This window comes from Myiozetetes cayanensis, unplaced genomic scaffold (assembly GCF_022539395.1).
Source record: "Myiozetetes cayanensis isolate MyiCay16 unplaced genomic scaffold, myiCay2020 scf13, whole genome shotgun sequence".
In the NCBI taxonomy this organism is placed as follows: domain Eukaryota; kingdom Metazoa; phylum Chordata; class Aves; order Passeriformes; family Tyrannidae; genus Myiozetetes; species Myiozetetes cayanensis.
In genome coordinates, this window is record NW_026086937.1 from 20304491 (window position 1) to 20447413 (window position 142923).

At 42.9% G+C, this 142923-nt stretch overlaps 3 protein-coding genes and 2 long non-coding RNA genes across 7 annotated transcripts; 4 read left to right on the forward strand and 1 right to left on the reverse strand.

Moving 5' to 3' along the window:
* Window positions 1–2925: 2925 nt before the first annotated feature.
* Window positions 2926–48376, reverse strand: SERPINI1 (serpin family I member 1). The gene is made up of 9 exons (XM_050308509.1): window positions 48230–48376; window positions 23166–23433; window positions 21634–21864; window positions 18880–19074; window positions 17865–18069; window positions 10919–11016; window positions 6028–6114; window positions 4769–4858; window positions 2926–3633 (listed from the first exon to the last, which is right to left on the reverse strand). Exons 2-9 carry the CDS (start codon window positions 23413–23415, stop codon window positions 3557–3559), a joined length of 1233 nt encoding a protein of 410 aa, XP_050164466.1. The 5' UTR covers window positions 23416–23433; window positions 48230–48376; the 3' UTR covers window positions 2926–3556.
* PDCD10 (programmed cell death 10) lies at window positions 48357–60414 on the forward strand. 3 transcript variants are annotated; one of them, XM_050308519.1, is made up of 8 exons: window positions 48357–48495; window positions 54976–55193; window positions 55700–55753; window positions 57072–57189; window positions 57847–57973; window positions 58235–58313; window positions 58632–58714; window positions 59918–60414. In XM_050308519.1, the coding sequence occupies exons 2-8, from the start codon at window positions 55098–55100 to the stop codon at window positions 59997–59999; spliced, it is 639 nt and encodes a 212-aa protein (XP_050164476.1). In that variant the 5' UTR covers window positions 48357–48495; window positions 54976–55097; the 3' UTR covers window positions 60000–60414. The 3 variants fall into 3 exon arrangements, with proteins under 3 accessions (XP_050164476.1, XP_050164475.1, XP_050164478.1); XM_050308518.1 differs by having other exon boundaries at window positions 48423–48632; XM_050308521.1 differs by lacking the exon at window positions 48357–48495 and adding an exon at window positions 49083–49097.
* A 32067-nt stretch (window positions 60415–92481) lies between these two features.
* On the forward strand, window positions 92482–95159 carry LOC126636394 (uncharacterized). Its single transcript, XR_007627953.1, has 3 exons — window positions 92482–92605; window positions 92841–92918; window positions 95086–95159. It is a non-coding gene; the product is annotated as an uncharacterized LOC126636394 (long non-coding RNA).
* A 14539-nt stretch (window positions 95160–109698) lies between these two features.
* Window positions 109699–114212, forward strand: LOC126636393 (uncharacterized). The gene is made up of 3 exons (XR_007627952.1): window positions 109699–110462; window positions 111864–112019; window positions 113398–114212. It is a non-coding gene; the product is annotated as an uncharacterized LOC126636393 (long non-coding RNA).
* Window positions 114213–116365: 2153 nt separating this feature from the next.
* On the forward strand, window positions 116366–132402 carry ZBBX (zinc finger B-box domain containing). The gene is made up of 18 exons (XM_050308522.1): window positions 116366–116462; window positions 117955–118024; window positions 118656–118770; window positions 119258–119371; window positions 120135–120228; window positions 121803–121851; window positions 122001–122110; window positions 124735–124909; window positions 125588–125711; window positions 126240–126373; window positions 126590–126699; window positions 127022–127128; window positions 127757–127788; window positions 128793–128971; window positions 129766–129925; window positions 130381–130530; window positions 131419–131554; window positions 132060–132402. Exons 3-18 carry the CDS (start codon window positions 118703–118705, stop codon window positions 132133–132135), a joined length of 1818 nt encoding a protein of 605 aa, XP_050164479.1. The 5' UTR covers window positions 116366–116462; window positions 117955–118024; window positions 118656–118702; the 3' UTR covers window positions 132136–132402.
* The last annotated feature ends 10521 nt before the right edge of the window (window positions 132403–142923 follow it).

Sequence of the window (142923 nt, forward strand, 5' to 3'; positions counted from 1 at the left end):
TTAAGAAAACCCTTGTAGGAACATTTACTGCCTCCTGCTCAGGAAGAGGGAACACCTGCCAGGGGTGTGTGCCAGGGGACGAGAATTCCCCTGGGAGCGATGAACTTCATCCAGCAACCCATTATCAAAGATTCAGAGCAAAGTCTGCATCACAAAATATTTCAGGGTTTGTTCCCTCCATCCCCAAATATTAATCCCAGGAACTTGGGTCTAACTATGATCCAAACTCATTAACTGTACAACACCTACATAAACTTAAGTCCCACTCAGGCTGTTCAGCTTCCCAACACTCCCACAGGATTAGTGTCAATAGGAAAGTCCTTCTTAGCTCCTTAGGATAGAGTGACATCTTGTGGTTTCTCCTTTTGTCCACCATTGACAAATAAAAATTAGCCAAAAAAGGTTTGTCTAAGTTTGGTTTTGTTTGTTTCTGGTATAACTCCACCATCCTATTTGTTGGAGGAATATCACATTCTTGATTCTCAGACACTGAAACAACAGTTTGCTTTGCCACCACCAAGGCTTGTGGAAAGAGAGTGAAAATCAGTGCTTGGAACAGCAACAAAAACACTCTAATTCACACAACACAAATTCTTGTTTGAATGTAGAGTCTACAAAAACTGGTGCTCAAAATCATTTACAAGTGGGATCTTTTTAGTCAAATACATTATTAGTTAGGTATTTATTAGTTAAATAAGTCAGTCTCCAGCAGTAGCACGACTACTAAAAGGATTCTCAGGGAAAATACTCTTTCCAACTGCAGCTCTGGAAAGCATTCCCACCTGGACTCCAGGTGTGCAAGGAATTATTCTTCTCATGCTTCAACGGCAGCTGCACCACAGAAGGATCTCAGTAATCAACGCCACACCACGGGTCACTCACCCAGCACAATCAGAGAAGTTACAGTGATTTATTTGCTGATTTTGCCTCCAACACAAAATACAATTTTTTTTTTTTTTTTTTTTAAAACTACACAGCTGAACTCACATATGAGCTGCTGCTGACAAACTCCCCTTCCCCCAAAAAAAAGATCCAAACAAAAAGGCAGGATTATTTTGCTGGTTTTGTATTGAAAAAGCAAAAGCATCTTTGAAAGGAACGTTCCACAAAATCTGGAGCAAACCCCATAATGGAGTAGCATTCATGGACCTCAATAAACTGGTAGCAATACTTAGGATATTATTCCTGCTGAAAAGCACTATTGTTTGAGAGCTGTTCTCATTGTGGTCTACAACTGACATATTTGCATAAGTTGGAAGTAAATCAACTCAGTGTTGTTGAAAACCACATAATTCTCGATTTTCTAAAAACATAAAAGGGTTGTTTTGCATCTCTAAGGACCAGGAGAGCAGCAAGTGAAATCACCAGTGTTTTTCTGTTCCTGCTGGATTTCCTATGTGCCCACTCAGGCAGTTCTCAGAATCAGATCTGGAATGTTTAATTGGACATCATTCCAGCTGTATCCCTGCTCAATCCAACAGCTGGGGAACACTGTGCACTTGCCTGATATCCTCTACAAACACTCCTGCCTGGCAGCTGTCCTTCCAAAATTCCACAGCTTTAGTTCAGATCCATCTTCAGTCCTTCCCCTGGTAAGGAAGCATCTATTGCTGCCACGAACTGGTGCAAAGAGAACACAAAACTGGTCAGGAAGAACTTCTGAGGGACTCAAACTAAACATTGGCTTTCTTGTGTCTTTCCAAATCACATGAACACCACGAAAATTAGCCCCCAAAAACGTCATGGCTTAAAAATCAGGCTCCCATAAGACTAAACCCATAAGGGATGTGGGTCACTTTTACAGACATGAGGGGATGTTCATAGAACTGTTTAAATATGAAGAATCAGCCTTTGTATAACCGCCTATCAAAGCTCATTTTACCTGCAGTGACAGTAGTTCTGTGTCTTGGTAAATTTAGCCCCTGCTCATGGTGAGAACTCCCTTTTTGCCCTCCCAAGCATAACATTTTCAGCTATTCAAAACTAAAATTACAATTTTTGTCTAAATTTAAATGCAAAACCTTCCCACCAAGCCTAGACTATAATACATAAGGGTTATAAGCAACAGCAACACTCTAAGGAGCCCCATTTTTGAAACAATTCAAGGAGGCAGGGCCAGAAATGTGTTCAAATGCCCTTTCTCTGAGCGAGCATAACCAGCCTCCACAGTGAACATCCATCACATCCCAGATCTGCACCAGCAGGACAAAAGACTGAACAATGTGTCAGATTTTGGAAGTCCTCCTGACATGAATAACTTTGTGAGCAGGATCTGTGCTGCTCTGAAGTGAATGAATGGCAGAGAGGCCCCTGACTGAAGTTCAGGCTATAAGATTTGTTCCCATAGAATTCCAAAGACAAAACTCCTCTCCTCCTGACTGAGAAGAAGCCCACTTTTTATCCAAAGGTTTGTGCTGATGATCTGTTTCAGAGGAGCTCCTCCCTCCTTTTCCCCTGTTCTCTCTTACCTTTCCAATAACTCCTGTTCTTTCTGTACTTTGCCCAGTGAGGGAGGAAATAATGACATGGCTCTCTGGTGACAGTGGGCACTTCTCTTCCAAATGGAAACACCAGCTAATTCTCCTGCTAATATTTACTTGTGCTACATGTCCTTCTCCTCTCTGGCAGTTTATTCTCAAGAAAAAGTTAAGAAATGAAAAGGATTATGTTTTTCCTTTCGATATTTATTCATGAATAGAACATTTTTAGACACTTAAAATTAAGGTGTTTTTTGTTTAGGTTGTTTTTTTTTCTTTTTTTGAGATAGAACATTCTAGATCCCTGAAGTGAGAGAGTGAAAAGCTCAGGTTGAAGTAGAACAACTACCCTGGGGGAGGAAAATATGTGCACCACGAATGACTTTAGTACTCAGGTATTTTACTTCAGTCACACACAGAGCTGTTCTGCACTGACAGGGCTCAAATATTCATGCCATCAACTTTTATTGTCATCAACACTTAGGGAGGGTCAGTGGCAGTCACATGCAGGAGCATCCAGAAAAGCAACATTTGAGAATCATGGGAGAGAGTTCACACAGAGTCTATCACAGTCAGAGAATAAAATCCACTCAGCTTCATTAGTTCCATTCCCCCCTGATCAGCCAGCAGAGCACACAGGCTCTTCACAGCTCTGACAGGAACAGGATGAGAGCACACTGTGGAGCTCTCAGAAATCACCACCAAGGTTTGCCATTTGCATTATTCAGAGCTGCACATTCCGCTCCTGTCTCACTGATCAAGCCAGTCTTTGGACCGTAAAAAAAAAAAAAAAAATCACAAATAAGGGGCTTGCAGTTTTCTGCTTTACAATCCACTAGAACAAGAAACAGTTGTTGACATGTACACAACTTTATTTTAAGGACACAGCAATCACAACAACAGAAACAGAACCATTACTTTAATACTGTAAGCTTCCCTCTGGGAACTGACTTGCACACAGTTAGATCCGAAAGCGTCTGAAACAATATCTTGGGGGGGGGGGGAAACACAGCAAACCTTAAATATATTAACTTCAAACTTTATGTGCTTATCTCCTCTTTTTTGGTAGCTGGTGGCAGTTAAAGCTTTTCGAAGTCATGGCCACTTGTATTCATCGCTTCGGGGTGCATCACCCGTCCCATGAATAACACGGTACCTGTGGGGAGAGCGGGGAGGGAGGGGAGGTGGAGAGATGTCAGAACCAAAATTGAATTACATTGGAGGGGTATGACATAATGAATACCAACAATAAGCTCCAGAGCACGTGGTGGATGATTTTTAAAGGAAGATAAAGCAGAGAAGTTGGTGGTCATGCAACAGCAGTGTTAGGAACTGCCCCAAAGCGACCGGGTTCTGCTCTGTTCTGATGGGAAGTTTTCTTTTCAGGGAGATTTTGGGATGCTGAGTAGGTAAAAAGGCCAGATCTCCTCCTCCAGATATATTTTTTGCCCAATGTGTCTACTATAGCAAGGATACTCAATTTAGTTTGGTTAAAAAAAAACCCTTAAGAGTTGGTATCCTGCCTTGCTGGCCTCGTTTCAGTTGGGATGAAGGTAATTTTCTCCTGAATAGCTGGTCCACTGCTGTATTTTGAATTTTGTACAAGAATAAAGTGCCCAGCTGGACTGGAAGCATTACTGCAATCTAAATAAACAAACAAATCTAAATAAACATTGCTACCTGTGGTGGGGATCACAAACACAGACCCACAGGACAGCCTGTGAGTGCACAGGAACGTTTTACATCCAGTCACGGCCACTCCATTAAAACAAATTACAAATACGAAACCGAGGAATTACTTAATCACTGCCCATTTAGTTGGTGAGGGCTGTTCTCATCCCTCACCTGCCACAGAGCACTTGGAGAGCACAACAGAATTATTCATGCCTGTAGTATCTGCCCATTATGCAAATTCTTTGGTACTGGGAACGTGTTTCACTGGCCAAGCACCGGGGGAATGCAGTTATTATGGATGTTCAGGGCAGTAACACTGTGTTCTCCCAACAAAAATGGTGAATTTTTCTTCCCTGGGGTTTTTAATCACATCCTTATGAATGTGGTTTTTTTTGTCAGATTTCCATGTCTTATTTGGAGAAACATTCAGGGGGGTACAGAAAAGGTGAGTCTGTCAATATTAGGTTTTTTAAAGGAAAATTAATAATTTAGGAAATGTCATAATAATTAATGAAAATTCATAACACAAGCCCAGTTCATTGATCAAAACATGCAATTTTTCTTTTGAATACTTGATGATGTGCTGTGAAGAATTCAAAAGTCTGCAATATTCTCACCTGTTCTTCTGTTTCTGACCAAAAAGAAAAAGGGATGGTCAACTATAACTTGGGGATACAGCACTGCCATCCTGCTGATGGCAATCATTCCTAGAGGGAAAAGAAGACAGGCAGCTTGTTAAACACTCATGGGCAGCCACTGCAGCCCCACACACAACACCAAGGAACAGCAGGACAGTGTGAACTGAAAATGAGAGAGCCCTGCAGAGCAATTTTGGCTTTGAGAAGGACTAACAATGCAGAGTGGTGCAATTGCCCAGGCTGAGGGAGCAGCTGGTAAATTTTAAGATCCAGAGCCTTCAGAGGAGTTTTGAGCCCCCCTCACTGGTGGAATGGGGGGAGTTGCAGCAGCCAGCACTGCTGACCCGTCTGACACAGCTGCAGCCTGAGGTGCACAGTAAAAAGTAACCCTTAATAACTGTGGAATGTGCCACAATTAAATGGGCTGATCCTGCAGCTTTTATATTGAGCTGATAAATAATGCAGGGGCTGAAAGCAAAATTAACTGAGAATCAGGCAGAATTTGACTCTTTGTTATTTTTATTTGGAGATGTGTAGATTTCTCCAGGACATTATTATTAATTCCCAGTGTTTAATTTAATTTCACATTTTCCCTGCACTGTTCATTAAGACTCCAGCATTGCCAGTAATCCCTGTCCATATTAATGGCAGAATTCAACCCAGCCCAGGGAAGCAATTCTTCCTTTCCTCACAGACTGGCACAAGCAGAGGCAATTGGAAATCACCTATTGATCCACACTGGCAACTAATGGGACTTAATATCAGGAAAACCGTGTGATAATCATGTCAACCAACCAGCTACCCCCAGCATTAACAGGGGCCAGCCGTGGTTTTGCATTCAGCACTTCCCACCTTGCATCTCTGAGTATGAGCTTATTAAAATGCAACTGTAACAGCTCCCACCTCTGACCATCTCAATTAGCAGATAAAAATGTTGAAGGATGAAGTTCCACAAAGAAAATATAAACTGCAGTCTGTACTCTCCTGACAATCAGAAGGAAAATAAGGAAGAGGAGGTTTTTCACAGGATGCTCAAAATCCTTTGTGAAACACAACATGTTGAAAAAAAAAAACCGCCAAGACTTCATTTCCAGAATTCTCTTCTGAAAGCAGTGCCTTGCCATGCTGTGTCCCCATCCTATTTAGCTTTCCTGGCTGTGCAGCAAGTCAGCTCTAAAAAAATTAATTAACACAGAATAACCAGACATTTGATTTAGTTCTGCTTTTCAGTCAGGTACCTGAGGCAGCAGCAGCTTCTGATCCCTCCTCATTAACTTCTAGAAACGCCTTGTGAAATGCCTTTGCAAGGTAAAGTTCCTTGTTATCTGGAGAGGAAAAGGAAACACATTTCAAGTGGCTCAACAGTTAGATTGAGGTGTTTAAAAAAAAACCCCAAACACTGCCAAAAACCCCAACACTATTATCCACCTTCTACACCAGGCAGGGAAGGATAAGAGCTTTGTTGCATTAAAATACCTTCTGCCAATACCTTTAATAGCACCATTTACCTCACTTAGATTTGTAATGCTCTCCTACACCATGGATATTAAAATAGCTCAGGACTGCCTCGAGCACCACTATCCCAGAGAGGGTAAAAAACAATCCTTGAAAATAAGATTTTAAATACAACTATTGGAAAAAAGGATTATGACATTATATAGCAAATACTGAGACACAGAGAATTTTATTCCTGTGTTAGGTACAATACAGACTCCTCCAGGAAAATTAGGTCTTTTCTTTCTTCTTCCATTATATTTTAAAGAAGCTGAACATCAATATTTATTGCCAAACCCACTGTGGAACTTGGTTTTTTTTAGTCTTATTTGTTTTCCATCCTTCTTTGTCAGTATTTTTATTTCAGTCCAAGCCTCCTTCTGCTTAAGTCAGGGAGTGTTTCATTACTTTCCTTCAGTGGCCAAAGGATCAGATCTACTGGAACACTTAGCAGTTCTAATACTAAAGCAAGTCAAAGCCACAAGAAGCAGCAGTTTGAAATGTCTCTCCCCAGCAGATCTCCTTGCATCGAATTAAACCTCCTGCTTCAGCTGCTTCCCTTCAATCCCCCCACCAAGAGCCCCAGATCATCCCCTTTGGGACTGGGGGTATAAAACATATAAAGGCAGATAAAAATTGTACCAGTTCTAGGCTTCAGTTCCCCAGCACTTGACCCTGATGCTGTGTCCTGGAACAGTCCCAGAAATACTCTGTATTTTCACCCCCAGTGCTTTGTTTTGCAGAGTGTGGAGGCACTCCTGGAACTCGAGGTACAATTCTGGTCAGAGCAATTTGCACCTCAGAAGACTGGGCTCCATCTGGTGAGCTCAGAGCCCCTAATTCTGACAGCACACACACTGCTGACATCTGCCATCAGGTGTAAAAGCAGGTCTACCTGTGTTCAGGATCTGAGTATTAAAAAGAACCAACAGCATTTAAAGGTGACAGGAGCACAAGTGTCACTGCAGATGAGACCAACACACCCAGTCAGTCCAGCACACTGCTCCAGCTGCTGCTCCAGAAGATCCAAGTCACCTCACAGATGAAAACTACAGCCCAACTTAGCTGAATAAAAAATGCCTCATACCCTAAACCAAGTTTCTAATCCCCAGAATACACAGAATGCCTTTATTCAATGTACCATAGATATCTGTCACTGCTCTGAAGCCATTTTATTTTTTTTAATCCCACCAATCTCATGACCCCAAGGAATGGCCAGCCAAGATTTCTGCAGATAAGTTTTCCATGAGAGAAGCACTTTCTATTTGTTTTCAATTTGTTGCCTTTCACTTCATTGGATGTCTTTGTCCTTGGATGATGAAAAGAGCAATTCCACATCCCAAATTACTTTCTCTAGATTCCCCTCTTCATAGTGGCACTGCCACATCCCTCTCATTCATCTCTCCCCAAAGTGAGTGAATCCATTTTCATATGAAAGCACAATGTTGACACCGGGAGTTCAGGCAGCTTCTCTCTGATGCAGCTGGTGATTGTCGCATCACTGACTGCAAAACTCCAGCATCACATCTCCTCATGATTATCCATCTCTCCTGATGGCTTCACTGGAGACAAGGTGGGGCTCACCTGAGGATCTGCCATCACATCATTCTTCTCCAGCAGCCTCTTCAAATGTGGATTTTCATAAGAACCAACATGATTTGATTGTGAACACCTCAGGAATTCCCAGGGGGTTCTGGTGCCAAGGTTTAAGCTTTGTGCAGGACCCAAGCCTAGATCCCCATTAATGAGTGGGAGGGATCTGAAGCTCCCTCCTGATGTCCAGGACTCCATGAGCATCACACTTCATTTGTCACTACACTCCATCTGTCTGCAAACTCCTACTCAGCTGCCAACTGGCTGCTCTGCAAGTCTCATTTTAAAGAAATCATGAAGGTTTATTGGCTCTTCCAGCTTAGGCTGTCCCAGAAAAATTATACGTACGTCAGTCAAGGCTTCAAAGAGCCATTTACTGGACTGATGCTCTTCTAACTATTTTATACTGTGAAAGTAAGTCACTGAGATCACTTCACTGCTCACTGCCATGCAGGTCACCTTGCATTAAAAGCAGCTGCCATTTAAGACTCTATAAAACAGTGAGAAATATTATAATAATTTGAAAGAGAAGGGGAATTTCAGTATTGAAATTAGTTCAAGGGTAAATCTTAAGCGGTGTCAAAATACTCATGCAGCGAGTTTATGTGCTGTGTAAATTCTAAAATGCCAAATACCAGAAGTTGCTTCAAGATTCTTTTGGACGCCTGATGGAATCAGATGTCAGGTCTTTTGATGAAAGTGTGACCTGACAGCCAAGGGGGAATGCCCTCCTACTCACCTGGGATAACTGACAGAGAACTCAATTCCTGCAGAGGGAATAACACTGGAAATGGGGCTCTGGATTAGAACTTTCTCTTGGGTTGCTCAGAATCCAGACAGTCCAGAAGGCAAAGCCAACTCAACTTCTGTCTTTCAGATTGAGTGCAAAAAGCACAAAATTCTCAAAATTGGAAAATAAGTCTGTAATCCAGCATTTTGCCTTGTATCCACTAAACCCACATGGAATTTTGCTGAAGTCACCAACGTGCCTGGATCTGTTTACAGGATTAGGGCTGTTGCTGAAATTGCAGCGACTTTCCTTGACAGTAAAGCAAAAGCAACAGAACAGAATTCCTCAAGAATCTCCTCAGATTTCATTTAGGATTTATTTCTTCCTATATTAAGTGTCCAGACAAGGATTTTGTTCCAATATCTGCATTTAAAGTTCCATGAAGTGCCGAGTATTCCAGAGGGCTGACCCTGAGATTCATGGAAACTCCCAACTTCCACTTCCCTGCTACCTCATGTACCACTCAGGTGTTTGCAAAAGCAAGCTTTGAACAATTTTTCTTCATGATTTTCATTTTCCCTTCCTCCCTCCACATTTCACATTATGAAAATTTGAAATAGGAAACATCCTCTGTATTTTAATTATTTAAAGCTCTATCTCCACAGCATCAACGGTGGGGTTTTCATTAAAGACATTAATTCAAAACCATTTTTTAACTTCTTAATTTACAAATGACCTTTTCATCCCCTGGTGGCACATCCCCTTTTCAGTGAAAAGCAGGCAAGTTACAGTGAAACTCATGGATTCTCTCTGTACACTGCTCTGTACTCAATAAACAAGTTATCTTTAAATGGCAGAGGAGTTATTTCAGTCATGCAGAAGAAGGTATTTGGATTTTATACAGTACAATTGTCAAAAATATAAAAATGGAAACAAATCATTGGTCACATGGATTAAGACAGAAGCACCTGATTCTCTCTGCCAGCTCCTCCACTGCAGAATTAGTCCCTGATATAGAGATGAATTTTACATGGAATTAAATAAGAGCCAGGAGCTGCCTCTGTGGTTCCATCTCCTCTGTGCATCTTCCATTCTCCTAAGTGCTTTTTCTCAAGTAAATAATTTTATAAATATAGACCAGAATTTATTGGAAAGCTGACTGTTCTTTGAGGTTGCAGAGAAATCGAAGGTGTTTTTCTTCAGAAGAAATGCTATTTCTTTGAAGAAGGATTTTTTCATTTATTTCAGTTCCTTTCATTAGCTAACTCTGGCTTTTCCCACAGCTTCACTGGAAAAGTGAAATAAGCTGCATGATACACCAGAAACAGGATTTCAGACTTAGGAAAAATGGGAGGATGTGAACATCACAAACAGTGCTCTGGACGTTTTTGAGGAAGGTTTGACTTATTACCTGTACTTTGAATAAGCACCCAGGTGTGTGACTGTTCCAGGGACAGACGATGCAGAACAGGGAATGCCCCCATCAGCCAAGGATCTGCCTGGATGGTTGGGCAGCAACACAGGGAGCAAAACAACCCCAAAACCACAGAGGGAGCAGTGTAGAGACATAAATTACAAGGACAAGGACAGCAGTCTCATCCTGGCTCATTCTGGGTTTCCCAAAATTCAGGTCTAGACAGACTATGTTAATAAACTGCTCACCTGGCTCCTCCTGTTATGTAAAGATGAATCAACTTCTCAGGCATTTTTGGGTCACTTCAACAGAGCAGCTGTGGCTGCCCCAGCCCTGGAAGTGTCCAAGGCCAGGTTGGATGGGGCTTGGAGCAACCTGGGCTAGTGGAAGGTGTCCCTGCCCATGGCAGGGGGTGAAACTGGATGGGCTTTAAGGTCCCTTCCAACCCAAACCATTCTGTGATTCTAGGAACACCTTTTAGGAGGTATTAAAAAGCATTAATATCTCATCCCCAGCTGAATTTTTAAACGTATTGGGTATTTCAACTCGTGAAAATTAAGTGTTGACGACATATTGCACCAGGCAGGCAACATCTGTGACTAAACTGCTTTTATCTCAGAGCTCTCCTTCCATCCACAGGTATCTGGGGAGATGACTAATTGTACAACAGCTTAATGCTCTTAGTGCTGGGAACAAACAGCCTCCAGGGATCCAGGATGACAGTCCCTTGGTGTGGGAATTCCATCTGCCAGGGAGGCACAGCAGCTGAACGCTGCTCTCACCATACCACACTGCCTCCGATTTCCAGTGAGATCCAGGTCTGAGATACTCACAGTGAACTCTCCCAGGTAAAGAGATATCCTCATATGCCCTGAGAGACAAGACAAGAACCTCTTACCAGACATGGCAGTGAGGTCAGCACTGCTGCTGAACAGCTCTGTAATTCCCAGCCCTCTCCAGACTTCTTTGAGATCAATCTCCTGCTCCACTGTGAACCTGCAGGATGGAACAGAAAATCACAAACAGCCAGATGTGAGCACTACTTACTGCTATTAAAGATTCAACTTTCTAGGTAAAAACACCAAGATAAATAATGCAAAGGAGGAGGTTCACTGCTAGTGACACCTTCCAAAAAATGCTTACAAACAAATTAGTTTACTCACAGCTGGATCCTTTTTCTAACACAGAAGCAATCAAAAATATGTTAATGGTATTTACAGCCCTGACCATAAAACCTCAGTGCAAAATTATGCAGTAGTAATGGAAATGATTACTTTTTATACAAGAGGTTTACTATAAAAACTGCATTTAATTGTACAAACACCAGAACAGAATATCAAATGAGGCAAATAACAGCTGATTTTCATAGAGAGCTGGGGGCAAAGGAGGAGTGGAAAGTAAGAAAGATTCTCCACTTTCCCTGTGACAGTATAAGCAAAGACCAGCAGCTCTGAACAGGAACATAAAGCATTTCTGACTCAGCTTCTAATTAGTCTGGTGGCAAAATTGTAATTGGCTTTTGATTGTGAGTAAACAACAGGGAAAACAAATAGTTGTCAGTGTGAATGCACATGTGGGTACAACCTGGCAGCATTTCAGGGGGAGCCTGCAAAGCCTTGTTCTAGGAAGGACAAACTGAGACCTGTCCTGAGGGCAAGATCTGGGGCAAAAGCTCCTTCCATTTCCAATCCCTGCTTTTCAAACAGCATAAAAGCTATGCCTGGTGTCAGTGAGACAAAAAGAAAGAAAAGACTCAAGTCCTTTATGTGTGGCCAGAAACAGACTGGACAGCTGGAGAAACAAAGAAATGTGTCAGAAAAAATAATAATAATGGCAGAAAATACCAGATGTCTGCAGACAAACACAGGGGACTGACTACAAACGGTTGTTATGGGGGAGTTATGGGTTCTCTGTAGAATGACCAAACAAATTATTAGTGATTTAGATGATGCTGACAGTGACTGGTTATAATTATGGAATAACAAAATTTGTAGTCTGTAAGGTATTGTCAGAGTTCCTCCAGCCATTGAGTCAGAGACAACTCTGCAGCCCTCACTGATGTGACAAAGAAGTGGCAGAACCAAATGAAATCAGTGTTTCTGTGTAATCTCGTTTTTCAGGATTAAATTTCCTCAACTCCCTGGAAGAAAATGTTCTTTGCAGGAGGAAGTGCAGATCAGAAGTCTGGGCAGAGCACAGCTCCTGAAGAGCTGAGATGTACAACCCAGCATGTGCAAACTTGGCAGCTCAGGAAAGAGGAATCTGGACATCAAAATAGAACTGGATGAGAGTCAAGGGGATCTTCCTCACTTACACAGAGGGAGAAAAATCCAGCACACAATCTACACTCATAATGAACTCACAAATGCCATGAGAAGCCAAAAATCTCTGATGGGCTGGATATTAGTCATCACCCACAGAAGCATTTTAGGAGTTGAGATCTGGAGATAGTTCAGGATTGATAAATCACCGGTGGCATTGCAAGTGTTCATCTACCTTGTCCAGAACAATTCCAGGACATGCCTGGAATAAAAACAAAGGAACTGGTTCTTGTGAATTTATTGCTTTGGCAGTTCTCAAAAGAGTCAGGAGAGACCAACAAAGATTTCAGTACTGCAGGAAGCTCCTCGTGGTGTTCTGGCATGTTCTGCACATAGAAGCATTTGTTAAAAAAAAGAAAAATGGGAAAAAAGGGCATTATTTTAATGAATGAGATGTAGGTAAACATGAGATGACCTCAAAATACACAACAGGATTTTAGGAAATGGAAATGTGTCCTGTGAGCTTTCTTTTGGACACCCACACAGGTCAAAACCTACCTCCCAGACAGAGAAGGTACAGGAATGTCAAAATTCAGTTTATAAAAATTTCAGTGCTGTGTGTTTTCTTTTCTGGCTTTTATTTCGCCCCAGGATTAAATCCATTAATGTTTCAACACAGTTTAGGCAGGGACCAGCAATGTCAAACTAGTGAGGAATATCAGGGTGGGAAAGCAGGAAGTCTGCACGAAAAGCAGAACTGGAGGGAAAAAATAAGAAAAATAACTGCAAAAAAGGCATTTTTTTCCAACTGCAGAGTATCACTGGAAGATGCACATGGAAATGAGGTGGGTTTAAGTCTCTGGCCCATTGGACAGGAAACACATCTGCTAAGCCATGGATTGTGACCCAGAAAGCAAGGGTGGCACAGGATGCCTTTGCAGATTGATCAGGGAAGGGTTTGGGAGATGTTTTGGAAAAAATAAACCTGTAAAGCCTCAGCTGAACACGGATCTGGAAAAAGGGAGAGCAAACAAGCTGATTGGTTCTATTGCTCAAGAATCCCTGAGTGAAGGACAGGAGCAGTCCCTTAAAACAGAGCCCTCTGGAAAGGCAAATTCCAAACAGGTGCATGAGGGAAGGTCTGTACAATATCTCCAGGACTGAGTTCCTGCTTTATTTGTCATAAAAAGCAGACTAGAAACATCACATCAGCTGTTTAAATATCAGATGGTCCCTTTATGGAAATAAAACTAATTACTTCCCATCTCCCCTCTTTTAGTTCTGTCCTGTGGTAAATCCCCACTCCAACCCACTGTTCCAAATAATATCCCCCTCCTTTTCCTCCTGCTCTGAAAAGCAGGGAGAGTTACAGATAAATTATTGATGAGCTTTCCAATATTTCAGCTGACACCAGAACTGGCCTTTTCTGAGAAACAACAGGGCTGCTTTACACTGGGAAATTTAATTCCAGGCTGTGCAATCCCATGGAAACACCCAGGGTGAGGTATCTTCCATCAGATTTGGATTTCTGTGCCTTCCTTACAGTGATGTCAGCTTTCAAAATCAAAGTTGACAACTCAGAACACGGAGCTGACATTTCATCTCATTTCCCAGGCATCTGCAGTACCTCCAGACTTTGGGAATGCTGAGCTACACGTGCTTATTTGCAGTGTTTGGTGCATATAATGAACCAGATGGTGATTTTTTTTTTTTTCCCCCCACACAATCTTTTAGGTGCTCCTGATGCTAAAAATACTATGAAAAAAAAATCGATTTCAACACTTCAGTATCAGAAATCATGGAATAGTTGCAACTGGGAGCTGTAAAAACCACGAAGGGAAGCCTGAGGAAGAGACACCGAAGAGAAGATTGAGAAACCAGCAAAAAAATTCTCTGGAGAGTTCAGCAGGGAACTGGGATATTTTAATGAAATTTAAAACTTGCACAAGCATTAGATTAAAATGATGCATTTATGTCACTGAGAGTCTTCTGCAGTTCTGTATCTGAGCCTTTAGGTTCTGCAGAGAGCATTAACACACCACATCAGGCCATCTTTCTTCTATTTTACACACATTCAAGACAGGAAAAAAAAAAAAAAGCTGGCTTCATGTTTTATGATGCTGTGCAAACCTTCCAAAAATGCTGCATTTTTTCTGATTTTTTTAGATGCTCAGGATTCCCAGACCCAAGAAGGATCAGGGGACACTGTCTACTCATCCAGCAGAAAAAATGACTCATCCCAAAGTGCATCATTTCAAAAATTACTAAAGGTTCTGAACGAGCCAGAGCAGGAAAATTCCAGGTTTTCAGATCAGTTCTAACTGATTAAATTCCTCAGAACAAAAGGCTCCATTGCTTGACATCAATATTCTTGCTTGGAGGGCAGGCTCTGAGGATCTGGAGCACTATTTTTAACCCCAGTAGCCCCTCCAGTGCCAAGCTGCCAGCTGCTATCAATTCCAACATTCCGGCTGGAATTTCAGCTGGGCTGTCCCGAGGTGCCAGAACCAGCCTGAATGATTTAACAGCCTGAAAACAAACAAGTTAGAGAGAAAAAAAAATAAAAAATAACACTAACAGCAAAAGCAACCCCAAAAGCTCCACTCAGCTGCTCTGGCCAGGTAAAGAAAGGTAAGTTGTGGGTTTTTCTCTGGCGAGATCCTTCTTTCCAGGGTTAAATATGGGCTGAGAACGGATTTCAAGGGGACAGTTTTATGCCTTTTATGTGGTTGTATCTCAGGAACATCCAGCACTGGCCCATTCCATTCCTCATGGAAAGAGGACTTGAGACAGTAGGTTAAGAAAAAAAAAGACTGAGGGTTTTTTTTTTTAATTTGGGTTTAGATTTTTATTGGGGTTTTGAGTGGTTTGGGGTTTTTTTTTGTCTTTTAGAGAAAACAACCTTCAGCTAAACCCACTTATTTCAGCACTGTCTAAAGCATTTTTAAGGTTTTTTTAAGTGTACAAACCCCCAAGGTTATTACAGAGATTTGGGCAGACTGGAACACTCCTTAAGAGGAGATCTGCAAACTGTAGCACTGCCATTAGGTACCAGTTCCTCCTCTGCTCTTCAAATAATTTATGTTCCAGAGGCAGCTTTGTAAATTAGATTCATGGTCTGTTTCACTCCTATACAAAAAGTGGATTAAAATGTTGATCATTTTAGTCTGGGTTAAGCTGGAAACAATGATTTGAAAACGAAAATGAGAAAGTATAATTTAACAATTCGGTACAAATCTCTCCTTTGCTATTAAGAGGAATAATACCCAATTTCATTTGCACACAGATAATGCAGACAGAAATTGCAAAGTTGTGATTAACTCTGCTTTGGTTCGTCATTCAGGTCCTATTACAAATGTATAAGTTTAAAAAATGTTCACTTTTATAATTGGATAGCATCTTTCAAGATATAAAAATTTAATTTTATTCCACTGCTGCTTTCAATTTCTCAGTGGACAGAGCCCGTAGGCCACATTTCATAACATGCTTTTCTGAGTCAGAGCATCAAATATTTATGAAGTGTTTATTTAGAGCATTGACAAAATCCTGTAGATCACCTCTGAATCCCTAATGGAAATCCAACACCTTGGGAGCACGCAATTAATCTTTGGATTTGCTGTAAGGAGACTGCAGGATTACTGCATGGAATTCCAAGCTCACAACAGTTATCTTTTATAATCTGCAAACACTGAAGGTAACTGGCACATGGTTCTACCTGGTTTGCCTCTGTATAATCACAATTTGCAAGTGTTTATCAAGCTCTTTGAGGCTGTTGGATAAGAGAGACAACCATTACAAGCAGCCTGAGGGCAGAATAAATAAGGACATTTTATGATCACACAAACCCCAGGGCTCAAATTCAAACCTGGGAAGCTGCTTACAGAGAATCCTGAAGTCTCTGCTTTTGCTTAGAAGCAAACAACCCCCTCAAATCACCTCTACAAACTTAATTCAATCATCAACATAATTAGTATGTTTTCAGTGCCACTGGTGTATTTAGACACCCAAGATTCTCAACTGTGGAATTCACAAACTCTCCAGTGGATCAATGGAGAGGGACTCCTGTTGTGGATCTCACACCCCAGGAATTCTTTGAGAGGAGGTGTCCAACTTCAGCAGCTCATGCACAGGCTGGGGAATGTTCCAGGCATAAAAGCAAAGCTGAAGGGATGGAAGAATCCTTGGATTTTGCCTCTAATTAACATCTAGGTCAGGTTTGCCCAGGTCTGCAGAGGAACAGCCCGTGACAAATTCCCCTGCCCTGTGCCTTAGTGGACTTTGTGAAGCCTCTGGGAGTTGAAGCTCCAAGAGAAAACAAACCAAAAAAATCCCAGGAATAGTGTAGAGTAGGTTCAGTTTGTATTAAACCTGCAATGCAGCTCTTTGCTGCTCTTCTGCTTCTTTAAAGAACAGTGACTTAAAGAGAGAAACTCTTCCTATGGGGCAGCAAAAACACAGCCCAGAAATGCTGCTGTTCCCTCACCACTCTGCCTTTAGAGCTGGAGAAGTGGAATTCTGTCTCCATTTGGAATCAGGGCACGCTGACAGCACCAGTCCATCTCAACCTAATTTATCCTGGCCAGCCTTGTTTACTGGGCTCAGCTGCAGCTCAGCTTCTGGAAAGTGGTCTTGGCTTTGGAAAGGAAGCTGATGGACTGCAGGGAGCCTTGGCATGGGAAATGGGACAAACTCCAATCTCCAACTCACCTGAAAACAACTATTTTAATGATAAAAAGGATTCACTGCAGTTTATTTTTCCTGTTGCTATGTACCCACTTCACAGTGCCACAAAAACAGAGCAAGGTGAAGCGATTCCACTGAAACGTGTATCCTATTGTTACATAAACACTTCCACGAAATCATGATGAATCACTGGCAGGACCTGGTGATCCAACTGTACATTATTAGTGACATTTAGTAGTAAACAACTCTGCTGCTAAATCAGGCCCAGAGCATGAAAAAATAATTAGAGGTGGATGAAGCAAGATCCCAGAAAAGATCCTAAGTTGTGGATGTGAGCAAACTGCCACTGAGCACCCACAACCTGCAAAGGAACTAACAGAGGCTGCATCCCTTCTGCTCTATTGTCTTGTTGTTCTATTGCTTCTCTCAGGAAAAAAAAAGCAACACTTATTCGAGCAAAGAAAAAAGCCCCAAACTGACTGGAATTACATCCCAACACTGTTGGATACAACATTTTGTATCCACACAGACACACACCACTAGAACTTCTTCAAACAGCAGCACACAGAAGCCTAATTAGCACCTAAATGGAACATCTGAGAGTTCCCATCCACGAGTTCTGCAGTACTCTGAGCATCATTCCCAGTGGAAATACTCCTGATGAGGAAACTTTCCTCTCTGGAGTGTTCTGTGAAAGGGACACAGATGCAGAGCTCATCTGTTGCTCCAACCACCATCACTCTGCCCTGCACCCCCCAGGCTTTCTTGTCAGAGCAACCTTCACATGTCTGCTCCAGAGCTAAAGGCTTGGGCAAGAGGGACAAGCTCTCCCAACTCTGCTCCTCCAGCCACTCTGGATGCAGTTTTTCCCCTTCCAGTGCCACGGGAGCACCTTCTCACCTTGGTAAATACACTTCCACTTTCTGCTTCTTTACAGAATTGGCCCATTCATTAATCAGGGAGGCTTTGACCAGTGGTTCCAGGGTGACCAGTGGAACCTCCTGCCTGGACAGGACAATCATCATACTGATCTCATCTCCCTCATAGGGAATCTCCAGAACCTGGTAGATGCCACCTGCTTCGTTGGAGCCATCACTGAACTCCCCTATAACAAAAAAAAAAAGCCATTAGAAGGATTTTCTTTTGCCTTTACTGGAGATAGGGGCAAACAGAAGCCTAATACTAAGCAGTATTTACTAAACACACATAATAATAAACATAAAAATGACCCTACTTATTCTGTATAAAATTTGTATTGGTTTCTCCATCACAGGATTTGAGGCTTACATTTGATTTCCTGAAGAACACAAGCTCTTGCAGTGACACAGTTTGGAGATAACTACACTTCCATGACCCAAATTCCACTGGTTAGACAGAGGAGACTAAAATTTAAGGCAGCCAACACTTCCATGGAAATGGGCAGAGGTTTTTACTCAGGAGAGATAATTTTTCAGTGATGAGACTGAGTGAAATGTTGCCAATGCCAGACACCACAGAACCCCCTTGGAGCTCAATCTCAAGATAAAAATGATCATTAGTTCTGCTGGTCAAAAAAACCCCTATTTTACCTTCCCAAGGATATTAAAATAGTTATGAGCAAATATTATTAATTTTATTATTTAAAACAGGACAAGAAAAATATTTTTGTGATAATTGAGAATTGTAAAAAGAGGTTAAATATGAGGGATAAACATTCTGAAATCCACCATGTGGCACCAAACAGGACATTAAAAATTGTTACCCAGTTATCACATGCACATTAGGGAAAGACACCAAAATCTGAGTCCCTTCACTGGGCAAAAAGCACATTAAAAATGCCAGGTGAAAGAAGAGACAACAATTCAAATTAACATCACTGCAACAAACCCATTAAGCCAAGACTTATTGGCTTTAAATTGCCAAAGGCCCAACTCACCGTAGTAAAACTCTCCCTGTTGGTACATCATTGGAATTTGCACTTCACTTTCATCATCTTTAGTGAAAGAAAAAGTTCTTGTATTTTCAGGTCTGAACTGTGACTTCCAGTTGCCCTTAAAGTAGATTGCGTTGATGAGAGCCAAATGAGTGAGAGCACCAAAATCTCCTGAAGACACAAAATCTTTGATCATACCTAAAAAGAAAGCCAACTGTCAGTCTGTGTGTCAAACTGAGCATTAAATCAAAACTTGAGACAGCTTGGAAAAATGCAAGAAAATAAAAAGCTGTGCTAACATGCAATTTCCAATTCAGATGTTTCATTAAATCTCAAATTAAACTGCCAGTGTTTTGTAAACCTAAATCACAGTGTAGGTGCATAAACCCTTCCATCAAGTACAAGTTAGTCAACTGTTTCTTCATCACTACTAAATATACCCCACAAGGAAACCATGTGGGAAAGGGTCACACATGGAATGTTTACACTGGGGCCATGGAACCTTTCAGCATTTTCACCTTGAGGGCAGAACTTGTGCCAACTTTGGCTCCGCTCTAGAGATGCTCTGAAATGGGGGCTCGGTTTAAAGTGCACCCCTGGGACCCCACCTGGGCCAGTTCTGAGGGAAGCTCTGCATTCCAGCAGTGTCCTTCTGACTCCAAAGCAAGGACTGACCATCAGAACCCCTCATGAACTCACAGCATTTGCTCCACTGACATCAGCTCTTGAACAGCATGAGGGAAAAGCCAACGGAGCACCCGCTCTGTTCATGGGAGGTTCAGCAGCCGAGCGGGGAGGCTGCTTTACTCCCACTCCTCCATCAGCCATTTACAGCACAATACACTCTGGTACCTGCTTCAGCTCATCTGAGATGGCTTGATTTCAGCAGAATCATTTCCAGTTTGGTAAATTTGGTGCACTGACCAGCTCTGCCACTGCTGTTGAAGAATGACAGCTTTTCTTGCTCACTTCTATTTTTAACTGACACTGCAATGCAAGGTGTTAAAATAAACACATCCCTCGGTCTGATTATTAACTCTTTAATCCTTGGTTTAAAAAACAAATTAATTCTGCTTTCTGGAGCACATGATCCTGACTAACTGGTGTGAAATTTGGGTATCCCAGGGCAGGATCTCTTCCGGGTTGCTGTTTGTGCTCCATTTTATCCAGAATGTTCCAAGGAACGAGGTGTGACTGATACTGCCACACTCACTTGGAGATGGAAAAAAGAAAAAGGAAACATTAGGAAGGAAACCACTTCCAGGTTTCTGTTTCTATTTGGTAAGTCATATTCCCTTATGTTTTTTCAGCCCCATCTCGTTAACACTCTAATGAAATGTGAAGCATTTTTTTCTGCCCAGAGAAACCTTTGGCAGTTCTGGTTTCTGCTCGAAGCCTCCCATCAGGCTCATCCTGCTGGAACAGGAAAGCTGCCTGCCCTGAACCCCTTTCCTAAGGAGAAAATGAGCTTCCTCCCCTGTCAGAGCTGGAGGCAGGAGGGGATGAGATGGAGTGGCCAGAGAGCAGCTGAGGGATTGTTACATCCCAACCTGGTGCCAGGAGCCCCCCAGTCTCTGTCAGCCCCGCTTTTCCTTGTCCTTCACACAGACCCCACGTTGCCCTGAAAACACTTTGCAATCTGCTGCATCACTGACATCCATCTCCATCTGGAGACTGAGATAAAGGGCAGAGTTTGTTATGGACACAACAGCCGCCCTGTTCCCCTGGAAAAACACCAGGTTATTGTCAAAATGGAATAAAAGCATTACAGGAGGAGTTTTCCCGCTTTGGAGCCACTTCCATAAAGCATGATGGATTCTTACATGCTCAGACCACATGGTGATGTGCTGAATTCCATATGGGGATCCTGATCCCTTCAAATTTCCAACAGTACAACTGTGTTAAGAGTCAGACCTGATGAATTCCTGTTAAAATATCAACCCTCAGAGTGGGCCAGATGAACCAGAAGGAGCTGATGCTTTGATCCTTACAATGGGAGATGTAACTGCACTCCCTCACCTGGAGACTCTGCAGGTATCCAGGGAATGTCTCCTCTTTGGGATCTGACAAGCCAAGCCAGCACTCCATCAAGCAGCTCTCAGTGTGCTTATTTACAGCAGCAATTTTGGGCTTAATCCCCTGCTGCAAATTTGTGTTGTGAAACTGTTGACAGTCTTCCTAAAATCATCTACTCTCTAAACACACTATCAATTCCTCCCATTGCAAAAAAATTCCATTACAGAGCCTGATTTTGTGCTTCAAAATTACCTTTTTATTCCTGAATATTTCTCAGTGCCTTGTCACTGTGAATTCCTCAGAGCAGTGATACTACACACATCCAAAGCACAGCCCAGTAATTCCTTTGCAGACAAATTTTCTGCCATTGGCAATAATACTTGTCTTCTTTTTTAATGTAATTTAATACCAAAATCAGTATTAAAATACTATTGCAATGTCTACTATTAAAACATTCTCATTCAATAAATGTTAAAGGTACCTTTAAGATGGTAAGACCAGAGGGGGAAAAAAAAAACATTCAAATAGATGCTACATGATCAACAATGACTAATATTACTTGTGACAGATCATTCCCACACAGGAAAAAAATAGAAATACTAGAACTGTTTCTGTGGGAGGAGAAACTTTAGTCTCAAACTGAAGAGAGAAAAGCCAAGGCAACAATTTGACAACGCTGCAGAACTCTGGAAACAGGAACACTTCCTGCAGGAAGCGCCCAAAAGAATCCCATGGACTTACTGTTCGTGTGATTCTCCACCCACTTGTTGATCTGGGCAGCAACTGCTGCACTTTGGCTGAAATCCACATTCTCCACTTCGGCCTTGAAGTATTTTTTGACCAACTGCAGGAATTTGTCGCTGACATGGAAGCCGCTCTGCACGTACAGGGAGTTGGCGATATCCAGCACGTAGTGACTTTCTTCGGTGGTCGCCATGTCAGAAAGGTCCTTCAGGAAGGTAAATTCTTCACCTGAGGGAAGAAAAACAGCTTCAGTGGTTCAGAAAAGAAAGTTACTCCATGCTTTTTTCTGCTGAAGATTCAGTAAGACATTTTATGCAAAAAAAAAGTCATCTTTTTTTAAATAAACTTGTTTCTAAAGCTACACACACCATCAGATCTGAAGGGTATTTTACAAGAACATATTAGTTGAAGCTTATTTTTATTACTAGTTATAATTAACACAATTAATGAGACATTTGAATCCCATCAGAGACAAAGCTATCAATGGAAAACCTTTCAACACCGAAAGAGCAATTAAGGAAATTATTACTGGTCACATTTGTATGTCTTGCCACCACAAATCCTCAACAGAACTTTTGTTCCATCTTAAAAGCCAGTTGGTTCAGGAAAAATGGATTTCAAATTTTGAAACTAAGGGGGCTTCCCACAGAGTTCTCCATGCAGAAAGCAGGTCTAGAATTTCCCAGGATCCTGTGTGGGGCAGGACAGAATCATCTGCTTGTGTAATGAGGAATCCTGAGTAGGACAGTTTAGGGAGCTTGTACTGCTGCATCATATACCTGGAGCTGAAATTTCCAATTTAAAAACAACCAACCAAACCTTAAAAACCTGATTGCAATGATTTATTCCAAGCAGAACTCATGGAGATGCTCTCATTGAATACCACTCAGCAAGAAGAGTGAATGGCCCAGCTCAAGGCAACTCACAACTCCTTCAATGACAGCTGAGGGATAATTGATTAATGTTTTAGAGACAAACTGGAGAATTAAATGTGTGCCTCCACAGACAGGCATCATCCCTGCAGTGGTTTTGTTAAACACAGTTTGGTCACCGTGCTCAGAAATTCCTCCCCAGGATCCTTTCACTGAAGAACTGAAAGTCCAGCAAGACTGTCCGGTATGAACAAGAAATTTCATTCAGGTTTCAAAATGGTTCCTTTGATACCAATATAAGCAATTTGGCTGAAACTGCTGCTTTCCTTTCAGGTTTCACTATTAATCCCTAAAAAGGATGTTCCTAAAAATCTTCTTACAGCCCTAGAGGCAAAGGCAAGCTTGCTCTGCAGAAAGCAGGATGAACAGTTGGCTGCAGCAGCTGAAGATTCAGGTACCCAAGCCAGGGTTGAGTGTCAGCAACTCTCAGCTCCTGCAGAACCCACTCAAACACGCTCCAGCATGTCCAGATCATCAACAGGACACCAAGAAACCCAGTGATGAACAACCCATGGACAAGACCAGCCCACCTGCATCCTTGTCCAGGCACTGCCACCTGTTTATTTAAAAAAGGAACCCATGATTAAGAGGCCTCACCATTTTTCAAGCTGTCAAACCCCAAGGAATGTCGAATCTCTTTCAAAGTGGTTCCATGGGCTCCCAGCTCCACCATTCCCATGGCCAGGGCAATGCTCAGAGGAGAGAAAAGGATGTTCTCATCTTCCCTGGTGGCCCTCAGCTGGTTGTAAATGTTCACAGAGAGCTCAGCAATGGTTTCATCGGGGATATTGGTCTTGAGGCCTTCACTTTGCAACACAAGCAAAGACAACAGTCCAAGGAAATACATGACTTGAGATTTTAGGATCTGCAAGATAAATTTTAGAGAAAAGAAGTTAACTTTGTTAAAGTAAAACAAGATTCAACTTTAGTCTTAAATCTGTGGGGAAATAAAACCAATCCTGGTCAGAGCTCAATGCACAATGCACTTATTGGGAGGAGACTTCGAACTGAGGTTAGGATCTATTTTCAAACAAAAATAATCTACTTCAGTAGGTAAATGTACGTTTCTGAAATCTTCCAGCCCCAGATTAACAAAACACTTGTGGTCACTGCAGAAAAAGACCCCAAATAAAGCAACACCTTTCCTACTTCATGTTTGAATTCTGCTCTTGTGGTTCAGCAAGGCTGATCTGGAATCTGTCTGTGCTTCTGTATTTTTTCACCAAGGAGACCCAAAAATCCACTATTTCCTTCATTTGACCTTCTGGTAAGATCCAACTTATTCATCTAAGTCACTCTAAATCCCCAAAAGGTAAAAATCTTTCAAGTAGTGTAGGAGAGCTCGCTGACACAGTGACAAAGTTACTGTACCGTGAGGTTGCTCCCTTACAAAACACGTGGCAAGCAGCCAAAACTTCTTTGAAAGAAAAAAATCAATCATTCCTTGGTTACCAAATCAAACTCCTTTTGTTAGTAAATAATGTGAAAAGCTGGGTAGCTGTGCTGGCCAGGACTCAACACCCACTCAGAGATCTCCACAGGCAGTCACTGCACACACCAGGCAGGAAGATTCTTGTGGAAACAAGGAAGGAAATAAATAAATAAAAAGGGCGAGCACTGATGTTTTTGACTAATCCAACCTTCAAGCTTTGCTGAAATGCTTCAGTAAGCAACAGTCCTCACTCTGAATAACCCCAGTTCAGCTCATCACATTACCAACAGCAAAATTCCAGCTCCTGGAGCAGTGTTTGTGTATCTCCATCCTTCCATTTTTCCCTTTACGCTCCGTGCTCCCTCAGCATCTGAGCCACTGGTGCTCCATGTCTTGGTCAGAACCACAACCAACATTTCAGTTCCTTCCCTCTGCCACTCCTGGTGTCTCTAACACACAACAGAGGCAATTCTCCTGAGGCAGGAGGTTGGGCAGGACAGGACTAAAAGCTTTATTCCAGCAGTGTTTCCAGGTTGTTGTGTCAGTGTGCAGGGCTCCTCAGCACAGCACAACCTGTGGGAATGCTGCTGCTCCACTGCACCCATCTGCAGGCAGCCAGCCCAAGTGCCTCTCCTTATGCTTCCCAGCAATCCTGGGCCTGCCTTTCCACAGGGTTCTACATCCACGGTGCAAAGCAAGCTTTATACAACATTTATATTCTGCATTTCACCTTCAAAGGCCTGTGCAGCAGCATCTAATTCACTCACACAACACAATGATCCATAATTTAAGTGTTATTACTCACATTTTGTAGCTGAGAAAACACAAAGAACAAGTGGGTACACACACGTGCCTTGGCAGCCACTGGGGCTGGCACTGGTTACGATTCCTCCTGTCCCCCAGCCTTGGATTTGTTTAGTCCTGAGCTGAGAAAATTAAACAGATGAGCCAGTGCAGGGGTCACACAGGATTCAGGGAAAAGGAGAGCCTTGACTGCCCCCTGCCCCTCCTGTCCTTTCTCCTGATTGTTTCCATACATGTAAGAAACATCCCCCTTTTCTCCATCTCCAATAAACTCTCCTCTGTGCTGGCATCCCTTCATCTCTCTGGGCTACCTGATCAACCTTCCTCTGATCCTTGGCAAGGTATCAAAAGTCTCCACTGAAGGCTCTTGCTCTGTTTAAGAACAGCCCAGACAAGTCACACAAGCCTGAAGCAGCAGGTTTGACACCTCCTGCTGACACTTTTCACTCCCAAAACTCCCCAGCACTTCACTGCTGCCCAACGGCAAACACTTCAGTCTGACCACCACTACTTATTTCACAAAGGCTCAGTTTTTTATAACCAAAACCATTCTCCACACACCACAAACTTCCCCAAAACCTGCTTTTCTTCATAGCAGTTCATTTTTTTTTAAAACCTGTCCGTTTAGAAAGTATTGACTTTAGGATATGAAGGTTTCTGTTGTAGAAAATAACTGGATTTCTCTGTGATCAGGGGTATTCTAGATTCCTTTATTTTAAAAACCCCTCAACTCTCCCAATGTTACATAAGACTTCAGTCAGCACATCCCTGGGACACACTGAGCCCAGGTATTATTCTCTTATCCTAAAAGCTGCACAAGGCAAGAAAGGCTTAAAAAACCCACGTCACACAGGTCTGGAGCGGCATCAAAAACGGTGCTCGAAAAACAGATAAGCAGAAGCTCATCTTTCTTTGGCTGAGGATGAACTCAAATTTGGGGACTCTCCCATCCTGATCCATACAAACAAGTTGTGCAGCTCAACGTGGATGCAGCCATACAGAGAGCTCAGCTTTCCCCTCCTGGATCAAGAATTGTTTGAGCTCACTTTGAGACCTGACATGGTTAAAACAGACATAAAATAATCTTCAATTTTAAAAAAGTCCAATTCCCCAGCCTTTCAGTGCAGAGGCAGCTGTTCAGCCCTCCATCACCGATCCTTGTCCTGTGTGCTACTGCCAGGCAGGCTTAAATAATTGCAGGGGGGGAAGTTTATACATCTTAATTAAAGTGCTTAACGTGCAGGTCAGACTGTCTGAATGCTAATAAAATGTTTGGTATTAGACAATGCTAAAAACCCGAAATTATTTACAAATCAAAGTCGTATTTCTTCGTGACCACTCTGGTAAAGCTCTTTATGTGAAATAATTAAGTTACAATACTTTTCATTATTTAGTTGGACAGAAAATGGGGTAAGTACATAGATGGAGTCAAATACAATTTATACTGAAATGCACTTTACAAGACAAAGCACCAAATGTCTGGTTTTAAATACATGGCAAATCCCACTGATGGCAACACAAGAGGTGGAGCTGTGCAGACTTAAAGCTCCCAGTAAAACAAATTAAAGTCTAACAATCTTTATTTCCCCCCCTGCCCCTTCCCCATCACTTCTGTCTAGAGAGGTTTTCCAACAGAATTCACTGAGAAGTTCCCCATCCACATGTCCAGGGAAAAGGAAGGCAGCAGGGAGGCAGGAATGAGCACCTGGGTGTGGGCAGAGGATGTGACCAGCTCTTTGGCTGGCACTGCTCTCTAAAGATATTTGGGAAAATATAAAAATAGATAATGAGCACAATGCAAGGGAAGGTGATTTAAAGCAAACTGAAGATGGTCAGCAGGGAAAAGGTTGTAAAACACCCTGGACATCTGATCCATCCCTGCCAGCCAGGGAGGAAATGGTCTTCTCCATCTAATCAAAGATATCTGTGGTAAATTCCTCAGTTCAATTCTTCTCTCACTTCTGGTACATGAGTTCACTGTTCTGACAACGGGGAATCCAGCTCTTAATTGTCATTCCAGTCAGGACAGTCCCTGCTTCCCTGATCCTGCCTCACTTCAGGCTCTATTATTTTTGGTTTTATGCCTCCTCATGCAGGGGGGCTGGATCCAACCAACAGCTGAGCTACTGATTATGTGCAGCAAGTTCTCAGTACCTGTGTCCTGTAAGGGGCAGGGGCACCCTGGCCTGTCCCTGCAGCAGCCCTGAGAGCCGCTGGAAATCCACTGTGCCCCCCTCACAAACACCCTGTAAGGGAAGGCAGTGGAGCTGAACGTTATGTAACGTACATCCAGAAAGTTAAAAGAGTTCCTGGGAGTATCATCAAACTTTTTACTCAGTCTTTTGTCTCCTCCTCAGACATCCCCAGTCCAGCCTGTCAGTGCTGATCTGCATCAGTGCAGTGCAGTTAAATAACACTGCAGCAGTGGCAGAGGAGTCGAAGTCCCCACTGAGCAACGTTTAAAAATCAAGAGCCATCAGTTCCAAACGGTACTGTGTGCACTTTGCATTTCTCAGCTACATGCAGGAATGAAAACAAGCTGTTAAAAATACCTTCACTCCTCAGTCACACAGGTGTTAAGACCAACAATATGAATTTCTCATTTGAGGACCAGTCTCAGACAGAGAGTTTTGTTTTATTTTATCTTGATGTACGAATACCTCTTTCCTACCAGGCAATCAACAAGTCAGTGCAAATATACAAACACTCTCCTTGCAAAACAATTGTGCATCCCAATTGCTGCAGAGGTTTGTCAGACTATTAGTTTTGCTCTTGCTTGCAACTGCTCTCAGGGTAAAAAGGCAGTGACAGAACAGGAAACCACAGGATTCCAGATGTCCTTCAGCAGGTACTGCCATTGAGGTCACAACTGGTTCAGTTCCCAGGGAACCTTTTCATCCAGAATTTCAGACAACTGCTGAAAAGTTGTCATCAGTCCTGCAAGTCAGCCCAGCACGTTTCCACAAGTGCTTACGAGCAGCTTTCCCGTTCTCCTGCCCTTGGGCCAGCCCAGCTGCGCTCCTGGGCACAAGAACACCCGGTTTTGTAATGTTTGAAGAAAAACACTCGTATGATAAACACAGAACGGCTGCTTCTCTCCAGCTCCTGCCTCTCCCGAGCAGAAGGCTGGGATGACTAAGAGGAAGCAGAACAACATCGCCCCCTCACACCCACAACGCCTGAACTGTTCGGTTCATCACATGTGCTCTCGGGGAGATGCAGAAGGGGCCGGTGTTCTCTGTAAGACGAGATATTTTGGGAGGTATCATATCAACAAACTCCAACGGAGTTCACAGACACAAAGTACTGTGAAATTCGAAACAGCCAGAACTGGACTCAGCGTAGGAAGGCGCTAAAAATTCGATTAAGGGTTGCATTCTAGTACCTTGTACTTGTCAGACAGGTTGAAAAAAATGGGTTATAATTTCCTTGTCTTTAACACCTCTGCAGACAGAGGGTTTTATAAAGAAACTCATTTATGGTTTTAAAAGCTTACAAAATAAAGCTGAGATATATATATTGCCTGAGTTCCTCAGTACACAGAGACTAAACTAAGATTAGTTGCCTTAAAGATCACTCCTGGCTACCTGCAAACTCAACCCCAATGGTGTGGGAAGCACAAATGAGAAAAACTGCTGAGTCCTCATCAGTGTGTAGAAGAAAAGCTTGGGGAGAAAAGCAGGACTGATTACACTCTCTCCTGTAAAGAGCATCTGCAGCAACACACAGAAGTCTGGCAGAACAATTTGATAAAGCAAGAGCTGAATGTACTCAGGGAACAAGAGCTAATGGTCAGAGGAAAAAAACCTCACTATTTATGGATTCAGGGAGGAGCTGAATGATTCTCCTTCCCCTCAGACCCAATCAAAGCTATCATGTCTGTGACAGATTAATTCTGGAAGAAGTTTGACATTGGTGAAATTCAGCCACTGCTGCTCTGCCCCTCAGTAAATGTGACAATTGCTGCAGGTACCTTTACTCTGGGTGATTTCTGGTTGGCAACCACATCAAACAACACAGTATCAAACAGGGAGGGACCACCTAACCAGTAACAAGAGTTTAGAAAATGAACACAACTATCCCTCCACAAAGAGCCCAGAGAGCCCCAGCTGAGCACGGGGGATGCAGGAGCAGTCAGGGAGATCCTCAGCACTGCCCAGGACCAGCAGTGGTTGTCAAGGCTACCCTGAAGGATGTGCAGAGGAGGCTCCCACTGACAGCCAGGATTTGCTCCTGGACTGATTTAGGCTTGGCCTGAGGCTGCTCTGCAACAACAGGGGAATGTGGCTGCTGCCACAGACCTCCAGGTTCTTACAAAGCCACCTGATCCTCAATGTAAGAATCACTTTTTCCGTCCTTTCTGCTTTGCTCAGAAATCCAACCCGGCAGATTTTTGTTTGAAGATGGGCAAAAATGCTTCTGCTGGAGCCAAAGTATCCTCACAACTGGAAGGTTGTGGTTTTACCTCCCACAGAAGGAGTGGGACACTTCATCAGCTGCTCACTTTGTTCACTGTCCTCTCCCTCCAGCACAAAACAAAGCTCAAACCTGAGCTGACTTCCCCTGAGAGATAATTTCTTTTCCATAACCAATGGCACAGGTGTAGGGGGGACAGCAGAGCAAGGGCCAACTGCTGGAATCAACCATCCTAGCGGGAAATCCTGCCCACACAATGCACTGGGGCATCCTTCCACATGCAGCTCATCCAGAGCCTGCCTGGAGGTGATAGCAGGGAAATTAAAGTGCCAATTCTCACAGCAACAGACAAGCAATTCATGAGGTGTTACTGCTGAGAGCAAGGAGAATATACCCAAGGAAATGGGAGAATAACTAGATGTCCACAAAATGTTTTAAGCTCCAGCTGGGGGGGACAGCGCAAGCAGCACATGAAGGGATCTGCAAAGTCCTTTGGTTAGCAGAAGTAGTCTGGTTCCTGGATGTGGTGACAATCCTGGAAAATGATTTATTCCTCTCAATAGCAGGCAGACACATCACTGCTCTGACATGTGTTACATTCAGCCAGCGAGTCAACTCCTTCTTATTAGGGCATGTATTTACATTTTCTGCGCTGCAAAACACGTTTATCCCTAAAAAATGTTTATCCTCAGCTTATGTGAGCATCTGACCTCGTCAGGCAGAGATCCCACAGACACCATTAGGTTTGTTGGAATCTGTTTGTTCCATACATGTGCAGTGACATCCACATTTCAATCTGCACTAACGTTAGTAATAAAGTTAAGGCATTTTTATCACCATCTGTCAATTATGGTGTCATTGCCTTCTGGAGCAGGAAACCTTGAGGTTGATTTCATTAGAAGCAGCACAGTAACAATATAGAAAATAGCATTTAAACCTCCAGGATACAGGGACTGAGACCAAGAGGAGTCTCTCTATAGGAAGTTTTTGGACTACACTCAAACCTTGCTGCCCAAAGCACAGCAAGTCGTGCCCCTCATGTTTTAAATGACCCCCACAGCACCAGGAGCTTCGTGATAACCTGAATGGAAAATGGTGCCTTGAAAACTTTCATATGGACAATTTTTACCATTAAATCCCCAATGTTTTTAAACTTTCATGGAGCTTGGCACCGAGTCACTAACCTGCTGAGGCAATTATGCAAGCCAAAGTTGTCTTAATTGCGCTTCCTCAAACATATTCCCTCAGCTCCAATTAAAAAATAAGAAGAGATGCTGGGAAGCCATGTCCAAAATACTTAAATTTGAATAGCCTGAAGCGAACATCTAAATACATGTCTCGACGATTTAAAAAAGGTGGTCTTACTTCAAAAACTACTACTGTTAAGGCCTGCAGTTGGGAGGACTTGTATGTAATTTCTCTGTTTGTTTCTTCTGTCTAGAAGGAAAAAAAAAAAGTGGAAAGAGTTTGGCAGAGTGCTTTACTTGTGACAGCTCCAGTGCGCCCCACAAAGTGGAAGCTATAAATAAGGAAACACAAAACCCACAAGCTCTGTGAAGGAGAAAATTTGAAGCATTGGGGAATTTGAGGATTGTAGAGGCTGAGAATTGGGGGTGTGCACGTGACCCTTCCAGGAGAGTCGACAAAGCCTGGCTGGGGAGAAATTCTAGGCTGGAGATTGAAATATCACATTGGATCCGCTTTCAACAGATCAAAACAGAGGGTCTACCTGTCAAGTTCCACAGAAGCAGCTTAATCAGGCATAGATTGGTTGGTTTAGTTCTTTTAATCCCCATTTCTGTCTCAGGGAGGGCTGGCAGCCCTGTACACCCCCTGAAGGGCATCACCCTCATGCACATCGGTCTTGTGGGGAAGGTGTTGACCTGACTGGACATGGAAGGAGGGACAGAAGGTGAAGTTGGGTCTCAGCAGCTCTCAAGAATCAATTCTGACAAGTTCTACTTTCGCAGTAACGTTTGTTTGGGGTGAGAAGGCCAAGGCAGTGCTCCACTCCCAGTGCAACCTCTAGGGATGACACCCCAAAGGAGACAGCGCCGTTCCTTCCCCTCCCTTTAGATTTCCTTGGGGCTGGTTGGGCAAGGCAGGGTGTGATGTGATTCTGCAGCAGTCACTTTCTATCAGGAGCAGCAGCAAAGCCACACTGTGATCAGTTCTCCTCCAACCAAGAACAGCACCTTGCCCGCTCCTGCACGTCCTGCACATTTCCTTACTTACAATAAGTCCCATTTCTGCTACTTTACTGTGAAATTCAGTCGATCAGGAAGCTCCCAGTAACAAGTTCCCACTATAATTTAATTAAAGGGCAGTAGTTAAGTTTCACCATATGCAACTGCCAGATGCAATCAGTGCAGTTTAAGTCTAAAGGCGTTGTTCCTGCGTGTACTGGAGCATGGTTTTATAAGTGATGAAAGCTGTCACTTATGTCACAGATACTGCTCTAATGCAGGATGATATTACAGTTTCAGCAGAACCAAAATATATTAATAATACATTCTGTGAAAGCATTTACAGTGAGTTTGCAGTACAGTGTTTCAAGTGGCACACACTTTCTTGCAACTCCACATTTCTGGATAAAGCCACTTGAGATCTGTTACGTTACTCTGTATGCTTTGCCTGGCACCGTAACAAGCTCCCACAGCCAATTTTAAACCTCCCAAAGTTGGAGGACTGGAAGACACAACTAATTAGGGAGGAACAAAATCAGAACAGGAACCCTTCGCTATCCAGGATCGTGGGAAGAAGGAATACTGCATCGAAAGTACCTTAAAATTGGGTGTCTCTGGAGGACACTTGCTCAGAGCCTTTCAAAAGCCTGACAACCAACTCAGGAAAGTTTTTAAATGTCTTTAACAAAATGCAGGGAGGAATGATAATCTTTGAACCATCCCAAAATAACTAAATAGAAAAATATAAATTGTGTGTTAAATAGTGTTTCAAAAGATCAAAGCAGAAGTTAATTCTTCAGCACTTTGTCCAGTTCCCTTCCCAAGGACTTCAGAAGCAAAGAGATCAGGCTGTGGTACAACTGTGTCAAGATGATGAAGAAAGTTAATTAAAATGTATCAGGATTTCAGAAAAGAGTCTGTCACTTTATAAACTGAAAGCAAGCCTGACATACAAAATAGCTTGTTTTCCTACAAAGTAACATTGGCTTCAGCCTTGCAATCACCACTGGGCTCCATTTACATTTAGGTAACGTCCCTCTTGCCAGGGGAGTTATTTTTCCCTTCTGTTAACACTACTGAGATCGGAATTAGTTTCTCACAGTACAGTAATAAGACACACAGATTGTTTCAGAAAAGCCCAAAAAACAATTAACCCCGGCGCTAAAAGTAGATGTTATACCCCGATTAATTACCGGGAGCAATTCATCACTCCCAGGGCTGCATTTACAACGCACAGACACTGCTCCTCCAACGCTGTCCTGGCACAGGGCTGGGGCCAGACAGAGCTCTGAGAGCCTGTTTTTAAAAGCAGCTGAAAGAGCTGTTTTGGTAAGTGAGCTGAGCCCCATTAGCAGATCCAAAAAGTCAAGTGAAAACAGGCTGGAAAGCTGGGCTGCACAGAAACTTCGGGGACAAAGGGGCGAGGAAGAAGAAGTGGAGTCAGTAAACAAGCGCATTTAATCAACAGCACTAACACTGAGAGAAAAATGTAGCTCTGAGCCCCTCCACTTCAAATATTGCTTTAAGGTAACAGCATAACAGCTGGTACAAAATAGAGATCTTTTTTAAAAAAAAACCCAACAGAATAATCTGGATGCAAAACTCAGCCAGTGGCAGGATTTTTCACTCTGGGTTTTACACAATGGAAAACTCCAAACAAGGCATTTGATATGAATTTCTTTTTGATGGGGAGGATGCTGATGGCTCATCTTCCCAAAGGAGTGAGAAGCATGGGAAGACCACGTGGAGAAGAAAATTAAACTTCTCTTTGCTCCTGCCCTAAGGCCAATTCCAATTCTTGCCTCTCAGGCTTCAGCATCGCTGCTGTTTGCTCTGCTGCTGTTTTTCATATATTTTCAAATATTTCCATTTGTCTCTCTTATCTCCATGATTTCTTCAACTTTACAACTCCAGTTTTGTTTTGCTTCCACTTGAGAGCAGCTCTGCAAATATCTAAAGAGGAGCCAGGACATGTGCCAAACTACAGACTTGACTCCAGACACCAACACAAGCACTGAACACCCTGTATCTGGACAGGAGTTAAAACCAGCCAGTTTGGCACAATGGATAGAACTGCTACCAAAACCCTCATGCTTTTCTCTCCACATCATCATTCCAGTCCTTCCTCGCCTCTTGTTTCAAGCTTCCACAAATTTACCAGCTTAAGAAAAAAAAAAAAAAGCACCCAAGAACAAATGGAACAGTGGCAGCCTCGTAGTGTTCAAACTGGGAAAGCTGGCAGGGCATGAAAATGAGCAACGAGCCCTGCACGTCTGTCTGAATTGTTCAGAGAGAATATCTGGAACAGCAGCGGCTTCGAGGGATAAACGGGAAAGTTAGAAACAGAAAGAGAAAGGCAGGGAGGAAAAACCACTCCCTGCTGTGCAGGCATCTTATCCACAACAGAACATATGCAACGGACAGAGAAATACAGGTTTTTTTCAGTCAGAGGCAAAAAAAAAACAGAACTCGTTTGGGGAGGGGGAGAGGGAGAGAGGAGATAAATTCTCATTTTTGTTCTGATAGTTTTGTTTGTCCTGGCCTTGGGAGACCTGTAGCTATTGAAACATCACTCTTGGCTCACCAGGGATGAAACAGCTCAGTGCAGAGTCCAGGACTCAAGCTGTGCCTGGAAGGTGGAATCTGGCCTTGGAGCACTTGTGCAGCTCTCTGTTCAAGCCTCATTGGTTTGTGTTTATGAGAACTGACGCTGCTCCAAGTACCCACTCGATGATGAGCCATTTAAACACCACATGGAGGGAGCTGAATTTGTCTTAATCTCGCTCATTCTCCCACACAGAGGAGTTTGTATGGCATTAGACCCCATTCTAAATGCTAAAGCAATTCCCATGAACAGGAGCAATCACAGGCCACTTGTGCTGTGCTCTGCTGGCTCCCATCTACACAACCTCCCCCGGGCTCCAGGAACACACTCTAACCCCTTGTTTAGAGGGTTTTTCGGTTGTTGGTTTTGGGTTTTCCATGGGTTTGGGTTTATTTTTACAATTCCAAAACGTCAATAACTTAGAGAAAGTAATCAAGTCACTTCCAGCGCCCAGAATGAAAAATGAAGGTTGTAACTTCACTGTCTCCCCTCCCAAAACCAAACTACCTGTTTTCCAGCAAGTCCCAGGTGTTTCCCTAAGGATTCCCTATGGCAAGTGGAATATCAGTGATACCTTTTGTTAGAGAGGCTGTGACACTACTCCCATTTTTGGTATTACAAGCCGTGATTCATGCGCGTCTAGTATTTCCCACTGGTGGGTAATATCCACGTTCTTGGCAAAAATTAGGTTAATCTTTTTAATTGGCGTGGCTTTGTAAACTAAATAGGCCAACCTGAATTCTTGGGCCCGTATATAAAGATCCCAATTTTCAAGCTTTCCACAGGTTGTGCCTAAATGAAGCTGTGGAATGGGCGAGGTGGGCAGCTGTAGCTCAAGGCGAGGAATCGGGCCCAGTTTAATGACACAGAAGAAAAAAAAATGCTTCAATCTGCAGTCAATATGTCCCAGCAGCAAACTCACTGGGCAACAATCAGCCTGAACGACCTGCCTCACACAGACCTCCTGGAGCTGGTGCAGCTGCATGGGCAGCACTGCCCAGATCGTGCCCTGTTTCCAGTCGGTCACCACAGAACGGTTACTGCAAAGGATCCAAACCCAGCCCGAGGTGGAAATGGGCAAAAGCTCATCTCTCGTCACACAAGGACTCTGCTAATCCTTGGAGCAGCAAAAGAGATCAACTGTGCACCTTGTGGGCTGTGCACTTCTGGCCCTGATCACCAACTTTATCACTGGGATACGGGAGACACTTGTAAATGATGGCTGGCCTGCTTCCTAGGGGGCGAAAACAGGCATGGCATAGAAATCAACGGGGAAACACTACTTACAGCATGAAATTATCAACCTAAAAATAGCTTTAGGTGGGTTTCTTCTCTGTTCCAATTCATCCAAGGCAGAATGTACAGAATAGACTGCCTTGAAGTGAAGAACAACAGTGAGGTTTGTTGTTTTAAGCAGTGAACTGCCTACAGGTGGGAGCAGCCCCACTGCATCCAGTGTCCCACCCTGTGTGACGTTCAGTGGCGTGGATCTCTGCACACTTAAAGCACAAACAGTAACCAGCTGAGGCAGCAGATTTGTGCTTGTTTTCATAAAAATACAGGGAAGGCAAGAGCAGAAAACATCAAACCTTAACCAGGATACACGTCTATTTTAGCTCCCAAAGTCCACAGTCACCAAGGCTACCACAAATGGATTAAAAAGTTCATTATTCTTTTTCTTTCCCCCAATGCTACATCGAAAAGCTTGACTTTAAACAATCCAGTCTTCACTGCATAGAGAACTGTAATATTTGTGTGCTTACTGTGGCTCCTAAATACAATAATAATGATGTCAGACATGGCCACACACTTGCCCAGGCAAGACTTGAATTTATGTCTCTCTAGAGCCAGAAATTACCAGCCTAACACTTGTTTTCCCATGATTCACGAGGTTTCAGGAATTGTTACGATGCGTTAGGAGGGGCAAGGAAAGGCCTAGGATGGATTAAGGAAACCCTCAGTACGGCAAGACTTGAAAACACACTTATCAGAGCTGTAATTACGAAGCTGAATGGCCACAGCTGATCCCCAACCTCAAACACTCTCACACTCCCCTTCAGCCAGTTTGCATCAGGGCAAAAAGCCTTTACAGTGGCCTTATTAAACAAACATTTCCTTGCTCTCATCTTAAAGGTTCTACTAGTTTAACCTGCCTTAGATAGAAAGAGTCAAACCATGACACCACAAAATCAGAGCATCAACTCCATCAAAGTCCTCAGGTTGTTCAGATTTCCATAAGTCTTTCTGCTGAATTGTTTCAGGGAGGGAACTGCACTGTATTTACCTGCTGCTCCACACTGGCACCTCCCCACTCCCTCCAGGAACTGCTGAGATTACTTTATCCAGGAATGCAGAGTAGAAATTTTCCTGATCAAGCTGTGGGTGTTTCTGTGTATTTGGTTTATGATACTGTCAGAGAGGTCAAGGTGGTTCCTGAGAAATAAAAGCCTACTTTGGAAGGCACTGAAGCTGCGCCTTTCAAAAACCAGGAGCATTCCCTCTGCCTCAGTGATTTTCCTGTGGCACAGCTCACCTCTCAATTCTTCAAGGCTGGTGTTTATTTTTTAATTGGACTAACAATGATGCCAGTTGAGGTAGCCAAGTATGAAATTAATATGGATTTAAAAGCTCAAACTTTGCCAGTTTGGGGATGTTGTATTTCAGTCTCTAACTTTGCTATCAATCATGGAGGGAGAAGAAAGAAGGAATTAAAATACAATTCTGACTATGTACACAGAGTGCATGGGACAAGGAGAGTCTGTAACTGCAGTAAGAAAACATCAGGCTGGACTTTAACAATAGAATTCTGCTGGCAAAGACAAGAAAGCTCTGGAAAAGGCTGCCTGGGGAGGTCTCTACCCTACCCACTAGATCCCTTTAAACAGGGTTTTGGTTTAAGGATTTTGGAATTCTTTGGCAAAGCTGGCAATTCAAGTTCAAATCTCTGTTCTGTGTCAGAGATGGAACCACAGAAGTAGCCCCTGTTTTGTGAGATTTATGGCAGCCACACAAACCCCCATTAGGAATCCAGTTCTGCTCACTGGGCAGCTCGGCTTTTATTTAAAAGGCCTGAAAAATCAGAATTATTTCCCCTCGGCTTAAACCAGCATAACAAAAATAATTTGAGCTGCTCAGAAAATTTTGCGTGTTTAGCTGCTCAATCCGTAAGTGGAAAAAAGTTAATTACACAACCCATTTAGGCATTTAATGTCCCAGGGCCAAGTCACTGAATGTCCAGCAAAGCATTAATAAACATGGCTTGTCTACTTCATAAAAGTTGTGATTACCATTTTCCAATAACAGAAGTTATCAGCACTATTTCACCTCTCATATCTTAGGAAATTAAACCAAACTGACAAAGCCTATTTGAAAATTCACAGAGCTTTTTGTGAACATGTTCTCTTGTTGTTCCCATGCACAAAGTCAAAATGCAGGGCTGGGTTTCTCCAAGTGCAGCACACCAGGGCTCAGCTGGGAACAAACAGGAGCAGCCAAGCAAAGGAGCCTCTATTTTGATGCCTAAATGGGACATAAATATTCAAGTGTAAAAAAAAAAAACAAAACAACAAACACACAAGTGAAGTGTGCTGCTTGTTTTCAGAATTGTTACCTCTTAAATCTCTGGGTAGAAATGGTGCACTTTGCTTTTCAGCTCCACACCACACAGCAAGTGTGTAAGAAGTTCCCTCTAAGGAATAAAACCCATCACAATCCTATGTACTTATATAGTCCAAGGCCCATTAAAGTCAATTGAAAGACCTGAACTCTATAACATTATGCATATATGAAATTATTATATATAATATATATACATGGGTTATTATTACTTCACTTTTGAACTGTTCCTGAAATGCCACCACTGTTGGCTCCCACTCAATACCAACCAACTTCCTCTTCCTTGTTCTGAGGACAGACACAATAATTGTAAATTGGTAGGAAACACTAATATTTCAATTAGGAAAGTGCAGAGATTCCTGGAAAGGCAACAAAATTGGTAACTCCTCTTGCTGCTGGTTACATATACCATAATGTATGGATGAACTTCATGAATTATGTCCTAAATTACCTTCAAATGTAAGTGTTCCAACAAAATAGACATATCATCAGCCTTTTATATGCTTAATTAAATAGAAAAACATGCTGGCAACTCATCCTGTAATATAGGGAGGTCTAAATAGCAACTTCCACAGCAGGTATTAATGGTTGCAAACCCTGTTTGCATTACCAGCTATAATTATGACATGATTTTTAAAGGCATTTTTACCACATATAAAGGCTCCTGCCCATATCACTGTGCCAGGTCCTTCTACCAGAAACTTCCAAAGCTTAAACAGGTTCATCCAATGCACGTGCACAAGGTGAAGTCTTATGATTTTAAACCATTTTCAGATTGAAAATATTCTGATTCTTACTCAAACCCAAGAAATAGATCAGATTGCCACAGAAACCATTACTCTGGTGAATCCATTGCAGAATCCACGCTACTCAGGCCTTGAAATATTCCAAAACAAATGAAAAAAAAGAAAAAAAAGTGAAGAAGAAATAAGTGATTTCCCTAAGCATTTTCATAGCTTGCATAAAGACATCAATTACCATGGCTTGTCTTCTAAATTAATGATTCCCAGTGATGGATTATTCATGCAAGTCGGGCAGCTGAACATTATACTTTGACTCTGGGGAGAAAGTATAGCATGTCTTAATTAACTAGATTTTGTATATGCCAGAAGATGCTCAGAAAAACTTTACTTCTCTAGTCAACCAGGTAAAATGTAAGCAAATGGAACAAGTGGTAATTGAAATATGCAAAAATCTTCAGCAGTTTTCCATAATCCATATTTAAAGGGAACCAGCAAGAGCACGTTGCCTCAAGTGAGCTTTGTCAAATCATTCCAAATTGCCACTTTGGTGAATGAACTGACTTCAGATCTGCTCCATCTGAGCATGAAAAAGATGGAAAATTCGTATTAATTTGCTGCTTCCTGTCTATGCACAACCTTGCAAGACTCCAGTGATGGCACAATTTCTCATTTCAAAAGGGTATCAAGTATTTTTTTGAGTGAAATTCAACTCAACACCGCAATTTGCCATGAGTGAATGATAGGTTATTATCCCAAATATTTTCCAAATGAATGCTGTGTTCTAACGGCCTCCCTGAACAAACATAACATTTCTGTGTTGTGTAACTCTACTGCTGATGCTTTCTTCCTTTGATCAGGATGGTGCAAAATACCCCCTGAGAATGGAATACAATTCAAACAGTAGCTGGGATTTGCACTTATTTCCTCTCAAAGTGTTCTTCAATCGCTGTATTGAAAGATCTACAAAATAAAATGGGAAGTCTATGATAAATGTTGCAATTTATCCTTACAGTAAGTAATAGGTACAATCTGGTACCTCTAAAAATCCATACCAAGCTGCTCTAAGATAGATGAATTACATGATCATCTAGTTACTTACAGTTTATATACATTAAGGTTGTTAAAAGTACTCATCACAGTCAGATAGACCTTTACCTTTTAATATCCAGATGCTTCACAGCCCTTAATGGATTTTATTTTATGAGTAGTAAGACTGTTTTCATTTTATATTGGAGAAACATAGGTTAAGCAGAGATTAAGTGACTTGTCCACTACCAAAGGATCTAAAAACAAGGAAGCTTTTCCCCTTTTTCCCTTAAAACTGCCCTAGCCACTGGTGTTACCTTCTCTGGGCTCCTGGGATAATCCTGGAGCCTCTGAAAGCACAAATTTAATTTTGTCCCTGCTCTCTCAGTGCTTCAGCAATATTTCTGGGGATTCTCCTAAAGCCCTACACTTCCTAAGGAATTAAGTAATAACTCCAATATAGGACAGTTACATAGACAGGGATTAGGGAAGGATGGTGAAAATCAATTCAATTAGTCTCTACCAATCCTGAAATGACAAATAGTGGGAGCACATATTATCATTCCTTGTCTCCACTTTCACTACAGGGAAGGATGATCCCACAACAGACCCAGCTCCTTGTAACAATCCTTAGCTGCAGATTTGAATTTATGCTGCTTTCCTCTCCTTCCAAACACGAGATGCCCTCGTGCTCGTGGTGGGAAATACCCTTCCATCACTCCAAGAATCTGTTTTCATTGGGGCTGAGTGAAAGCTCATCCTCCAGCAGCTAAAGGGTATTTGGCTGTCACTTCACATGTGAGGACCTGCCATCCCTTCTGTCAAATCCACAAGTGCACTGTTTTGATATTTTATGTACATTTTCCTCCCTCACATTTGTATGTGATAAATTACCAGTGGTGTTTTTTGCTTCATGTATATCATCCCCTCTAAACAGATCTACTTGCAGTCAATTTGATTTTTACTCACTTTCATGGGGATCTTCTCTCTGTGTCCTGCTGCTCCATATCCCCTGTAATTAGCCATTTCTGTTTGCTTTTTTTTCCCCTGGTATTTGTTTTCCTTGGTACCTCCTCACAGATCTAATATCCTGCTTTCTTTAGAATTTTAGCACACGCACGGCAGGAAGAACAGATGGAAACTGTCAGCTACAGATGATGCCAAGGAGCTTCTATGCAAGTGGAGACTCCAAAAGCTCCAAAATCCACGTGGGCTTTTGTGCTACCGTGACATTTTCCCTAAGATTGTTATCTCCTGCCTTGCTGGATTCCCAGGAGCTATTTAGAGATGGTCTTCACACACCTGAGTTTGTCAGATGAGGGGCAGGGGGAGATGTGGGAAGGAGTTACTCATCAGACATTTTATTCTCTCTGGCTTAAAAGAAACAAAAAAAAATATTCAAATGAAACCCCATCACTTCTGGCCAAGTTGGAGAGGGACACACACTTCAGAGACTACTGTTATTTTCTGTTTGAACTGGTAGTTTGAACTGCTCACCCTAAAAGAAAGCCCCAGCAAGTGCTTCTCACAGCTCTGCTTCCTTGCAGTGGCACTTGCAGGTGGCAGAAGTCAGGAAGGACCCTTGGAGGTGAAAGGAAGCAGAGATTTGAGAGCCCTCCCTGCAGGAGCACAGAGCACTGTGGGAACAGCAGAGAAAAGTGGAGCATGGAAAGGGAGGTGCTCAGGGGTAAACCAGGCCAGCAGATGAAGGGGAAAAGCTCAGTTCTGATACAGAGGAATGACCTGAGGCAAAGGCAAAATATCCCCTCCAGACTTTCCCTACCATCAGTGGGGACAGCACATAATCCCTGTGTGTCACACTTAGGGCAACATCACTGCAGGATGAGAAGGAGATCACAGCAAGCACAGAGCAGAACAGCACTGAGTTAAAGGGTTCAGCTCTGTATCTCCCGGGGTTACATCACAACCCCTACACGCCTGTTCTCTCAAAAACCCTGCCTTGCTCCTCTGAGGAGCTTCTCAGCCACTGCTGTCCTCCTGTTCCCAGCTCCTCAACTCCAGACCTCCACTGACAGCTCCTTGGGACAGAGAGGATTAGGAGAGCAGATGTGCTGATGGATCCTGGCACTGGACTAATCCCAGTCTCTGGGCACAGCACAAAGGAGATGGTCTGCAGCACCTGCAGCCACAAAACAAGGTCTCTTTGGTCACACTAGACCTTGGAGGTGTTGCAGGCACATTAGGCATTGATCTGAAACTCTTCTGTCATCTTCAACTCAAACATCAGCTTTGTCAAGTGTTATCTCAACCTTTATTTTAGAAGTGTGGAGTCAGCTTTGCTTTTTTATTTCTTTTTTTTTTTTCTAAATCAAAACCCCACCTGCTGCCTGTAATGCTACTGTGAATAAACAATGTTACTGTATTGAAGAGGGTTTTATTCACCATATGCAATTGCACATGGTTTTAAAGACAAAATAGAATTACTACAGTAATAGAAGTCCATATCCAGTTTAATAAGAGACTAGTTTATTCCTCTTTAGTACTTGCAAGAATCATTAGACATCTTTCAACTCCCACTAATTACTTTGTTTTTGGCAGACATTGCTGTTTCCTCCTCCTGCTTTTTTTTTGAATAAATCTGAAATTAACAAGTCAATAAAGTGACATATTTACAGTAAAAATAACTCAGCTCCCCTCTCTTCTTCCTCCCACTTCTCCTATCTCTTTGCAGATGAAAAGGTCATCGTTCACCTACAGGCTTTACACACATTCCTGGGGATTTGGGCACCTTCCCCTGGCATCAACAGGATCTCAAGCTGAAGATCTGATATTACAGCAAGCTCTTGCTGTTGTCTCAGGGTTTGATTAATTGCTTTAAATAGTTTAGAAACCAGAGCAAACACTTTGGGAAAAAAAGATATCTGAGAAAGAAAACATGAGTTGCTTCAGTGAACTCCAATTGCCATGTGAAGTACACAATCATTAAATGCTCCAGGAGCTGCTTTAATTTAAATGTGGAAGGAAAAGCACTGGAAAAGGGCACTTTTGGTGTACCAATTAAAAAAAGATGTCTTAAATCTTTAAACCCATTTTCTTCTTAACTCCAACTTACATAAGTGAGATGTATGGGGAAGACCAGGGCAGGAAACATCACCTCAGAGAGAAACAGTTCCTGAAGTCCAGAGTTCTGTGGTAGTGGCAGGGAAGGAGGCACCCCCAGTGGCTGAGTGATGGTGAGGAGCTCTGACAGCCAGTCCTTGGCACAGCACCCATGCTCTGAACGTCTACCTTGACGTGCCAAGGGCAGCTAAAAAAACCCCACACATGTAAAAGGAGATGTTCAAGTCCTCCACCTTACCCCAAACTTCTACAGGAGAAGCAAGAGCTGGAATGGCATTGCTGCTCAAAATGTTCCACATGCGAAATTCAACTAGTGAGCAAATGTCTGGGTACATTATCTTATTGCAAAGGCAATGAAAGCACTCACTCTCCCGTGGGACCTGAGCAAAATTCTCAGAATTCAGTCAGAATTGCAAAAGCAAAACAAAGATTTCAGTGTGCTGTTCAAAAAGGTGAAAAAGGAAATGACAGTTCTCTTTTCTCTGATGAGGAAATCCCCCAAACTTACTGCACATACAGATGACAAAAATAGATGAAAACAGAAGAGCACGGGAACTGCAGCTCCTCCGAGGTCTGGGGAGACCATTCCCAGCTAACAAGTGCTTGGTTTGTTCATTGCACAAGTCCCACTGCACATATGGTACAGCTCCAGCTTGCATTCTGACAGAATTAGCTTTCTAGAAGCAGCAGATTGTCCATTAGGCCCATCAAGCCATCATGGGGTTAGAACTGGCAGACACACACAGCAGAGCAGAAACAATTCACGTTATTAAGCATTTATTTATTTGGATGTAATGGTGAAAGACTGCAGGGCTCAAGTACATAAATAAGTGCAAAGACAGCCCAGAAATCGGAAGGTATTTGATTAAAAGTAAATGCAACCACCTTGTTTTAACTTTCTCCTTCTAGACAGTAAATTACTTGTCATTACGGACAGAACAGTCTCAAGGTCTGCCAAAACATTTCCAAAGAACTATCATAATATTTGAACACTCAACGAAACCAAAAATCCTTTACAACACAGGAGGTCAAACCTTATTAACCCAAAAGCCACACACACATTCAACTCATTAGCTGGGATGAATAAGACATCTCCTCTTCTCCCATCTCAGAGCTGCGGCTGCTTTGCAGTGACTCCACAAGCCCAGCAAAGCCGTGGATAACTCACGCAGCTTTTATCACATTAGCCACGGGCTGCACTCCTCATGATCATTAGCTTTGAAGTGTATTAAACAAAGCAGAACACGACCTTAGAGCTGATCCTTTAAATAGCTCCACATAAGGACAATTCTTCATCAGAGATACTTCACTGAGGCCACCAAACGAGATGCTGTGGGGAAGTGCCCAAAACAAGCAGGCAGAGAGAACTCTGTTCCACAGCCCAGGCAGGGACCAACTGCTTTTAGCTGCAGAGTTCACCACACAACTCCCAGCATACAGCCCTGGTTTTGGCTGGGCTCAGGAACCAACAAGAAGCAGATGTGTGCAAGTGGATGAGGCTAATGGAGAAAAGAAATCAAAGCTTTTCCTTTCGAACTAATACAATGCAGCATGGCTTTGCTCATTAGCAAAATGCACAGATTATCTTATCCACGGTCACGTTCAGTCCAACATGCCATCAGCATTTTAGAAACGGAATCTGGGGAAGGGAAAGTGAAAAAGAGATGACACGGTGCCCTTTGAGTGAAGTCAGGAAATGGAAGATATTTCACACAGGAATTCATCTTACTTGAATTCTCACATTACTGCAGTGCTTGAGATCTTCTCCAACACAACCTGCACTAAGGTATTTACACTATAAATAAATACATGCTTAATGTGATCAATGCAGTTTCCTTACATCCCTGCCATTTTGTACTGCTTTAAATACCAAGAGCAGTGGGAAGATAAATCTAAAACTTATTATTGAGTTATTGTTGAGCTGGGGGATTATTCTTTTTGTCTTGAAGTGGCTATGGCTTTGTTATCTCCAGGACTATTTTACAAAGGAGTTGAAAGAAAATGTGTTCTTCTGTCAAGCCAATAATTCAAGATTCAGAGAGCATTTTCTTCCCCACTGCAGGAAAATGTTATTTCCCCCATCTCCAAGTTCTGCAAACCTTTAGCCCTCCAGCTCACAAGACCATGCTCAAAAGACACGAATTAAACTCAAGAATTTTAAAGGTATTTCCAAATTTAAGTTAACTACTCTGGTCTTCCATACATCTAGGGAAAAACACAAAGTTATCACTAATTACAGACATCTTTCCCTACCATCTGCCCACTATGCTGCATCTGAGATATGCAAGTGTACAGAAAATAGAGGAAAAACAGACATTAAACTTTAAAGCCACGTTTGCACACCAGTTTTTAACGTTATTTGGAACACACAGCTTAATTAAGATGAGGACAGCCTGCAGACTGAGTGTAGGACAGATGTACCCTGTATTAATTCCTACTCAGCCCGTGCTTTACAGAGACAGAATAATGCATTGCCCACACAGAACACGGTTTGTTAGAGATTATTTTAAAAGGTATTCAGGCATGCCAAAAATGTGTCTTCATGGATGATGAGCAGCCCAAAAACAAATCTGAAATTCGGAGAAATAAAAAAGGCCTTTAAAGAGCTAAGAGCGGCCAGATCTTGATGTGAAGGATCCTCCCAGCACTAACACATCTTTGCGATACACAAGATTACAAACTGAATTAAGCCACACAAATACAACATTTACATTTACAGAATAAATTTCAAGGGGGGTATTACAACAATGTAGAGTTCCTAGAACTCTACTAGATTCTGTATGAACATACACACGTTCTTCCATCTGAGAGGGGGTAAGAAGAGACCCAAGCCTTAAAAACACAACCCAGTGTGCTCCTACAGGGAGCCAAACACTGAGCAGCTCAGAGCTGCATTTATCCCTGGCCATTCTTGGAATCAACTTGAGCCAGCAGTGTTGTAGCTAAAGAATTCCACAGGCCAGCAGACACACAGCATATTGTGAGTATGTTAAAGCAGATAGAGGTGAAAAGTATTCGTGAAGTTGTCACTCATATGGACGAATCGCTCACTTACAGTGGTAGATGGGGAGACAAACTCAAAGCAAATTTAAAAACCCAGACTCGATTAGAGGATGGGAGAATACAGGATAGACAGTCTCATGAGGACACATTTTGGAACTCATGACTACGTTTAACAAGAAACTCCACATTGCCACAAGCTTTCACATTGTATTACATCTCAGGCTGCCCTGTGTAATTCTGTAGGCAACACGTACCTCAAAAAAAAAAAAAAAAAAGCCATCAACCTTTCCTCCTCCCTCCCTTCCCTGGGCTACTATTCCTCATCACGCTCAACCAAGCTACAGTAACTCTAAAAAATTCAATGGATGTAAAAGAAACAAAGTATGATTCTGGTCCAAGCCTCAAGGCTTAAAAAAACCCAAACAACCGAAACCCGACAAAATCCGGAAAAGTATCACAAAATTGATGGAAGGGGATAACGACCTATTTTAAGTTTTAGCAGCTGCAGGACTGCAGCTTTGTGGCTTTATTTAAAACATACTAATTTCACTGAAAGAACAAAACACCATTAACAGGCATTTAGCTCTATCTGTGCTACGACATCTTGGTAAACACCTCTCACCAACTCGGAATGGCATCGTTTTCCATTATCCTACACCAAAAATGAGATGAGAACTGAGGAATCAGAGCTCAGAGGTGGTTAACAGCACAAAACTCATACACACTATGCAGCTTTCAAGCAGCCCTTTAACACCAAGATGTGCGGAGTATCTATCTGATATATGAGAGATGATACGCAGTCTGATTAAAACGAGCTGGTGCAGGAGGGAGAAAACGCACACAGGTTTTAAAGTGCAACAATCCAGGTGCTTTTTTTTCCCCGTTTTTCCCTCCCGCTGTTCTTGCCGGAGGAGATGGGGACAGGAAACACACAGGGACACCTGCACCTGATCCGTCTGTTCCCACAGCCACCAAACTCTTCCCACCTCTCCCATCAGTGCCGCAAGAAGTTGCAGCCAACGCCTGACAAGTTCAATGCTTGAGCTGCTCATCCGCACGTTCACATTGGGGAATTCATGTGCCTTAACAACACGTAATATCAACCTTTCCTCCTCCCTCCCTTCCCTGGGCTACTATTCCTCATCACACTCAATCAAGCTACAGTAACTCTAAAAAATTCAATGGATGTAAAAGAAACAAAGTATGATTCTGGTCCAAGCCTCAAGGCTTAAAAAAACCCCAAACAACCGAAACCCGACAAAATCCGGAAAAGTATCACAAAATTGATGGAAGGGGATAACGACCTATTTTAAGTTTTAGCAGCTGCAGGACTGCAGCTTTGTGGCTTTATTTAAAACATACTAATTTCACTGAAAGAACAAAACACCATTAACAGGCATTTAGCTCTATCTGTGCTACGACATCTTGGTAAACACCTCTCACCAACTCGGAATGGCATCGTTTTCCATTAGCCTACACCAAAAATGAGATGAGAACTGAGGAATCAGAGCTCAGAGGTGGTTAACAGCACAAAACTCATACACACTATGCAGCTTTCAAGCAGCCCTTTAACACCAAGATGTGCGGAGTATCTATCTGATATATGAGAGATGATACGCAGTCTGATTAAAACGAGCTGGTGCAGGAGGGAGAAAACGCACACAGGTTTTAAAGTGCAACAATCCAGGTGCTTTTTTTTCCCCGTTTTTCCCTCCCGCTGTTCTTGCCGGAGGAGATGGGGACAGGAAACACACAGGGACACCTGCACCTGATCCGTCTGTTCCCACAGCCACCAAACTCTTCCCACCTCTCCCATCAGTGCCGCAAGAAGTTGCAGCCAACGCCTGACAAGTTCAATGCTTGAGCTGCTCATCCGCACGTTCACACTGGGGAATTCATGTGCCTTAACATCACGTAATACAGACCAGCAGTTAAAAAAATTAAACCAAATTAAAAATGAGTTTTAACAGTGATGCATCGCAAACGCAGATGCAAACCCAAAACCGAGCTGCTGCTTTACCACTGATTTTCACTATTAGTTTTTAATAATCGAGCTCTTTCTGCAACACAACGCAAAAGTTTAAAGCTCAAGGCTTACTAGTAACAGCGTTAGCTCGACAAATAACACGCAAGTTCGGTTGTTTTAATGGCCAAAACGCAGAACGCCCGGCGCGCACACACGGTCTGCGGCGCGCCGAGCCAGCCCCCAGGACCGGGGGTGCCACGGCCGGGAGAAGCCCCTCGCAACCGGGCTCTGGAAGCCCAGCTGCGGGCAGGGAACGGCCGGGAAGGGCCACCGCGACCCGCGGGACACCCCAGGGGGGTTTTCGAGCTCGACTTTCCCCTCAGCACAACTCCAGCTCGAGCGCTCCCGCCGGAGCCCCTCGGGGGCGGGGGAGGGAGGGCGTCCCTGCCCTGGCTGCCCGCAGCAGGTAAGCGCCTGAGGGTTTGACTGAGGGGCTTCTGGGCTTGATTCCCGCTCCTCTTGGGTTATCCCGCGGGGAAGCAGCTCCGACCCCGAGCGCCTCCCCTCCTCTCCCGCCGCAGCGGCGGGCGCAGCCCGTGCTCGTCCCTCCCTCCCTTCCTCCCTCCTTCAGGTGCTGAGGGAGCGCCGGCGACCCCCGCGCGGGCAGCGGCTCCTCCGCACCGACACAGAGCGGGGGGAATCTCTCTCGATTACAACAAATAAACTAGAGCCGCCACGGTGCGTTTGCACACCCGCAGACCCGCCAAGGGACGAGCGCACTCACCGGCACTGCCGCCCTGCCCTGCCCGCTGCCCGGCGGTGCGCCCGCCGCCCGCCGCTCCGCGCTCCGCCGCGGCTCTGCCAGGCTCGGCTCCGCTCAGCTCAGCCCCGCTGTGCCCCGCTCCGCCCGCCGCCGCCCGGGGTAGTGCCTTCGCTCCGCTCCGCCCCGCGCAGCTCCCGCCCCCGCCCCGCTCGGCATTGTGGGGCTTGTGGTCGCGGAGCGCGGACTACGAGCCCCAGGGCCCCGCGCGCGGTTCCGGACAACGCCTGGTGTGTGGTAACACCGCGGGTCTTCCTCCTTCTCCTCCTCCTCCTCCTCCTCCTCCTGCTCCTCGCGGGCGCTTCCGGCGCGGCGGCGGCGGCGGCGAAGCCCCTCGGGAGCGGCGGGGCCCGGCGGGCCGGGGCAGGTGAGGAGCCGAGCCCTGCCCTGCCTTGCCCTGCCCGGCGCTGCGCGGGGCCCGCCGCGCCCCGCGGGGCTGCGAGAGGGGCTGCGAATTAAACCTTCCCCCGGCACCGCGGCCGCGCTGAGGGAGCGGCCGGGGCGGCCTGGCCGTGCGGGGAAGGTGTGCGGGGTGTCCCCTGCGCTCCCCGGCCGGGCGGTGACCTCCTCCTGCCCCCGGCCCCGGCGGGCTTGTCCTTCCCCTCGCCCTCCCCGCGGCCGCGGGGGCTCCGGGGCCCTCCCCGTGCCCGGCCTGGTGCCGGTTCCCGGTTCCCTCGGGCCGGGCCCGGCAGGCGCAGGCCCGGATGTGTTTTATTTCTGTGTGTGTATTTATTTTTAGCTCGTCCTCTCGCAGCGGGCGCTGTCAGGTGGCTGCGGCGGACAGGGAGAAAGGGCACCTCGGCTCCTTCCTGCGCCGGGGGAGGAGGCTCAGGTTGGGCATAAGGAAGAAATTACTCACGTCGGGGGTGATTAGATACGGGAAGGGGCTGCCCAGGGGGGTGGTGGAGTCACCGACCCCTGGGGATGTTTTAAGGCGAGGCTGGACGTGGCACTCGGTGCTCTGATCTGGGTGACGAGGTGGTGTTGGGTCAGAGGTTGGACTCGATGATCTCAGAGGTCCTTTCCAACCTGTTTGGTTCTCGGATTCCTTCTCTGCAGGGTCCCTCGGGCTGTGCCCCCCTTAGGGGCTGAGCAGTCAGGGTGTCCCATCAAGGTGCTCACTGATCTGGTGAGTTTGGCTGGTTCCTCTCCTGTGTCTCTGGATGGCTCAAACCTTGGGCCAGGTCTGTGCTGTTCCTGTTATCAGAGGAACTAATTGTCCCCTGGAATTTGTTTACGTGTTGGGGAGTATTTTTATGTTGGGAGCTGTGTCATACCTGGTGGTGTTCGATAAATAGGTTCACTTTCGCGTTCCCGAGGAGGTGAAAAAGAACGAGAAGCAGGGGTTTGTTGTTGTGATTAAATATTCTAACAACCGTGACCCGGTTCAGTTATGCTGTATAACAGTTTCAGTGTTGCTGACTAGTGGAACTGGAGCACAGGCTGTGGATTCTCATGTTAGGCACGAACTGGATGTGTTAGGACAGACTAAATCACTTCCATTTTAAAATCCAGCAGAGGAACACAAACTGATTGTAAGCCTGACTTCAGGTTAGGCTTGGATTTTTTTAAGTGGATATGGTTCTATAAATAGGCACCTTGGGTTTATCACAGGTTTGTCTGAATTCTGAATTAGTCATAGAACTCTTCTAACAGTAATAAAATGCATAAGCAGTTCAGTTCTGTCAGTGAGCTCGACTTGCAAGTGGCTGTTACACGTGTGTGGGGATGTTTGAGAGCTGCATCTCTTCTCTGTTCCAGACACTTTAAAGGCACTTCCAGAAATTCAATCCTCTTTTCTGGTGACACTGCTCTTCAGTGAACCTGCTGGCTGTGAGAGTTAGTAGAGTATGGAATCAGTGCACTAGCCTGCCTTTTTGAAATTTCCTGTTATCTTTGCTGATTTTAAAATACAGAGATTGTTACCTTAACGTTTGATCTGTATGCCCATCCCAGGGCATTCACCCATACATTTTAAAAAGAAGGAAATAATTCTGTATCTGAAGCACAAAGCCTCAAAGTTTTGTATAATATAATATAATCTAAGTTATGCAATGGGAAATAATTGCAATTGGGCAGGTAAGGTAACATCTGACAAAAAAAAAAGAGATGTGAGTTTTTTAGTTTTGTTGTTTTTTGTTTTTTTTTTTTTTTTTAATTTAAGTGACCATTAATAAGGCAAACATAGTTCCCAAGCTATGTGTAGAGTGTGTATGTAGTTAAAAGAGCATATTCTGCAATTCTTTTTCTTCTGTAAACTTTGCAGCAGCAAAGTTGACCTAAACCCCCTCCTCCCATCCACATTGCTCTTACATTTTGGTTCAAGCTCTTTGCCTCTAAATTCAGAGATGAATTATGAATTATACTGTTATTTCCCTTCCCCTACTCTTTCTTCCTGGACTTAAATTATTTTTTTCTGGTAACTCAGGGATCTCAGGTCAGGTTAAAGGTAAGAACCTCTTGAATCCTCCTTGCAGAAAGTGGAGCAGAACTTCTTGGCAGTAGGACTGTCTCTTCTAGCAGGAATGGAGCTGCAGTTTTTGCTAGAAGCCAACCATTGAAATAATAATTCTTGTAAATCACTGCCTCAGGCCTTGTTCCTCCGTGGTACTTTTCTAAAAAAGAATATTAATGTCTGAGCACTTACCAGATCTGAGGTGGATGGAGCCTGGAGAAGGGAGTAGAGACAACATCAGTGCAGAATTAGATCTGCTGATGACACAGCTGAAGACTGAAATCCTGCCAGCTGATGCCAAGTATTTCTGTTGGTTTAAAACTCTTTAAAAAGTTGAAATGAGGAGAGTCTGCTCTCTTCTCCTCAAACAGTGTTGTAGAAGTAGTTTCACACAAACACCTTTCTTTGATGGATACCTTGCTTGTTTTCACCCTGGCCTATGCACAGGTGTGGATTTTGTGGATTTGTAGCTCCAGTGGGATGGTTGTGCTCTTATTAAGTATCTCAGCAGTTCTGCTTGATTTTTAGGGCATGGCTGAAAGCCTGTCAGTAAATGACACACATCAGAGGAAGCAGATTGTCACCTCAGACACCCATCACGGTGGTTGTACATCCTGGGAAGGGTGGGGGGTTGTGCTTTTTACCTTTTTTTGGCTCACAGGAAGTTTATCTTCATGTAGGGTGGGGGGTTTTTTTCTGCTAAAGTTCAGCTGAATGATTTAAAATGTCACTGGATGGGTAAGGGGCAGTGGGTCTGGGAAGAATCTTTCCAAATCTGTTCCTCATCCAAAATGTACCCCATCTCTCTGTTTGAATGGGATAATGTTTTAGTGCCGAGACATAAAGGATAGAATGCCAGATTTGTAGTGCCAGGGAGAGCATGTATTCCATGTTAGTACATCTCTGGATGTGTGTGCTGATGAAGGGTTGTGATCACTGGCATCTTAGCATAGCCTGCAAATCGAGATACCCTGTAAATTCCCTGTGTCATTCTGTGCATTCTCCCCATGCTGCTGATTGCAAACACATGCATTTGAGTCCGTGGGATCATTGGGACAGGAAAAGCTCAGCCTCACACACAGTGTCGTGTTTGGCAGTGTCCTGCTGTCTTCTCCTCATCTGCCCTCTCAGCCCAATTAACAGGTTTACCAGCAGAGCAACACCTTCTATGCATCTCACAGCGATTTCCCGGGGTTTTCTGAACGGCACCGCTCCATTGTGCCGTTCTAATAAATCACCTTCTCGTGGAATCTCATTCCATCTTTTCTGAGAATGTAAAAAGCCAGTTGACAGATGAAACTGGGGTAAACTCTTCTCAAAGAAAAGGCTCTTTTGAGATTGCAGGGAACTGGAGTTAAGCTGTCAGCAGACAGTGTCCTGCAGCCTGGCAGCTGTGCAGAGCTGCTTTTGATCACATCCCCAAAGAAATGCTGGAAGCTCCTTGTGGCTGCCCGATAATGTGCATTAAACTTTGGCTCCAGTCAGGCCATTTTCAAGGTTGGTGAACTTGCTAATAGTTGATCTAAATAATAGAACAGAAACTTCATGGGGACTGAGCCCTTCCTCAAGGATATTTGTGTGTGGTTTAGTGCAGCTGTGACAAACTGTCTTCCTGTAGCATGGTAAATGTGGAATTTTTTATGAAGATCTTTATTCTTCCTATTTGACACCAGCAAAGGCTGAAGTGCATAAGTTACATCCAAAAGAGGTGAAGAAGCTGATCCCTGACTGCAGAGATAAATAGTGTGGCAGGGTCAGCAGTCAGGGCCTGGCATGATGGGGTGATGCTTCTAGAAAATGGGGAGATTTCTGGAATAATGAACAACCAGTGTGATATATTGAATATATTTCTTTTCATACATTGGCAACAAAGCCATTTGATGTTCTCATGTATTTCTTGTGTGCTTGTGTGTGTATAAATCCACCTCTCCAGTCGTAACACTGGTGTCTTTTGTGTTCATATAAATCCAGAGTGCTGTATTTTTTTTTTTTTGGTAAGAGTGTCAGTGTCTGGTAAAGAGGTAATAGATAATATATAATTGTTTTTATATGAGGGTTTTAACTGTACCATGGATTAGTAACAATAGCTTATGGCTCTTCGGGAGCAAATGAGTTCTTCATGGTAGTCCACAGTGTAATAGGTTTTCATCATCATAAAAATCCATCATTTCACTTAGTATTTCCTTTTTTGTGTGTGTGTGTGGGTACTGCTAACCCATAAAAACAAAGTAATTATATCTAATGGCAATTCTGTCCTTTTTTGCCCTTCTTCCTGTGATAAAAATCTTTTGGGTAGAGCAGAACAATGTTCAGTGACCTGATTTAACTCTTTAAAAAACTTACTCTGAGAATACAATCCTGGCTGAAACCTTGCAGTGAATTCAGCTGCGAGTGCTGCCTTCAGTGGTGCTTGTCAGGTTAGTGTCTTGCAGGAGTTTATATTTACTGAACTTCCAGAAACATGGAATTAAACAGCAAAACAAAGAGATCTCCAGCCACTCTGGCCCTCACATGCAGGGAATCCACATGGATGGTAAATGGGACAGCTTGTACCTGCAGCAGGGAGTGAAAACTTGCTCAGACAAGTTCCCACCCCCCCCATGTGAGCAGACATTGCCTGAATTTATGTAACTCTGAAACAAGTCCTCGAAAAATAGTCCACTTTTTGAGGAATGGGGGATATTCACTTGTGTTCTTCCATGTTCCTGACAGCTCTAAAATGTGTCTGGGTAGGTGAGAAAAATGGGAGAACCCTGAGCTTTGCAATTCCATCCGTGTGGACATATCCACACAAACCCCTTTCTAAACCCCTGGGAATCCTGTCCTGGGGCTGTAGGAGTTGCTGATGTGTGTTATGTGGAAAGGTTGGAATAAGTCAGAAGACTGATATAAATATTTTATTGTAGTCATGTTTAAATTTTCTTTAGTGTTTTTAACTGTTGTGTGACCAGTTCTTCACCCACTTTGGAGTACATTCACAGTGCCTGTTCACAAGCTCAGATGAGACATGTATGATATTTGTAGTCATCCAAGTTCTTCTCTGTGCTGACTGTAATCAATAACAAATTTCACTTGTGTAGTTATGGCTAAACTACTGTAACCCTGCCCTGGAAAAAAAAATACCTGTTCTTTTATGGCAACAGCCTGAAGATTTTTAGCTGCTGCAGAGCATAATGAGGAATAGAACTGGAAGAAATAATCTTGGTGTTTTTTTCACTTATTCACACTCCCAGTGATGCTGATTGCTGGAGTAGCTTCTGCTGTTTCTTGTAATTTCACTTCTTTCACTTCTTACTAAAATGTCAATAAATCACACAGACATGCAAATGCCTGATGTCTGAAGCTTGTTAGGAGGAAAAAAACCTCCTCTAGTACATTAGATATTCCAAGCAAATCTAAGAATTAAAACTGTTAATCTCCTTTTTATTTTAATTCCTAACTTGGACTTCAGGTCTTTAAACTCAATTATGTCATGTAAAATATTTTTAGAGAATCTGATGAACAGAAAATGTAGCAGGCTGGAACAAAGGTTCCTTGTGAGCTGTAGGGTGATCTTCCTTCTTTTCCACATATTTGCTATGTCTGAGCAGCGATGGCTCCACGTTGGATGAGATGAGCTGGACTGGGTGGAGAACTTCCCAAACAGAGGTTCAGTGACTGGAACAATAATTTTTCCATTGAGTGAACAGAGCTGGGGACACACCCTGAGTGGAAACATGACTTCAGCTTATATAAACCCAAAGAGGCAATATTAGGAATTCACAGGGGTGGAAAGTAGGCACAGCTTGATGCATGTGCAAAAATATGGGGTATTTATAGGTAGTTTTAATGTTAATAGTCATGATGCATCTGTATGGGGTTTGGGTTTGCAGCATTTCAAGCTTTCTCTGTAGGGAAGTTGTCAGGAACCTTATGCTGCTGCTTATGAGTGGTGGCAAGATTATTGTAAATACATATTGAACAAAATCACTGTTTTGGGGAAAATTGATTCCATAAGGACTTGAAGGGAAAAAAAAAAAGAAACAACACTTCTGGTAGCACCTTATTCTTTAAAATATCCACTTAATACATCTCAGTTAGGGCTTTGAAGTCACACAGAGTGGTCATTCCGTATTTCCTTGACTCATGTCACAAGGAATTCCTGGTTTCTGGGCAGTACCAAGCTAACGTTGATCTGTGTTTTCGTTTTTAGAACCTGCCAGTCCCGAGTCTTTGTAACTGTGTGTTTGTTTTTTCTTTTCCTGCACGCCCTCAGGACGATCCATCATTTTTCCAGCCCTTCAAGGATTCTTGCACGACGAGGAAAAAGAAGAAACGTTTCAGTGAATGAGGAGTTTTTTGCTTCTATAGCGTTTTCCTGGAGAAGTGGCTCTTTGAATGAGGATGACAATGGAAGAGATGAAGAATGAAGCAGAGACCACTTCTATGGTTTCCATGCCTCTCTATGCTGTCATGTACCCTGTCTTTAATGAGGTGAGCTGCAGTTTGCTGGGGAATGGAACAATCCCCTTCATTTTGGGAAACATTGACACAGTAACAGGTTGCTCAGTTTGACTGGGGAAGCTTTTTTGTCTGACACCATCTCCTTTCCATGCATGGTTTTACCTTTTTTCCATGAATGCTGTTTCCTTCTCATCAGAGATTGCTGGTTGTCTTGGCCCTGTGAACATTTTAATTTTACTGCTAATGGTTGTGATTTAATAGGATATTTGATTTTCTGTGAGTATCAGAGATTGGCAAGATATTCCCTAAAGCTTCTGTCAGACTTTTGCTGCAAAATACATCCAGTGACACCTTTGATTTATTTGAGGAGGGGGAAGTCTTTCCTTTGGGATTGAACATCTCTCAAATGACACCAGTAATTCGAAAGCCTCTGTCAGTTCCCCATTGCATGATGTGGGTAAGGCAGGCCATGGGTATTTGACTGGTTTTGTTCTGATAGCATCAGAATTCCTAACAATTCCAAACTTTCCTTGCAGCTGGAGAGAGTAAACCTGTCTGCAGCTCAGACGCTGAGAGCAGCTTTTATTAAGGTGAGAAGGATCTCGTTTTGAAGAGTGATGTGATTGTTTAAAAGGTAAACCATACGTAGTAAAGCTAAAAAGGCACCTTTCTTGTGGCCTTACCTTTGCATCTGAAGGCTCCATCCATTCTAAAAGTGAAGTGGACAATTGCATGGGCTGGAAGTTTGAGAGGTCAGATGTTATGAGTAAAAATCTCGTTGAGACATTTTAAACAGATTTTTGTCTTGTCCATATAGTACAAAAGCTTCAATGAGGAAGCAGTCAGTGAATAAATAATATACTGAATCTGAAAATGCCAGTATTATGTGGCAGAGGTGCTCATCAGCAATAAACACACAGCAGGCTTTGGAGCTGCTTTGAGTGAGTGGTAAGGGGATTGTTTTGTGGATGAGGATCAGTTCAGTGCTTGTGTCTGCATCCAGCAGTAAATGGGAAAAAAAGAGTCTTCTAACTTTTATATTCCTAAAGGGTGAAAAATTCCTTTATACTCCTTTATTGAAGTCCTGATCTTTCGAAATTCTTCAAACAAACATAATTGCAGGCAAGACAAATCTTGACACATGAGCTGTGCAAGTACATTGTAGTTCCCTGTTTAAAAACCTCAGTCTGAAATTGTACCTTGACAATCTGAAGTCTCAGCTAGAGCTCATGCAAGCTAAATGTTTTTACAACTGATGATAAGAAGCTGAGTGCAAATAATATAAAAACTGAGATATTGGTAGCAAAAAAACCCCCTCACACTCTCATTCTTACTCCACACAGTGCAGGTTTTTTAGCAGCAGCACAGGTAGTGGGAACACCTCCAGTGTTAGCTGAGCTCTAGCTTAGCTTTACTTAGATATATCATCAGTCAAAAGCTGGGGTTTTTTTACTGAAAAAGCAATTCCAAAATGCTGTCTGGAGCATATGATGTGATTCATAAGAGGCACATTTCAAAAAAAATGCCATGTGGAAGGTGGGGGAGCAGCACCTGGCTTTGAGTGAATTGAATTCCAGTGGATACAGTGTCTCTGCCTCAGAGCTCAGCGTTTATGAAAATATAACAGGATATAGAAATTCATGAAAGCCTTTCTCATTCAAATTGAAACGAGTGGAAAGGCTTACTGGAAAAGTTATTTATACCAAATCAGTGATGTAGCCCAAAATAACGAATGTTGTAGTGGAAAAATGGTTTTCAATGTAATCTACTGGTCTAAAGCCATTGGAATGTAAAGTTTCTTGCAAACCCCTGCAGTATCTCAAGCAAGGTACACGAAAATCTTGCCTTTGTGCTTGCAACATTCAGGTATTGGCATTTTTAAGAGTAACAATTTGCTTTACTGTACAGGCTGAAAAAGAAAATCCAGGCCTTACACAGGACATCATCATGAAAATCCTGGAGAAAAAAAGTGTGGATGTGAACTTCACAGAGTCCCTTCTGCGTATGGCAGCGGATGATGTAGAAGGTAATAAATCCCATGTTGGATAACTGGATTTTTAATTACCATGTTAACTAGAAATAGGCATTTCTCTGCCTTTTTTTCAGGAGAGATTACTTATTTCTTAATACATTTTTTTTAGCGTGGTAAAAGAATGTTTACATTTTTTGAATACTTCTTTAGGAGAAGTTGAATCTTCCTGAAAACTATACTTGAATGATAAGAGGAAAAAAGAAAATGAATGTTAAGGACTGTATTTATATGGGTGCATAGTTCACCTTTTGCATTGCTAACAACACAGAAAAAAGCATAAGTGGAGTGTAACATCCTCTTTTTTTTCCCCTCTGTTTCAAATTAAAAGCAAAAGTTCCACTGTCAAAGAAGGAGAATGTAGGCTTGAAGTTACTTTGGTACTGAATTTGATTACTGTGGTGTCTTCAGTGTCTCAAGTAGATTAAGATGGGCTCTTTTTGCCTGGTGCAGTAATAAAGGGGATGTTGCCCTGTGTTTTGGTTCATGCAGAGTGTATTCACTGCATTTTTCTGGTCATGGCTATTTTTGTGCTGTTCACCTTCAAATAGCCCATGGCACTACTGCTGCCTTTTTGTGGAGTGTTTTTAGCTGTCACTGGAGACTTGAGACTTGAAACACTGATGGTGTTTCTGAATATTTTCTTTTTGGTAGAGTACATGATTGAAAGACCAGAACCCGAATTCCAAGATCTTAACGAAAAGGCACGAGCACTTAAACAGATTCTTAGTAAGATTCCTGATGAGATCAATGACAGAGTGAGGTTTCTTCAGACAATCAAGTAAGTACCATGTGATGGATTTTTCTGCAGATTCAGAGGTCAAACTTTTTATTTAGGCCTGATTCTCACTCAGATGTTTAGGATATTCCTGGACCAAACTTACCTTGCTGATTCCCACCCTGAATTCCCAGGGCGCTGCTCTGGCTCGTTGCATTTGCTCTTGTGGCATCACGTCTGACACTTCCTCTGTAGAGACTGTTTGAAGAATTAGATGGGATCACTTAAGGATATTGCAGTTACTGTGTTTTTTTTTCCAAACAGGGACATTGCAAGTGCAATAAAGGAACTTCTGGACACAGTAAATAATGTCTTCAAGAAATACCAGTACCAGAACCGGCGGGTATGTGCAGCAGCTCTTCCCAGGCAATATTGAAATAATCTAAGAGGAGGCATTTCCTTTTGATTAAAGGATGAGTAGAGGACTTTAACTGGTCAATGACTTAACAATGATTTACCACCAAAATTATTGTGTGATAGGTCTAGGCAGTTTTATGGGAAGAGAATGGTATCTCTCCATGTCTTCTAAGAAAAATGAGAATCAAAATGCTGTCCCAAACATGATGTCAGCCAGTTTTCTGATCAGTGCAACCTCAAGATTCTCACTGTACCCAACAGTCTGTGAACTAAGACTCTGCTCCTGATGTTTTTGTTTTCTCAGGCACTCGAGCACCAAAAGAAAGAGTTTGTAAAATACTCCAAAAGTTTCAGTGATACTCTGAAAACCTATTTTAAAGATGGAAAGTAAGTATGGTTTTGTACTAACAATTTACATCATCAAAGGCTGTGTTAACAGGGGAAAATAAGACAAAACTACCCTTCTCAGCACTTGCCTAATTTTTCATACCTGTGTCCTTAGATTATCATGGCTGCTTTAAATACTATTTCTTTTGTAATGCCTTTGAGGAAAGTGAATTTTTTTAAATGCACCACAATACAACACCCATGTGCAGCATTAGTTTTAAATCTGAATTTGTGAAGTTAAATTTCCTGGCCCTGTGTGGTTTTTCTCAGTGTGTGTACAAGGACAAAGAAATTATGAATTCTTGATTGAAAAAAGTAATTTACCTATTTGAAGTATCATTTGCAAACACTAAACATCTGTGCAGTGTTCTCTTTGATTTACATTTTTATTGGCCTTTCTTTATAGGCCCTTACAGTGCTTTGCAGTATTTGGAATTTCTCAGTTGAATCTTTTTCTCTTTGAACATTTTAGCCTTCAAACCGAGGCTTTTTCCAGGTCTTCACCTTGGCTTTAAAAGTCCACATTGCTGGATAATTCACTGTAGGGATTGTTTGGGAAGATGATTTTGACAGTGCCAAAGTGTCCTGTGTGCTGCAGTTCTAAAAATAAGAACTAACTTTCATGTCAGCTCTTGTCGAGCTTGGCAAAGCCCAAGAACACCCAGGAGAGGGTTCATTATTAAAGGAGAGGGAAGTCTTAAGACCAGCTGGGAATACTGGGAATAATCCTTCTTCAATCAAAGCATTCTGATTTTCTTTTCTTACTGAAATTGGGGCTAAATTTGGTTATGATACCAAAAAGAGAAATTTAGGCCTTGTAACTTTTATAATTACCGGACAGAAGTGCTGTGTGTTGCAGGCATAACCTTAAAGTGTGTGAGTTATTTGCAGTATCCACTTCCAACCCTCAGTCATCCGCTCCACTTTTTCTCTTGGTTAGCTAAACCCCAGAATCAAACAATTGAGATGTCAGTGATGATTGAGAGCCCAGTTCTTTTAAGTTTTCCTGCCAAATAAACACAGCCTTTCCAGGATCAGCTGTGCAGATGAGGCCGGGGTGCCAGCACTGAGCTTCAGGTAGATCACGACAGGGTAGGACATCAACACACTTCCAATTTTCGGAGCCTGGGTGCCAGTAGTGCTGGATTTCTGGAATGCCATGTTTCTGAAAGCCTCTGAAGCAGTGTCTTTCTCTCTCCACAGGGCAATAAATGTGTTCATAAGTGCCAACCGACTAATTCATCAAACCAACTTGATACTGCAGACCTTCAAAACTGTGGCCTGAAAACTGTATATGTTGAGAGTTGTACTTTTCAATGGTGGATAGGGTACCTTTATATGTAAATTTTAAAGTTTTGACTGTATAAATTATCAGCCCCTCTCCGGGGAAGGGGGGGGGCCCTAATGCAGGATTTTGAATGGGATTATTGCCATCTTACACCATATTTTTGTAAAACATTGTAGCTTAATCATAATCTCACGAGGAAGATTTTGCATCACTTTTTTGCTATTATCATTCTTTTCAGAATTATAAGCCAAAAGAATTTACGCCTTAATGTGTCATTATGTAACATTCCTTATAAGAATTGTAAATATTTGGTGTTCTGTTTCTGACATTTTAACTTGAAAGCGGAAAACTGCAAGATTATGTATTTAACGATATTGGTGGCAAATATTCAATAAATAGTTTACATCTGTTAGACTGTCTTTTTGTATGTGAACAAAAGTGCATAGCTCATCTTTCTAGAAGTGCAGAACATTCATCAAATAGAAAAAAATCATCAAATTATTTGGGTGCTTAAAGCTACTGGGAGTTCAAATCAGTGTAAAATCAGGGGTTTTCCTTAAAGCTGAGATTTTTGGCTGTGAGCTAGACCAGAATACCAGAATAATTATATTAAAATGTCTTTGTCAAAAAGTAATAAATAAACTCAGAAGTGAGATGTTCTTTTGTTTTTGATAGAAACTAAATCTCACTTCTTTCTTAATTTTCTCTTGGTGGTGAGTTAACAGGTTTTTTTACTCCTAGACTATTCCAGGGTTTGGAGCAGAGGATTATTTTAAATATATGCAGCTGAGTTTGCAGCAGAGGTTGAGTTTAAAATATGAAGATAACTGGGTTTCAGATTGGGAGGGAGGAGGAGAGAAGCTGGAACTCTTCCAGGTAGCACTAGTGATATCTATACTATGCATGCCACAAGGCAACTTTTATTTTTCAGGGATTGAAATCATGTGAGACCTCCACTGACAAACCTTGGCTGTGTCGATGGTTAAGAGCTGCTGATGGACAGATTCAGATTTTATCATCGTGATTTCATGGTGATATTTCACAAGGTTAAGGAACCTCTCTCATGCCCCTTTGAAGAGCACCTTGAGCTTATTTTGGAATAGAATAAAAGTTCTTCAAAACCTGTGGCCATAACTAGTAAGTTTAGAGAAGAACATGAAGCAGTTCCTAAAGCTGCACAGGCTGTTGCAGGAGGATCATTCCAGGCTGAAAGAGCACAGTTGCTACAGGAATGCTCCTTTTTTTAGGTGTAAATGCTGAAGAAAAGGTCCATCCAGACTTTCCTTGCACACTGGCCTGGTGCTGTATTGCTCTTTCGGGGCAAGTGCCTTATCCAGAGTCCAACAGCTGGGCCCTCGAGTTTGGTTATCTGCTTCAATCATCAGAGAGGGGGGAAGTGCAACCTGCAGCCCTCCCACATAGCACTGGATGTTCTGCTGCCTGTCTGGCCATGGAGTTGTTTCCTTGCTGACAGCACTGACTGTAGGGAAGTGGAACAATGTGAGGAGAGTGTTGTGTCAAAACGAGTCCTTGGGAGTGTACCTTGTGAGACTTCTGGTGCCACACGAAGCTCTGAAGGGGACGTGGCCCTTGAAGCTTTGCTGTTCAGCCTGTTTTGTGTTCTGCCAGTGGTGTGGTGTGGCAGTAGCAAATTGAGCTTAGTAACATGACAAAGGGATGCAGATACAATTTAGAGCTTAAACTTTCTGTTATTTGTCCAAGCCTGGCCTGCTGAAATGTCGCTTCTTGGAAAGTGGTAGGAGAGCAGCAGTTTTAGCAGCGACTGAGGAGACAGCCTGACTAAATCAGAGTGATATTTCATTTGCATCTTTGCTTTCTGTAAGTGAAAAGTTTGAATAGTCTTCCTTGTGGGTGATGTTCACTTAAGTCATAGCTACAGAGGGCTTCATGAAGACTAATTAAGTCAGCTGAGAAGGAAGGGAAAGGCACCTGAAGTTTGTGATACTTCATTTGTCTTGAAAAGAGTGTTTGGTACTGGGGAGGCTGCAGCAGTGGCTGCAAGGAGACAGAGACATGAAAACTTGGGTTATATTTTCCAAATTGGACTTAATTCCTATAATATTCTGAGATTTCTCTATTTTCTTGGATTGAGAGGGACAGTAGCAGGTGTTGGTAATCATTAGCTGAATGATGATGTTTGTAAGTGTCGTAAAAAAATATATTAAAAAAACATTTATGCATTGGGTCCCAAACAAGATGCTTTGTCCTTTTAATTGATTTCCTGGTAAAATCAGAGGCTGTTTCATCAAGAAATGAACTGTTCCTGTTCATCAGATCTTCCCTAAACCTTTACTGGGTGAAAGGTACCAAATACAGGGCTGAGCTTCGGGTAGTCTGGCCAGTGTGTTTTGTTTGATTTATAACCTCATTGTGATTTCTTTATGTTACCCTTAAAATCAATGGAAAATTATTCATTGTAATCAATGTCTGGTAATGGGAAAACTTGAAAACTGGTGTCTTCAGGTCACACTCTTCTGTTGTGTGCAGTGAATCCATATCTAGTGGTCTTATAAACCTCTATTTTCCACTGAATATGAGCTGGGACATAACGTCTGTCAAATTTTATTGTGGTTTTTGCACTTTATTATTCCAGTTACCTGAGTAGCTAAAGATAAGTTTCTCTTCAGGATTTCTGATACAGCAGTTAGTGTTGCAAAATGCTCTTAGAAAATTTCTGCTGTGAATGTGGGTTATAACTGCTCTGATAATGTTACCATACAGAAAACCGATCTAATAAACGAAATAAAACTTTGTATATTTGTTAACGAAGCAAAGAAACGTCTTAATCCCTTGTTTTGATTTCCCTCAGCCTGTGAAAGCAGTGCAGGGCGAGCTCAGACTGACTCATTTCTGGTGAGCAGCCTGGCTTGGTGGTGATGCAAAGATCTGTGCACGAGTGTGTGAGATGTGATGTGCCAGCCCAGTGCCAGGGGTACCTGGAGCGGTGAGTATCAAACCCCACAGTGTTCTGCTCTCCCAGCTTGCCTGCACGCAGCCAGGGGGCTGAGATGGGATCAGTCTTGATTTATTTTATCTTTGGACAGGATCTTGTCGAGATTACCGCTGAAGTTCCCTCTTAGTGTTCTCAGCTCCTGCACTGGGTGCCAGGGGAAGACATGCAGGTGTCATCTGATGCTTTCACAGGGACTCTGCTCCCTGAGATGGGTGGGGAATGAAGGGAAGGTTATCGAGGCAAACTCACCACAAATCTGAGCTGTAGATTGTTCCAGTCTGAAGGGGAGTCAAATAAAGGTACCAGCATGTGCAGTGCTGATAACTGGGTTTGGTGACTGTCACCTGCCTTTGGAGGAGGCACTGGCTGTTCTGCCTGAGAATCTGCCTTTGCCATGCCCAGCCTGGCTCCTCTTCCCACAGGACTATCCAGTGCCTCCTGGGAAGGGAATTGCAGGCAGTTTGTTCTGGGAAGTGTGGGAAATCTCTGAGCTTTGCCTGATGATTCAGGGCACTTGTTCCCTGTGCTTTTCACTCCACTGTTTTGCTCCTCCTCATCCCCATCTGGGCAGATGCTGCTTTTAAAAGAGACCAGGTAGGAGATGTGCTTCAGGAGCAGAGGCACTGCCTGAGAGCAGAATTAGTGCTAAAAAACAGGGTTGAAAAGATGCTCCTGGGTCCTTTGGCCTTTTGTTACAGAAATTTAAAAGTGCTGTATAATGTTGGCCTTAAATCTGTCCAGTTCTATTGTAAAACCAGCTCCTTTGTCCTCGTTCCTCCCGTTAGATGTCATTTTACAACAGTCTGAGAGAATAAAAAAAACCCCTTCAAATATTGAAGTTTAATATGCTGCATGAATTTAATTTATGATGAAGAATTCACTAACCTTGTCCGTGGCAAATTGTCCTTTTTCCCTCTCTTCTTCACTGAGTCATGGGATGAATTGTATCAGCACAGATACACAACCTCAAGGTTTTGGACCTCTAAAAAGAGCAAAGTGCTGGGCAGTGCCAAAATTGCTCCTTTGAGGCTGAGCCAAAACAATTTCTCCTCATGTTTTTAACACAAGCTTGAATTTTGCCACAGAACTCTTTGGTGGTGGTGAGCACCAAGAGGAAGGGATGTTAAATTCTTCCAAGAAGCTAGAGGAAGAGAAGATAAATCCTTCTCACCCTAGAGACAGAGGTGTTCTACTTACTCAGTGTATTCAAGAAGGAAAAGTGTTTTTTAGTGCTGTAATTCCATTATTGGGGACAAGGTAAGCAAAATAGATTTTCAATTGCTGATTTCTCATGCACACTCAGATCTGCTGGATAAACAGTTGTGAATTTGCATTTGGTATCACAGTCAAAGGAGTGATTACACCTGATGGATAGAATAATTCTAGAGAATATTTTGTAGTATTTCACTGAGCTAAAAAGCTGAAAGCCCTATATCTAAATTAGACGTGTCTCTGACACTTTATTATTTCATAATTGTAACTACTAGGCTTCTCACAGTAGGTAATTGCTTTTTTCCCCAAAGCTGCCTTGGTCTCCAAGGACAAGTGATGGGTGAAATAGAAGCCTGAGTGCCTGAAGTTTTAAAGTAAAGAGAATAAAGTATGAGCTGCAAATATAATTCACTTAGTCTCCCTTCTTGCTGCTGGGTATCTAATCTCTGATAGAGCCACAGTGAAAGAATTTAAAAGGAGGCTGAGTTACAACCTTTAAGAGAACGCAGGAACTTTCATGGTGAGTGAATTTCCTAATTAAAATGTTAATTGGAAGGATTTTGCCTTGCTTATCGAGGGAAGTGTGGTAACCCTTTTTTCCCTGCTGTTTGTGCAGCCGTGTGATATTAATAATCCTGTGTGCTTTTCTACATCTGCTTAGTGAGTGACAAAGAGCATTTTCTGAAGTGGTTTGGAAAGGCAGATCAGGAATTCCTGTTGAAGTTGTAACGCAGTAAGGATAATAAATATTGCCCCTGAAGGCTGAGAAGGAAAACTCACAGAATCCTTTAGATCATCAAGTCCACCCTGTGCCTGATGCCCACCTTGTCACCCAGCCCAGAGCACTGAGTGCCACGTCCAGTCATTCCCTGGACACCTCCAGGGATGGGGAATCCACTCAGTCCTACCTGGAAGTTTCCTCTGGATCCAGACAGTCCTGCAAGTACAACTCACCTGTAGTCTTTAGCCCCAGTATTTAGGGAACCATCATCCTGAAGCCCCACAAAGAGCCTTGGTTGCTGCAGGGAATGAGAGAAAAGAAAAAAAAATCCACCTATTTCTATTCAGTATGAATTGAAAAGTTAAAGGGGCAAAGAAAACATCATTAGAGCTGAGTTTTACCTGCATTTTTTACATGGCTTTAAATATAAAACCCAAAGCAAACATTTAGTTGTAAAGCCACGTGCAAGTAAATATTTTTATCTGAATGCGAACTGAGCTGCCCTTTTTTTCTTTTTTTTCCAAAACAAACATTTGCATTACGAAAACATAAAAACTAAGTAAGGTTTTGTTTCCCTGCAGCATAAGGAGAGACCTTTTTATCCTGGAATATCAGCAACACCAACTGCTGACGATGCCAAAGTCAGTGAAGTTCAACCTGTTGACCCTGGAGCTTTTTCTCATGAAGGTGCAATAATGCTGCTGTAATTCCCTGTCAATATAAGGGAGCAACTTGCATGAGGAGAGTAATGAATAAGAAAAATATAGCTGAGGTGCAAAAACACCTGTTGTAATTGGGTCTCTTTGACAGAAATTAAACAGCAAGGCTGACACACAGGAATAATTAGGGATCAAAGCTGCCATTTGGCCAATTCTGGTTTCCTGAGGTGCCAGGTGTGATGGGTAACCTTGTCCAGGGTCTCCATCTCTGAGGACGTGCCTGGTGTTCTTGTGCTTCTTCAGTGGGGAGGAAACCAAGAGCCTCCAGTCTGAGCTGGGGCTGCTTTGGCTCTCCTTGAACCAAAATGAGCAGCTACCACACAATTGTAAATGCAATTGTAAATGGTAGGGAAGAATCAGGTGCAAACCTGGCTGGCTATTTGTGTCATGATTTTTGGTACAAAATCATCCTTCATTTCTGCAGGCTGTGAATCTGTCCCTCAGTAAATCCCTGGGGTTTGGAGGCAGCACTTGGAGTCTCTGGGCACGGGGTTGAGGGCTCTTGGGTCCCTGCTCTGCCCACAGCCACAGCTCAGGGGCACAACTTTCAGCCCAGACTTTTTATTTGTCTCCAAACTCTTCTCCTGTAGCCCTTGAGGCTGCTGGGAATGGATGGGGTTGGTTTGCACAAGGAACACTCCACCCTGCCATTTATTTTCACAGCAGCCCTCACTGGGCTGTGTTTGTGCTCAGATTCCAAGCTCCAATTTCTGCTCTTCTCTGAGCTATTAGTCACAAACTTAGGGAACAAGGGGAAAAGTTCATCAACCAAAATGCCTAAAGTAAATGGATTTTACCAGGGGAATGGCTCAGCTGTGAACTGCTGATGGTTCTGTTCATCTCTAGATTGGTTGTCTCCCTGAATTGAGGACTCGGAACTAAATTTTACCCGTTGGCAGCTTTGGGGGTTGTCTGACTTCTTAAAAGCTAATTCAAAACCTGCACCTTGTGCTGCTTCTGAGCCTTGCAGACAAGACTTGTTACTTCTCTATTTCCAAAATCCATTTGGAGGAGAATGGTGTGGTAGAAATGACTGAAAAACACGGACTTCACATTTATTTTCTCGACCTCTGAAAACTGCCTGAAATGGTGAGCTTGAGTCCTGTGGGGTTTTTTGGGTGGGGAGTCAGGGGATTATGGTTACAAGTTACTTATACCTTTAAATAATGTCTAATGAATCCTTGAGTGTCTGGACACTCACCAGTGGAAGCTGGATAAGATTTTTGCTTGTATATATTGTATTCACTTGCTGCTTGTTGGGTTGATGTTGTTACTCTTCCCACTGCAAGGCTGTCAGTGCTTTGCTGAAATCTCCCCTTCCTGTGGAGCAGAGGAGTTGCAAAACCTGTTCCATAGCTCAGACTTCTGTAGCTGAATTAGCTGCAGAAACCAGAGAGGTAATTTTGTTTGAATTTTATCCCCTGTGCTTATAGAGTTGGAAAAGCCAACCCCCAATTCTCGGTCTCTGTGATAAAAAGCTGTTTCTCTACTTGACAGGTCTTAGGGAAAAAACTTAAAATTGGACAAAACAATTCATGCTGAAATCAATTTCATTTGAAATCTAGAAAGACAGTGTTTGAAATTCCATAATTAAGTGTTAAAATAAGAGATTTGAGATTTTCCTTACACAAAGAGTGACACTGGAATGTTATTCCTGAGAGCTGCCATCGTTGGTGTTAAAAGATTTCCAGACATGGCAGAATTAGAAGCTGTTCCTGTAGGAAAGTGCTGGTGTGTAGAGAAATCTGCTCTGGTTTAATGTGAGTGTAACTTGCTGTTGGTTCTCCCCAACAATTCCTATCTACCCTGTAGTTAATCAAGCTGTATTTTTGGTTTGCTAACCCTGTGGAACTGTTGTAACCAAACTACATCAACTTTTTGCCAGTGTGTAGAACATCACTCAATAGGCAACTCCATGTTAAAGAGGAAAGTCAAATAATTTATAATTTGCAGTTTCAGAGAGGATTCAGTTTCCTTTTTTTCTGTTAGAGCTCCCCTGGTGTGAAAAATCCCTCCCCTGTGCTCCAGAACTCAATACCCACATCAGAACCACCATCAGTGAGGGCACTTTTTTAGAAATAAATGTACATCCCTTTAATATCTTTTAACTCCCCACTGGCAGAGGACAGGAGTGGCCTTGTCCCAAACAGGAGTGGTGTTTCCAGCTGTTCAAACCTTTACCTGAGCCCCTCCAACCTGCTGGATTTCCCTGTGCCTCCGTTCCCTGTCCCTTAGTTAAGGACTCCACTCCACAGGGCCCTGAGTTCAGCTCCGTTACTGCAATATTAATTAAATTTCCCAAGCATAAAGGAAGGATTTGCAGCAGTGAGTTTGTCACGTTTTAAGAGTGAGAAACATTTTAATGTGAGCAAAGGCAAACCACTTCCAGTGTGGGAACACTCTGAAAATAGGTGGTGTTCCTCTAAATATTTCAGAATCGAGATAGAATAAATAAGTCAGGATCTTTTTAGCTAAACAGCTCTGATAGTTTTCTGCAGGGATTATATTGCCAGAAGAAAATTAGAGAAGCAAGCCCTGGATGAGAGTAGTCATAATTTGTAGGAAATGGTTGTGTGGGAGGTGAAAATATTTACTATTTCATTGACCTGTCTACTGAATATTTTCTTCCTGGAGCAGGAAAATGTTCAGGTACCTAAAACTGCTCATTCTTCACTGCAGCACCCGCAGAGGTGCTCTGGTTAAATGAGTTTTATTCATGTCATAGAGAGAGTTTCTGAGCTCCAGGGGTTTCTTCCAGAAGATCAAGTGTTTGAACAGCATTCTTTAGTGTCTCTTTTATTTTAAGGGTACAGTAGAATCTGTAATCTTTATGAAGAACTATTCCTAGGTGGTCTCCATTTCATATTTATCCCAGAAACACCAAATTATTTATTGTAGTGTCATACTGAAAGTTTTCCTTTCAGAGTGGGGCCTTGTTGTGTTTTGCCATGCACATGCACTTCTGGAGAGGGCCTATTTGTGGTTAAATAGAGAATCCTAAAATGGTTTGGGTTGGAAGGGATCTTAAAGCTTGTTTAGTCCCACCCCCTGCCATGGGCAGGGACACCTTCCACTATCCCAGGTTGCTCCAACCTGGCCTTGGACACTTCCAGGGCTGGGGCAGCCACAGCTTCTCTGGGCAACCTGAGCCCAAATGCACTTACAGTATGCCAAGTTGTTTGGTTTTGCCAAAGCAAGGCCTAAAGGGTGTGTCTATTGAAAATAAAAAATAAAACTGTGGGATTTATCTCGGGAAATCATTGCCCTGACACTCCCTTACTGTGGTGTGCACATAGGAGTTAACAGTTGCTATCTTTTTACTACAAGCACTTCTAAGCAGCCTGACCATGGCACACCTCAAGATGAGACTTCAGGAGTCCCATGCTGGAAAAGTGGCAGATTTTTTTCCATGTCCCAGTGAATCCAGGCAGTTTGGTTACACACCCCCACCTCAAGGGGGGTATTTATAGAAGAATACTTTGGTCATCGGTGTGAGAGCCATGAGAAATCATCCCATGATTATTCTCCTGAAACAGAGCAGATTGAAGCATCCCCAACACTTGTAGAGCCAGGGGAGTATTTTATAACTATAATGGACAGTGGTGAGTTGGAAAAGTGTCTGTGTGGTTCTGCCTCCCTCTGTTCAATGGGACTGTCGTGAGTGGAGTGGGAACCTGAGACGTGTGGTTAATGAGATCAAGGGAATTGATTAATCTTTTTGTGATGAGAGATTAAGGGTTTGGCTTGTTCAGAATCCATTCAGGGTCAGGAGAGAGATTATGAATCTCTGCTTCAACATTTGGGGTAGATAAGAAGAGAATTGCTTCAGTTCAAAGCTGGTACAGTTGTATGATCGAGTTATTAGGACTGTGTGATGACCACGGCTGTGTTGGCTGCTGACAGGGGGGTTTCCTCCTTTTGGAGGGTTCTCCTTACAGGGAAAAAGAACCTGGATGGCCTTCAGGTGGAATTGGAGTCCCTGGGAAACGTTGTGTAACACTGAGTGGCAGAGTCGGGGCAGGAAATGAGATCAATCTATAAATACCTGAGGCTTATCTAGGCCTGAGGGAAGAGCTTTAAAGGCTCCTGAGCACTGGAAACATTTGCACTGGACCCATCAAATGCCTTTGCTGCTCACTGGTTGGGGCCAGGAATTTGCTTCTTCCCTTCCTGTACTGCAGTATATTTTTTATTTATTTTTGGTGTGCATGTTTGGGCTTTTCTCACTTCCCAAGTGACTAATTTGGCTGCAGGAAGCCAGAGATGGGGCTGAGGGTCCTGTTGGGGCAAGTGGATAATATAAATTCATTTTTTATGTGTAGGTGGTGAAACAAAGGAGTGTAAAACCCAATTTTACAATTCCCTTTTATCCTTCTACAGACAACCCTATAAATTGTGAGTCGTTTGGAAGTGACCTGAGTTAAAGCATCTCTAGTTGAAGAGATGGTTCAGCTTGAAGACTTTTTATACATCATGATGAGAAAGTGAGTTTTGGTTTGTTGCCTTTGGGTTTCCATTTTCAACCACCAGGGCACAACATGAGTTTTTCTCTCTGTGCTTTCACTGTCCCACTGGCAAAACATTTGGGATTGTTCATCCCCTCAGAAAATCAGGGTGTATTTACATTCCATAGAGCAGAGATCCTCACTCTCACGAGTGAACCAAGTTACTCTTCAGGTCTATCATTTGCAGTCTAGACTATCATGATAATGCAAAATACAGACTGGCAGGAACAGCCATAAGAAAAGAGGATCAATACAGGAATTAGCTGTGGTTTTTCCACACGAGAATCATGAAGCTGAATTTCACTTTACTTCTCATTTTCATTTCACAGAAAAATGAGGCAGCATTTAGCAGGGCAGACAGGGATTGGCCATGAAGAGATGGGATTGTGTTCCTGATGTCATTCCCCTTTCCCCCTGCCCAGAGTGAGCACAGACACAAATTGCTGGGAAAGAATAACTGAAGGTAAATGGAGGTAAAATGTGTTCTGTAGGATAATCTTGAGGAGGTTGATAAGAAGATACAGGAGCTTCCAGCCAATTTTACCAGATAAGGTTGAGCCCAGCCACCAAAAATCCTTACCATGCAACAGCTGGTTTCAGTAGATCATCTGAAATAAAATAAGTTTGGGGTCTCGGGTGTCCAAAGCTCCAAACAAAACCCAACCCAACCCCCTTTCATTAGAACTGGAGTTCATTTAGACCTTTCTGGGGTTTCAGCAGAGTTCAGTCTCACAGATAAGGCAATAAACATATATATATATATATATAAAAACAAATATATAGGTTACTTTGTTTTGAGCTAAGTAGAAGGTCTGAAATTCCCTCTTGCCTTTACAGTTGGAGATTACAGCCAGTAGTGGCATTTATGCTTCACCCCTGTGATGGAATAAACCCATCCCTGAATGCCAGGGAAGGCTCCAGAACTACTGAGTTCTGTCTAAAGTTCCAAATGTGCCTGTTATTTTTTTTTTTTTTTCAAATACTGATCTCATTGCACCGTTATTACATGTTGGCACACCATTTTCATGGTGACATCAGCACTGGTCTTCTGTGCCTGAACACCTTGGTGCCAACTTCAGAGCTCTCTCTCTGTATTTAAACATTATTCTGGCAATAATTATAATTTTAATACCTTATATTTTGTGCTGATAATTAAAAACAATAGAAATTACAATTAAAATTGGAACAAATAACCCCTATTTTTTAAAAAAATAGGATAATAATCAAGGTAATTTGGGAATCTTTAAGAACTGGTGGCATGGTTAAACTCCCAATAAAGCTGATTTGGCTCCTTGGTAAATGCAATTTTGGATTTGTGAGCAGCAGAAGACAAACTGTAGTTGTTTTCTTGCCCTTTCTACTTGTTTTTTTTGTAAACCTAGAGGTTTTCTGGTAAGTCTTTCCTAGCTGAGGGAGGTTGTGATGGCATTCATCTATATTTTAGGGTAATAAAGGGTGTGGGGAAAAATGTAGTCAGGTGAAAGCACAGTACTGGCACAATTATAAATATAACTATAAATTGGCCTTGAATAATTTAGGTGTGCAGTTCTCATTAGGCAGCTCCTCTTAGTACAGTTCCAGTGGGAACTGTAAGAGGAAAATACCAACTACCAAGCAACAAGAAAATACCCAATTGGCATTTGAGCAAAGTGAGAGATGATTAAATTTTTGGGAAGACTTTATATTCTATTGCTCACAGCACCAGAGGTCTCAACCCCCTGGCTTTGGAGGTCCCTTCTAGTGCTGTACCTGTGCATGACCTGACTGAAATGCAAGGGTAGGAAGGGAATTTATCACTGAATCATAAGCTGATGGAAATTACAGGAGGAAAAGAAACCCTCTCATGTCATTTAGTCCATTCCCTTGGCAGCACAGAACATGAATTCAGTCTCCCTGCTCGAGCTTTTTCTAATATCCAGGATGAATTGCCCTCATCCTTGCTGCAGCCCGTTCCTCACATTTATAATCATCCTACCACACTAAACAGGGTTTTTTTCCATTTCTGTTGGCTGCCTTCAGTGACTCCCACACTTTGTCACCCCCTTATTTGTCACACACCCAAGCTGTGCACGTTGAAGTCTTTCAGTCTCTCCTAACAAACCACTTTCTGTCTCATTAGGGAAACCAGCCACAGCAGTGACATTAAAATATTAAAATGTAAAGACCTGCCAGGTAGGGATGTTAATGAGATGGGCTCTCCCGCTGCAGTTGGTGCAGCTGCCTTGATGAATGTCCTGATTTGAAATTTCAGGGTTGACAACCTTTTTCTGTTTTGTTTTTTGTTTTTTTAACTCCTCAAGTCAAAAGCAGCGTGGCCAGGAGGGCGAGGGAGGAGATTCTGCCCCTCAGCTCTGGAGCCAGGCTGGGAGAGCTGGGAGGGTCACCTGGAGAAGAGAAGGCTCCAGGCAGACCTGAGAGCCCCTTGCAGGGCCTAAAGGGGCTCCAGCAGAGCTGGGACAAGGGCATGGAATGATAAGACAGAGGGGAATGGCTTCAGTCTGAGAGAGGGCAGGGTTAGAGGGGACATTGGGAAGGAACTGTTCCCTGTGGGGGTGGGCAGGCCCTGGCACAGGTTGCCCAGAGAAGCTGTGGCTGCCCCAGCCCTGGAAGTGTCCAAGGCCAGGTTGGACAGGGCTTGGAGCAACCTGAGATAGTGAAAGGTGTCCCTGTCCATGGCAGGGGGTGGCAGTGGATGAGCTTTAAGGTTGCTCCCAGCCCAAACCATTCTGGGATTCTAGGTCAGGTCTTCCTGTGTCAGGTACAGGTTTTCTTCACTGCTGTAGTTCCCTTGTTTGAATGATCTGCTGCTTCTCCTTAAGAGAATGGTGGGAAGGATCAAATGTCTCTCCCCTCTGAATATCCCATTATTACTGCAGGGAGCACTTCTGGTCGCTGGAATACTTGCAGATCCAACTCTTTCCTTGGAACATGAGGTTTGCTTTTCATCTGGCTCATTCTGAGATAAATTTGGGGGCCAGATCCCTGTGCAGTGAAACTCCCAAACCACGGCAGCTGTGCTGGGTTGTTGCTGCCAGGAGTCTGCTCCTTGGAGGAGGCTTTGCAGAGTGTCTGGATGGTTTGAAAAATGATTTCAAAGAATGTAGTCAGTCACTGTCAAACAGCTGAACATCAAATGCTGTGCTTGTTCTAAAGCAGCTTTAGCACTGCAGTGTCTGAGTTGTCCCCATTCTGAGCTGTACCACGAAGAAATTTCTTCCATCTCAGCTCCTGCTCCTTTTTCTCCCACTTTTCCCCTCTATGAAGTTTTTAATTTGTAGCATAGTTGGATGTTATGGAAATTACTTTAACATCACCTTTTAGTCAGACGTTCCCCGAGGAGCATGACTTAGAATACAATTTAGTCAGAAATGAGTTTATGTCTTTGTGTAACAAACTGCAAATTACCAAGCTCATGAAACACCACTTCTCATAAACGCTTCTTACAGCCTTGCAGATTCGAGTCCTCGAGCAACAGTCGGGCTTCAAACCTTCCTTATTTGTCTTTCTGCACGGACTGCGGAGCAAAAATTACAAATGCACTTGGGTTTGAAGTAGAAAAAAGTACCCTGGGAATTTCATTTTGATCCTGTCATACTGTAGAGTAACTGTGTATTTGTGGAAGAATAAGCAGCAGTGTGTTGGTAAACATTAATACCAGTCTTGCTTTGCTGAGTGAAGTGTAACTGGTGCAGCGGCAAAATTGGGGTAATTTATGAGAAATCCCTTCAGAACTGTATTCATAATGAAATGGCAGTGGTTTGAAGGAGCAGTTCACAGGCATTGCCTCTTTCCCTGTGGATCCCAACTGAAAAGCTGTGCTCTGGGTACTGTTTCCCCACTGGATCCTTTACAGTCCCTTCTGAAGCAGAGGAGCTCCCACAGCTTGGAGCCCGTGAGCGCTGATGCCACTGGACACCTCCCAGGATTAAAAGTACATTATCCAGTGCATTGTCAGGTTCGTGTCCTTGCTCTCTGTGGAGCCATCTCATATGTACAAACCCCTGGCAGGTCTCCAGGAGCACTCTCAAGCACGTGAGCAGTCTGGAGCTGAAACACAAGCACTGGGGACCCTGCAGGATCCAACATCTCCAGGACCAATTCCCACTAAATGCAGTTCCTCACAGGGACCTTCCTTAATGGGCTTGGGATCAGCCTGCAGGTGAATTTTAACATCTGTTTAAATCATGGGCCTGGTTCTGTATGGATCAATTTCTGGAACTGCTTTATAGCAGCACGGAGCTCTTCCCTAAATGCCGTTGTGTCAAGTGCAGCCAGTGTTATTTATAAACTCCTGCTGCTGGGGAGGGAGTCTTATTTACAGCTGTGTGTTCCAGAGTTGCCCAGGGAGTTTCACACAATCACGGACTGGTTTGGGTTGGAAGGGACCTAAAGATCATCTCATTTCACCCCCCTGCCATGGGCAGAGGCATCTCCACTAGACCAGGTTGCTCAGAGCTCCATCCACCCTGGATTTGAGCTCTTGTTTTCCACTCAAAGCTCATCTTAATTGCTACGCTAAAAGCTTTAAAGTTAGTTCTCTCTACTAATTTACCATGATTTATTGTGATGGCCACTCTTGGGTATTGGGCCAGTATTTTTTTTACCTGTGTGTGCATCACCCATCAGAGTGAATTATGGCATCAGTTACATGGTGGCTGTGATTTCAAAAGATAAATCAGCCTGAAAAAAAAGAGAAGATGGAGTCTAGAAAATAAGCTTGGTGAAATTAGAGGTAATTGAAGGTGGAATTAAAAGAAAAAGCATTATACTTTATTACCACTATAATAAATGGTTACATTTATATAATAGATGATAAATGTCATCCACTCACTTTCTGAGAAATGGGATATTTTATTAGCTGAAATCTCTGCCTCTTCTGGCAGAGGGCGATCCAGGGAAAGTGCACTGCAAACCCTGTTTGATTTCTTTGATTACAGGTCGATTCCTCGCCTGCATTCAGCTATTGATCCCCGCCAGCTCCGTGTTCCAGGAATGCCGCAGGGAACCGGCCCCAACAGGCCCTCTCCTCTGATCCGTGGCAGTCACTGCCATCGGCTTATTGAGGGCTCTTTGCAACACACCGAGTAAATATTGGCTTAGGAACTGCCTGTTCATTTATGTGCACAGCAGACCATGATATTCCATCTAAGCCTCCTGCACCAGCCCCTGGACGATTCCACGGGAGACTGTGACGGGATCGCTTCCCAACCGGCCTCGCTGCTGAGCTCGCCTCTGGTATTCCCAGGCCTTTGGAGACCCTTGCAGAATGTAGGTCTGCCAGTGCTGATGTTTCAGCTTCTCTCTGATAATTCTAATTTCTTTCTGCAGTTCTAATTTCCCTCTGTCTGCGAGCAAGAGGCTTTGGACACAACGGCTCTGCTGCCTCTCCTTCGTCTGATTACAAACCAAACACATTTCAACCCCGTGTCAGATGAGAAAGGCACAAACTGTGTGTGGGGGGTGTGAAATGATGAGCTGGGACACACAACCACATGAACTGCGAGCCACAAACCTCTCTGCAGCTCCCTACTTCTTTTGGTAAGGAATGTGAAAGCCAGGGAATGTAACGTGCTATTGACACAAAACAAATAATAGTGGGAAATGGTGGTTGACAAGTCTTTATAAAGCCAAGCAAAATGTGTTTAGTGGCAAATGAGGAAAATAATAAGCAAGACAGACCTTCTGCAGCGAAAGCTATTTGTTCCTGCATCCCGTTCTGAGGCAAAAACTGGAGATAATTGGTGATTTCTCTGTTATGTTCACAGGTGTTGAGGATCAGGGGCATTCAGCATCAGCTGTGCATCCAGAAGATTGCTGGCTGGTTCCCAGTGATCTGAAATCCCATTCTTCTCTTTATCTTAATGAAGCTCAGAGATGCCCCTTTATCTCTTTTAATAATGAGCTGATGTTACTGAAAATGGAGCAGGAAACTCGAAGGATCAGAGGCAGCAGGAAAGCTGTGGTTGGATCCTGGGCAATTCAGTCTTGAAGCAGGTAAGGGAAAAAGGCAAACTCACCTTTCTGAATTTCCATGAAAAAAAGGTTGAAAGTGTGTCCCTGGAAGAGATTTTGGAAAGGCCAGAGGGATGAAGAGAAACAAGCTCTTTATTTTAATGGGAAATTATCTCCCATTCATAGAATCACAGGCTGGTTTGGGTTGGAAGGGACCTTAAAGATCATCTTGTTCCACGCCCTGCCATGGGCAGGGACACCTTCCACTAGCCCAGGCTGCTCCAAGCGCTGTCCAACCTGGCCTTGGACACCTCCAGGGATCCAGGGGCAGCCACAACTTCCCTGTAGCCTGAAAGTGTTGTTCTGTGGCACTCCCTGGAGAGAAATGTGGCTACTCTGCTTCTCCTCAGTTCTGGTGGAATTGCCACACCATCTGGGGTCTTCCAGCCTTTCCCACCTGAAAGGGGGTTTAGTTTTGGGAAAGGGTCAGTGTTTCAAAGAGCTACAAAATCTTCCTGCGCTTCAGCAAAACAGCCAGAATAGAAATAAAGAAATAAATGCCCTAATGTGAGATGCTGTAGGGTGATCCCTGAGCAAAGCCAGTGTTTAGTAGCTGCCAGTCACAAGTGGGCTTGGTTATAAAACTCCCCTTTGCTGCCACCCTCCCTGTCCCCGAGGGTCCCCCGGCTCCTGCAATCGGCACGAGCTGTAATTAGTGCAGATCCCTCTCTGCCAGCACGCTCCCCACCAGTGGCAGCCCTGGGTGTTCTCAGGCTGAAGTGACTCAGTTCAACGTTGCTCCCACTTGGTATTCAGAGGGAGTGCTGTTTGTCTTCCCGACGCTGCAGCCCGTGGTCCCACAGCACCCCGTGCATCCCAATGAGGAGCCAGGGCTGCTGCTCAGGGAACACACTGCTCTGAGCACCGCCCAGCACCACCTCTCACCCACCCCTTGGGACCCAAACCTCGTGTTCTGAGTGGGGGCAGCCCGGAATTTTTCGTCCCACTGGTGCAAATGAATGTTTGTAGCACGGCAGCAGTGCCACAGTCTGATTAAAAAGGGGGGGGGGGGAAAAAGCAGCAGCCAGGGATGTAATTTGCTGTCAAAGCATCTGTACCCACCTGTCTGAGAGCAAAATTCGGCATCTGCTCCCTCAGGACAGCGTGTTTTCAGGTTAAAGGAACAAAAGTTGCTTAAATATGTGCTTGAAGAGAATTTGGGATTACTTGAAGCTCTGTTTATGGGGAGTTACTTTGCTGTTTCATTAATGGGGTCACAGGGCTGGAGCCAGGCTGGGAGAGCTGGGGGGGTTCACCTGGAGAGGAGAAGGCTCCAAGGAGAACTTAGAGCCCCTTGTAGGGCCTAAAGGGTCTCCAAAGGAGTTGGAGAAGGACTTTTTATCATGGAACAGGACAAGAGAGAATGGCTTCCCACTGCCAGAGGGCAGGGTTAGATGGGACATTGGGAAGAAACTCGTTCCCTGTGAGGTTACTGGCACAGGCTGCCCAGAGAAGCTGTGGCTGCCCCTGGATCCCTGGAAGTGTCCAAGGCCAGGTTGGATGGGGTTTGGAGCAGCTGGGCTGGTGGAAGTTGTCCCTACCCGTGGCAGGGGGTGGAACTGGATGATCTTTAAGGTCCCTTCCAACCCAAAGCATTCCATGATTCCCAGACAGTAACCACTGGAGAAGCTCAGAGGAACAAGGTAAGAAATTGCTGCTTGGTGATTTGGGAATAGATCCTAAACACCAGAGCTAATCCTGCCTCCAACAAACATCACGGGTTTGACATGAAATGTTGTGCTTTTGGTTCATTTTTCTGAAACATTGCCTCAATAAGGCTTGGGATAAAATAACACCCCTGTGAAGGAGAACAGAATCATCTCAGAAGAGCTGAAAATACAAGTCTGGTAGTTTATTTAGATGAATCAGCTTCTTCCATAGAGCAAATCTGTCTCACATCTATAAATGGATGTGATCTAGATTACAGTTTTATTTCCCTCAGATATTTAGAGCTCTCAGTGTCTAGATTTAAACCTATTTTCTTGCCCTGTGGCCTGTGTTTTTTTTTACTGCTAAAGCTATTTTTGCTTTTTAGTATCTGGAACCATGGCTGTGACGATGATAAATACATCTAGGGCAGGTACCTGTGAAACTCGTGTTTCCTGGGCTGTAAATGTACATTTTCACTTCCAGTGGTGTGTAAACCTGTGAGATCCCCTGCCCTGGGTTTTATTTTCCCCTCTCCCATTCATTCAATTTTAGATGCTGATTTTCTTGAACTGAGCAGTGTCTGTCTTCCAGTACATCCCTCTATTGACTTTGGAATATTCAATACCACCCACGGACAGAAACAGAATTATATTATATATAAATTGCATATAATGTATAATATAAATTATATTTACTATTAATAAAATCAATCACATTGTAATTATATATTGATATAATTAATAATATAATTATATTTATTATTGAGTTATATATAATTCATAATGTCATTAATTTCTGCCCACACTGGAGCAGTGCCTGCACGTGCAGAGGGTCAGCCAAAGCTGGGTGATGGGCTCTGTTTCCATAGGCAGGTCCTGCAGGATCTCAGCTATTTGTTCAGCTGGGATGTTCCCTGCCTGGTTTAAGAGGCAAAATTCAACTGTGCAGCTGTACACTGCAAATTGGTTGCAGTTACCAGTGAATATATTAATAAAAACACCTATTTAAATTGCTTAAAAGGGAGGAGAGAACCCTCTTATAACCTCCCACCCAGAAAAACTGATGTTTGCACAGGCTGGGAAGCAAGGCATGGAGCTGAATGCTGAATTCAGTGCCACCTTCACCATCCTGAGTGAGCAGAGCCTGAACTGGCCACGGGTGGGCTTGGACAGCAAAGCCTTCACAGGAGCAACCACCTTGTTAACTCTGCTATGAGGTGCTTGTTAGGGCAAGTAAATCTGGAATTTTACTGCTTTGCTAATCAGATCTTGCAAGAGCAATAATGAAAACTCATTTTCTGGAAGTCCTCTGGAGCTGTAACCACGACTGTCCAATCCTAAACAATTTTCCTCACCTTTCTCACTTTCATATGGGGGTAAACCCACATTTTCTGCCTCTGTTGTGCCTTTTACCTGAGCATCATTGCAGAGTCAGCAACAGACCTTACACTTCTCAATGTCAGTTCTTATAATTTATATATTTTTTTTTAATTATTTTTCTCCATTTCTTTATTTCTAGATATTAACTTCCCCCTCACACTCCTTGTTTAAATTACCTTGGATGAGTTGATCACAAGCCTCATCCTGCTGGTTGGTGGCCATAGAGGAGAGAGGGGGCTCTCAGGAGGCAGCCCTGGGCCATTAAAACTTGTTCTAACATATTAAAAACTTCTGGTAATGGAGTCTTCATTAATTCCTCAAATAATTTCTTCCAGCCTTATGTTCTGAAAAAGAGAGAGGGAAAAAAAAAAAAAAAAAAAAGGCTTTTAAATAGCTTTTTCTTGTGCCTAATTAGATTTTCCTTCCTGCAGTTTGAGATTCCCAAAGCTTCCCTGTCCTTCCGTGGTGCTGGGCAATGGGAGATTCCCTTCTGGCAGTGCAAGAGCCTTCAGGGAATTGGGGGTGGTTGTCACATGCTAAAATAACCACAAACCTGTGCCTTGCTGTCTCCTTCATCCACACATTTCCTGGACCTCTCCCCAGCTCTATAAATATACATATATGTGTGTGTGTATATATTTATATATGTAAATATATCCTTAACTTTTGGGTTTTTCTGAAAGAACAGCATCTAAAATTATCCCTAGTTCCAATTTTACCTCCCCTGGCAGGTAATGCCTCCAAAATCCAACGTCACCAGGTCCTTTCCATCCTCCAGGTGGTACCTGAGCCCACCCAGGCAGGGAATCACAACTCTGCCCCTGCTCTGCTCCTCTCCTGACAGACTTTAATCTTGACAGCTAATGAGGAGAATGTCTGTCTGCACCCAAGGTGTATTAAATCACCTGCAGCTTTCTGTGTGAGAGGAGCTGGGATGTGTTTTTGTTCTTGTGGCCACTGCTCACCTCTCGTCCCCCTTTGCTGGCAGACCAGAAATATCCTTTTATTATTCCTGATTAATTTGCTGTTTTTTTTTCTCTGGATGGAAATAATCCTGTCATGCTTTTTCTGTGCCCCCCACCCTTTGCTGGCAGCCAGGGGAGAACAATTGCCTTTTTCAATTTCCTGCTGCTGTGCTGGTTTCCAGGATTCCTCAGTGCTCAGGTTTGGAAAACATCCTTGTCCTCCCGTTATGATCCATCTCAGAGACAGCTCTTCCCCTTCTGTCCTTGCTGTTAAACTACCTGCCTGACATCTTTAATAAGACTAATTAAATAATGTACTGAACATTCTGGGCCTTCTTCTGGCATTGCTGAAATCCTTCTCTAAAGAACCAATATTTTCCCCCTGATTTTCCTCTTATCTCTGACTCTGGCAAGTTGCTCCTTGCTCTAGTATACCTAGGAATATATTTTTATTTTATTGGTTTTCAATTATTTTTGTCCTTGCCTATTTGTGTGATTGTACAGTTCAGAACTTGATCCTGCTAGTTGCTCATAAAAATTATATATAATTATAAATCTATGTATGTATCAAACCTTCTGACATTAGTGCTATGTCATGACATCTCCCATGATCTGATTTTTCCCTTTAACTTTCCCAGCCTATTTTTGAGAAAGTTTATGATTTCTTAATACACCAAATAATATCTTTCCTTTTTTCCCCTTCCTCTCCTTTCTGAGCCCCCTGCACCCTCCCAGTATCCCTCAATAATCAGCAGAGAGCTTAGAATGCAGAAGAAAATACCAACATTCATGTAAAAGGGAAATTTAATTCCAATCAGAGCTTAGTTTTTGCTCTTCATGAGATTGTTTTTAAGGGCAGAGCAGTCTTTGTAATTGGGTAAGTATGAAGTGTGTTGCTTCTCAAATGAGTTTCAGTAATTAAATAAGAATTTCTAAAGGGCAGCTTCATGCTGCCTCACTGCAAGGAATTTTTTTTTTACAAAGTATACAAGAAAATATATCTGATAGTTTGGACCAGTTGTTGCTTAAATAAATCAGTATTGTATTTATGGCTTTAAATGATAAGAGCAAATGTTAGTTTGGGCAATAAGGTTTCTGCAGTTCCTGCTGTATAAATTGGCTGCAAAGCCCAGGATAATTTCATAGGTTCGACTTGCACTGTGGAAGGAATACATCTTTTAAAGTTGCCTTTCAAGGTTCAGAGAAATAGGGGGAAATTTTATTGACAAGAATTTGGAAGGTAATCGTGGAATCATGGAATGCTTTGGGTTGGAAGGGACCTTAAAGCTCATCCAGTTCCACCCTCTGCCATGGGCAGGGACACCTTCCACTATCCCTGATTGCTCCAACCTGGCCTTGGACACCTCCAGGGATGCTCTTGAGTATCCAGTGCCTGACAGTTTTAATTTGAGTCATAACGAGGATAGCACAATTAGAAATGACCTGTTCTGATGGTGATGCCTTGACTTGGGATTGAACTGAGTCCATCAGACTTGGCTCTCTGGTGCAGCAAACAACAGTAGGAGTTTGCTGTCCTTGAGCTCAGTCCATGGACAAATAAACAGCAAAGAAACGTTGACAGTGGATTTTAAATGAAATTTCTCCTAACTTGTAACTTTGATCTCACTGATGAATTCCCAAATAAGCTGCTGTCTCCTCAGCCTCCTGAAATTCCCCTTTTCCAAGGGGTGTACCTGTGGTCTGCCCTGCCTCTCCCCTGCTGCTGCTCCAAAGGAGTGACCCAGGAGTCCTCCTGGGATCTCTAAAGTTGGGATCAGAAATCTTTTTAATGAATTGAAAAGGCAGGAGAAAAATACAAATCAATGCCGAGCTTTCTGTGATTTGCATTTCTGATTTCGGTGTTCAGAGCACATATGGCTGAGATTATTTTAATGAAGATGTAGATGGCAAGACTTTCTCTTTCAGCAGTTCCTGCTTTCCCCAGGTAATTAGCTCAAACACAGGACCTGCTGTTATCTTTGCTGACTGGCAGTGGGCAGGAAAATCCAGCACTCAGCTGGTTGTCATGGGGATGCTGAGTGAGGTTCAGCACCTGAATGCCAGTGGGAACAGGCTCTTTCTCCAGGAGCGCCAGAGGAGCTGCAAAGGTGTAGGAAAGCTTCTCCTTCAGCCTTTCGAGGTGCTGCTTCCCCTCAGAGTTTTAGTCCTGCTGATGCAAAATGGCAAAGCAACAGGGTATTGTTTTCCACTGCCTTGCTAAGGAAAATGGGGAGGCCACGGTGCTGTTGGGAAAACGGTGTTTGATTCCATCACTCCCCTAAAACCTGAGATTTACAATAAACCATCACCTGCAATCTTTGCTGCAAGGACCAGGCAACACATGGCAGAAATCCTGCTGTCTTTACTCAGTTGTTTCCAGCTAAATCAGAGAGGCTGTGTCAGAAACCTTACAAGGGTCTGACCTCCATGGGTTTGCTGCCCTTTATGGCAGATTTTCGGAAGTCCCTGCAACATGTCACGCCCTGAGGAGAGCCAGACTCCTGGGACCCCCAGCAGGACAGTTAGTTGGAGCACTCCTCAGTTAGGGAGGAGTCATCAGCTGGTTCATACCTTTGTCCCTGCTAGAGGAAGGTTTTGAGATGGGAGCTGTGCTGGGGCAGATCAGAACCTGCTGGTTCCTCCACTGGCTGTGTCCTGTCGGATGTGTTGGAAGGTAAGAACAGTTAAACAGGTTTGTAAGGTGTTTCTGGCCCCTGGTGGTGCCTCACAGGCAGAAACTTCTCCCTGTAATGGAAACTCTTAGAAATGTTTTGTTCTTGTTGCTTTGACCTCAGCCTTGTACAAAGACCAAGCTCGTGCCCTCGTGCCTTGCCCCATTATCCAGGATGCTGGGGCTGAGATTAATGTGAATTAAGCTCTTGGCTTTGTTTAATCAAAAGTGCTCTCAGAGGAAGGTTATTTCAGAGAAGTCCTAATAAGCAGTAATAATAATATGCATTTCCTGGAAAAGAGGCTGCTCTTAATGCTCCATTAGGACTTGCCTAAATATAAAAGTCCTGCCTTAGAACATTAGGTCTGTCAGGTCTCCTGTGTACTCTGCCTGTCTTGCACTGCCACTTTTAAAAAGCAGCCTTACAAAGCCACAGTTCTCTTTTAAATAATAATAATAATAAAGCAGGTGCAATGGTAGTGCTTTTAAAGACTAAACTAGAAGCCCAAATTTGCAGAACAGTCAGAGTTTTACACTTGTGTCCTAAAGCTGAGGTCGAGGGAGTCCAGCTGGGATGATCCAGCCAGGGAATTCCTTATCTCAGGTTTTCTGTCTTGTAAATAAAACAGGAAGATGATGACACCTCCCTGAATCTCCCACATAAAACAAATACATCCACCACTTTTGAAACAGTTTCCTGCCAGGAACTGTGCACTGTTGTAATTCCAGCAGGTGAAATGCATTCCAGCTTTAATGGCAAATACATCTTATCTCTAAGTACTGTCAATAGAAATTATCACTGCATTAATTAGAGTTCATTTAAACCAGATGTACCACCAATATTTCCCCAAACTGCACCTTTTGAAAAACCTGTTCTAATCTGTAGAAGCCAGATTGTAAATTAATGAAAAACAGCCCAGGAAAAGCATATATTGGTGCATGGCAATGTAAAGACATGATTTTATTGGGTTTTAGCATCATGTTAGACTAATGCAGGGAAAACTCAGTTGTACATGGAAAAAATCCATAATGAGAGGTATGTGATGTAGCCATAGTCACTAATTCCTGTCACTTGTTTTTTCTTTGCTTTTATCAATTTTTTTAAAATTTTTTTCATTGCTTTATTGACTCTGAAATTAATAGAGCATTTTTCCTGCTCTGCCCAAACTAATTTCTTATTTTTTGCTTCTTAATTAGAGGTTTGATTTCCCTGTCACCATAAACTTAGTGCTGGAAAGGACTGATCCACTGACATCTCCCAGATCCTGGCACTGAAGATGACAACTGTTAACAGGTACTGTACATGTTATAAAGAAAATTGGGCAAATATATATTGTTGAAATGTATTGTTTGCCTCAGGTTTTTTTAAGACATAAAAATCTATCGAGGTCAGATTTTCTCTAAGCTCAGTAACTCCCTGGCTGGTTGGCAACTCGGTGCAGGGAGAATATTCAGCTCTGGCTGCACATCCCTGAATGTTGCTTTAGAAGCTGCAGCACATGGAAGAAATGCCCTTTCCAGATCTCTCCCAACTTAAGGCTCCAGTTCTGCACAACAAATCCTCTTTCAAGCCATTTGTCTGTCCATATTGTGGTGGTTACAGCACAGGATTTGCCCCACTGTCGACTTGCTAAGGCTTTGTTCTCTCTGCTTTGTGGTGGAGAAGAAAGGGAACTTTAAAATTGTTCAGGATCACCAAAGGACTGAAGTTATAAAAAGCACCTCTCTACTGGGTTTGTACACCAGTATTATGAGAAATATCGAGGCATAATTTGCAAACATTTCCTTTGTAGACTTATAAATCCAAAAAATACAGATGTTGCTCGAGCTGAGGAGATGACTTGCACTGCAGGTGTTCGCTGTGAGATGAGGAATAAAAAGGAATAAGTTGCTTTTGTGCCTTTGTCTCTTTTCAAACTTTTGAAATGAATATCTTTGCCTTTTAGGATTGAAATTCAGGAAGGAAAACACCCAGTCCCAATACCACAGCAGTGGCATTGGCAGTGCAGGGATTGGAGAGACAGTCCTTTGGTGCCAAGGGTACCTCCAACCTCTCCCTGTGCTTCGTGTTGTGTATCTATAGAACTCACTGGTTTTATGCATCAAATCCCAGCTGGGAGATGGGAACACACTGGTGCTGTTCACACGTGCCTGCAAAAGGATCAGGGCTCATAAGTAGCCCAAACCCCCTTTGAACCTCTGAATCCATGACATTTGCAATGAACTGAGAATGATGTGCATTATTGCATTGTTTCTCTTTGAGAGCTGGGTCTGAGGTCCCCTCATTCAAATTGTGTCAGCTAAATACTTGTTTTGTTTCTCTTTTTTTCTTTGTTTTGTTTTTTTTTTTGTCTCCCCCAATGCATTTTAGTCTCCAACCAGCCCATGTTCTTGGCTTGTTTGTGTAGGTGGGATGAGCTGCTCTCTGAAGCACCACTGACCACAGCAGGAGAGTAGGAAGATGGTTCAGCCACAGCCCAAATACTTCCAACACAAAGAAATGAATCCCAGTTAGCTTCCAGTACATATTCTGGAGCCACCTGAGTGCTGAGTTCTGCCTCAGCCTTCTGCACCCAGCCAGTCCTCCTGGGCTTTCAGGTATCCACAGGGGCCCAGGTGACTTCTACTGGAGAGCATCTCACCTGTGCTCCTGCACTTCACCAGAGTGATGGAGTTTGCTACAGTGTCTTCTCAATGAGCTGGTTTTTTTCCAATTCTAGGTATGGCTTTGCTTCTTCAAATAAAGGGAAGTTTTATTTGCTGTGCTGAGTAGAAAGTCAGAGTTAATCTCCAAGCAATAAAGCATTGCTGCCCTATGTAAAATATCGCTGCAGACAGACTAAATTGTGTTTGTATTCTGCACAAGGAACAGGACTAAAGCCTTCTGTTTTGGTGAAGATCAGTCTATTTTTCTTCCTTACTGGGCTATTGAGAACTATCACTCTTCAGCTGGCCTCACTTGACTGACTTATTTCTTTTTCTTCCTAAAAGCACATGGTGAAATTAAAGATAAGAGCATAGTTACTGATTATTTCTGCTTCCTGTTTCTATCAGGAAAAGTTATTATTAAATTACCACTGGTGCAAAGGCAGCCATCTGTCTTCCCTGATTGTAACTTTGCCATGTCCACCTGTATCCTGTATAATCCTGCTGTTGTGATCCCTTGGGGAGATATAAATTCTGCTGTCTGGTTCACTTTGTCTCTTCCCAATCGATAAATAAACAGAAATGGGAAGAATTTTAGCACTGAAATGCTTCCCTGGAAACTCCTTTTTTTTTTTTTTCCAGTTGATATTTTCCTGTGCATTGATCATTGGGAAAAGCACTGACAGCTCTTCAGGTGGGAAGATCCCTGTACCCACGTCGTGGATCTGAATATCTCTGAGGTCAGGATGCCATTGTAGTCTGTTGATAACAGATGTTGTAAGATACTCATATGACTCTGTATTTATTTGAGTCACTGGAGCCATGCTATCAGTGATATCACCGATATGCTGCTGATGCTGGGGGAGCAATCCTGCTGGAGAAATGGGATTTGCAGCAGCCCCTGCTTTATCTCTGATTTCTCAGCAGACAGCATTTTTACGGCAGCTCTGTTCAAAATTCAGGTCAACCTATTAGAAATAATAACCGTGTTTAAGACAGCACAGATAAAACACTCCTGTGTAGTAGCAAGGTGTGACTAGATTAATTTGTTTGTGACTGGTTCATTTGTGCATCTTTTATGAGGGTAATTACAACCTTCCACCTGAGTGACGGCGAGAAATCGTGTGTTGAGGCTGAAGGAGGGAAGGGGGGTCGGTGCCTGTGTCGTACCCTCAGCGCTGCATTTCACTGCCACACACCCAGGGACAGATACAGGATCTTTATTGCCCAGCAGATCAGTGGGAATGTGCCCTTGTTATCACCTGGATCCATCCCTGTCTGGGATGAGGAGGGGCTGGCTGGGGACTGAGCAGGTGTGACAGAATCAGAATGGTTTGGGTTGGAAGGGACCTTTTAAATCTCGTCTCATTCCACCCCCCTGCCACAGGCAGGGACATCTTCCACTCGCCCAGGTTGTTCCAAGCTCTGTCCAACCTGCCCTTGGACACTTCCAGGGATGGGGCAGCCTCAGCTTCTCTGGGCAACCTGTGCCAGGGCCTCCCCACCCTCCCAGGGAAGAGTTTCTTCCTTCTATTTAGTCTGAATCGATCCTTCTTTAGCTTAAAACCATTCCCCCTTGTCCTGTTGCCACAAACCCTGACAGAAAGTCCCTCTCCAGCTCTGCTGGAGCCCCTTTAGGCCCTGCAAGGGGCTCTCAGGTCTGCCTGGAGCCTTCTCTTCTCCAGGTGACCCCCCCAGCTCTCCCAGCCTGGCCCCAGAGCAGAGGGGCAGAACCCCCCCATCCCCTGCTGCCAACACCGCTGGGATGAGCCCAGCACACGGCTCATTTCTGGGCTTCCAGGACAGGTCATGCCCAGCTTTTCATCCACCAGCACCCCCAACTCCTCCTCCTTAGGGTTGCTCCCAATCCCTCCACCCCCCAGCCTGCATTGACACTGGATCATTTGGAGAATCAAGGACAAATGAACGTTTATATTGAATTTGTGCCCTGTGAACAAGCTTTTTTTTTTCCAGTATAAGCATTCTTTTCCCAGAGGTGTGTGGGATGTGTGTGATTTACAGTGGGGGGACTGAAAAGGGGAATTGCTGCAGATCATTGTACAGGCATCAGAATAACATTTTCTGTGTAGCCCGTCCTGCATGAAAGTGCAATGTCCACACACAAAAATCAAATGTATTTCAAATGTAATGCTACACATAATCTTTACTCCTCATTGGTCTCCCTTTCCATGGGTGTATTTTAGCTGTTTAAGTAACCTCCTGCCTCAGCTGGCACATTTTTTTGTGCTCTTTAGCAGCTCATTGCATCAGAGGCAGCAGGTAAAGCATTTCAGCCTCTCATTCGGATGCTTTTTGATTGCTGAAGATTGCAAGTTCATTTTTTGCTAATCGAGTTGGCAATTACACAGGCACTGAAGGGAGACACGAGCCAAAACTCCTGGCCTGGCTTTGAGGAGGCAGGACTGAAACTCTTGAGAGTGTCCCTTATTTCTGGCCTAACAGGGCAGTGGATAATGACACCCCCTGGTCACATCAGACCCTGGGCTGGTCTGAGATAAGAACCTGAAATGAAACCCCCTCCCTCCCAAGGACAGGTGGGGAGTGGGAGTGGCTGGTGATAAACAGAATAGCAAAGCCCCTAAGACCCATTTCTCACATCCTTAGACAACTTTTACCGATATTTTAATGGTCTGATCTTCATAAAAAATAACTTTTTGCCCCTTTTTCTTTTCCTCAGTGACCAGCATTAGACCCACGCAGGACTCAAATGCCTTAAGAAGGTGAGCTTTCATAGAACACATGTATCTATTAGGTTTGGTAAGAATTTATGTATTTTTTTTCTGTAATTTTGGCTCAAGAGTGGCTGATTCATTGAAACTCAGTGTGGTTTAGTCCTGGGAGCCGTGGTGGAAAAGCTTGGAAAAAAGTTTGGAACAGCAGCCTGGAAAAGGCCAACCTTAAGCTGTGCTTCGATCCTCCAAAGCCTCTGCAACCCAAACCAGGGGAGAAAACAACTTATCCAAGAGATTTTGGTGAGAACTGGAGGTGACATGCTGTATTTCCACGTGCATATAATATCCTGGGTGCTGCTAAATTACTGATAATTGACTGCTGAGTTGGGGGGATTATTTACGACTTGGTCCTGTCAGAGTGACAAAAAGCAGCCTTGAGGTGCTGCTGGCTCTGCTCACCTCCCCACTTCCAATATATCCTCAAGGCTATTGCTCCTGTCTGCTGTCACAGACCTACCTCAGCATTTCCATCCCATTACCTTCAGCCAGGAGCATTCCCTTAATTCCTGCCTTGTTTAGTTCTAGACTATAAATAACCCCAACGGCTCCGAAAACTGAGTCTTGCCCTGGAGGCTCCTCCAGACCTGCAAATTTCATTGGTTTGACAACCTTTACAGACTAACATCTCATCTATAATAATCCTAATGCTGGTTGGAAGTCTGTAATTATGGCCCACTCTGAGCTGGGGCACAGCAGATGAGGAATAATGTGGAGCACTTCACTGGAGGAAGTGCACTGAGAGTGTTTGTCAGGCCATTTTCTCTGTATGATTCTTATTCTGCCTTCCTCTCTCCCCAATTCCCCAGCCAGTATGATGGGAAAATAAATACAGATATTTATGCCCATTTCTGGGAATGCAGTTCTCAGCACATACAGCACCCAGGAGGGCTGTAAGGAATAAATGAGTGATCTATGGTGGGGATGTGCCAGGCAGGATGCATGTCTGTTTGACTGCTCCTGAGGAGCTAAATATTTCAGATGAGGAGGGTTTATGGTGCTGTGAATGTCACTGATATGTCAAAGGGACAAGAAGCTTACTGAGCTTTCAGGGGTTTATTCTTCAGCCTCCTGCTGGGGAGACGTGTGGAGGTGCTGTGGGTCCTGCAGTCCCACAGTTTATTCTTCAGCCTCCCCACAAGTCAGGAACCCAAAATCAGGGCATGGAAATTCATGGAATAGCAAAATCAAAAGCAGGGTGGGCAGCAGGGGAGGGGGGGATTCTGCCCCTCTGCCCCCTCAGGTGAGAACCCCCCAGCAGAGCTGCCTCCAGCACTGGGGAACAGCACAGGGAGGACGTGGAGCTGCTGGAGAGAGTCCAGAGGAGGCACCAGGATGATCAGAGGGATGGAGCAGCTCTGCTGGGAGGAAGTTATGGGAGAATTGGGATTGTTCCCCCTGGAGAGGAGAAGCTTTGGGGTGACCTTACTGTGTCCTGAAGGAGCTACAAGAAAGATGGAGAGAGGCTATTTCCAAGGGCCTGGAGTGGCAGGACAAGGGGAAATGGCTTCACACTGACAGAGAGGAGGCTTAAGTGGGATATTCACTAAAAATCCTTCCCTGTGAGGGTGTGAGGTGCTGGCACAGGGTGCCCAGAGAAGCTGGGGCTGCCCCATCCCTGGAAGTGTCCAAGGTCAGGTTGGATGGGGCTTGGAGCAACCTGGGCTAGTGGAAGGTGTCCCTGCCCATGGCAGGGGTTGGAATGAGATGATCTTTAATGTACCTTCCAACCCAAACCATTCCATGATTCTATGAAACCTGAACTCAAAGGGACCCACAAGGATCAACTCCTGGCCCTGCACAGGACAACCCAAGAATCCCACCGTGCACCTGAGATCACTGCCCAAACACTCCTTGAATTCTCCCTCTCTGCTGATGTAAGAGGAGCAAGGCCAGTTTCCAGGAGCTGAGGATCTGATCCTGTAATTAGGCAACACTTCCCTGCTCCGACAGCTGCCGGTGTGGAGGCAACCCACTGATGTCATGGCTGGGATGTGCAAATGAGGACGAGCCTGTGTGTTGTGCTCATTAAAGGAGGCACTAGAACTCTCATGTGGCCACCATCTGCCACCTTGTTTGGTGGGTTTTGATCATGACTCAGTGAATGGCTCCACAGAAAGTCCGTGATTAATCTCCGGGATGCGATTCCCTTCCTGGCGATGAAGGGTGGCAGAATTTAGCTGCTTACAATCAAACTGGGTGAATGTGCAAAATTCTCTTCAAAAGGCATCGGGATTCGGAGAAGCAGCTCGGTACAAAAATGGGGAAATGAGCTGGGGCTCTTTGTGCTGCCTATTTACAAACACCAGCCCCTGATAAAAGCTGGGAATATCTCCTGTAGATGAGCGGTGACTAAAACAGCCCTCGTGGTGGTGCCTAAAGGGCTGGTGGAAGGCACACCAAGTCTGAAGGCAGTTTTAAGGGGTGGCACTGGTTTCACAAGCTGTTAGGAGGCTTTTCTTTCTAGATGGTAGAAGGAATATTCCATTGACAGGTGTTTTGAAGTATTTCCCGTACGCTGACTCGGCTCAATTTGTCTATAATGAGTAAAATAAAATTTAGGGATCATTTAAGGGTTATTAATGGCCCTGATTTATTAATTATGCAGCAAACTTTAATTTTCTCTTCCTAAAAAAGCCAGTTCAATTAGAGCCCTTGGAGTTCTTAATTGTGTGTTGGAATAGTTTTTCAAATAACAAAGCATTAAGTCTCGTTACGGGTCCATTTCACTTTTTATGGAGATAATTTGACCATAACTGGTACTGACAGGGAATTTAAATAGTCTAAAACCAGCCTGGCAACAAACATAGAATCATAATGTGTGCAGCCTACGGCCCATGAAATTGTCCTCCAGTCAGGGAGGCTGCACAGGATGTCACAGAGAATGGGAAATATATACAGTTGTTTTTCCTGGCCATCCTTCAAATCTGCATCATAGGTCTATGTAACAATTTGAAAATATGCAGATTTATTTACTATATTCAAAGAAATCTGTCCACAGGGCTATTGATTTATATATCCCCCTCTCCCCATCTCTATTCACTTTCACCAGTGACTTTCAATCCTATAAAGAAAACTGTTTACACAGAGATTTACTTTGCAGCACCGTAGCCATGAATAGAAAATAAAGTTCTGAAACAAGAGGGTTTTTTCAGTGCTGTAACTCTTGCATTCCTCACTGCACAGGGAAATGAATCCATCCAGTGCTTGTAATATGTATTTCCTGTGGATGGAATTTATTTGCAGGGTTGTGCTACTCAGTGTTTGAGAAGTGGCTGGAACGATGAGGTCGTGCACAACAGAGGCAGCTTCAGTGTGGAGTTTTTCAGCCCACTTTGATTTTTAGGAGGAATGTGGAGTAAACTGTGCTCCCCATGGAAGCTTTGCAATCCCTGGGAGGTGGCTGATGGCAGGGTGGGATGCTCAGGCTGGAGCTGGATCCCCGTGATCAGGAGACTCAGGATCTCCCAGTAAGCGGGGCAAGTGAAAGCATGGAAAATCCAGGCAGAGTGCAAGGAAATCAGCCCACTTTATTTCCTGTTCCCTGATAGGACAAGTGCAAAGGAATCAGGTTTTACTTGTGCCTTTAATTTTTGGTGTGGTTTGGTTTGGGTTTGGTTTTAGCAAAGGGAAAAATGGAGCAAAGCTTCAAACTCCAGGTCTGAGCTATTGAGGGAAGCCCACGGAGCCCTCTGAGTGTCCAGCCAGGCAGCTCAAGGAAAATGATCTCCCACCCCCATGAGGAGGGGAAGGAGATCAATCCTCCAGGTCCAGGATTACAAGTGATGATCCAGAGGAAGCTTCCAGACTTCTCTCTGTGTCCAGACACCTGAAGTTGTTTTCCTGAGAATGTTCTTTTTGGAGTGCTGGCTCCCAGCCCCTTCTCCCTGCAGCTGTCCCAGCCTTTCTGTGCAATATCTTAGGAACAACTTTTCCCTCTTTTAGCCAGCAGAAATATGAAATATAAATAAAAAGCAGCTGTGGGTATGGGAGTTATTCTGACTTCTAAAAACAACACTTTTAAGAAGTGCTCTGGTTGAAATAAATATTATCACTCTACAGATGTCTCAGGGGAAGATGTGCTTTCTTCCTCTCTTTTTTTCTTCCAGGAAAAGGATGACAACTGATGTATTTATATATGGGAGAGTCTGCCCATTTTATTTGAAGACTGCAAGAAATTATTCAAGCTTCAAGCAACCCTTTGCTTCGTATTTTTAGGAAGAAAAATCAGCAAATTGAAAATCTTCTTGCCTTTCACAGGAAGGACATTGCAAAAAAACAAGGAAGAAAAAAGGCTGATGAGGATGAAGACGTGAAGAAAAGAGACTTGTTTTCTTGAGGAAGAACCTCTTAATTTTGGAGATAAACAGTTATTTTACTTCTAAGCAACTTATGCAAGGTGGGTTTATGCAGTGTTGGACCTTTACCTATGTCAAAATTGGATAAAGAGCCAAGAAAAGAGGATATTTCAGACCAAATTTTTTTTGGAGGCTGGTGGAAGACAAGCTGTTATGTTTTATTTTAACGTTGAAATTGCCTCCAATTTGAGCCATTTGACTTTTAAACTAAGAGAAATTGAATTTTAAGTAGATTCAGGGGCTTTCTTTCTCAAGCTTGCTCTCTTCGTCCTTCAGTTAGGAACTGAACCATCATGTGGTGGGCAAAGAGGAGATGGAATTTCCCAGCAATATCATCTGCATCATCAAAATGAGGTAAGATTGAATTGTATGGCACGTGGGGTTAATTCTGTGTGGGATAGAGTATTTGTGAGAGACTGAGCAGCAGATAAAAAGAACACACTGAAACCCATTTTTAATATACTTTAAACCTCGAATCCAATTTCAGAGAATTTCCCCCCAGATTTCGCTCTGTAAAGGTTAGAAATCACATCTGCATTGGGCCCAGGTTTCATTATTGTGATAGGAAAAGAGAAAATGGCTAAACAGGTGCATTTTTTTCCAAGGAATTGCCATTTTTTTCCCCTCTTCCCAACCATGGCAGCCAGCATGGAGAGCTGTGAGCCCCTTCTCCCACATCCCAGCCCAAGGGGGGCCCTGGCAGAGTCCTTCTCTGAGTTTTAGAGGAAATGTTTTAAAAAGAGAAATAGATGAAGTTGTTCCGCTTTTGGTACTTTTTTTTTTTACAAGCACGTGGAAAGGAAACTGCCTTTTGGGTGTTCTTGTAAATATTTTACTAGAAAGTGGCCTCGTGAGGGATTCTCTCCTTTGTTAGAGCCAGATTGCTCAGAATCAGTGCTTTTAGTGAAAATTGTTTTGGGGTCACATCAACATGTCCCAGTTTCCAGTTCTGCAGTGATGGGGAGGTATTTCTTAGAGTGTGTTCTTCTTTGGAATCATTTATGGTAATGCAGAAACTTCTCCACCAGTTACTAATTTTTACATAATTAAAATTTCATTTAAAAAAAAAAAAAAAAAATTATTGGAAGCCTTGTTATGTAAGTTGAATTTCTGGCCTCACTTGCTAAACATCTTGTATTTGTATGATTAGGTCGTGTCACATATGATTTGTAAATGGCATTTACCTGATCTGAGGCCTTCCAAAAATCATGAAGAAATAGGGTTGGAGCATCCTAGTCTAGTGGAAATTAAACACTATTAATTATCTTCAAGAGGCTGGCCCAGTTTCCCAGCACTTACTGTACTACCTGTGTTCATCTCATTTGGGGAGAATCCCACCACAGCAGGCAGGTTTGGCTTTATAACTGAAGTGGAACTGGGTTTAGGAAAGAAAGGGAACTCTTTATTTCCTCTAAAAGATAGTAAGGAGAAAAAAAAAATAAAGAAAACAACCAATCCAACATGTTTTTACCCTGTACTGAACACTTTTTGTCTGTATTATCTGCCTGGTAGAGCAATGTTATAAAGATTGGATGAGAAAAGATAACTCATAGAGGCACAATTCCATTTGGTTTCTCAGTAAACCTGGGTTTGTAAGGTGTGTTTAGGTCACTGAATGTTGGAGCCCTGGAGGAGACCGAGGGCATGAGTGAGTTTGACTTTGTGCTTCTCCCTGAGAAATACTTTTGGGAAAGGACAGTGGAGTGGTGCTGGGAAAATCTGGGTCCTCCTGGGCTGCTGGAAGATAAGGAGCCCTTCATTATATTCTCATTACTCCAGCTCTCAGCACAGAAAGGCAAAAAAAAAAAAAAATAAAGGTCACTAGCTTTTACCATCTGTGCTAAAATGAGTCGAAGGTAATAGAGAACTCCAAGATTTATTGCTTAGCCGCTGATTTGAGGCTTCATGGAAGTGGTAGGACTTTTAATCCGACCTCACCAACTCCTTACTTTGTAAAGGCGTCTTCCAGATCCCCCTGAATCGGATGGAAACATCAGAGCTTCTTTCAGCAGCCACTGGCTCAGGCTTTATAGGTTAACTGAAAAAATATGAGTCTGGAATACTGACTTGTGGATGTGTGAAGCTCCTCCTTTCCCTGTCCAACACCGAGCGTGCGAGTGTCCTGGTGCTGAACTGCTCATTAAATAGAACATTTCTGATGAAACAGAACAAAGTTGGGAATGTTTTTTTCAAGCAAACACGGTGCTAAAAAGGGAGCTGGAAGAATGCAATGACTTCTGTAGCCTGTCTGCACCAAGCACGACATTCTGCTTTCTCTGTTCCCACTGAACAAGCAAAGTCCCAAGAATTTATCAGCAGTATCAGCCTCATTAAAACAGGTATTTGTCATCTGGGTGTTATCTTTGTTCAGAGACACCTTTTCACTGTTCCACTCAAGCTGGCACTTGGCAAGGTCTGTCCAGCTGCTTAATCTGACTCATTAAAGCAGCTGACTCGTGCATTCATTAGTGTCTTTGCATCCTGATGAGGCTTTCTGATGGCTTTGCAGTTTTCTTTGCAGCTCCCGCTCCTCAGAAATCCTCCTCTCCAAAACCTGGCAGTAACACCCTGAGGATGGGGGGAAGGATGTGTGGCACACACAGCCCTGCACGTGGAGCATTCAGGTGGGTTACAGATGATTACAGATGTTGCTATCAGCTCTTTGGAGGTCAGAATTTGGAGCTTTGCCCTGGGACACGTTCGCTTTGGGTGAGATGGATCTCAAAAGGGCAAGGAAAGAAATGAGGTGAAAGGACCTGATTGTGTTGGACACTGCAGCTGAGTCAGCAAGGCCAAATGTGCAATCTTTGAATTAAATGCTTTGCAGCTGATTTAATCATCATATGAGCTTTCAAGCTTTTTTTAAGCAGGTGCCTGTTTTCGTCTGGCCAAGGGATGTTATTGCTCAGTGAGGGTTTCATCAGCAGCATCTCCCTCTCTTTCCACGTCTCTCTGCTTTTCTGTGGGAGGCCAGGTGTAAATACTGGGGGATTTCAATAAACACAATTCCAGACTTTCAGAATTTCCTCACTATTTTAGCTTTAACTCCCCAAAACTCACCCTCATCAAGCAAAATAAAAATAAGTCGTGCACTTCCATGTTACTGTGAATTGCTCAAAATGAGATAAATGAGGGATGAAGCCACTCAAACCATGGGGACAGTGCAATCTGAGAAGCCAAACTTGCATGAAGGGTGAATGTGTGTGAACATCCCCATTTCCAAACTAAATAAGCAGTGTTTTGGTTCTAAAGGCACTTGAGCTCCCAGTGACCACCACATGGGGAGGAAAGAGCTGGATTGTTCCTTCAAATAAATCCCTGTCACGTCAGTCCGGGTTTTATTTGAATGTTTTGTGGTCACAATCCTGCCCCCAGCCCGCTGATTATTGAGGTTTTTCTGCACTGGCTGTGCCACAGACATGGGCACTGTGAGCTGATTTGCTGTCTGAGGCTTTGAATCATCACTCATTAAAGCCACTCTGCTGCCTCTTGGATCAGGGCAGCAGTAAAACCGTATCAGATCCTTTTTTGCTGCTAAATTTAACAATTCCCAGTCAAAACTTCTCTTATTTAAGTGTGTGTTTAAATCGCTTTCTCGTATCCGAAATTAAGTCTTAAGCCCTGGTAACATATTAATTTATTTATTTTTTTAATTTAATGTACCTTTTAATTAACTGAACCAGAGAGCCAGTTTACATCTGGAAAATTCAAATCCTTTAAATCACTGCGAGTTTCATCTTAAACTCACAGGAATCCGTAGATAAATCCTGCGACTTTCCCAAGAGCCACATGCCTGCAATTATAGCTGCAAGGTGAGATCCCAGAGTTGGGACAAAAGGTTATTTTGATTTTTTTTTAATTTTTTTTTGCTGGCTGCTTTCCCCCTCTGCACACAGGGCAGTGACGAGCAGGGCTCGGTGAGTGTTGCGTGGCTTTGATTCGATTTTATTGTTCTCTGCTGTGATAACAACCACTTGGGAATCAAATCAAATTCTGTCTTTGCCTGCTGGATTCATGGCTTGTTAAATGCACTTTCTGCTTAAATGGCTGTAGCAATTTTGATCCGTGCAGCTCAGCCACGTCCTGTGAAAACATCCCAGTGGATGGAATTCAGCGGGAGTTTATTCCTCAGGCCTCTTTCCCAAAGAAAGGAGTGCAGCCTTCCTGCCCACGCTGCTCCAGAGAGATGCTGTCAGGTGTCATAGTAACAGCCCAGTGAATGTCAATTAATTTTTATCCATGGACTAGTCTGACTTTAGCAAGAGGGGTTTGTGCACATGAGAAGGAAGAATCTTGCCCTGGACAGGAGGAATCCCTGAAGCTCAGCTGTATCCATGTAAATAAAAGGCTGCAGGCTAGACCTGCTCAGCCATGCAGGAGTTCACTGAACAGTTTTAATGCTCTTCTTTCAGTAGAGGGTAATTTGATTATTTTTTTCAGTCCTTAATGGCAGGATAGATGATGTAATAAATTAAAACCCAGTCCAGTCTCCCCAGCAGAGGAGGGGATTAACTTTACCCTGTGTAAAAGTTGTACCTGACACTGGGAGGGTTTTGGAAGCAGCAGCACAGGCAGGGAGGCCTCTCCCTTTGGATGTTTCAGGATCTCCAGCTGATTCTTAGTGCAAAGGTTTAAGTGGGGAAGAAAAATATCCTCACCAGCTACAAAAGCACCATCAAGGTACATTCCCAGGGATTTCTCCCCTGAGATGGACGGGGTTTGCTTTTGGTGCCCAAAAAGCTGCTGGCTCTGGCTGAGGATTTCCCAGGAATGGGGTCATCCCCAAAGAAGGGCTTTTTCTCCTCCATCCAGTCCATCTGCTCTCCTGTTCTGTAGGAATTGTGTTCCCTGGGATCTTAACTCATCCATGTTTAATGGTGAACATGGTGGTGGTTTTAGGTTGATTGCATGATCTTGAAGGTCTTTTCCAGCCTCAGTGATTCCATGATTCTGTCCCCTCAGATTTGCCAGACCTGGCCCAAGGTGAGGCAGAGAGGGGACAGCGTGGTCCTCAGGACTGAACAAGCCTAACTGGGAGAAAAGTTTCCAAAAATCTAAGCCTTTCAGCAGAACTGGAAGCAGAAAATCCGGTGTTATTCTTGGAGAAGGACAGTGCTTGATGTCTGCCCCTCTTATTTTTTTTTCTCCTCTTCCCACAGCCTAATTTTCACAGTGCACCTCACCAAATGCCTCCCTGGTTTTGATGTAGAATTCACTCCTGTTTTGTAGCCTTGAAAGCTGCATTTGATGAGAAGTTCCCGTTCCCCAAAGAAATTCACGATCCTGAACAAAAAAGCGAAGCAACTCTGAGCGAGGGAAGGCAAGATAAAAAGAAACAAGCAGCAGGCAAAGCTGGGAGAAAAATAAACCTCCTGGTGCAGAGGAAGGTGTGTATAAAGAATGCCTGAGCCAGGGAAACTGCCTTTGCTGGGTGCCATCAGTTTTCCCACTGTTGCTCCCTCTTTTCTCAGGGGGAAACATTTTCAGCCTTTCCTTGGGATCTCACTGGTCTGAACGAGGATCCCTGAGCTTGTCCTGGGCTTTTCATCAAAGGAACTGCCATCAGTGAGGTCACTTTTAGAGGTTTTTTGTTTGGTTTGGATCATTTCTCTGCCTGCTGAGGTTTCCAGGCATTTGGATGTTCTTGGGGTGTTTTAATACTGAGAGTGGTCAAATCCTCATCTGATTGACACCAAAGAGTTGGAGTCAAGTGATTTGTCAATTATTTACCCTCTTCCAACTTTAAGGTTTTCTGTGAGTTTCCTCTTCTAACCCTAACAAAGAAATGCAGGTGTGAGCCCTGAGAAGAAGGGATTTTCTTCCTACACATGTTCTGTCCCCAGGGTTTGATACTCATTAATTCAGATTAAGGAAGTGCTGACCCCCACCTTGATCTCCCACTTGTACCAGTGCTTGTACCTCCCTTTGTATCATGAAGCCATATGCAAATGGCAATTAGCAGCTGAGCTGGGTGCTTGATTGGATTAGGTGGTGTCAAAACATTAATCATGGCAATCACAGCTCTTCTGCTCCTGGACTTAAAAAAAAAAAAAAAAAGGAAAAAATATATTGTATGTCCTTGGATATAAAAAAAATGCCAATATTCTGGCACTGTTTTGCTCTAATTTCTTTTTTTTTTCTGTTTTGAATCTGAAGGGCAAGAAATCTCTGTAGACAACCTCATTTCCTATATTTTCCAGCTTAATACCTGTTGTGGATAAATTTGGGGAGGGTAATTGGTGATTCAGGTGCTTGGCTAAACTGACAGAATGTTTTAAGAGGTACTTTCTCTAAAAACTCCAGCTCTAATTCTTTCTCCTCTGGGAACTTTGCTTTTCATTAAGGAGCAAGGGCAGAACTGGAGGAAGAAAACAAGGAGCTGATTTCCAACCTCAGATGCAGCTTTTGCTCAGGAAATGCTGCTCTCTGCAGTACATTGGGGAGTGTTTGTCTTCTCATTTCTACTGGAAAATATTTTGTCACTAGAAAATGGGCTTTATTCAAACCAATTTCCATATCTCACTGACATAATGTTACTATATTGGCTCATCCTCAAGTCTAAGTCAATCTGCAAAATATCCTGTTGTGGAATAATTTGCATGTGTAATTTTCCAGAGCAAATCCTGCAAAGATTTGACTCACAGTGAATTCAGTAGGACTGTTCAGGTTCACATGTGCTTTTCAAATTAAATCTGAAGTGCACAGTTGTTTACAGGGCCAAAACCTGGGGTTTTTTTGACAGCATCACGGAAAGCTCAAAGTAAACAAAATCTCCTCCTACAAGAACACAGTTGCAGGGTAACAGGATAATGGGTAATATCAAATATGTATTGATTAATTCAGAGCCATTTCAGCACTTAGGGCCATGGATATGAGTCCCAGAATCGTGGAATGGTTTTGGGTTGGAAGGGGCCTTAAGAGATCATCCAGTTCCACCTCCTGCCAAGGTCAGGGACACCTCCCACGAGACCAGGCTGCTCCAAGCCCCATCCAACCTGGCCTTGGACACTTCCAGAAATGGGGAGTCAGTGGTTTAACATAAATAAAGCAACCTTAAGTAATTAAGCCAAAGAATTGAAGAATAGAGCTTTAATTTTTTATTTCTTTTCCCAGAACTGTTGCTCCCCTCTCCTGTGACTGTTCTCTCTGATAATTTTTTTGCAGCTCTCCTGTATTTTTGCCTTAATGACTTTAGGACCTCAATTACACGCATTCCTACATGCTTGATGCTTTCTAAGTGGTGAAAAATTATCCTTGCTCTGAGAAGCTCTGAGTTAGAGAATTCAAATAATCCAGCAGCACAGCCGAATGAAACAAGCAGCTCTCACCCTGGGTGTGTGGGCAGGTCTGGAGATGGCGTGGCAAAGATCACCAGAGGGTGGGAGCAGAGAGGTTTTGGGGAGGGTCAGAGTGGGTGAAGGGGCAGAGATGGTTGTTCTAGAGGGTGACAGAAAGATGGATCTGCTGGTGCCACAGGAGCTGAGGGACTTTCCCTTTTGACTGCCCGGTGCTTGCACGGAACATTTTCTTCTTCATATCACTTAGACTTAATTTCAAACCTGAGGAGTTTCAAGCAGAGGGCAATTTTTAAAAATTGATCTGCTGGAGCGATGCCCTTTCTTGCCTCGCAGGAGTGAGAGCAGTTGTTGCTCACCTGCCCCAGATGGGAGCTCTGCAGGTCTGAGGTGCAAATGGGGGGCAGCTTTGCTTGGACCTGGGATTTAGGCTGGATTATTTCTGCCCTTAGGGCTTGAAATTAAACCTTTAAACTCTTGAACAAAGAAATCCCCACCCTCCCACCCAGAGGTCCAGTCTGAGGTGATGGCAATACAGCTGGCCTTTAAACAGTGCCTGCAGAAAAGCTCTTTTGCTCAATTTCAGAAGTTTCTAAAACATTATTTATGGCATTCACTTCCTTTTAAGCTTGAGCAAGCTCAAATTTAAAATGAGCAGAGTGACAATGAGTGTTTGTAAAAGGTCCACAAGTAATGTTTTTGGTGCAGACACAGCACTCACAGGCTGGGTGATACATTACCGAGGTGCCTTTCAACACCTCCTGGAAGTGACAGTACCCTTATCTCAGACTCATCCAGATTAAAAGCTTCCTCGGTGTTCTATCATGTATTTCCAGTGCTTTTAATGTCACAATATTTCTCTGGTTTAGACTGGACTGCTTTCAGGCTGAAGCTGTTTTGTTCAGGGCTGTGTTCAGCTGGTTAGAGGCCGAGGAACGGGTTTGGATTCCTTGTTTTAATCTTTATTTTCCAAGGCAAACAAACCAAACAGTGGTGAGGGGTGACTCTGTTTTCCAAGGAGTCGTCCACGTTAATCCTTTCAAGGGCTTTTGGGAAGAGGTGATGTGTTAGGGATGGATAGAGCAGAGCAGTCCGTGAGAGCCATTAGCAGAAGAAAGTTAAATATTTTAAGTCATGTTTGGTATTCCCAGTGCCTAAACCCAGCTTACTTTTCCTTAGGCTTTAGCAGAGCCCTGCGTGGGCTCAGCTCTTCTCCCACAGGACCAGTGAGCTCCTTCCTGATTGATCTCACCAGAAGCTGTTTTGGAAAACTTGAATTAAAGATATATTTATCTCTGAGACTTAATGTGTGTGGGCACCGATCCAAAGCCCATTAAAGTAAATGGGAAAAGTCCCATTGGTTTTATGCCTTTTCAGATGATGCCTTCAGGACAGTGCAGGTGATAAACAGCGTGATGGGTTTGGTGAGGGATCCTCAAAAGAGCTGGGGAGATGCTTTTAAAATCCCTGCCTTCAGCTCCCTGAGGTGATTGACGTTTATACTCTGGGCTGAGACAGTAGAGATATCCTGTTTCTTTGTATCCTGCTTGTCCAGCCATAAATAAGATCCCCATAAAAGCAAATAAATATGCTGTGGCAGTTCTTTGAATGGAGGAAAAGGGTGTGTGGGTGTTGGTGATCCTTTTGAAGTGCCATTTCTAAAGGAAAGTTTGACTTGGGCTTCTGAGGATCAGTGAAAAAATTCTTATTCTTTCAATGTCCTTTAAGGTCAGATTTCTACCAGCACCTTTAGCCATTTTGACTTAAAAATTGTGGATGGGGGCACAACACAATTGAAAATCCAGGCTCAGCTTTGCCACAAGAGCCACTCTCTGCTTGCTACAGAATATTTCTCAATAATTAAAATAATGTACAGGCTCAGAATTGTGTGTGTGAGTGATACAACATTTGTGTGTGTAACATTTGCTGCTCAAAGCAGGGAAACCAGACAATCACGTTTCTCAGGAGGAAAGAAAACACTCTCTGAGTTGTAAAACAATTTTCACTGTGTCCTTGAGGGGGGCATTTAAAGGAACGTGTTACCTTAAACCAAAACCTGGAAGAAAGCCATAGATAGGAATTTTAACTTTGAATTTTACATGGAATTTTTTTTTTTCTGTGGTTAGCTGTGCCATCCGTTCAGTTTACTTTGGGAGGCTGATTTACACACAGCCCTGCTCCAGGTCAGAGATAACACTCCCAGAAGATGCAGCCAAGTTCCCTCCGTGAGGAAAGACACGGAGCAATGAAACTTCAGAAAAGTCAGATCTGTTTTATCGAATTTTCTCAGGCAAGAGTAGGAATTTGAAGATAAATCACTTCCCTGGGTTCAGTCATTTAATTGGTTTCAATCATCTGGAGGGGAGAAGTGCAATAAGCTGTGTGATAACGACAAGTGATTTAATGGCAAGATCTGCTTTCCCTGCTCTTGGGATGTCCCTGGCTGGGGGACAGGGCCCTGTCCCTGTGGTGGTCCTGGATCTCCAGCAGGCTCTCCATCCTTTTTGGAGCTTCTCCAGTTCTTGAAATGGGGCAGTGAGGGGTTGAGGGACAAGCACTAAAACCAGCTTTGAGATGATGGCATTTCCTGATCTGCTGTTGTCTGTCCTGTGTGAGGGATTTCCTGCTACTGACATAAATTGCAGGAGATTATTATTATTATTATTATTTGAAAGTGGTTTTCACGTGGTAACAACCACAAATCAATGTAGGAAATAACTCTAAAAGAAGGGGCACAGCCTCTTCTCCCAGGCAACAAGGGACAGGAGGAGAGGGAACGGCCTCAAGCTGTGCCAGGGGAGGCTCAGGTTGGACATCAGGAGGAATTTCTCCCTGGAAAGGGCATTAGAAGGGGCTGCCCAGGGAGGTGGTGGAGTCTCCATCCCTGGAGGCAATACTTTTTAAATGTCTGCAACCTGCATGGAACGGAGGGATTCATGTTTTAGCAGAAGGAGTATTTGCATCTCGAAACTTAGAAAGGCATTAGGCCAGTTTTAATTATTTTTATCATTCTAACATGATCTTAACAGGCCCAGTCAATGATTTGCACTTGGAATAAAAATTACTCAGCATACTGGATGCTGCTTTGAACCACTGTTTCCTACCACAGCCCTTTCCAGACTCTCAGAAAAAATTACCAAGGGACAACCTGGCTTTTCTGGGGTGTTCACAGAGCAGAGGTTTATGATGCAAGTCTGGTCACTCGGGCAGGACAGTTGTAGCTGTTACAATTTGTTTCCCTCGTTATTAGGAATACTTAAACAGCCAAGTTGCATTAAACAGCATCTCTGTGCCTGCTGCCAGGTGTCCTGCAGGCAGGCCCTGGCACAAAACTCTCTGCTCAGGCTGCCTGGGGCTACGAGATGGTCTGAGCAGAGCACTGACTGCAGGTGGCCAGCACACTGAATGGATTTCATCTCCAAAGGTTGGGAAAATGGCAGTCAGAAGAACAGAGTAAGAGGAGGATGGGACTGACTGAAGAGAGGGGGGAAATAGGCTGCAATCAACTGAACCACTGATGGAGTGGCATAAAGCAGCTCAGCTGTACTGCTGGTGACATCAGTGGGGGTGCTCTGGAACTGCACTGGGATTTGTATTCACACACACACACAGATTGGAATCAAACAGTCGAAGGTTTCAAAATCTGAGTGTTCTCAAAGCAACAGCCAAACACACAAGTGACTTAAAAAAATCACCTGTGCCTGTGTGTGCTGCTCACACTGACAGCACAGGCAGGATGTGGAGCTGCTGGAGAGAGTCCAGAGGAGGCACCAAGATGATCAGAGGATGGAGCAGCTCTGCTGGGAGGAAATTATGGGAGAATGAGGATTGTTCAGCCTGGAGATGAGAAGGTTTCAGGGGGATCTAATTGCAGCCTGTCAGTGCCTGAAGGGTACAAGAAAGATGGAGAGAGAGACTGTTTATGAGGGCCTGGAGGGACAAGACAAGAGGTAATGGCTTCAAACTGACAGGGAGTAGGTTTAGATGGGATATTAGGAAAAAATCCTTCCCTGTGAGGGTAGGGAGGCCCTGGCACAGGTTGTCGAGAGAAGCTGTGGCTGCCCCATCCCTAGAAGTGTCCAAGGCCAGGTTGGATGGGGTTTGGAGCAGCTGGGCTAGTGGAAGGTGTCCCTGCCCTTGGCAGGGGATTGGAACTCAATGATCTTTAAGATCTCTTCCAACCCAAACCAAATTCTCTGATTCTGTGAAAATTTCAGCTCCTGATATCAATTTATTAGAGAACCAAAGATCTCATCGATACACTAAATTTCTTCTTTTTTCATGTTTTGCCTTTGAAATTAATTTTATTCAGTATTACCCAGTGAAGAAACTCCACAGATAAACAGCCAGATTTGCCACTTTGTGCTGAGCTGTGGTTTAAGTTTTTTGAGCAGTCCCTGAGCCTGTTTGTGATGGTGAGAGCATTGTAGGGGCGGGATGAATCTGGTCATAAATCACTGCACATGTCTGAGGTGCAGGAGGATAGATTAGGTCTTAATGCTGAAGCTGTGGCTTCATTTTATTTTCCCCTCTGCACAGGCAGGGTCGACAGTGACCTCAGCAGCCACCAGGTTGTATTTATAGGAGGGCTCTGAGTGGGGAGAAGGATGTGAAGCATCACCACGTCTGTCTGTCTGTCTGTCTGCTCATCTTGAGGGCACCACTTTCAGCTGGAGTTGTGCTGGGATGCAGGCAGGGGGAAAAAAAAGAAAAAGGGTGGGGGGAGAGAAAGAGGGGGAAAAGGTGAGTTTTGCTATCACATTCTTTTCACACTCTCTTCAGCCTCTAATTCTTCTCTGTATCTGCCAGCAGCTTCCACCTGCTGAGGTTTGCCATAAAATGACAGGGCACGGTGTGTGCCGTGTGAACCTGCCAGGGACGCTGCCAGTTTTCACAGACATCTAATTTCCTTCCCCATCACCTTTGCAGAGACTGCACTAACGGGCTGTTTGGAAGGGGAGAGCGTTATTGATCTCCCTCAACTCTGCGTTTCATCAGAACAGACCTCTGGGCACGAAGCCAACCCTCGGAACATTCGCAGCTCTTCACGGAGCGGCAAAAGGTACCGATGCCACAGCTCCGGGGGATTATGGATGTGTTTTGTGGATGGCTAATGACACCATTACACAGCTACTTCGTGTTGTTCAAATGGAGATGATGATCCTCCTAACGTTTGGTTCCTGGCTGAGCAGCTCTCCCCCTGCTCCAGCCACTTTTGTCTGACACATCATAAAAAAAAAATACAATAAATTTACATTTATTCTTGCCAATGTCCTCCACCTTCAAGAAGGATTCATCAGGAAAGAATGGTATTTCCATAGCAACAAGGACTTTTTTTTTTTTTTTCAGATGGCTGTAAAACTGGTGAATTTCCAAGGCACAAAAGCTTGTTCAGAGCCCAGAAGTACCTGGATGGAAAACAAAACAGATGGTAAATTCTCTACAGTTTTTTTTTTTCAGTATCATTTCTCTTTTTTTGCCAGTTATCCTCCACTTTCCCCTATGTCCTAAATGTTTGCTTTACACTGAGTTTATGACCCGTGACAGATCCGAGATGTTGCTCAGTGGAGCTGGAATTCAGCACCACCACCTTCCCAGGACCAGCTGAGCTGTGAGGGACGGGGCAGTTTTGAGCTGCTCTGAAAATCAGTGTTTTCCTTTAGATTCCCAGCCCTAGGAAACATTTCTTGATATTGTTCTGCAGACTGATGTTTTATAAAGTTGGGGAGCTGTGACAATGGGAACTCAGCAAGCACAAAGTCCCTGCCTTGTAAATGCTGTCTAAGGATGCACCTTCCTGGAGTTACAGTTCAGTGATGTTCAGGAGGAAGAGGGAGAAAGAAGTCTTAAGTAATATACATTTTTTTTCTTTTTTTCTTTTTTTTTCTTTTTTAATTTCCATTCTTCTTTCCATCACCTTTTGTTGTTTTTCACGAGGTGAAAATTGAAGGCTTGACATAAAGGAATGACAAGGGTGTTCGTGGTGTCAAGCTCTCATCTTGCTTCTTATAATTTAAATAGAAGCAAAGAATTGGGAGAACCTTCCCTGCACAACTTCAGGAAACCCAGGACTGCTGGGTCCTGACAGTTCCCTCTGGTTTTGTGTTACACCTTTGGGAATGTAAATTATGCCTGCAGGTTAATTTCTGCATTCATTTTCTGGTCCTTAAGCTGCTTTTCAACGTGTTTTAATGCACAAAAAGTGATTTGCTGCATCTAGGAAGGATACTGAGAGGGGACCGGAGGGAACTTGACTTTATTTTTTGATGGAGTTTGCCAGTATCAAATTTTCATTTGTAACCAGCACATTCTCAGTTGTAAACCCCTTTTCTTGAGCATATCCATTGTCACTTAAATGGGCCATTTTATGACTTCCATTTGCCAAATGCCTGCAGGGGAAATAATAACTACAGTTAAACCAGCATATAGTTACAATATGGTCTGAGCATGTGTTTGAAAATGAAATACCACGTCTCAAGTGGAAGAACTTAAAACCACACACTATTTCAAATGTTACTGTCAATGGTTATTTCTGCTGGGTCCTTACAGGTAATGCATCTTACACATATAAAAACCATATAAAATCTGAGGTAGATCTTCTCCTTGTAGTTTAGGGTTGGGATTTCAGAAAGCATTTTACTAAGCTGGACAGGGGCCTGTGGTGGCTGATCCTGAGTCCTGACCACACTTCCAATGCCAAGGGAGAAATGCAGCCTGTTCTTCATCACCCAAAGGTGGATATTGGGGAGTGAGTTTGAAAAGGGAAAAATAGAAGTTATTTCTTCATTCAGTGGAGAAGAATGGATCCCAGGTTCCCATAGCAAACACAGCAGAAGTCTGTTAGGTTGCATTGTTTATTATCTCAGATTTAACTGATCTCCAGCCAGTCCTTCTGCTGGGATCTTTCAAGCATTAAAACAAACAGGTACTTCTACTGGAATAATTTTCAGAGAGAATCCTGACCCCTCATCCCAGCTTTCCTCGTTCTCCACTCAGAGACAGTTCAAGTCCCTCGTTACTGTGGTAGAGTTTGGCACTGATGAACTGGGGAATAATAATCACATATTCTTTCTTCATTTCCCTACTATAAGGCAGCATTTTGGGGACTTTATTACAGCACTATGTGATGGCAATCAGGAAATGGGTGCTCAGGGGAGGCAAGAAATCCCTACGCCCTCCCATAATAACATTTTTAACAATATGCCTTTAATGACAAAAATTCCTGCTGTTTTATGATGTGAAAACTGAGGTGTTTCTTAAATGATGACTTTGAGTCAGATCATTTGTAGGAGATGCAAATGGGTGCCATACAGAGAAGAGACATTCCTATTTTTACTGATTACACAAGTGGTATTTTTATTAGGGTCTTCAGAAATGAATTATGGAAAGTCTTGGGCGAGGAAAGGCATTTAGAGAACTGTGTAGCAGTTTCACTGTAATATCCATGGTGTGTTTAGCTTTTTCTCGTTCAAATAAATAAGAAGTGCCAGGAAGGTCAGTTAAATTGATAAAAATATGGAATTGTTAATGTTCTGTGACATTATCTATGGCTGTGGTATTTTCTAATGCCAAGGACATTTAGCAGCTGATGAAAACCCAAAGTTCACAGTAATGATTAGCATTAAGTAAATTCTCCTTTCCTTTGCCTGTATAGACCTCATGCCTTTTTTTTGGGGGGGGAGTGCTGGAAAAGACCACGAGGTATGAGAGGGATGGAATAATCACATAAAGCAAGCAAGATGTAATTCCTGAAATTAAAATCTCATTAGGAATAGTTAAGCACTGTTTTTATCCATTAACTGCTAAAAAAGATGAGAAAACTTGAATTTCCGAATAAAAAAATCTGTTTCTAGGACAGCTTGTTCTTTGCCCATGCAATAATCATCTGCTCATCTTAATGCAACTACCAAGGAGATGCATTTGAAATCCATATTGATTAATTCAGGCCCGCTGTGACCTGGTATCTAACTCTTTCTTTTGTCAGCTTGCTGGAACTGGAAGCAAATATCTGATCTGGAATGATTTTTACATGAATTTTTTAACAGCGAGACCTTCACTTGTATTTACCTGCAGGACCAACGTTTTAGTCTCTCACTCTGGCCTGCCAGCAGAGGTGATTCATTTCTGCTGCTTTTTGGGGGAAAAAAAAAGGACTCCAGTGAAGCTCTTCTACATTGGGAGCATTTTTTCATTTTTTTTTTCCTTTCTTTATTTTTATTCTTAATCCAGCAGCTGGTTTTATATTTGCTTGTTTATTTGCTGAATTCTTTTTAGACACAAGGTGTGCCTTTTCCTTCTTTATCTGGAGTATTGTCACCAACTTCCTGATGGATGTTCCATCTTGCCTTTGCCTGGTAACGCTCCCACAACCAGACTACAACATTGACACTGTAAAGACATCTCTGTTTAGAGCCAGATATCAAACATTTGCTGATTGCTGACCTAAATTCTGGTGGAGCCATGACCAAGGGTGTCATTTGAACACGGATGTTAAAATGACACCTCTTTATGTAGTTGTGAGGCACTAAGTGCTTTTTTTTTTGGTGGGATTTTACATGGAGAGAGGGCTCACTTTTGGGATACCAATGTTTACAGTGATCACATTCAATCATGGCTTTCTGTCAATAGTTTTCTATGAAAAGTACAGCAAGGGATGTGGTAAAAAGCTTTGGCATCTGCAGCAGAATTTGGGCAGACCTGAGATACCTCAAGTCCAACAATCATAAAGTAAAAACACAGAAACCCAACTCTGTTTGGAGGTCAAAAATGTTTGAGTCCTCTTTGATTGAGATGATCCAGAGAAAAAGTTTCCCCTTTTTTTGGAGGGATATGGAGGATAGTTTTGACAGGTGGATATATTAACAGCTGTAGTTCTTAAAATGAGAATAAGAGAGAAATTCTTATGCAGAATGAAAGAATTTGCACCATCATTGTTTCAGAGCTGCTCCCTGAGATGTTTTCCTCCCCCATCCATTGTCTCTGCCCTTAAAAAGCTTATCCAGAGCTCCAGACACCTCTCCAGGAGCTCTGTGCCTACAGGGAAATGAGCAGTCCTGTTATCAAATTAATGAAGGAGAGAAAGCTTTACAAAGTTTACATCTTGTGAACTTGGATAGAACTAATAAAAGCCATTTCTCCAGACTTTCTGAATTCTACAGGCCTGCTGAAAGCAATTCAAGGATTTCACAGAACCACAGGATGGTCTGGGTAGGAAGGGACATTGAAGATCGTCTCATTCCAACCCCCCTGCCATGGGCAGGGACACCTTCCACCAGCCCAGGTTGCTCCAAGCCCCGTCCAACCTGGCCTTGGACACTTCCAGGGATCCAGGGGCAGCCACAGCTCCTTTGGGCAACCTGTGCCAGGGCCTGCCCACCCTCTCAGGAGAGAATTTCTTCCTCATATCCACTCTAACCCTCCTCTCCTTATTACAGAACTTGCAGAAGTTTTTTTATAATGCAAACTTTCCCAGCAACTTGAGCACAGGAACAAGGTGAGTTCTTTTTTTAACACAACAAAGATTTCAGGAGGCACAAATCAGTTGTGCTCCATCACCTTTTCTGACCCACCTGCAGCGAGTTCAGTGACTCCAGTCAGGTCTTGCTGCTGATCACAGTTACTCAGCAAATTAGAAATGATGGCAATATGACATGTGCTCCTAAGAGCTCATATCCCTGCCAGCCCAGAAAAAACAGGAGCTGAGCTTTTGATTTTTTTGGTATTTTCAATAAGCCATCACAGTGCTTCAGCAACAAAAGGAATTTAATACAAGCAGACCAAATCATCCTTATCACATTTTGCACATACCCCACTAAAACTGCAAAGTTTTGCTAGATGGAATTATTTTAACGATGATATTAAAAGTTCTCCTCTAGAGAAGTATCTCTCCCCCCCCTACAGAGGTGCTAAACAAGCAATATTTCCTCATATTTGTAAGCAATTCCAGTGAAAGTTCTTTAAAAGATGATATGTTGGCATTCTGGCTCTAAAATTGGACTGTGATCTGCATTGCTTTTTGTGTCTTATTATTTTGGAGATGGGAAATGGCTGAACTATTTCTCCCAGGGCTGTGGGAAATGATTTGGTGTTGCTGTTAAAGCTAATCATTATTCACATATAAACTGCCCCTTTTACTGTTTCTCAGATCCAATTTTCGAAGCAAATATTGATGATGACACCGAAATAACTTGGCAAGGCTCTCCAGAAGCTCTGCAGAGCCATTACAGGGATAAATTGCAGAACTGAGGGGCACTCGGTAACCATGTCAAGGGAATGTCAGGAGATAAAGTTCAGTCGAGGATTTCTCAGCCTTTCTCAATCTTTCTAGGAAGTTTGTGCGTTGTTATTGTAACCAAATTCATCCAGAATGGGGAAGAAACTGGGATGCTCCAGCTGTGGAAATGGAAGGAAAAGGTTATTAACCATTTCAAAGGACAGAATTTCTCAGTTGAGTTGAGGTAAATGCTGCCCTGAAAAAGCCAAGCCCTGTATTAACAGGAAGCCGTGGGAAGGCAGCGAGACTCCAAATGGCCACGTGAAAACTTGGGATCTCAGGAAAGCAAAGCAGTGCTGTGAGGCTGAGGGAGAGAAGAATGGATGCCAGGTGAGTTTAGACTCACATCTGTATAACCTTGGGCATTTAAAAATGGGTCATCACAGATCAGTAACTGGGGAGGAGAAGCAAAGCAAATTCAGCTCAGCCTTCCATAAAAACCCAGCTGCCAATCCCTGTGTACCCAGGAAGGATCCATCTGTTTGGATACAGTGCTGACATGGAAATGTTTAGGATGATGCTCCATCTCATGATGGAAAATAGGTGTTTTTTGTGCTGAACATGATGGCAAACCCCCCTCTCCAATGGATATCCCTGTGCTCACCCTGCCATCCTGCTCTTCACACCCATTCCCTGCTGAAAACCTTCATGGAAAGGCCTTTCATATCCAGGCTCCTCTGAGGTTTGGGCACAAGGCACCACTTTCAGTTATGATGGAGAAGCTTTTGAGTGAAAGTGAGGGAAGATCCTGGCAGAGGTGGAATTTCAGAGTGCTAAAACTTCCAGGCAATGCTTGTAACCCGACCTCACCCTGTGATCAGTGAGGAACTCTGTCATCTTCACTAGAATATCTGCACACAAACAAGAGTTATGTCTGCTCTTTGCTACACTTTGGGGAGGGGGAAAAAGCCATTTCTATTTTTAAAATTGCAAATGCCTCAATGCATGAACACTCTTCTGTGTGAGAAGCAAAGACTGTCTGCAGACCCAGGCAGACACATCATCAGACAAAGGAAAATGGTTGTGTTGGCTCTGGCTGTGAAACAGCAACTGAATGGTTAAGTTTATTTATAATTTCTTAAGCCTTTTTAGCACATCTATAACTTAATTTGCCTTGTACAGACACGAGCAAAGGCTGCTGTTTCCCTTTTTCTGATATTTTCTTTTCTTTTCTTAGGGCTTTGCATTAAAGCCACTTTAATCTTTGTAGATAAATCTTCAGGTTTTCAATTTTTTTTTCTCTCTGAAGACTCCAGCTGCCTTAAGTCTTTCCATTTCCTCATGTTTAAATATTTTAGACAATTTGAAGCCCTATTTATAAATGGATATCATTAAGATTAGGCTCTAATAAGTGCTAATCTTTCCCTCCAACCAGGGAGCAAAGCCTATCTTAAACCTGAATGGCTTAAGACAAGTTCATTTTTTTTTTTATCCTTATAAAGTGAACAAATAAAACACTACCCAGCAGCTGCATTCAGGGGAAGCACTGGACATAATCCCTTCCATTTATTACTGAAAAGTGCTTCTCTTTTTAGGTATCAACCTCCTTTTACCTTCAGATGTGGAGGCTGCAGGTTGTGGACCCACTTGAAACTTGGTGGTGAAACCTGAGCTCACCTGATCTTGCAAAAAATTTCGCATCTTAAAAAATTTCCCATCTTAAATGGGATCTGCTGTCACTAAAGGAATAATATCTGATTGGTAGCTTTGATTCCATACATGTATCTGCAGGCAAAAATACTGGAGGAAGAAGGAAAACTGGGCTCTTGCTGTATTGACAAAATGGAGCAAATAATTCACCCCTAATAAGTAACACAATCTCCTCTTGAGGACTAAAAATACCCTGCTTTTATTGGAAGTGTATTAGTGGCCATGGTAAGTCATCAGGTAAGTAAAATGATGTCGCTTCTATTTTTGACTGGTTATAAGAATAAGCAGTTCCAGACCAAATTAAAAGTCCATTTCCTGCAAATACTGGTTTATGAGATCTTAAAACTGGCTTTTGGTAAATGGTCATGGAAGTGGAATTTGAACTGCACGGCTATTTGTGGGAAGTGATCAAAGGCAGCTTGGGAAAAAAATGAAATTATATTTCCTGATCCTTCTTCATTTCCAGTGTTAACATAACTCACAGCTCTGCAACCTCAGGGAGCTTGAAATCTTAATCTGGAACCTCACCTTGAAAGACATTTAAGGGGTTGCAAATCAAAGAAGGAAGGTGGGTTGGAACAAACCCCTCCAAGTCAGCCTTGGTCAGTTGGTCCCTCAGTCACTTCTGTGCTCAGCTGTTCCAAAGGGAGTTTTAAATCCAGAGTTTCCTAAACAGTTAAAAATATTTTAATAGGGTTGACAAACCCCACGAGGCTCATAAATCTGCTCTCCTTGTTGTCAGGAGCAGCTGGAGAACAAAGGAAGAGAAGAGCAACAGGAAGAGCCCTAAGAAACACAGAAGGTTTATAACTTATAGCACAACTCCACCAGATGGATTTGAGCTGAATTTCAGTTGTTCTTTTCCTTATAAACTTTGCATTTACTTTCAGTAAAAAGTGACTTTGGTAGAAATTGGGCACGCCCTCATTAATTTTGTGGGATCTACGTTTGTGAAAGCTGATTGCAAAAATAGGAAATTGTGTTTATGAAAATCAGATCTAAGTAAATAAAATAAAAAAAATAGAACTGAACACCAGAGGAGGCATAAAATGGCTGAAAGTTAAAAAATCTAATTATAAATATGCCACCATCACTCCTGCATGATTTCATCTGCCATGTATGTAAATCTAATGGGCCAAACCTCAACAAAACAGGCTCTTGATACTCTTCCAGCTGCAGCACTTGATCCAAAGCTTACAGAGTCACTTTGAATCATTTAAGTTTTGGAAGCTGAATGCCAGTTTTTCTGCAGAAAATTATTTTACATCTAAAACTGCATTTTTCCTGGTGGAAACTTTGTGATTAATCTGGAGTATTGTAACATAATTTATATAGAACACCGTATTTCTTCTACATTCTTTAAAAATGACAGGTATGTATGTCCAATGAGGTGCCTTTCAGGAAGGCATTATTATAGAATATTAAAAACCATATTCCTGTGGCTACAAAGAAAATGGTTTTCCAACAGGAAAGAAGATGTTTAAAAACTACAAACCAAGACTCCAAATAAGCTCCAGAACACAGAATATTTGCAGATTATGATACACAGTGTGGAAACTCCAGCTCCTTCTCAAGATCAAAAAAAAAATCCATAAATCCATATGTGTTTCCACAGGCTCTCCACACAAGTTGCCTGTCAGGGTAAAATCTTGAAAACTGCACTGTAACCAGGATGATGAAGGAAAATTACTGCCAGACAGATTACACAGTCAAGAAAAACGGTGTAAGTTATTTTTTTGCCTCCTAGCTTGCATACATATGGGACAAATGCAAATTTGCCAAATGAAATACAGCTCAGAGTGCATACATTTCAAACAGATAATACTTTGTACTTATTAAAGCTTGGCTTGGATCACAGAGAGCTTTTCCCTGAAACGCCAGCTTTTTTTGTGGTTTTTTTTTTTTTTTTTTTTTTTGCAAAGATTGTTTTTCCCTAAAGCAGCATCAATTATAAACAATGGTGTAGCCACCAAAACTGGGAGGACAAGACTCGAAGCAGATGAACTGAAACAATCTGAGTGATAAAAACTTTAATCTTGCCATGCACTCCAGGTATCCTTTGAGGGGATGGGAGTTATTGTTTATTGGCAGATATATAAATACCTGCTCTGGAAGAGGCAAGACATGTGCACAGATCTACAACTGCACATATCTACAGGGTGGGCATAAAAAGAGCTTCTCTGAAAAGTTAAACATCACAAGGAGCCCTGTGTAACTCTGGGTCCTGAGCACCAGCTAAAGGTTTGTGTGGATAATGGGATAACTGGTATGAAAAGCTGTTTGAAGGCTCCTTGCACTCAGTTGATTTAGATTTAGCTGCTTAAAGCGTGGCACTAAATCAGCAGGGAGAGTATATTGGTTCTTCCAGAGACAAAATCGTGAATAAATAATAAGTTAGAATGAAAACAGAAGAGCCCGGACTCAAAGATAAACAGAGGTGTGTTTTGCAGTGCTTTGGGAATAAAGGTTGAAAGGGGATGGGAAGTGGCTTATAAAAAGGAGGGAGAGACTTTTTATAAGGGCAGACAGTGACAGGACAAGGGGCAATGGTTTTAAACTGAAAGAAGGCAGGTTTAGATTAGATGTCAGGAATAAATTCTTTACTCAGAGGGTGGTGAGACACAGGAACTCAGGTTGCCCACAGAAGCTGTGGCTGCCCCATCCCTGGAAGTGTCCAAGGCCAGGTTGGATGGGGTTTGGAGCAACCTGGGCTAGTGGGAGGTGTCCCTGCCCATGGCAGGACTCTGGAACTAGATCAGCTTTAAGGCCTCTTACAACCCAAACCATTCTGGGATTTTATGGTTCCGTGAAATCCTTTAATTGCTTACAGGGAGGACGAGCAGTAAAATTTGAGGTCATTCCCCCTTTCCATGCTTTCCAGGGCATCCCCTCCCATTTCTGCTGCGGGGAACGCACTTCACACAAGCAGCGGTGTGAGAGCACCAGCCATGTATTTTTGTTTTCAGTGGGTAAAAAACCTTTTGCACTTATTGTGGGGAAAAAACCAGTGTAAATAAAGTATGTCCTGAAAGCTCAGCGGGTGGAAGTGCTGTGTGTTGCTGTGTCTCAGGGTCTGGGGGGTCTCACTCTGGTGTCTCCTGGCGGTGTGTGATGCAGCAGCACTGAGTCTCCTGGATGCACAGGGATTTTAAGGATGAGCTTTAAAGCCAGTGAGTGAAAAGCTGAGCCTTGTCCAGGGTGGGAGCACCAAGGTCTGGGCTTTGCATCCCTTCAGTGATGGAGCTCTTGGACCACCACGAACACATTGCTGGGATGGAAATGATGGAGCAGCCCCCGGACCCCTGAGGGACTGAGCTCACAAGAGGCCTTCTGGGCCCCGGGGTTTAATTTTTTTACATCTTATGAGAAACAGCTGAGGGACCTGGGTGTATTTAATCTGGAGAAGAGGAGGCTCAGGAGGGATCTCATTGTTTTCCACAGCTAGCTGAGAGCAGGTTGTGGTCGGGCCATGGCAGATCTCTTCTGCCGCGCCTGCAGTGAGAGGACCAGAGGAAAAGGCCTCAAGCTGAGGCAGGAAAGATTCACATTTTAGGTATTAGATAAAAATATTTCCCTGTTGGGGTGTTCAAGCTTGGAATGGGTTGCCCAGGGAGGTGTTGGGAGTCGCCATCCCTGGAGTTGTCCATGAAGAGTGGGATCTGGCGCTGGGCGATGTGCTTTAGGGGTCACAGTGTGGTGGGCGGCTGGACTGGATGATTTCAAAGAACTCTTCAACCCTGACAATTTTACCACTCCACAAATTTAGCCGAAGGCGTTCGCGGCCCCACAGCGCCTCGCTGCGCTCCCACAGGGCGGCCGCTCCCCTCAGCCCCGCACGGAATGGCCTCTCCCGTGTCCCCCCCCGCGGAGCCGAATGGGCTGTCCCGCGGCCCGCGCTGCCATGGGAACGGCGGCGGCGGGATCGGGGTTGGAACCGGGAGCGGGACCGGGATCGGGATCTTCCCCGCGGGGCTGAGCCCTCACAGCCGGCGGGGGGGACCCTGGAGCTTCCCCTCAGCCAGCGCGTCCCGCCCAGGGCTGAGGGAGCGCCTGGGACAGGGGGAAGTGCCCCCAAATCGTCCCCGCGCACCCGGACTTGGTGTTCACCCCCCTCACTGCTCTTTATTCTTCCCCCTCACGGCTCTGTAGGTTTAGGTTACAGTTCTGGGCACTTCTTTGTTCCCTGCGCTTCCCACCTTTCATCACTCTGGGAAAACTGAGCCCTCGGTAACGCAATAAAAAGCCCAACCCCGCTGCTCTGCTGTGGGGGTTTTTACATCTTTATTTTCTGCCTGACCCTGTGCGCTCTGTGTTTCCCTAGGGCTGAGTTTTCCTTCCGGACAGACTGCTCCGCACACAGTAAAGTCTGAGAGAAGCTTTGGAGGCAAGTACCGACTCTGCTCCGCTTATTCCATAAATTTATTTATTTGTTGCCCCACCTGCTGCTCCCCCTGCTCTGCTTCCTCTGGGCGGATTCTGCAGCTCACAGGGCACTTACTGTAGCTGTACAGTGTGGATAAGGAGGCATTTATCTCCACAAACACTCTTGGTAATGTGTTTTTTTTTTCTTTTTTAGTAGACTGCTTGGAGAGACAGAAACTGTTCTCGAGGCGATTCCATTGGCGTACCTGACTGCTGGACTTGGACTGGCAGATTAACGAGGCAATCAAAGTTCGAGTGGTGGGGTTTTTTCTTTCCTTTTTTTTTTTTTTTTTTTTCTTAAATATCACTCTTTTTCACTGTTTATTTCTTTTATTTTTTTAAACTAGCTAAATATTTGAAAGGGCCTCAAGGCTGAGGGTCTCCGTTGTTGTAGTTAACAGCAAATGGGTGGGGAGCAGTGACAGGCAAATTCTTTATTACGCTTAGAATTCTTCTTCAAAGGGAAGAGTTGGGTTTGAATTATCTGGTAAGTGGATAGGACTCAGTGTAGCATGAAATCTGTGTTCATGGTTACAATAATTGGATGTGAGCTATTACATATACAGTAGTATCCCTTTGGATTTTATGGGTTTATTGATGTGAGAAAGCTGTTGGAATTTAGTCTGCTCTAGTTAAACTCTTGTAGTTTGAAATAAACTGCACCCATCTTGGGCTGTCTTTGAGTTATAAACCCATCCTTAAATTGATTGGGAAGAAATGTGAGCTAAGCTGAGATACAGGGTATGTGGAATTTGGGTTCATTTAGCTATGCAGGCTTTAAAGTTAAATTAAATTTCATTTACTCAAAACACCAGTGTTTGTTTTGTTCAGTGGCACTTTATATCCATTAGCACAGAGGAACCTGCTAGAATGATGAAATTTGAGTACAGGGTGTGTAGAAGAGCAGGCAGAAGGGATGTGGCTAATTAACGCTTGATTTATTTACCTTGATGAGTTGCTTTACTGTTTGCCTCACTGGCAAATTGTGCTACCTATTAGTGAGAGAAAAAGGATTCATTAAACAAAAAGCAGACAGAAAAAAAAGGAACTCCTGTCTGTATTTAAATAACGAGTCTGTGGCTGAGGAGTTTGGGGTTGCCTTTGGTGGACTTCCCTGTCAGTCCTGAGTGCCCATCCCATGGATACTTCAGGATGTTTTACAAGCTGAGGGTGCCTATTTCCCTGTGGGGTTTGTTTAATTATTTGACTGCTACAGTCTCAGTGTTGAACAGCTCTTCTTGAAAAAATAAGATTGTGCTCTAATAGTTATTAAATAAATTCTTTTTTACTAATAAATATCCTTTGGTCTCCCTCAAACCCAGAGTGTTCCCTCCTCCTGTCCAGCTGCACCAGTCCTGCTAACACACATTTGCAAGAGGGGAACTTTCTTCTATTCAAAGTTAATAAAATCTTGTTTTATCTTAGAAGGTAATAAAAGAACAATTGTTCTGACCTGAAGTTAGGATTGAATGGTTTGTGTTTTTTTCTGACACAATAAGAAACGTGTTTTGTGCACACCTTCTGTCAGCACTGAAATGTTTGTTTGGGGCTCTGTGGCACCAGGTGTTTAACTATCTGCAGGATGCCATTGAGTGGTGCTTTGCCTCGTGGCTGGGGGTGTTGTTTGGCCACATCTTAACTATTAATGCTCATTTTCAGGCTGTTTGTGAACAGGCAGCAAAGCTGTTCCCCTTGAGCTCAGTTTTACATTTGATGTATTTCAAACCCAAACTTTTCCATGTCGTTGCAGTTTAGTGCTGCTTCCACTGGGCACTGGAGACCCAACAGCTGAAGGACAGTTGCCAAACACCCTGGGAGCTGTAAGTCTCTGCATTATCCTGGTTTTTTTCCCTATGCATCCCAGTAAATACTCAGTTTTGGCACTGAGCTCAGTCTGGTTATCCTGCCAATACTCCAGCCTGGGTCGGGTCTGGATGTTCAGTTTGGACTCTGTGCTGGCTGAACTTGCTTTTTGGAGGAGTATTTGACAACATAGGGAAAAAAATATATATTTGGAATACCATTGTCTTGAAGTCTGGAGAGTAGGGACTAACTCTGCTCTGTGAGTTCTTGTCTTCCTTTGTACCACTTTGTTGGTGACAGAAGGAATTTATCTTCCCAAGTCAGTTGAGATGATTTGGCTTCGTAGCCTTCTTTGTGCTTTCTGTGGGTTTGGTTCATTTTTGTTGTTTTATTTAATATTAAACTGCTTGCACTGAACTTTAGTTCAAATGAAAGACAAGAAAATCTTTTCCCTGGTATCATAAAAGTAATAAAAAGGTTTGGGTTTTTTTTTCCCAGTTAAATTTAATTTAGGGTTGCTCTAGGATTTTATTGGTACTTCATATAAACAAGTTCTGGGCTTCATTTTTCTCACCTATACGTGAATATTTTTGGATGTGTAATGAGTTTTTTACTGTTTTGATTTCATTTAAATTCCCATTTCAACAGGTAGATCACTGAAATTCTCTCCTTCAGAAGAAGCTATACGGGGTATCATGAACATCAATGATTTTGTGATACTCCCAGGCTCAAAAACTGGAACCTCAGTGAGATTAAAAACAAAGTAAGTGCATTCTGTCTGATTGGGACTGAGTTGTGTTGCCATAACTCTTAATAACTTCTAATGCAACATTAAATAGAAGACCTTATTTGTGCCCCAACAAGAAGAATCATTTTCTACCGTTTTCCCTGTGCTTTTGTCCTTAATCTTTTCTTAGGCTTTAATCTACTTTCTGATTGAGTTAAAGGTTTTATAACTCTGTATATCTAATATACGACACAAACAATACTGAAGAAGTCACTGGGATGGTTTATTTTAATATAATTAAACACCAAACCTTCCTGAGCACAGACACAGTTGTATGACTTTTGTGCTGGCCACTCTAAAGCTTATTTTGGAGTAGCCCTGTCACTGTCACAGCCCTTTTCCAGACTGTTTTCAGTCCTGATGGGAGATAGAAGAGTGACTTTTGCTGCTTTAAATTTCTTCAGGTACCTCACTCACCTTCCTGTAATTTCTGATGAATGTTTTGCTGCTTTAACTCCTCCAGAACCATCAGAGAGCTGCAGTTGGAGAAAGTGCAGTTAGAGACAGAAACCAAAGAGATGGAGAAGAAATTACAGCAACTCCAGTCAAACATGAGCAGGGAAAAAGAGGAGAGAAAGTAGGTGGGATTTCTGTGTGGGGAAAATGGAATCCAGTGAGATGCTCCCTGCACACCTCCCCCTGCCCCAGATGGGCTCTCCTGCAAAGTTTGGAATTCACAGTAGTGAATTCACAGTCTCTGCAGTTTCTCTTCCCAATGGTAACCTTGCTTGCCTATGGCTTTATTTTTAATTTTTATTTTTTTATGTGACATTTGATCCCTTTTTCCTCATTTATTCCTTCTCCCTTAATTTCAAAGCAGGAGGCAGGCAGTAGTTCCTCTTGCACCATTTGAGTCTCATTTCTGCAGTTCCTGAGGAGGATTCTGTTCTTCCCATTGCTTTGATCCTGTTTTTCATGCACCTCTGCCCCTCCAGAGCTGCATCTTCTGCGTGATGGCAAACAAGGCTTGGGAAGGAAGCCCAATGGAATGAAGCAAATGCTGGGGTGGAAGTTTTAAATCTCTCTGTGGCTCACCCTGAATGCTGGCAAATCCCTGCAACATCTGCTGCCATTTCTTTGTGTTTGTGCCTGATGTGCTGTGTCACTGGAGATGCAAATCCTTGATGTATTTGATGTATTTACTGCTGTTAAAGTAGATGTGAGGCAGGTTGCAGTGTGGAGGAAGGGTGTGTGTGTTTTGGGGAATTGATGGTCCTCTAGAGAAGTATTTTATTTTTGTGATGTTCTGTTCATAGTTAAAAACCTGAAGAAAACCTTTGTGTTGCTCACAGAAGACATAATTTGTGAGTTTTTTTTTTTTTCTTGCTCTTGGTTCACAGGAAATTAAGTGCTTATCACTGGAAATCTGGACAGGCAGGACCAATGACCATCCAAGCCCCAGTTTTGTCACAAAGTAAAGAAAACTGGAAAAAGGTATTAAACTATATTTGCAAGTAAAGCTATTATGAAACAAAACCAGATTTAGAATTAGGTTTATGCTGCAGAGCATGGGAATTGTAAATACTATAAAAATAATGAAAGCTTAAGCACCTTCTGAGTAAAACTGTTTATTTTTCCTTGCCAAGCTTATGGTTCCCTTTGAGCTGGTGGAACATCAAGTTCTGTTGGGTGATCTGCTGTGTTTTTAATTGTGCAAATTATCATTGCTTCTACAGGTTTAATATTGTAAGAATTAAAAAATGGCTTTTCTTTTTAATATTCACTCGGTGGGGTATTTATTTTCCCTTGTTCCCTTTTGGAATAGACAAGGGCAATTTTGCTGACACTCTTAGAGGTAAAGGCAGACATTTGGGAATGGTAAAAGCTGGTCAAATTTGTAAGCAGCTGAAGCCTGAACCTTGTAGGGAGTGTTATCACTTCCAGCTACAATAAGCTGGTCTTAATATTTCATTCTTTGGTGGAATAAGCGTATTTAAATAGCTTAGGCTCCTGTCCTCGAGCCTTTGTGCATCATGGAAGGAGGTATTAGGTGTGTCTGTCAGCAAATAACGTTCACCAGTGCTGGTGAAATGCCAGTTGTGATAACAGAGCTCATGTTCTTCACTTGTTCTGTGAAAAATCTACAGGGGATCCCCCAGTCCAAAGGAATTCAGCTTGGAGATGCTTCCTCTTTGCTTTAGCAGGCACGGATGTGTCTGCAGAGGCACAAATTGGCCTGAGTGGGACTTGAAAAGGAAGTTTTCTCTCGTGCTTTTTTTGCTGGAAGCCGTGCTGGGTTGAAATGAGAGCTGTTAATTAACACAGACCACTTGGAAGTGGCTGAAATAAAGCTGGGATGAGGCTGGAGAGAAGAGCAGACAATGACAACCTCAGACTGAGCCATCACAGTTGCTGTTTGAAGCCTTTTGAAGCAGCAGCACTTGGGCAAGAAGGTCCTCTCAGCCAGCACACTCAATTCCAATAAAATGAAAAGGTTTTCTTTAACCCACCTCCTTCTCTTTCCCCTTCTCTGAGACAACTCAAAGCTGTTGCTGCTTCAAAAGACTCCACATTTCAGCTCTGATGGCTGAGAGGGGGCAGAAGGTTCAAAAGGGTGAAATCAAAGCAAGGGGTGAGTGAGGGGCAGTGAGGATTCAGTGTGGACTCTGCAAGGAAAAGGTGAGGAGCAACAATGACAATTAATAATTACTGGGCAGCCAAATCACTGGAGGGTCATGAGGAGAAGCAGAAGGAAAAGAGGCTGAGACCTCTCCCCTCAAACATGGGGAGGTGTGAGTGTGCAGGTTGCACGTGCAGAGGACAGCACTGGTTGACATCTGAGTTCAAGTCACTGTGGTTATGGAAGAAGTTCTGCAGTTATGGAATGTTCTGGAGAACATTCCTGGCTGGGCAAACAAGGACAAGATCATTTCAGGGCTGTCATGAGCAATACATGGAGTTTTCTCATCATATACATGCCTGGCTACTTTCCTAGAAACAGCAACATTTTCCTTCTATGAAAGTTACTCTTTGATTCATTTTATGTATAGATTTATTCTTCCATGTAGGTTTCTTCAGGAAAAGTGAAGCTGCAAATACTCAAAGACAAGATTCAAGGTAAAGACATTTTTCTTAACTTATTTAGTTAAGTTTCATGATTTTCTGGTTGATTATCTGTTCTTGGAGGTTGCTGAAATTAAGCCATAAAGAAATCACAGACTGGAATACTGGATTAGTTTGTTTTTTTAATTGTTTTTGTTTTCCAGAGCCAGTGAAAGAACAATTTAAGCCTGAAATGCAAAATGCTGTAGCACATAAAAACTCTGAAGTGGAGAGGGTGGCATGTAGAGTACCTGAAATTAAGAGTGTGCTGCTGGTAAGTGAATGGTTTAAAAATTACTCTCCAGCAACACAATATAATGTGGATAAAAGTGCTTTGTGGCAGTATGGAGACAGGCATTTATTATATATTGTTATAATGTTGTAAAATGAATTACCTTGGGTTTGGCCAGGCTGAGGTGCCAGAGTGACCATGCAGCAACTTCAGAAGAGGAGAAAACTACTTAAACATTTTAGATGAATTTGATCCTACATTAGTTAAAGATCTGCCTTTTCTGGAATTGAAATCATAGTATAGGAGTTTTTCTCATTTGTTTCCCAAAGCACATTGGTGATACCCACACAGGCTTTGTCTCTGTGGTAACTATTTATTACCCCTGGGGGAAGTTTTATGCACTGATCTCCCTGAATGAAAGGAAACAGATGAAATGATTTTGTTACCACAACTGTGACCAGCTCTTTACTGGCAACAACCAAAGGACTTCCTTAAGCTGCATTTTTATGAATTTGCACATCACGTGAACGTGACTGGAGAAGATTCTTACTTAACTAAAGAACCCCACTCTGTGATTAAACTAAGACATATAATGTGGGCAAACAGGGCAAAATTGAATGGTCCAGGAATATTTTGTAGCTTTAAATACTCTGATAAGGAGCAGGGCACGTGCTGAATTGGGGCTGCTTTCCAAGCTGGCACTTGCTAGTGTTAGAGTGGAAATTATTGTTATTAAGTATGAGGTGACTTCTATTTAATAAACTTTGCCCTTTAGAAAGTATAAATAGGAAACCTGGCCTCCAAAGTGTGGTGTAGCTTCACACTATTTGATTTTTGAAGCAACTTTTGTTAGAGTAGTTCAACTCTTCAATAAGAAAATAAAAGGTATCACCTCACTTAGAAAGATTCCCCCCCCTGGCCTGTGGGGTCACGCTGTGATTTATTTCCATTGCTTTTGTGGCAAATTAAACCAGTTGGAGCTGCCAACACTCAAAACAGGTGGAACAGATACTTTGTGTGTGTCTTTTAATGGCTTTCCTTGCAAAAAAAAAAGTCCCCGTGGATTTGAAATTCCCGGCATCAGAGACAGTGGGATCTTGCTTCTTTAATATTATCCATGCCCTCTTCCCAGTTTCATTAATGCTCTGCCACCAACGAATAAACAGTGAATCTTCGCATCCCCACGGGCGTGGTTTGGTGTTTTATCCCGGGGGGCTGTTTGAGGATCCCCGGGGGGCTGTTTGAGGATCCCCGGGGGGATGTTTGAGGATCCCCGGGGGGGCTGTTCGAGGATCCCCGGGGGATGTTTGAGGATCCCCGGGGGCTGTTTGAGGATCCCCCGGGGGGTGTTTGAGGATCCCGGGGGGCTGTTTGAGGATGCCCCGGGGGCTGTTTGAGGATCCCGGGGGGGCTGTTTGAGGATCCCCGGGGGGCTGTTTGAGGATCCCGGGATGTTTAAGGAGCGGGGCTGCACTTCCAGGGATGTCCGCCAGGCGGAGCTGCGGCCCCGCGGGACGCTCCGAGCGCCGCCGTCCCGGAGCGCTCCCAAACCCCGGGTTGGGATAAACTGGGATAGAAATCCTTCCTTTCCTGGTGAATTAAACGACGATTTGCTGGCCCCGCGTTAGGCGAAGGGGCTGCTTTCTTTCGGGTGCTTCTTTGCTGATCCCACGAGCCACGCATTCATAAACTCCGAGCCGCGCTCGGAAGGATCAGAGGGAAGCGCCAAAGGAAATAAGAATCGGCTTTGGGAAGTGGCTCGTGTGCCTGCAGGCTCAGGGCGAGCCATGAGGATCGTTTAATGTGCAACCAGCAGCTGCCAAGTGGCTGGGTCGATGATGGCAGAGAGCAGGGGGAGAGGAGATGTGGTGTGAGCACCTTCCTCTTCTGTAGTGGCTGCTCTTGGCTCTTCCTCGTGGCACTTTCTGCCTGTACCTTTGCAGCTTTCGTGGTAAGAACTCGTGCTCTGCTTTGGGGTTGGGTCTTTCCTTCTGGTCCCTGTGTGTAGGGGAAGGGTGAACATGAAATATTTCTTGGTTTTGCTTGATAATCGTTCAAGAGTTGGTCATCAAAACTTTCCACTGTAGTTTCGTTTGTTCCAATGAAGGTTGCAAAGCAGCAGAATCCCAGTGTAACACTTGTTATTCTCCTTTTGTAACTCTTCTCAGCCAATCCCATCTAGTTCTTTATAGTTTGGGCTTCCCTGGAATGCTTTTCTAATGTCTGAACTGGTGTTCCAGTGACTCCTGAGGAACATTTTCCTCTTTTTGACCTGTACAGATGTGCTCCTGTCTGCTGTGAAGCTTCAAGGAGTAGAACTTCATTAATAAAGTGTACAGCTCATAAATTGGTTTAAATGAGATGTGGTGCATAAAATGCCTCATTTCATCTTCCCTATCTATGGGATGTGGGCTATCCATGGCCACTGCCCTCTGCTATTAGAAGCATTTAAAAGTGTTTTGGGTTTTTTTTTTGGTGTGTGTGTGCTTATACAAACTTCTTAGTTTTTCTTATTTAGCTCTTGGTAGAATGTTCCAATTTAGTTGTGAGCAAGAGCACGTGGAACACGAGTGATCTTGAATTTCCACAGGGGACACGAAAAACATTGCTGGGGAGAGAATTGTCATCACCAGTGCTTTGTTAATTCTGTTGTGGAACTGATTTAGGAACCACCCTCAGAATCAACCTGTGCAGGCCCTGGAAATGAGGACAGAGGGTTATTGTTAAATGGCTCATACAACGAGGAGGAATCTGCCAAGTCTTTCCAGGAAGCTTTGCTGCAGTGGAGGAAGGGGAGGAGTGATCCCAGGGAACAGGTGCCAGCCGGGGAGGTGCCATCAGGTGGGATTTGTTCTGGTTTAATTCTATTTTAAACACATAAAGAGCCAATTGGGTGAGTTGGCAGGTTTTTGATTGGTGAAGGGAGATCTTCTGTTAGAACAACAAACGGTTTTTCGCAGTTTTTCTGTCTGTGTTCCTTTATCAATAACAACCTCTGAAGGTTTGTTTGTTTGTTTAATTAAACTTACAGGTTAATGTTTATCCCAGTTTTTGTTCTCAGTGTGGCATTGCCTCATGTCCCTTTCTCTGGCCTGGTTTCTCACAGGACACTTTGATATGACCTGCAGTGCTCAAGCACAAAGTCCCAGCTTTTAACTGAGGATTTTATGTGTTCTATCAAAGTACATTTCTTGCTTGCCTTCCACAGGCTCTTAATATTTCTTTGTCCCAATGAACAGCTGCAATCACCTGAAGTATGGATGGAAAAATGGGGGAAAAACCCTATTTTCTGATTAGATTTGTGCAAGCTGGTCTCATTCCTCTAGTCTGTGGATGGTGTTTGTTCTCTCTGTATCTTTTTACAAACTAATATTTTCCTGACCTCTTTTATTTTGGAATTATGCAAAGGCTCAGTGAGGGACAGGCTACCAATATGTTGTTCATTCAAGAATAATGTAGGGAAATTACAAGTTTATGAACCTGAACATCTGTATATATATATATATTTAATAATTCCAGTAGAATCTATGGGAATTTGTGAGGTCCAGACCAGTGTTACTGTTTTGGAGGAACCCATGCAGGTGGAATTCAAGAAGGATGGCCTGAACTACATGGAGAAACTCCTGCTGAAGAAATACAGAAGGTATTGAATGGGAAAACTCAGAAACACTTCATGGCATTCCCAAAAATCCCCTTGAAACTTCTAAAATATTAGATACATTATCAAGAGTTCAGGGGAGTGTACAGAGAGTGCTTTATTTTAATAAAATAACCATCATAGCCCGACTTGATGGTTTAATAATTCAGAATTACTGCAGGGGGAGTATTTGGAGGGATTCTCTTTGCTCTCAGTTTACTGTAGAGTTTGAAGACTGATAATGATATTTGGTAGTTTGATTTTTTTTTTTTATTATTTTTTTTTGGGGGGGTGCATTTGCTACAGGAGTTTTATAGAGAAAAGGAAGCAGAAGCATCAGGATGCCTTTAGAAATGTTACAGAGTTGTTTTGTTGCTCACTCAGTGAAATTAGGAGGAGTTAGTTAATAGAGCTGGAGTAAATAGTGGGGTGAAGTTTTCTCCTTTTTTGTTTTAAGGAGTGTGATATTATATATATATATATATATAAGATGTAATCATGACTTTTTAAGATTGATTTCTTCTCCTTTTTCAGAGCTCCTGTTGATCAACTTTCTGAGAGTTGCATGAGGGATTTAAAACCTGTGCAAACCCTGAGTATCCATCAGGCTGTGACTGGAGGAGGAGGAGGAGAAGATGATGATGATGATGATATGGATGACTTTTCAGGTGTGACAAATTTCTGTTCATTGAATCTAAATAATATCTTTTGTTTTAAATTTATTTTATTATGATTGCTGAACACACTTGAGAGGATTCTGCTTAAAGTAACTTTAATGTCAGGAGAAATTTGTGGCACTTCAAAATAAATAAAAGCTTGCCTTTTTATAAGTGTAATTCAAACAGGAAAAAAAATGAATGCATGAAATTAATTATATTTCCTAGTGGAAGAGATGAAGAGGTTTTGGGCATCTCTTTTTAAAGTGGAAGAATCCAACACCACTTCTGAAAGTGCAGAGTCAGAGTCCTCTTTGAAAATTGAGTTCCTTGATGATGTAAGTGTGTAATAAAGGACTTCCTGAATCTTCAGTCGTCTGAAGTGATTTTTTTTTTTAAATCTTGGTATGTTAAATATTTAAAGTATTTTAATAAATAATTTCCAGTATTAAAAAATATGGGTTTATCTTTTCCATACAAATGTGGCAAATTTATCTCTCCAAAAATTCCCTGTATTTTTTCCTGCAGTGTCCAGGGACCTGCACTGTATAGAAATTATTCACAGATGAAGTTTTCAAGTTTTTAATCACTTGAGTTACTTGACTTTTTCTTGCAATTTTAATCTCTTGCTGAATGTGGATGTTTTTGGTGTTTGTTTAGTCTCACAGCACAGGCTTGGAAGAATCATCCAACTATTTGGTGGTGGAAACTGGGGCTGAGCGAGTGACTAAACAAGGCAAAACTGAAGCACTGGAGCACTGTATAAGGTACCAGAAATGCAGAGATTGTGGGCAAGAGAAAAGGAAATAATCCCATTTTGTGCTTTAGTCACATCCCTGAGAAAAGGGGGCTTTTCTTTGCTGTCAGTCACACTCTTATGAGTCATTAATACATTGTTTTAAAGCCACTACAGAACATTAATTGCCTGTAATTAGAGAGGCATCACTTTGAAATGTCTTCATTTGGTTTCTTTGATCACACTCCCATCTTAACCCATGTAAGACACATTTCTTTCCATGTGCTTGCCATGAATTCCAGGTGGAATTTCTCTTTTCTAAGCTCCAACCTCAGCAGAAACAGGAACCCACCTACAAAATCTGTCATTACTCAGTGCTGTACCCTTTTTAGGCGTTCTCACTTGACTAACTTTGTAATTCCAGACAAAAATAAGGGTCCATAATTACTGACACATGTGCAGTTCTCATCTCCCCAAATTGATCAGCTGTGACCTGTTTTCCTGTATTTTATTCTCCTGCTCTTTCCTCCTTCCCTTTCAAAGCTGTCCAGCAGTTGCAGACCAGACCTTTGGCCAAGACAAAGGGTATGAGAAAATCTTCTTGTTGTTTAACTCCCACAGCTGACACTCAGATGTTTTTTACCTTTTCCTCTTGACAGAAATCCTGCTGCTTCTCAGGAAATTTCTCAAGGTAAATTTGGAAAGTTATTATTTGGACAATAGACATAAATGTGTACAGTTTATCCTTCTCATGCAGGATGTGGGAGTCAGCTATGGTGGTTGTCTGAAAAATAATTAAAGTTAAATGATCTCCCTTTCTCTGAGCTATCAGGTCCCTTGATTACAATTTGATGGGCTCTGAGAGTAGTTTTGAAATGATGGGTATCACTGACAGAAATCTTCCTTCTCTGACCTTGTAGTTGAGGGAGAAACTGCCCCAATGTAAGTTGGATACTGAAAATAAACCCCTTATGAAGCAGGTGATTTTCAAGTCAGTTTATCTGCATTAACTCTAATTTATAGCATGTCTGCTTTTGATGTATAAAAACCTTCTATATAGACAGGTTGAGAAACTGCAGAAATGATTACCTGTTCTGCATGAAAGACCATCACTTGTGTTTAAATAATCCAACTGCACGTCAGGGAAATCACTGGGAAAATTGGACAGCTTTATTTTGTGGCATTCTTAAAGGATCCCACAGATCTTACTCTGTGTCCTAAAACCATGTAAAAAACCCCAAAACAGTCCCTTATTTAATATTAAGAAATAAGTTAGAATTTAAGGGTGATTCATTTCTTGTGCTTGCCAGTCCCAAACATTTGCTCCAGCACTTCAAGACCTGGCACTTGTTTTCTTTGTGTTTAGCTCAAGAAACTGCTGGTTTAAGTCCTCAAATATGAAAAAACCAAACAAGAGCTGAGTAATGAGATGGGATTTCTGTGCTTCTCTGGGCACAGGGTAAAATATAAAATGCCTGTGTCTTGTATAAACAGAGAAATTCAGCTTTCAAAATCACTCACAGCCTGATAGGGTGCATTTCAAACCATTGGTCTGCTTTTAAAGACATTTTATGAAATTGCTCCTATTGCAGTTCTTTAATGGAGGTTTTTACATTTGAAGTTCACGAAGAAAACACAGTGGACTTGCAGGTTATAATTCATATTTATTTCCACATGATTCATATTTATTTCCAGAGGCTGTGAGGTCACTGGGCTCCTGCGAAGCACCTGAGGAGATCTCCAACCCTCCTGAACTCAAGAGCAGCAACCACCCTGAGACAGAACTGCAGGAAACCAGGGAAGAGTCCCAACAACTGGGCAGTGTCTGTGACAGTCACAGTTTGGCCTTGCCTGTAATTAAGAAATCTTCCCCAGTAAGTTGTGATGTCTGATTGCTCAGCAGATAAATGATGTGGCTTAATCTGCTTTGGCAGGAGGCACCAGACCTTGTTCCTGAATCAGCTGAGCGGTGGTGATGGTTGTGTGGTTTCCATGCAATACTTGACCACCTGACCTTGTTCTCCTCCAGGAATTCCACCCCAAAGCCACAAGAGTCAAGTTTTAATTAGAGGGTTTTCTCTGCCTGCCACATTTCACTTGTAAAGGAAGGAGGTCTCTCTGCTTTCCACTTTATATTGCCAAATTTCTGTTAATGCTAAAAAAAGCAAAGAACAGACTGCTCTCAGACAGGAAAAAAAAAAGCTGCTGAGGAGAAGCAGTTCTTACCATGTGAATATTGAGGTTACTTCACCTCTCTGCTGAATGACCAGAAATTGTAGATAGTCTTACCTGGCTTAAATTCCTCACATGTTCTTTGACTGAAAGTAAAATTAAAAGTGAAAAATCCTAGCAAAGGTTGGGACTTAGATTTGGAGTCACTGTTAAACAGTGATTGCTCTCACTGATGTGCACAAAAGTAAAACCAAAGGAAAACTGCTTTTCATGTCCACAGTGAAAGAACAGACTCAAACTCTCACAACATGAGAAGCTTTCTTAGGATTTTAAAGCCTATCTTGTACAAAACCACCATCCTTATGAATTCCAGCAGGCTGCCAAAATCATTCCAAGCCCTATAAAACAAACATTTTATTAATCTAAACATGCAAGGGGGCAGCATGTGAAGTTTCCTCTTTCCTCTGCTGTCCCTGCCATCTCTGTTTTATTCCAGTTGCAGGATGTGGCCAGGAGACCCAAATCTCTCTCCACACGGTACCGGGGACTCGAAGGTTTCTTTGCTGCAGGTGCAAACCCCAGACAAGCAATCCTGGAAGCCCCTTCTTCCCTGAGTGCTGCCTCCAGCCCTAGGGACAGCAGCATCCCTTTTCCAGGTACTGGCATGTGAATAAAATCCTCAAAAATGCACATATTTATCCCTGTGGCTGTCAGAGATCCTTCCATCCAGTTTTCCTTTTGGAAGTCGTTCAGGGTTAAGTCACACACTGGAGTTGGGGAAGGATAAAAGAAACTTTCTGCCTTGAGGTAAATTAGATAATCCAGTGCCATAGATCGATGTATTTATAGATTTATATAATTATTTTTATTCCCTGACAATTTGGTTCCAGGAGGTTCCTGTTGCTTTTAACGGTGTGTAAGAAACAACATGGTTGGTGACCATTGTGAATTGATCAAGTGTATCACTTGAAATTAAACTTTTACTGTGTTCTGTGTGGAGTAGAAAATTTGTTGCATGGCTTCTTTGCATCAAACACATTAAATGCAGCAAATGTAGGACCAATAAATGCAAATTAACGCAGTAATTTCCTCTGATACTCTTTAATTTCAGGAGATGGGCAGTGGGTTTCTGAGAGGAGCTTAAGTGAATATGCTGAGGACTCTGTGGTTCAAGGTGTCTTGGAAAGGCAGTTGAACAGACCCTCCAATGGCTTCAGGGCTCAAAGGAAAAATTCTCCTCAGAGAGGGCTGTGGAGGTCAGGTAAGGACCTGCTGAGGGTAATTTTTCTTGTGTGAAATGTAGACACACTGTCTGGGATGACTCTGTTGAATTTAAGTCATTTTTAGATGTGTTTTGGTACAATGCCTTATATACATGGCATTGTTTTCATCACTACTAATTATTTTTATTGTGCTTAATTTCTACTTCTGTTTCTACTCCATTGCTCCCCTCTTAACTTGAATATTTAGGGAATAAACTCCTCTAGCCCAGGTTTATGTATTGCTGTGTGTTTGCAGGCTCTGGGGCAATATGGGTGTGATCTCATAAAGGGTTCCTTTGCTACTGAAATCATTATTACGTGAGCTGTAAGAAACAAGGAGCCAAGAAATGCACAACTACACCTGCACTTCTTTACCTTTCTCCATTTCAACTGTCTCCATCTCAGGAAATGTATTTTACATTATTCCTCTCATCATAAACAACTGGTTTGGCATTTTAATTGAAGTAATTCTGGGTGCAGGAATCAAAGCTGTCAGTTTTGAATCCCAGAAAAACATTTGAAAGTGTCTGTCTTTTATCCATGTTATTTTAAATTAAAAGAAGGGACCAAAGTTTTAAGCTTTCTGCACACATTCACAGTGTCTCCCTTCCTCCAAATATTGTGCATAATATTTAAATCATATATATTTTCTGCAAGATCCTTGTGAAGTATGAGGTGCTACTTTTCAATATACTTGTAACCTTTTTATTAACATCTATAAATTCACAATCTTCAGCAAAATCAATGTGTAGTGACATTTTTCATCAGCTGGAGCTGTTCTGAGACATTTAATGGCAAATTTTTGTTGCTCCTCTGGGATTTTTTAAAAAAAATAGATAATGTAGATCCTGCATTTTTTGTCTGTATTTGTTCCTAAAACGTTTCAGGTCCTGAAAAACTTTCCAACTCAACTTTTGAAGATGGATCCTCCTCCAGCAGAGCCTTGGAGAAGATCTTTGGGAATATTACAGATTTCCATCAGAACCTGGAGCTAAAAGACCACGACACGGTTGATATTTTTGGGTAGGTTAAATTGCTGTGTTTCAATGAGGTTTTTAAATGCTCAATGTGCCAAAAATCACCTCAGAACTGAACTAAAACCAGTCTCAACTTTCTGATTGTTGCTTATGACAAATGTCAGCCTGATCTGTGCTGTTCCTTGGTGTCCTAAACCAGTTCTCAGGCAGCTCAGATTAAGAATTAAGGTCTTTATTTTGTCGTTGAGACTCCAAATGATAAATTTTGGGATTTGTGGGGTTTTTTTTGTATATGATCTCAGAACTAAAAAGAGTCAGAGAGACACCCTGAGGGTAATTCCACGCTGTGGAAATTCAGCTGACTCAGAGATTTGTGACAAAAACTGAGGGGGAAAGTTCAATCCAGCAGCTTTTCCAGTGTGTGTTCTGGAAAAACTCCTCCAAAAGCTGGGTTTTTTTGCCTTTTACTCCTACACACGTGAACATTTTGCCACTGAGGCTCAAAGCTGAGTAACCTGAGGTGCTGAAAATGAATGTGTTTCTTTTTTAAGGACCTGGGATGAAAGCCAAGTGGATGAGGAGGAGGAAATTCTGGAGGATAAGCAACAAGTTCTTGCACTACAGTGAACACGGAAAGGACTCGATTCTCTCTCCACCTTTGTGTGTCACACCAAACCAAGAAGCAGAAGAGGTGTTTTGGGTGCTGCTCAAGATACTATTTACCAAGGATTATCTTGTGAAGTTGTCAGTAAAACTTCTTAAAAATATCTTGCTTTCTGGTTTCTTTTTACTAGTCCAAAGAAACAACAAAATAAAAGAAAACTGGTCTTGTGCTTCTTTATTTTTTTAGGGTTGTTTTATTCTATATTTTTGTTATTCAATAAAAGTTTTCTTGCCCACAGCTGGAATTTTGTGTGTCCAAAGGTAGTTTTATGTTGCCAAACTGAGAGACAGGGGGTATTAGTGGAGTGTTGTGGAAGTTTTATACTGCCCTGATGAACCAGTGGAAACATTCCAGTGCATTATTCGGGCTCTGACAGTTAAACACATTTTGGGTTGTGTTTTACCCACACCACCGGGCTCTGCTGGGTTCTCTGTGCCCCCCTGCACTAAGATTGGACAGCAAAATCATCTTTCCAACAATTCCTTTCTCAGGAAAATCTGCCTCAGCTTCCCTAATTCACACCAAACGGAGCTTTCAGGCTGAACAGACCACTGGTTTGATTTCCTGCCTCATTTCTTGTCCTTAAGGTGAGGGAATATTTTCCCCCTCAGTTTTCTTCACAGGGTTTACCATATATTGTTGTTTTATTAACAGCAGTTCTTTGCCAGCAATCTGAAGGATGAAATCCCAAGGCAGGTGTTTGTACTTTGGTGCTTTCCTGCAGTTTTGCCTTCCCATCCCTTTTTCCTGAAAGAAAAAACAAAAACAAAACAACTTCTGATAATACCTCTACCAAAATTTGGGCTAAAAATAACCTTCTTTCAATCTATTAGTGATTTAAACTTTTATATTCCTGGATTTAACATGATTGAAGATTTCTTGTGTTGATTTTTTTCTCCCCCCCCCCTGACCATAAGTTGTACTGGTGGAATTGCTGTCCTAAGTGGAAGATCAGAAATTGCACTTTTGTGATGCTTATTGCTTGTTTTCTGTTGCAAATAGAACAAATCTGGTGTTGAAAGCTGGTGATTATCATGAATGTGATTTAATGTGCTTCACATGGTCTTTAAGGTCTCTTCCAACCCAAACCTTCTATGATTTCTGCCTTGTTTCAAGTTCCATGTTCAAATTGTTATGTTAATTTTTCCTTTTTGTGTTTTCTTTCTTTTTTTTCCACCTGTGTCTGTTGTAGGGATGGCTGAGCTGTACCCACCTGCCCAGGGATTTGCACAGAAACATCACATTTTCTGTGATTTAGAGAAGGAGGAATAAAGGAGGGGAGAAGTGAAAGACCAGTTTATTTTTTTGAGCTTCTTGGGTGAGTCTACATTGTGTTTTTTTGCACATTGACTTTTAGTAATCTGGTTTTACAAAGCAGAAATCCCCTGAATTATCTTGGCAGTCGGGTTGGATTTTGAGAGGGGACATCACATTTGTTATATATTGAAGCATTTTAGGAATTCACGTGAACACACCTTGAATAGTCTGGCAGATCAGTTTGTCTCTTTTTTGGTTTTGCCTTTTTGAATGTGACCATTTTCTGCCCTCAGTGATGCAAAGGGGAATAACCCAAATTCCAGGTGATTCCAAGTGCCAGAAATCCCAGACTTCTCCTCCCCTCATCTTCCTGAAGGTACAGTGTCAACATCCGTGTGCCCTGTGCTCAAAATACAAACAAATTTACCAGCTGGGAGCTTCACTGGAGCTTCTAAAGCAAAACTCCCAAACTTACCTGGCAGTCCTTGGAATATTTTCATGAGCTGCAGTTTCTCTGGCTGCCTGGTCATGTCTGACTTGGTTATTTTTGATGTGGAAGGGTCACTTTTCCCTGCAGCTGAGACAGATTAAATCTCATGCAGTGATCTCTGCAGTTGTCTGTGCACACAGAGGGTGCTGAGGGTGGACAGTGAGAACTGAGGCAGAACAAAATTCAGATTTTCCTGTTTCCCATCAGCCAGTTCTGGCAAGAAGTGAATCCCACTGCAAACACCGTGCATGGCTCTGCTTGGGCTGGAGTTGTAAAGGTCCTTCCCCTCTCTGTGTTAGTTTGATTTTACCCTTTAATAGACTTCAAGATTCTGTCACTTGCTGCATCTCATTTGTAAAAATCGAGAGTTATTCTTTCCTCCATCATCATCCAGCTTTACATGCATCTCATTCAATTATCAGAACCACATCAACCCAATTAGTTTTAATTTATCCAGGCCATTTGCAGCAGAGACAAAGACATCTGTCTTTTGCATTTGAAAAATGAATCCTGCAAATTACAGGCCATCAACACAAGGGCATTTCGAAATTATTTTGGTCAAGAGAAGTGTTCCATGACTTTCTATTTAATTAGGATTAATTAGGCTGTTTAATAGGCCTGTGCTTTTGGTAAGGGATGGAAACATAATAAACTGTGTTAATATTACAGAGCAGTTCACAAGCACAGGAAAGGGAAGTCCTAAAAAAAAAAGCCCAAAACTAGTTTTCCATGTATTGGGGGATGTAAAGACCCACAAAAATAATAAAAAACCCCTCTATTACTGATTTTTGGATTTCAAATGCTGACTTTGAAAAATGTGTGTGTTTGAAAAGTACTGTGAAGCATCTTGGAATATTCATGCTCAGTTGCATAATTTTTGTCTGGCTACTGCACCTGGCCAAATAAATATGTACTTTCTCCACTACTATATTTAATTCTTCCTATTTACTGTATTACATCAGACTCACTATTAAATTATCAATAGAACCATCATAGGCTGCTTGAAACACAGCTGCTATTTACACTTGGCTGTCAGTGCTGCAAACCCAGCTTTTGTGGTCACAGTCAGAGCAGAAGCTGCACAACAGAAAGGGTTTTTTTCATAAACCCAGAAACTTTGGAGGCAGAAGGGTACCATGTGAACTGTCCTTTTTCATTCCAGTCATGGGGCTTTCCCAGGTTGTTTCTCTCTTGGCCAACCTGTTAACCAAGGTTAAAGCCTTTCTGCTCCCCAGTGTTCTTTGAAGGTGAGGTGGAAAGGTTGGACTTGGGAATCAGGTGAGAAAGGAGTGAGAGAACAGTTTGGAGCTGCAGTTATAGATACAACCCTTCCTCCCCTGCCCAACCCTCCCCATTTTTTCCTCACTGTAGGATTTTTGCATTTTTAAAGGTGACTTTGAGGGCTTGTGCCCATTTAAAAGATGACAAGTTGCTTTTGTTGTGTTTTTTTTTTTTTCTATTGGAGAAGGTCAGAACAGGAGCAGAGATAAGGACTCTGATTATTTTTTCACCACAGTGGTAAAAAGCAGATATCCTGGCCTCCCCTTCAGCACAGATTATGCAAATGGCTTAAATTTGGATGATGGAATCTCAAGAACATCCAGGGACAGCCTATCTGTTCTTAATAAAGCCTGTGGGAGCCTTGCCAGTGAAAAAGCACATCGTGTTCCCAGCCACATTTTTGCTGTCACTGTTTCAAGGACTTTGGAATCCACTTCCTAAAATGTCCTACAAAATGCAGGGACTTTGGTCACCCCTGTAAATGGACCCCAGTGCCTGACCATGCTCAGTCAATAGAGTGCCCAGGGTTTGGAAAGAGGGGCTGGCAGTGTCAGGAGCAGCTCTCCTGGCTATGGTTTGGTAACAGAAGAGCTCCTGGAAATAATTTCCAACACCTTTAAACTGCTATAAACTTCCTCAAGTGCAGGAGGCTGCTGATGAAGTGCCTGAGAAATACAGAGCTGAGGAAATAATCTTCAAACAAAGGTTCTGGTACAGGGAATATCCTCTGTCCCCGGTGTGAGCTGGTGACTGGCTTGACTTCTGCTGTAAAATAACCATTAAAACCTTTTTAAATGACCCAAATTTTATAACCCCTGTTCATCTTTACTGTTTAAAGCTGTGATAGGGCTACTAAAATAATTCCCCAGACACTCAAAGCTTCAGGAGTGGTAAGTATTGTCACAGGAGGTCCAAAAGTTCTCACATTCTGCTGTCTGAATTTTCTTGTGTTTCTTTGCAGTGCTTGCAGGATCCATGTGGATGGAAATCAAATCTCCAGCTTGGCTGCAGGTAAACAAAGGTAAAATAAGAGCTTGGTTATGAGCTGATCTTTCCTCCTCTGATGTAGTCAAGAGTGGGAAGACTAAAACTGGACATAAAAATCATCTTCACGAGGCTCTGTTTCCCTTTTCAAACCACTTGCTGTGGAATGCTTTGAAAATTCATGGAATCACAGAGGGGTTTGGGTTGGAAGGGATGTTAATTATCATCTTGTTCCACCCCCTGCCATTATTGTTGCTGAGTCAGCCTTAATTATACTAGGATTCTTTCAGGTCTGGCTGGCAAGGCCTTATTTCCATGGAAAAAATCTTTGAAATTAGACTGTAACTTGGATTTAAAGGGCACTGGAAATCATCCTGATGTTTTACAAACTGCTTGAAAGGGAAGATTGACTGTTCTGAGGAATTGCAAATGCTGTTCACTTCATCAAAAACCAATACAGAAATGTGATGATTACCCTTTATATTTTTTTTTTCTGTATTGCACTGGGAACATGAAGTATCTTTTCATAATTTAACAGACATTTATAACTTACAACACTTCAAAAGACAGTGTTTTATGCAATTCCATTCTGCAGTACAAATTAAAACTTGCTTGACTTTCTTGGATAAGCATCACCACATAACATTCCTTATGCTGCCTGAGATGACTGCTCTGAAAGTCAAAATAGCTTCCTAGAGAATATTTTGCATGTTAATCTTTCCACCTGAATTTATTTGGCGGTGCAATCCTGTGGAAGTTGATGACTTTGCTTACATAACTTATGTGTGTAACACTTTGAAGATACCAATAAGAGTAAACTATTTTCCTTCCTCTTCCCTCCAGCATTTTATTCTGCAGCTGTGAAAGTTGGGATATTCCACTGCTGCATTAATGCCTCTTGTATTTACCTTGTCCCTCTGGTGGGAAGCTGCAGGAGTGAGAGCTGTGGAGCAGCAGCAGGGCCAGGGTTGTGGTGCAGCGTGTGGGGAGCGTGCTTTGTGCTCAGAAGATGCCCCCAGCCAGGCTGTTTCCAGCAGGGGTTTGTTTTTCACTCCCAGGACTCTGCTGTCTCTGCAGGGTGTTTATCAGGACTGCTTTGCATGGCATCTCCATTTGCTGAGGCAGCTGAAGAGTGATGAGGCTTCTTCCCTGACAATTTTGTAAACAAACCAGAATGTTCAATGCTCAACAAAAGCTTTTTTTTTTCCTTCATTTAGTCAAATATCACAAAAAGAACAAACTGTGGAGTTTTATTAGGTGCAGGTTACTGGCCCAGGCAGCTGCACTCTCAGCATGTTATCACAATAAAACTTGTCTAAATACCAAAAAATCCCACTTTTGGATTTTTTTTTTTTTTTTTTCCTGACAGAAATAGCATAAAGGACCAGGATGCATTTTATTGACAGCATTTATTTCCTTATGGTGAGGCTAAAATTGGCCATGAGTGAATCCTCTACTGAGAGAGCTTTTCTGCTCCCAAGTTTTTTGCAGACCCTTCCTGCAGCATCACAGCTCATGATGCAGAGCAGGAGTTGTGTGGCTTTGTCCACTCATGTCAGTGATTTTTTTTAGGGTTTCAACAAGTGCTTGAAGAAAAACATGCTGAAAATGCTAAATATGCTCATTGGTGCTCTTGCTATTTCTACTTCATTAAAAAAAAGAGTGTGTCTCCTTTTTTTGGTGGTGTCTGCTCTATATTTGACTCTTCATTTTGATTCAAATTCCGTTGTCTTCTAATTTACAAACCAGCTGAACATTTTTCCTCATGAATGACACCCAAAGCATCACTGCATGACATGGGCTATTTAAAGCAAAATCTGTTTGCTTCAGAGACAAGGAAAATGCCCTGAATGGGAGTGATGTGTCAAAATGTCAACCCAATTGTCAGCAGAACGTGGCAGCTGCTCCATTCTTGGGCTCGTGTTGGAGGAGAGATAACTGAGGAATGTTGTAGCTGGTTTGATTTGTTTTGTTTAGTGAAAATATTGGTTTTATTAGAAATTCTTTTTTTGTTAGTCCTCTTTGACACTAAACAGCCAAACTTATACCTGAATTTCATTTTTTTCTGGATAAACTGCCTGTTTCCAAAATCTCCTGTGCAAAATATCGTGGGTGTTGAACACCACTGAGATCCAGCCCAGTTTCCTCCCACGTTCTTCTGTGTTTTCTTTCCATGTTTCCCAACCTCCCTTGCTCCCTTTCCTTCCAGTGCTGCTGGTCAAGGTGCAATATTTTGCAAAATAAAGCAAATAATCTTTAGCAATGCCATCTCCTTTTCCTTTATCCCCTGTTATAGGAGGCATTTACTCCTTGCTCCTCAGACTTTTCTTGTCCTTAATCTCTTCTTTTCCTTCCATTCCTCACCCTCTGAGACTTCAGGTGGATCTGGGGTCAGGAAACCCAAATAACCACTTGTTTTGTTTGTGTGTGTGTGTGACAGCCAGGAACTAAAAACTCCTGCAAGATGCACATGACACAACCCTTCTGTGCCAATTCCACCTTCAGGTGTGTGCATTTCCATCAGATGAGAAGGATTTACTTGGTTTGGGTAATTACAAAGCAGCATCCAGGAGACAAAGCCAGCTGGAGTACCAGGTATTTATTTAGATGATGAGGGGAGTTGGGAAAGGAAGAATAGAGAAAAAAAGCAGAGTAGGTTTAATTGTGTGTGTAACTGTGAAACTAAGGGACTACTCTGAATTTTTTTACAGGGGAGCTAGATTTAAAATAAAAAATATTACAAATTGCAAGGGCAACAATGTATTTATGGATGCTTAGCTCTATGTTCTTATGTTTTCAGAGTGTGTGTGTGTAACAGCTGTGGAAATGGCCTAATAAATGGAAATGATTTGTAGCATGACTGTGGCATTATAGGGCATCAAATCATCAGATGATTGTGGGATATACAGGCATTTAGGTTGGACTCGATGGTCCCAGAGGTCTTTTCTGTGAGGTCTTTCTTTTCTGAGAGGTCTTTCACTGATTTTGTGATTTTGAGATCCTCAGTATTATGACTTTGGGCAGATTCCCTTCTGCTTCCTCACAAACCCCAGCCAGAAGATGCCAAACAACCTCTCTCCTGCCCAAAAAGAGGCACCACATCTGCAGCTGAGTTTTTGTAGATAAAAGATCTTGTGAAATGAGAGTTTCCTGTGGGGTCTGTTGGACTGAGCTGACCTTTGTAACTCAGCTTTGTTCTCTTCAGCATCCTCAAATGGGAGAAATCAATAAATTGAGCACCAAGGCTGCACAAAGAGCAGATGGGCTTCACCCAGCGCTTCTGAGGGAATTAAAATGTGGAATTGCCAGCCTGCTGCTGTGGGGTACTACTCATATCTGAAGGGATAGCAGGGAGCAACATTTACACCCCCCTTCTATGGTGCTCCAGTGTGCAGCTGAACTGAAAGACAACTCAGTCTGACTCAGTGCAGCTTAAGACAAAAATAAGGCCCTCAGAGGAATGGATAAACATATGTTTGGAGGGTTAGCACTGTGACTTTTATGAAGATAAACAGCACCTGGAAGATTTCAGTTCCTAGGAGAAGCTAACGAGGATGTTGCTGTGGGTGACATAATTTCCATGTCATGTGTAGATTTTTCCAAAAAAACCTCTTAAAAATGATGTAAAAGCTTTTTAGGAAATTGAACAAGTGTACAGAGCTGATGGAATGGTTAACTTCCATTTTATTTCTTAATTTCTTTGGCCTTCAGAAATGTGTTTCTTTTTCAACAGCATTTTTGGTCTAAATGGATCTTCTCTCTCTGTTAGTGCTTTTCTTTCGAGTCATTTTATGTAACAAGAGGCAGCAATTAAACCCCTAAATTAAAACTTTGCTAAAGGGATCAAAGATAACAGTGCCTGTCAGGAGATTCCCCTTGGTCCTCATGAGGGCACGTGAATAATTCCCTTTTTTATGAATACAGCTGTGTGGGGGACAAAAGGTATGGGAGCTACATTGTTTTTAATGCAATTAAATGGTTTAGGAGAGGTTTAATAGAACCATCCACATGGTGAGACAAATGACTTCTGAGATTCCTTGAAGACTGACTGGAGAATGCTCCGAAAATTCCTTATATTTTTTTTTTTAAAGATGTGAAATCTGTCATTTGGCAGAGCTACAAGGAAACATCTGGATGCTTTTGATCAAAGATGCTCCTGGAAAATTATCCTGCAAAGCCTTTAAGAATGGCACAGTCTGAGAAAGAATGAAACTCCTCAACAGAAGCTGGTAAATCTGGAGGGAAATTTGCTGTGTAGTTTCGCATTTCTCCAATAAAGCTTGAAGCTTGCATAGAACACTCAAATAAGATGATTTCAATAAAGGGGTTTTAAGAAAAATTTATCTGAAATGAAGAAAATTAGCTACAGAATGGTTTTCTGGAGCACGTGACAGAGAACTTCAAGTCACTAAATGGAAGCTAAATAATTTTCTCACTACCCAAATGTTCAGCTTTATTCAAGCTTAAATCATTTCTTTTACCAGCACTTGAGTAACTGGAAACACTCTGAGTCTGAGCTAAAGGAGTGACTTATCTCACACTGCTTTTTAAGTGCTGTATTATGTTACAAATCTAAAGCTATTCAATAAATAATACAGAATTTATCTTTCTCAGGGATGTGATTTCTGTGGTTTCCTGAGCAAACTTAGCAGTGGAGAGAACCTTCTTTCCCCACTGATACTGCATTTGACTATCCCGAAATCCAATTTGCACCCAGTTTCCTGCTGGCCACCTGGGAGCAATTTGATTTTTTTTTTTTTTTGTTTTAATCTGGAGAGCATTGAGAGCATTCATTTGTGTGGGGAGGATGATTGCCTTGGGCTGGCTCGGGATCTTGGACCCACCTCAGCAGCTGGGGACTCAGTGAGACATTTGGAGTTACTGACTCCTGAGTTTTGGTGGGAGTTTCAGTAGGTTTGTAGGATGAGTGCTGCTGAAAACTCTACTTTAGAGAGAAAATTGCCTTTCCTGCTGTGGTGGTTGTCCTGGGAAGGTCAAGTTCTGTCCCACTGCAGGCAAAATGAAACGTCAAGCCACTCTGACTAGTCTTTTAGACACTAAAACAAAACAGTCCTTAGCTGTTGGTAATGGCATTGATAATGTTTTCTTCATTTATTAACCTACCAAATGTTTTAAAGGTTCTAATGTTTATTTTGTGGGGTTGGGGGGGGGGGTGTCTCTCCTTTAGGAGGGACAGGTCTCCTGATTTCAGCTCAAATATTTACCTCCTTTTTCCCCCTCTGGAATAACCCTGTCAAAAGTGTGCTGGGAAGGCTCTGCTTTTTCAGATCCAAACTGTTCAGCTCCTTGTGCTGGCTCCGAGCTTGGCTCAGGTGGCTGTGCAAGGGCAGAGGATGGAGGAGGGGTTACCTGGGACACCACTGACATCTCTCCTTCCTCCCTTGGCAGGGTGGGTTATTATTCCACTGAATGCCTTGTTTTATAGGTCCTTCCTGGACACAGAACTCCTCTGTGGCACTGAAATATCCTTTGTTATTTTGTAGTGGACAGAAATATCCTTCATTTGTGTGGACATTTTTCAGGACCATCTGTCTGTGGATGACTCCTAAGGGTTCCAGCTGAGGTGTGTGTGGTGTGTGTGGCATTTGCCTCCTGAAAGCTGAGGTTTATGGAAATGCATCACCCTAAATTCTGTGTACATCATGTTCTGGGTGTCCAACCTGATCACAAGCTCAAATTCTCTTTGTGTGACTCTGCTTCTGTGTGTGACAGAAAGGGGGGGATGGCAGAGGGCACTTGGAGCGAGGATTTCGGGAGTGTTTGATATTCATATTCAGACACAGCAGCTGAAGTGGTGCTGAGGTGTCTGAGCAAACTGATAAAATTCAACTCTGGAGGGGGTATTAGAGCAGAAATGTAAATTCTACGCTCTTACCCCGTGCACTGTGGTTCTTCTGTGATGTTTTTATGTCCTGGTAACACCTAAAGCAGAGGTTAAAAGCTATGCTTGGACTTTCCTGCAATGAAATCATGTCTAGGAGTGTTTACTTAATTACAATTTACATGTGAATATTCTTTAGATCAGTGCTGCATATTTTTATAGTGCATTTTGAATATTGAGATGGGAGCTGAGGCTCCGTTTTGCGAAAAGAAAATGAAATAAAGGAAGGAACATGACCTGAATTAAATAAGCCTATTCTTCTCTTGAATGATAAAAAGAACAGAAACTGGTTGAAATTCTGCTCTGACACAAAAATTCATCGCAGTCAGACAGTGAAACCTGAAAGCCCTGTTGCCAAACAAATCATGGAGTTACAGAATACCCTGAGAGGGAAGTGAGCCACGAGGATCATCGAGTCAGACTCCTGACCCTGCAACAGGACACCCCAAAAATCACACCTTGTGCCTGTGGAGAAGGACTGGGAGAGGACAAACCCTACCAGTGGCTCCTCAGCAGCGTGACCTGCATGGAATGGAGGCAAAGCAGTGGGAACAGGGAGTGGAAGCTAAAGCAGCAATGCTTTGGTGGTGGCTGAGCCACAACTGGGCTACCTGATAGAAAATCAGCTGCAGCTCTTCAGATTCCACAGTACATGAACAATCCACACCAGAGATGATCCTGTCTGATGCTGAGGGGCAGTTTGAGCTTTAACGTTTTGGACACATCCACGTCCCTGCCTTTAGCCAGGAATCCACTTGGACACTTGTCTGTGCCAATGCCAGTGAGAGGTCTAGATGACAGCAATCTTTTTGGGTGAACTGTGGGTTTGGATTCTCC

Coding starts and splice junctions, on each gene's coding strand:
- PDCD10 (XM_050308519.1), top strand. CDS start 55,098: ATGAGGATGACAATGGAAGAGATGAAGAATGAAGCAGAGACCACTTCT. Junction 55,754..57,071: donor TGAGAGCAGCTTTTATTAAG/GTGAGAAGGATC, acceptor TTTACTGTACAG/GCTGAAAAAGAAAATCCAGG. Junction 57,190..57,846: donor GGCAGCGGATGATGTAGAAG/GTAATAAATCCC, acceptor TCTTTTTGGTAG/AGTACATGATTGAAAGACCA.
- ZBBX (XM_050308522.1), top strand. CDS start 118,703: ATGAACATCAATGATTTTGTGATACTCCCAGGCTCAAAAACTGGAACC. Junction 119,372..120,134: donor AGGGAAAAAGAGGAGAGAAA/GTAGGTGGGATT, acceptor CTTGGTTCACAG/GAAATTAAGTGCTTATCACT. Junction 127,789..128,792: donor TTCTCAGGAAATTTCTCAAG/GTAAATTTGGAA, acceptor ATTTATTTCCAG/AGGCTGTGAGGTCACTGGGC.
- SERPINI1 (XM_050308509.1), bottom strand. CDS start 23,415: ATGTATTTCCTTGGACTGTTGTCTTTGCTTGTGTTGCAAAGTGAAGGC. Junction 19,075..21,633: donor GGTGGAGAATCACACGAACA/GTAAGTCCATGG, acceptor CTTTCTTTTTAG/GTATGATCAAAGATTTTGTG. Junction 4,859..6,027: donor AGAAGCTGCTGCTGCCTCAG/GTACCTGACTGA, acceptor TTTTCCCTCTAG/GAATGATTGCCATCAGCAGG.